The 139,000-nt window shown below is 35.1% G+C and overlaps 6 protein-coding genes across 23 annotated transcripts in view; 2 read left to right on the top strand and 4 right to left on the bottom strand.

Moving 5' to 3' along the window:
* The first annotated feature begins 17,501 nt into the window (after window positions 1-17,501).
* Window positions 17,502-47,131, top strand: Unc-115a (actin binding LIM protein Uncoordinated 115a). Of its 11 annotated transcripts, XM_018506994.1 has the most exons (16): window positions 23,633-24,360; window positions 33,232-33,392; window positions 33,503-33,668; window positions 34,583-34,814; window positions 35,293-35,611; window positions 37,132-37,203; window positions 37,809-37,992; window positions 38,304-38,563; window positions 38,672-38,933; window positions 39,116-39,199; window positions 40,763-40,867; window positions 41,992-42,089; window positions 42,243-42,312; window positions 43,550-43,590; window positions 45,409-45,612; window positions 45,829-47,131. In XM_018506994.1, the coding sequence occupies exons 1-16, from the start codon at window positions 24,261-24,263 to the stop codon at window positions 45,940-45,942; spliced, it is 2,472 nt and encodes an 823-aa protein (XP_018362496.1). In that variant the 5' UTR covers window positions 23,633-24,260; the 3' UTR covers window positions 45,943-47,131. The 11 variants fall into 11 exon arrangements, with proteins under 11 accessions (XP_018362491.1, XP_018362493.1, XP_018362494.1 ...); XM_018506989.1 differs by lacking the exons at window positions 23,633-24,360; window positions 41,992-42,089 and adding an exon at window positions 17,502-17,644 and having other exon boundaries at window positions 40,763-40,863; window positions 43,550-43,632; XM_018506986.1 differs by lacking the exon at window positions 40,763-40,867.
* Window positions 47,132-47,667: 536 nt separating this feature from the next.
* Window positions 47,668-54,475, bottom strand: LOC108760770 (26S proteasome non-ATPase regulatory subunit 2). Of its 3 annotated transcripts, XM_018506923.1 has the most exons (16): window positions 54,333-54,475; window positions 54,140-54,196; window positions 53,635-53,993; window positions 53,247-53,423; window positions 52,743-52,929; window positions 51,987-52,283; window positions 51,508-51,590; window positions 51,083-51,318; window positions 50,715-50,853; window positions 50,488-50,608; window positions 50,139-50,344; window positions 49,861-49,951; window positions 49,270-49,557; window positions 48,871-49,065; window positions 48,610-48,804; window positions 47,668-48,548 (listed from the first exon to the last, which is right to left on the bottom strand). In XM_018506923.1, the coding sequence occupies exons 1-16, from the start codon at window positions 54,366-54,368 to the stop codon at window positions 48,531-48,533; spliced, it is 2,685 nt and encodes an 894-aa protein (XP_018362425.1). In that variant the 5' UTR covers window positions 54,369-54,475; the 3' UTR covers window positions 47,668-48,530. The 3 variants fall into 3 exon arrangements, with proteins under 3 accessions (XP_018362425.1, XP_018362423.1, XP_018362424.1); XM_018506921.1 differs by having other exon boundaries at window positions 48,610-49,065; XM_018506922.1 differs by having other exon boundaries at window positions 47,668-48,545; window positions 48,610-49,065.
* Window positions 54,476-56,725: 2,250 nt separating this feature from the next.
* Window positions 56,726-76,900, bottom strand: LOC108760813 (solute carrier family 2, facilitated glucose transporter member 8). 4 transcript variants are annotated; one of them, XM_018507028.1, is made up of 7 exons: window positions 76,833-76,900; window positions 73,477-73,852; window positions 63,350-63,533; window positions 61,607-61,778; window positions 60,586-60,858; window positions 59,517-59,825; window positions 56,726-57,460 (listed from the first exon to the last, which is right to left on the bottom strand). In XM_018507028.1, the coding sequence occupies exons 2-7, from the start codon at window positions 73,703-73,705 to the stop codon at window positions 57,035-57,037; spliced, it is 1,593 nt and encodes a 530-aa protein (XP_018362530.1). In that variant the 5' UTR covers window positions 73,706-73,852; window positions 76,833-76,900; the 3' UTR covers window positions 56,726-57,034. The 4 variants fall into 4 exon arrangements, with proteins under 4 accessions (XP_018362530.1, XP_018362529.1, XP_018362528.1 ...); XM_018507027.1 differs by having other exon boundaries at window positions 73,477-73,938; window positions 76,833-76,854; XM_018507026.1 differs by lacking the exon at window positions 76,833-76,900 and adding an exon at window positions 76,419-76,515 and having other exon boundaries at window positions 73,477-73,938.
* A 6,923-nt stretch (window positions 76,901-83,823) lies between these two features.
* LOC108760815 (facilitated trehalose transporter Tret1) lies at window positions 83,824-90,150 on the bottom strand. Its single transcript, XM_018507030.1, has 5 exons — window positions 89,873-90,150; window positions 86,100-86,629; window positions 85,468-85,773; window positions 84,622-84,824; window positions 83,824-84,227 (listed from the first exon to the last, which is right to left on the bottom strand). Exons 1-5 carry the CDS (start codon window positions 89,952-89,954, stop codon window positions 83,933-83,935), a joined length of 1,416 nt encoding a protein of 471 aa, XP_018362532.1. The 5' UTR covers window positions 89,955-90,150; the 3' UTR covers window positions 83,824-83,932.
* An 8,049-nt stretch (window positions 90,151-98,199) lies between these two features.
* Window positions 98,200-108,992, bottom strand: LOC108760868 (protein Star). 2 transcript variants are annotated; one of them, XM_018507129.1, is made up of 6 exons: window positions 108,543-108,992; window positions 100,975-101,166; window positions 100,266-100,479; window positions 99,048-99,212; window positions 98,761-98,952; window positions 98,200-98,385 (listed from the first exon to the last, which is right to left on the bottom strand). In XM_018507129.1, exons 2-6 carry the CDS (start codon window positions 101,163-101,165, stop codon window positions 98,200-98,202), a joined length of 948 nt encoding a protein of 315 aa, XP_018362631.1. In that variant the 5' UTR covers window position 101,166; window positions 108,543-108,992. The 2 variants fall into 2 exon arrangements, with proteins under 2 accessions (XP_018362631.1, XP_018362630.1); XM_018507128.1 differs by lacking the exon at window positions 108,543-108,992 and adding an exon at window positions 103,765-104,520.
* A 4,885-nt stretch (window positions 108,993-113,877) lies between these two features.
* The window catches only part of LOC108760867 (serine/threonine-protein kinase 32A), a 28,596-nt gene continuing 3,473 nt past the window's right edge, over window positions 113,878-139,000 (top strand). The window contains exons 1-7 of one of the 2 annotated variants that reach the window (XM_018507126.1): window positions 113,878-113,898; window positions 123,584-124,118; window positions 127,167-127,222; window positions 128,220-128,388; window positions 130,738-130,935; window positions 138,051-138,140; window positions 138,734-138,900. In XM_018507126.1, coding sequence (XP_018362628.1) covers window positions 124,070-124,118; window positions 127,167-127,222; window positions 128,220-128,388; window positions 130,738-130,935; window positions 138,051-138,140; window positions 138,734-138,900 — 729 coding nt within the window. In that variant the 5' untranslated portion in view covers window positions 113,878-113,898; window positions 123,584-124,069. Of the gene's footprint in view, window positions 113,899-113,986; window positions 114,173-123,583; window positions 124,119-127,166; window positions 127,223-128,219; window positions 128,389-130,737; window positions 130,936-138,050; window positions 138,141-138,733; window positions 138,901-139,000 lie in introns of those variants that run through there. The other variant, XM_018507125.1, reaches the window with a different exon arrangement.

The following is a 139,000-nucleotide window of genomic DNA, read 5'->3' as shown; positions in this document are numbered from 1 at the left end:
GTCGAGCCACCGCGCATTGGCGGCGCGATGGCTGCGAACGAGCCCACGAAATGAATCAGGGTTTCGCTCGGGGAAACTGAGTTTCGTTGCTTTCGCTGTAATTGTCAATACATCTTTTTTCTACGTGTGTGTTTTTAAATACATTTATTTAAAAAACAGGAAATACGCGCGTACCATAAAATAATAACGTTAACATTGAGGAAAACAGTTGTAGATTAGAAAAAAACAGAAATATAGAGGTTGATTTTACTGTAATTATTTGAATGATAATATTGTAGATTCATACTTATAGAAATGAAAAGTTATACTTGTATTGGACGGAAGATTGAGATTGACGATGAGATTGAATTAATCAGAATTAAAAAGAGAAAACTAATGCCAAATTTAATAAACTTTGTTTTGATTGAATAAATACAATCTCAATTTCAATTTTTAATCTGATAAGGATATATAAGAGTATTGCAAAAAACAATAAAAAGCACACTAATGAGTAAAAATTATTTCAATTGATTTTCTTATTAAAGAATAGAAATTGCAACAATTACAAATATTTCAACAAAATAATTGATGTAGATACCAATTAACTTATTGTATAAATAAAAATATTTTTTCAACAGTTTCGAAACGAGAAACAATTATCAATTACTCTGTTATATCTCTGCCATCAATCACTGTCCTCATCTAATTGCAATCATTAATAATTTATTATACATCATAATCGTAACACTTTGCCGCCTTTCTACTAGTTATTATAACATTAATTTTTATTTGCAACTAAACCGTCTATTGTGATTGTTATTTAATGACAATTAATTTTAATATGCCCCAAATTTTGTAGTCGAATCAATAATAATATAATCAGTTCTAATACGTAGCAAATTTTGTAATTGTTTCTAATAACGGAGTTTAATCGTTTGTTGCTAATTACTTGAACATAAATTAACATTAAAGCCATCACTCGTAGTGAGAGACGAGGAAAGATACTGCTCCAGTTGCACGTATACCGGTGGCAGCACGTCGACTGCCGAGTAATTCGCAAAAATTAATTACTAACTTGTTCTACGGTGAGAAAGGATCTCTCATACCGACGACGGGACGGAGACAAAGGAAAAAGGATCTGTTTCAGAAATCGTCGCACAATAGAACGAGAACGCGAGACTTCTCCGAGGAAACAACCGCCGCGACTACGTCACGTCGGTGTCGTCGCAATCGGTATTGGCTTTTCAATGCGTGTTTCTCCTACGCGAGCACTAACGCTTACGCGAATTTTACGCGGAAATGAAAAATAGATGGAGATCGTGCTCGTAACAAATTTGTTACATTTACCACACGATATAAACTCTAACGGTTACGAGCACCAAAATCTTTTTGATAATTATTTCATTCGCGCGATCAAAGATTTCTAAAACTACAATTGAAAAGGCAATTTAAACATATTGTGATAAAGTGCAAGATCTTCCCTCGAAGATCCGAGGAAGTCGACAAAGCTTATCTGTTTCTGTAAAACGTTAGCTCTAAACGATGTTTGCTCGTCGTTTAGCCAATCTCCTGTTTCGAGAAACTTACTATCGGACAAGATATTATCCGAGAGTAGGGTTAAACGTTTCCCCACAGGATGACCAATCGCGATCATCCCCGAGGTATACCGGTATTTCGGTGCGGTATTCCACCCGCGTTCATCGTGGAGGACGCGAGAACAACCCGGCGATATATAAATAAGCGTTTAATGTCGCGCGCTCCTAAATTGAATCTCGCCCAGCCGAAGATCCGTGGACAAGATCCTTAGGGACGCGGCTATGGGGAAAACTATTGTCCGATCCCAGGCGTTTCTTTCGCGACGACACTCGAGCCATCCTTGGACGAATCTTTCCCGACGATTTATGCACCCTCTCATAAACGGAGCAGCCTGCACGTTGCGTACCAAACCAAGAGTCAAGCGCCACGGCGATGGACCCCATACGCTCTCTGTTTGCCTATTATGTATGGTTTACCGTGGTTTACCAGGGGAAATCTGGCAGCACGAGAGGGCGCGGTACCGCCTGAACGCTCCCCTGGGGACTTATGACCAGTGATTAAGTATGACGTATCGGTGGAAGGATCCGAAGCAGCGAGAAGCGGCTCTTAGATATCGCGCTTTTCGTGGAAAAATCGCATCTCTCTCGTCGCTCCTCCATTGTGCCGATGCTCGCGGTGAGATGAATTGCCGAGTCGGCGTTATTCCTCACAGCTATCCAAGATTCTTATTCATTGCAGTGTGACGCCGATTGACGATACCTTCGAGGTGAATTAAGTCAAGTTGGAGATCGTGAATTGAGATTTTTCAAATAATCTTGAAATATGATGCAATTGTAATTTATGTTATTTTAAAAAAGATAAATTTTCATAAAATTCAAGAAAAGTTCCTTGTTATTTTTATAGTAGACTAATCTTACACAAAAATATGTATAAGAAAAAGTTCTGTGTGAAAAAATTCTATTGATTAAAAATTTGATACAGTGGATAAAAGTTACATGCGACATACAATACTTTTCTAATAAATGCACTGATATAAATATATCATTGCAACGTTTTTTTTTTATAAAGTTTTTATAAAGTCATTGTGTTAAGATCTCTCCCATGTTTCTATCTGCTTCCATTCCTGAGAAAAAAATTACGAGACCTTACAGATTGAATGTACTTTGTGTTGGTAGAGCAGATGCAATATTTTTTAGCATGGAGACTTGATGGGCATTCCACTATATCAATACTATTCTTTAGTTCTTTGTATTTCTCCTTCATCTATTTATCAAAATTAGCTTTGCGTTTTTTGTTACATATGCATTACTTATATTCTCATAGAAGCAACGTTCTTCCACTAATCGTCAATCGTCATCGTTTTCTTCTGCCCATAACTCCCTGTTTCATAGATTTTGACTACTAGATTTCAGCACACATTTAGTTAATATACAAGCAACGCTTTTCCATTAAAATATCACTTTTCATTAGGATGATGCTTGCAACGTTGTTCCGGGAAGCCCTTCAAATGACACTTTTCTAATCGGTACTTAAACGATGTGCGAACAATTCTGTATTAAAATGTGAACCGATAAAATAATAAAGTACGCAGGACTCGTAAGAGAACAGCGTTCGTATCGGATTCTCTGTCGACGTGTATAAAATGACAGAATAATAAAATTCATAAACTTCACGGAAACATCAAAGAGAGAGAGAGAGAGAGAGAGAGAGGGGGGGAGAGCCAGACGCTTCGTCGCTACCGACGTCGAGAAAAGCGCTGAAATCGATTGTGAAGTGTTAGAAGCGACGGGCACGTTTCGCTTACGAGGCTTTTGAAAATGAGAATCGATTTCACGGCGAAGCGGAACAAAGTGATATCGTTTATTGGACAAAGAGCCCCGGCTACACGTGGCCGATCACACGCACGAACGGCTCGCCGTGTGTATTTTTACAACGGCGGCGTGGTGAAAAATAAAAAAAAAAATAGAAAAGTGAAAAAGAGGTATGTACACACATGTCGCGGAACGCGACGTGTAAATGATCGCGAGCTAATGAGAAAAATTCGCGACGACTGGCGGAAATGAGGTACACACGCGGATCGTATTTTTCGATCGGTCTTATTCAACCGGGAACAATTGCGCGCACGGTAAAACTCGACGTAGCTTTTACTGCAAAAACGCGAGAGAGGACGCGTATGCGAGAAAGAGAGCGAGCGAGAGTGTGTGAGTGAGAGAGAATACAAATAACGATTGGAAAAAAGGAACAATAGAAAATATTCATTCGCGCGAGAATGAGAAAGAGTCTGTCGGCTCTTCCGGAAATCGGGCGGCCAACTTCGTCGACGGTTTTATTGGCGACGGCGCGGCCGTCACAAAGCGAGACGCGGGGGTGCGAGAGAGAGAGAGAGAGAGAGAGAGAGGAGAAAGGGAGTAACGTCGTCGGTCGTCGGTCGTGATAAAGTGACCAAATGGAAAAGACGGCGCATAATGCGCCATAGAAAGCCGAATATTGTGCCGTGTTGGCAAAGGGGTAATTCCGCAGTAGGAAGTCTTATTGGAAAAGGGTAGATAAGGGCGCGCGTTGCGGCTCGCGCTATACAAGGGTGGATGGGTGGGTGGGTGTGCGTTCAGCGTTGGTGTACGTGTTGTAACGCCGCGCGGCCGTGTGGCGTGGCGTCTCGTCGCCGGGAGAGCGGAAATTAAATATGCCTGACTCGATAAGTCAGAGCACCGCGACTGTGCTCCGTATCAACGGGCGGGAGATGAGCTATTGTGCTATTTTCGTGCGGGATCTGTGCGCGAGGCCATCCCCCCTCGCCCCTGTGTACGCTACGTCTCTCCTCCGCGCGAAACGCGAGCGTAACGTTTCGTTTATTCCCTCGCTCGCGGATATCGCCGCGTCGTGACGTGTCCGGCGAACGCTCCCGCGAACGTGTCCTGCCTGTACCTACCCTTCGTCCTCTCGGTTTTATTCTTCTTCTTTTTCCCTTTTCCCTCTTTTTTTCCGCCCTATAACGGAGATTGCATCGGGATTGCATTTTTTCGTCCAATGCTAATAGATTTTCTTTCACACGCTGGGATTAATAAACGCGGGACATACGGCAAGATCGATCTCGTTAACTTGCCGGGGAAATTTCTTTTGGTGGAAAATCGTGAAAGAATTTTGATGCATCTCACGATTTAGGAAAGATGTTATTGACTAAACTCTTTGGCACCTAAATAACAAACCAAAAATGGTTCTTCTGTGATATTTTATTTTATCCCAAATAAAAAATTTTGTTGTCGGTTCCATATATTATTCTTTAATAATTTTTAAGATATAAAACTTGTATGTGTATAAACTAAGTATTATAATTATATCAGATTGAAGGTGATGTTAATGGCAATCTACATTGTCGACTTCTCTTTTACCTCGATCACGATAGGAAAAATTCCGGTACAACGCGACTGCGTGCACAGCGGTAGAGAAAGAATTAGCCTAATCAGATAATAAAGCGAGCGCGACGCGGACGAAATAATTATATTAGATTTATCGAACCGGACGTCAAACGAGCTCCTTAGATAATAGGCTTTTTACGACTTCGCTGCACGAACCGCACCGCTTGAAAGTTACGATCCTGTAAAGCTCTCTTTACGAGACCATTACCAGAGCTGTTACTCATATTTTTACCCCAAACGATTCAAGAGACACTTCGACAATAGCACGATAGATGAGCGAATGTGATAACTCCGTGAGACAATTTTTTACCTTTTCTGTAAATCGACATGTTTATTCATCGCTCGAGCCGAATTCATTATCAAATGTCTCGCAATGACGTCATGTAGTTCGTTCAGTGAGCGAATCGAAATGACTTTGTAGTGTACTGAAATAACTTTTGTATCCGCTGTGGCAACGAACCACGATTGTCTCAAACCACGCGCTTCATGATTCATGAATAAACTAAATTCGTACTTATTATACACAATGTTAGGTTAATGTGAATGAAAGCTTATGTGTGTTATGCAATAAGTTTTTTTAACGAAACGGAAAGTTTGGAATATAAACCAGCTGTGACACCTCTGATAATAATAGTTTGACTGATGAAAGAAAAGCTTGCGCGAAACGTAATAGCGAAATAAGAGAATTACATTAAGCCATTTTGTTACTAACGCAGCTGACTATAGAAATTTGTATAAAAAATTTAAAGTCGAGAGAAATGTAACGAAGAGATTTTTTTAAACGGATTATTGCTCCATCTCTATTTCGTATCTTCCTGTTATTACAACAAATCACATTTCCGTCGCTGGGAAATCGATTCCAAATTCGCCATAGAATTGGTAACTAGGGAATAATTCGATAAACCTGGGGCAACCTCTATAAATTCTCTGCTTTTTACAGTCGCGGTCGGATGCCGCGATAGCAATCACAAATTCGGTCCAGCGAGCAACGGCAGGCATGGCTCGCATCGATGAGCAGGGAGGGAGAAGACAGTGGCGAGAAGTCAGGAGGGGGTTACCCGTGCAGAGACTTTTCCGCCGAGTGAAACACCTGAGGCGGAGGATCAGGAGGATTCGTGCCATTCGTGGTATCGCCGAAGCGTCGACAAAAGAAACCGCCGTAAGTCATAGGCGCGGACGGCTGCCGCTTCATTTGTCATCGGGCCTGGGGTACAATTGTTCGCCGACACCGGCCGCCATCTTGCTAGCCACCCCCTAATAGACCACCCCGCGCATTCAACGGCCTCGGTGATAAATTGCGAAATAATCTCGTTCGGGGTGCATTATGTCGCAGGTTTATAGACGGCCAAACGTGCGCGAGGCCTGCTCGCTCGACTGTGACTTATTCAAGTTTTCTCGAGAAATCCAATCCGCACACCTTATACCTTCACGACCTATCGAAACTACCGACGCATCCCAGTCCCTCCATCATCAAGATTCTTCAAGATAAAACAATTTTTTATTTTTCTCAATATTTTGTTTTAATACTATTTTTTTAAATGTACAAATATTTAAATTTCTCTCTCTCTCTCTCTCTCTCTCTCTCATTTTTCTAAATACGCTTAGTTAGATATAGGTTTATTAGATAATAGGCTTATTAGATATAGGTATAATAATTTAGAAACATCTTTTAAGAGTAAAAGATTTTGAAGAGTGTTTACTTAATGCAACATCATGCTATTTTAAAATTGCTATTAGAAAAATGAAAAATATTTCTAATGCATCAAAATTCTTTCATGTCGAACCTGATGCACCTAATGATTCTTTGGCTTTCCCCAGAAAATCTTGACAAATTATCATAAGGATATAAATCTGATTGTTGCCAAATAGCATTAGGTACGCTTCGAAATCATTGATGCAAAAATCTACTTTGCATTATCCGATTCGCAGTTTCAAAGAATTACACTTTGTATAGTTTCTTTTAGACATTGTGAACATCTTTTCCTTGAAAAACTCGTCTACCAAATCGTCTATATATCCGCTGCGTCATGCGAAAATACGCACTACGGTGTCAAGGGTTGAATGAATTTTCTTGGAGTCACTTTCAGCAAAGAGTTCATTAATGTAAGCCGCGACAGTAGTTTGAGGACTTTTATTGTGAACGAGAAACGGATGCAATACGCGCGCACATGTGAAAGGTTTTGGAAAATCATTCCGGTATAAAGATGTCGGTGTCGCTTTGTCCGGGATTTCATGGGACGCGGAATAGTTCATTCAACATTTCGTCGTAAATGTCGTCGCTTTGCCTTCAATTTCAAGAGGATCGATTTTACATCAGAGGATACTGCGCAGAAAATCTATGTTGAATCTCTCGTTTTGTCATATCTGGTTAATAGCTGCGTTTTCTGGATAATCTTTAGAGAACTCAAAAAAAGCGTAAATAGAAAATACACCCGTTACGCGTTATTATTTCTTTCATAAAACTTGTTTTTATTTATATTGAGTTTTGATGTCATCAACTTTTAATACAACAGTTATCAAAAGTCACTTTTTTTTGCAATTAAAATTCTTTGACCAATATATTATCTAATGAGAGAGTATCAAAGTTTCAAAATGTTGAGAAGTTTCGACAAATCACATTATGTAATAATAACGCAATAATGATACAATTGACTATTGAAATTTTTATCAAAATTCAAGAAATCTTTACTTCAGCAATTATTGTATATATAACTGTTAAATTATCGAAAAGTATTTAATTTCCAGTGACTCATGCTCTTCGATATAATGTGCTTGTATCTCTTCTTATGCAAGCACAACATAATCGACATAGTTATATCGCGAGCAAACATCCTGTCGAGTTCAAGTACATGGAATCGTTAACGACGACCTCAAGAAATCAACGAGAGATTTTAATCCTAGATTAGTCGATCGGTTACTTGATTCGGCTCGCAGTGATGGCCTCTTTACGCCAACGTGATGGACGCGAACGATCAAACGTATTTCCGGCGATTGTTACAGCGATTATTGAATCAATTAGAATCGAGACATAATGAAAATAATTGGAATACAATCACTTTAACCACAGGCCGAAGGCCAATGCTTGAGCCCTTTCGGGGCAGGCATTGACATTTAGCCTATGTAATCCAATCGTCGAAAGGAAAGGAAGGATATCAGGAGCATTCAAAACGTAATTGTTAAAATCGGAAATGTTGATTTATGTAATCAAAATTCTTAAAGTAGTCTTCATTTCATTTCTTCATTCAGTTATTTAGATTCGATTGGATTTTGATCGTATGTAAAAAACAATTTGTTTTAATTACCGACCAGAAAATTTGACATTGCTATGCAAATTTTTAAAAAATAAGTGATACATTTATAATACATTTATTTTGTAATACTGTAACTTTTTACATTTATGCAAGAGCAAAGTGATCTAATTAAATAATTTATTTTGTACTTATTTAAAAGAAATAAAGGTAAATTATTAAGAGAAAACTGTAAAAGTCAAAAAGGTTGCAATATTTCAATTAATAATCCTACTTCTAATTTTGAAAGAAATTATTTTAGCAACTCTGTTCTATTTTATATGAAGTAGGATACAGTTTGGTTCGCGATTCGTTATAAAAGAAAAAACGATAGAAGAAGTTACGCGAGAAACTTGACGCAAACGTTGATTTTTCTCGTCGCGGATCGAAGAGCAACCACGCGATCGTCGGACGATTGACTCACGGCGCTTCGATTATTCTTTTCCTCCCTCGAAGAGACATCGAGCGAATAAAAAGAGGGAGGTCTGGACAAGATAGAGGAGGAGAGAGAAAGGGGGAGAGAGACGGTATCGTCTCGAGTTCGTTCGAAGCGCCGCGAGTAGCTGCCAACGGCTCGAGAAACAGGGGGCCAGGTGCAAAGTGACTCTGGTGGAGTTCCCTGAAGAGGAAGAGGGAGGACGTGTGACCGGGGAGATGACAGTGAAAGAAAGACAGCAGGATCGGGAAAGAAGGACAAACAGAGTTCTCGCTGGTTCTCGCTCTCGTATGTCGGACAGAAGTTTCTTGGAACACAATCGCGTATAATACATATGCAGTAGTCCTGGCGGAGTCCGGTGCCAGGTTTAGTCCTGGCGAATGAGTGCCTCCTCGACCGAGAACAGAGGCCGAAGGTGGACGTCGAATTGTGCAACATGGCCGAGCTACTAGCGAGACACGTTCGACATTCAACGTCTCTGCTTTTTAACCAAATTTTCCATTTGGCGATTTGTCGGTTAATACGCGAGAATTTATTCTTTCGTTATTAGAATGTATTTACATATCCATCTATTTAATTATATAACACATAACTGTTATAACGTCTTATGGATTAGCGATGATTAAAGAACGAAGCAGCGTAATATTTTTTGAATCTCGCAACACTTCTCGTCAACACCAAGTAAAAGTAACATAACATCAATGGGTGCTTTCTAGCAATGTATACAGGCGACACTGTGTAACACCGTATTCCGTGCTTTCCAACTATGACGCAAGTTGACACACATCAGCTGAAACACTGTATTCGACTGTGTCATCATTTCATATCACAAGTTAAACTTTTTGTAATTTCGCATTCAGCAATATATCTAAACGTAACATAACACGTGGTGTCATAAAAAAATTACATTATTGAATTACATTGCAAACTTGGATACGTATATATAAATTTACACTGAAATACTACACTAAGGTCGACCGCTTCGACAAAAGTAAGAACATTTCTTTTTACAAATTGATTTATAACATTGATGTGATGTTACTTTTAGTTAGTGTCGACTGGATTGTTTTATCTTTCAGTCGAGCTGTAGATTTTTAAGCCCAAATTTTTAGATCAATACCTCTCGTACATGGAACGGCCGCGGCGCGCGTAAATCAGAATCTACTTCCCCTGTTTACTCGACGCGAACTGCAGGTACGGGAATAACACGTCTACATCGCGGAACAGCGCCGAAAGCGAGGGGGATTTTAACGAACACCCCTCGCCCATCGATCAAATCGCGATAATAATCCCGATCTTGTCGCTCACGCGGCCGGAGAAGAATCGAACGTCGAGCTCGCGTCGCGGCGCGTCGGGGGACATCATGACGCTCTGGCTGCGCGATTATCTCCCGACTTATCGGATACAATAATGGCGCGGGAAAATGTCCCCGGCGCACGATCACGGCCTGTTAAAGGAGCTTTCTGCACCCGCACCCTCCCACGGGGGACCCTATCTACGCTTTGTAAGATAACACCAAATTAAATTAAACGATGCAATGGACCCAAACGATACCCGCTCGTCGAATCCCTTCTATGACGAAAGTGCAACGTCAGATCAAAGAATATTTCACTTCCACACGAGTTTATCGTGATATTCTTCCGTTATCATCGACGAATATCTCAACGGATATCTCGACAATTCTCGATTAAGGAATTAATAAGAGACAAACGAATTTTTTCTAGCTATCATGATGATTTATTAGAAATTTCATTACATTTGCATTACATTCCGAGTCTCTATAGTCGACTCTCCCGGTCGATTAGAGGTGCAACATACACGTTGACGAAGGAATAAAGACCGCAGACACAGGCTGGTTACAAAGAGGAGTTAGCCCGCTCTAGAAATACGGATTTAACTACCGGCGGCGTTTTATGACCAAGACATAGTGTATCCCGGTTGCACATCTGCGGCGTTTAAGTTCTCATCGTTCGTGTGTCCCATGCGGTACCATACGGAGCGGTATGTACGTATTTACGGCGTGCAAATTATAGTTAAGTCAAGAGAAACAGGCCAGTGCCCGACCGCTCAGAAATACCCAAAGTCCACGACGGAGTCTTTTCTTCGAGCATCGAGTGAGAAAAGCTTTGCGCTTTTAACCCCGCAGAACGCAGCGGAGTTGCTTACGTATTGACGAGAGATAAAGATGAAATGGCAAGTTATAACTGACAAAGTTAGCGACGGGTTTGCTCGTGAAATAAAATCCAACGTCGCGTATCGTGGATTTAAAAGACATAAAAATACTTGAAGCAAACTTACATACGTATTAGCGCAATCTAAAGAGTTTTATCTTTGTGTCATAATTTTTTATGGTAATACATATTATAATTTCGATTAAGTTTTGCAAAAAATTTTTGAGTAAACTCTGAAGAATGAAATCTTGAAAATTAACTCAAAGATTGAAAATTAAGCTCTTCCTCAAGACTGGTTTATTTTCACTCTTTAGAGCGAGATTACACACGAAAGAATTTAGAGAGTAATTTCTTCTCAAAGATAATCTTTCATTTTAGAATATCTTTAAAGTCTAAATGAGAGTCATCTTAAATTTGCTTTGCTTTATTTTACGATTAATTTTGCAGCGAATCTGTTTTGTCCGAGTCACAACGTTAATCGACATTAATGTGGCCGACCCCGAAAATTTGCGGGGACGAAAAGATCCCGGGATACGCAGATCCAAGGGTCCAATTAGCCCGGGCCCGGCATGGCGCGTTCGCATCGACATCTAATTACCGGCCGGGCATTGTGCGCGGGTGGCGCGTTAATCAACATTTTCGGAAGGGGGGAAGGAGGAAAAAGCGTGAGTGACGTAACGGCGAGCTAATAACGCAAATACGGGCCGGATATATCCGCGAAAGGTGAAGTAAACCCACCGGCAGCGTGAACCGGCGGCGCGACGGCGCGGCGGTGCGGCGGTTAATAGGACCACCCGTAGTCGCTGCTCTAATACCGGTACGATTAAATGCAGACAGGATATTAAACCGCGCTCTATACAGGCGCGACCGTAATACATTTTGACAATGCATCGCCGAGGCAATAAAGTAAAATCGTAAACCTCTCGCCGCGCGCTTGAATCCGCGCAAAGAGTACGGTGCTCCGCGCCCGGGAAAACAATTTAGAAAGCGCCTCGGCTTCTGTCGCACGAGTTACGACGTTCACATGGCCGTGAACCGCGACACTTTGTAACCCGTTGCCATATGTCGAATACGAAATTGACTCTTGATTCAAAGAGAGATTTCGTTAAACAACATTATTTATTCGACCGTTTGAAAAAGGTATGATAAATTACTGTATCATAGTGATCATTTAGATTGATTTCTCTTTTTTTTTTCATTAAGCCTAAAAACGAAAAAAAAAACGTTTCAGATGCGAGAAGCTGTAGTATAAAGAGAGTGATACACATCTAAAAATTTTTGCATAATGATTTAATTAACCCTTTAGAGTTGACGTCAAAATTTACACGATAGTACAGATACACTTAGAAAAAGATGCTTAAAAATTTATTTGTGAGATATAATGTTTTATTACAATAAATCCTTATTTAAATACGGCGAAATAAAATGTTATATTCTTGGTAAATAAACTATCTACTTTATTTTTTACAATTAATAAGATATATTTCACAGAAATGTATATTTCGTCATTAAAATTAAACTTTTTTATAAACAGTAAATATCGAAGCGAACATGTAACATTTATTTGCGAATATTTCGACTTTTTTTTCAATGTACTGATGTCGAGGTACTCCGAAAGACTCATTTAATTTGTATTAATTAAAAGACACTAATTAATTTCCAAATTACGTAACTTGTATAAAAAAGAATATGTGTATATATAAATATTAAGTTTATTTTAATAACAATAATTCGAATTTGTAGAAATAACATAAAGAACACGATTGTATGGGTGCAATAAATTCATCACTGGCTTCAGAAGATTAATATTAAAGTATATTACACTTGCGTATATATAATCTTAATAGTTTGAATCTGACATCACAACTCGACTACAATCTTCAATTTTCCAAACGTTCTGGCAGTCAAATATCAATTGACGATTACTTTAATCTCGCACTGACCCGAAAGCATTACCGTACACGCACGCAGGTCGTGTGTTGCGTTAATTACGTTTAATTTGTCGCTTTTCGTCCGCGCGCTTTTCGACAATGGGCGTAAAGTTTGGGACCTCTCACGGACGGAACGGCGGGCCCGCTGTCGCTATATCGTCGGGCTCGCAGCGGCATAACTGAAATTCGAGCTGGCAGATCTAATGGTGCTGGCGGCAAGTCATCACGTACGGACCCCTTTTCGGCTCTACCGTCACGAAAAAGCAGAATCAAAGTCGCTAGCACGCGAAAACCGTCGTGTCGTGTTTCGAGCATTAACTAACGCGCGTATCATCGCGATGGCAACACGAGAATTCGCGATCGGCCGTCATGTCCCTCGTGACGTTTTGGCGGCCTTTCAATGTTCATTCTTTACTCGTCAAATGACGTTTAAACTAGAAATTATGAAAAAAATCTACGTGTTTAGGGAGCGTTGTACTCGAATCAAAATCTTTGTCAACTTGAATAAATAGTCATAGTTTGGACAGTCAGTTTATTCAATTCTACACGGAAAGAGAATGATCTTTCTGAAGTATTTAAGATTTTTTTGGCTAAGCACAGATCTAAAAATAATTTTGTTGAACTATTAAAATAATTATGTAAGGAACTCAAGCATGATGGATAAATCACTGCAAAAAGTTTTGCTATTCTAGCAATCGGCTTGAACGTCCTGTATAATTATATTTATAATCCAATAACATTATTTTCAGTTCTGTCTAACTAAAGTTTTAGATTTCAGCAAAATGTGTAGCCATGTATCTTTATTTAATTTCAATTTATTAACTACACTTCTTGATTGATTTTTTGGCTACTGATCAAGTTAAAGTTAAAAAACAATAGTCTGCCTAGTTTCAAAGAATACAGATGTTTACCTGACATTTTGAAGCAATTTATCTCTCAATTTTACATTTAATTTTACGTGAGGTATTCAGAAAAACAAATCTTCATAAAAAAAACATGGAATATGCAAATTGTCTACAAATTGTTTAATTGGATTTCTATTCGAGTTTCTGCCTGAGTATCGTTTCTTTCTCGCCTCTGCAATTTTCGATTGAAAATTTTGCCGTATCGGCAACCACTTTCGGCTGACACCGAGAATGCTTTAATCTTGTTTCTTCGAGGGACGAGGATTTTTCTGCGAACGCTCGAGCGAAGAGCCACCGTCTATTTTAGCCCGGCTAAGACGCTAAAGCGCTAAACGGTGCGTGCCGACGAACGCCATGTAGAGATATCTTAAGATACGAGGGACAACCTGACGCGGATGCCCGCGCTCCATTAACCGCGAGCCGCAAATCGAAGTGAGACCGACTTAATGAAGCCATCGCTGAGCAAGATAGCGAAAAGAAAAAGACGACTTGTCGTACGGTTCAAATAAATGTCGTCGTTCCCACATTTATAAGAATCGCAATGGTAAATCCAACCTCTCAACCCTTTAAGCCTGTCAACACCTTGAAACTTGAAAAAACTTTATACCAAACGTTTTACAGCTACAAGTAATCGACAATTAAAAAGTCATTGCCATTTAAATATTTTTGTCTAAGAAAGACACCATGTTTTTATTATATAAACAAGAAATATATTTCGAACATTGGAGTCTTTTATTTCGAAAAGTCGATGTAAGACTACTCGGCTCTGAATATCTCGAAATGTTATCGAGATTATAAAGCGCTGATCTTTTAATTGACTTTACATTAAGAGGTAGACAGGTGGAAAGAATTTATCTTCCGTTTTTCTTTATTTCTTAATTTTTTGTATCGTTTTCAATTCTCAATTTTGTACGGATGTCACATCGCATTTTCCTTGCCTCATCGAACGATTAATTTTTTATGCTGCTTCACGCAGTCACTTCAGTGAGGAGCGTAGCTACGTCCCTGATACCCTCCTCCGCCGGCGTTTTAACCCATGCGCCGGTCTTCTACGGGATATCGTCTGTAAGATGAGACGCACCAGAGAAGCGCACCCGATACGGTGGACTAATTGGCCGATAAATCAACCGCCGCGGCCGGCTTACCTTCGCCGGCGCGCGGCGCGGCCCCGAGCTCCTGACCTTCTAGACTCATAGGCAGAAACATCCGGACGCGCGGACCGCGCGGTACACGCATGCCGCGAGCCTAATTTCGAATGCGAGTCCGAGCGAACTGTATCGACCTCCGATTGACGCAGGATCCCGATTATATTGTTTCAAGCTTTAGAGTTTTATTAGGCAAATTCGCGACGCTTCGACTACCTCTCCACGAATTGTTATACTCTTCAATAATTACTATTCAATCCACAATACCATCAAATAATTATTTTAATAGTCCAACAAAATTATTTTCAGATCTGTGTCTAGCTAAATTTTTAGATACTTCAATAGAACCTTTCTTTCCGTGCAAAATGGAGAGAAAAACGATAATAGCGCTGGAATCCATTAAGCACAATAAGGTGTGTTTCCTATAGCTGAACTAGTGTACATTGTTGGAATTCAAAACGAAATAAAAGTATATGTTTGATATTTGGTGAGAGCGAGAAAAAAAATTCTAATACGGTCTAATGTAGGAATAAAAAACAGTTTGTGATTCGTAAGACGTATTGTTATTGTTTTGCTTGATTCTCATCGTTCCAGCAAGATGAATGAGATAGAGATTATAAATTTATTATTAATACAAGCCAGATTAACAATTAGTTTTATTCCTACAGATCTATTGTTTGTCTATACTGGCAAACGGACCGGCAAATCGCGCTCGCGCGGTCGGGACCGACTCGCGAGGACGTGAGAGATCGGCTCTTCGGTCACGTAGCCCCGGTAGCTCCGGTAGCTCCGGTAATTTGTGTCCGCAACCGGCACGCCACGCCGATGCGATATCTTTCGTGCGAAAGCAGCGAGAATGTGAGAAAACGGAGTGTCGCGCGGCGGAACAGGTTCCTCGGTTTCCGGAGGCAGATCGGCGACGGCGGCGACAGTGGCGGGTGGAGACGGTGCAGCGGTGGTGGTGGTGGCGTCGTGCACAGGGGAGCGCAGCTCTCCTCCGTAAACCGCGCGCACGCACCACCGTCACTACCACCGCATCACCGCCACTACCACCATCGTCGTCGCCACGTATGCGCGCTAATCACATCGAGCGAACTTGTCGGAATTAATTGGTCCCACCAATTAACGCGCGCTCTCTCGGGCCGCTGCAGTTGTCGATGCGCGCCCAGTACGGGGGAGAGCAATGGGAAGGGAGGAGCGCGGAATCGAGAGAACGACACTCCTGTCGCCACCTATATCCTGTCGTCTTCGTAAATCGTGGAAGACGTAAGACTCCATGGCTAAGTCTCTAATTAATTGAAATCCGAGTAAGAATCTATTTCGGTAGTAATTTGATGCAAATTAGGAGACGTTCTGGATAATTAATGTTAATAAGTATCGTCGTGTTTTCATCTTTTTTTATTTCTCCGTTTCACGGAGAAATCCATTAGTGTCGATGTATGGGATGATTGCATAATGCGCATTCCATCGATTAAAATAATTTAATTTTAATGATTGTCCACTTATTTTTCTATACATTTGAGATTTTTTCTGCAATTTTTTTATTTTGTTAGCAGATAGTATTTTATTAGTTGAGCAATATATACTAATTACAGAATGTATATGATAAATTTATTATTCTGAAATTTTTTTTTTCAAATATAATGCATTTTTCTGTTTTATCGACGCTCCTCTGATAATGTATAAATAATTAATTCGTTTAGTAGAAAACTGAATTATCAGTAGTAGAAAATGTGAATAATATAATGTTTATCATGTGACGATAAATATATTATATGCACCAATTTATTCGAACACGCACCAGATAGACTTACTATCTTGTTTATGAATTCATATATATTTTATATAAAATGAAAATTATAAGAATAGTGTTTCGATAATTTCATACAGTATTATTGTTCACGCATTTACAAAGGTTGTTTGATTAATTAAATTATATATAAAACAAAACAGATGTTAAAAATTGATGTGGACATTTAATATCTATCGCAGTATTTTTCATAGTCAAATTTTCAATTGAATTTGAAATCCGACATTTTCCTGATATAAATTCGATTTTGTGTACCATTTTTTAGCAAGAATCTTTTTATTTAAGAATGACAGAGAATTATCACAACGCGCGTGAAGCCTTCGATCGTATTGCGACAAAATAGCATATGAAGATTATGATTGTTTTCCTTTTAGAAAACACAATCGTCACAAATATCGTTTTATTTTTATCATTCATTGAATACCAAGAAAAATAGAACAATGTGTCGACTGTATATCTCCTAAAAGGAAAACAGTCTTATTATCTTTCCAGTGCACCTATTGTGTATCTCAAAACAAAACGAAGATTACAAAAGTAAACAAATTCACTAGACTGAAATGAAATAGAATGAAATTATAAATATTCTGATGAATATGCTTAGTTTTGTAATTTTTATTTAATTTCAAGATACATTATCGATCTCCAACTTCAAGGATTTAAATGTTCGAAGGATGAAATGTCTAAACAGAGCTGCGATTCGATTTATGCACTCACAACGCACTTACAATTAAAATAATTTCATCCTTGTTGTTAACCAAAAATTAAACAAGAAAAAAAGATGTTAATCAGCGTTGCGAGGTGAATCGGATCGCGGTCCGAATGAAAGAAACGGCCGCGGCCGTTCGAATCTCGCGGCCGCGAGGCGGCTCGGCCGGCGCTAACGTCGCTCGCCTTTTTCCGCGATTTCCTAAGTGAAACGCGCGTCCGCTCCGCCGTCCAGTGCCCCGTGCTATGAACGCGTGATCCGCGCGCAACGAAGACACCGCCGCCGTTCTACAGCTCGCAGTAGGCACCGCTCCCGAAAATGGGTGAGTAGAATTTATTCTGTGGACGAGGTCGGCCGAACGCCGGCTGGGCGCCCGCTCGTTCTCCCTCGCTCTTCTTTTCTTTCTGTCCTTTTCCGTCGCGTCGGCGGACTGCACGATCCACCAGCGAGAAGCGCCACGGATGAAGAAGAGAGAGAAAGAGAAGAAAAGAAGGAATGTGGCGTCCGATTGTTCGCTCGCTCGCTGACGAGCGCGCGTAACGTAGGAAACGGAATACGCCCCTGCGCCGCGCGGTTTCCGTCCGATTTCCACGCTCGCGCTCGTCCCTCGGCTCGACGATCTCGAGATAACGGCGGATGTTTTCCGAAAGGCTCGTACCGCGAACTCATACTCGGTGGTCTATAAATAGGTGAATCCGTCGGTTTGACGTTTTCTAGGGCGAGCCCCCCTACTTCGCGCGTATGTTACGCGCCTTGCGTGAGCGAGAGAGTCCCCCTTTGCCTCTTGTGTGTCGTCCCTTTCTTTCCCTCCATGTTCTTCTCATGCGTGGGTTCACTCTTCTCTCTCTCTCTCTCTCTCTCTCTCTCTCTCTCTCTCTGCGCCTCTGTCCTCTTTTTCTCGTTTTGCATATCGCATTTTACGCGATGCGCTCGCCCGAAGAATTTTGCATCGTTCGATCCTAATCGCTTGATCTTTTTCTCCATTCTAGTGACGCATCTTCTACTCTTATCCATTCTTATCTTCTTACAAGGAGATCGAGAAAAATCTCTTACAAGGAGACCGAGAAAAACGATCCATTTCTTACTTCTGATTTATTGTTGCATTTTCGAACGATTAAGTTTTCGTGAAAATTCCGCCCTTCTCGATTAATACTCGTTTCTAGCAATATAGATAAATTTTAATCTAGGTTTAACTTACTCTTAATTTTTTTCCAATTCTAAGAATTAGAGAAGGATAAAGAGTAAATTAAACCGAGATTAAAGTTAATCTGCATTGATAGAAATGGACAACTCGCTCGATCTTCTTGATCTCCTATCTTTATTTTTTTCTGAAACATTTTTTTATAAAAGTTTGGAGTCGATAATCCAAACCATAACCAGAATATTGAAGTAGTCCTTGCCATGCATTAAACATTTAATCAGGACGTCAAAAATATCCTTAAGTTGATTGTTAAAATAATCAAAATATCGAGATTTATCGAGAATATGTATCAATTAATTGGCACGTCGAAGATGAATTATAATCTGAATGACGCAAAACGCCACTTAAGTCTTTTTCAGTTCCAAGTGTCCATCGTTTCGATCCGATCGTCCACCTTTGTGTGCTATAAATAAAAGTATATACCACATGCTGGAAGTTGCATAGAAATATAACGTGCCTTGGACAATTGAATACCGGCACGTGCCTATTACTCGTGAACAGGCGTTGCTAATAGCACCGTTGAAATAAACTTGGATAACGCTTTCGCCTGGAAACCGCAGTTAATTTACTACCGCTCAGCATCTCGAAATCCCCGACCATACCTCAGCAATATCGATACATCACTATCGTCAAGCTTCATCGTGCGAAAGTAACATTTTCATTTCTCTGGGACACGATATTGATTGGAGAAATCGTAAGGAAAAAACATTGAACCATCCCTGCGATGACGTGTGATTCCATGAAAACGGGCGACTCATATAATCAGCAAATCGCAAGTTCGATTCTTATCGTCGCCATATATATCGTCCTAAGGGCTGTAGCAGAAAAGCTGACTTACAATATTAAGACAGTGTCTTATGAGTTAAGTCTTATGTCTTCAGTAACGCACAAGGACTATTTTATGACGTATGCTTAAAGGCACTTGGTATTTATACACCTTTAAGACATAAATCATAAGATAGTTCTTGTGCGTTACTAAAAATATAAGACTTAAGTCATAAGACACTGTCTTAAGATTATAAGTCAGCTTTCTGCTAAGGCCTTAAGTTTATTTTTCATTGCTGCATTAGACTATACTAGAACTTTTTTTCTCGCTTTCACCAAATTAATATCATATGTATATCTAGTATATCTATTTTACTTTGTTCTTAAAGTATACACTAGTTTAGCTAGTACAAAAACAGACCTTTTAAAAGAGAACTAGGACTATATTAAACCGAGGGACCTGAAAGGGGAGGTTGAGCATTCTCATAAGGTCCGGTACACAACACGGCTGGAACTGCCAACTTCGGTGGGAGTCACAGAAGAGTTCTTTATATCTACATAGATGATGATGTTTAGGAACTTATACGATCCCATCCACACTTCCACTATTATTTCTGTTACACGCTCTCTAAATTCTTTCTCACTCTAAACTCTCTAAAGTGTGAACATTAAGCCAGTCTTAAAAAAGAGTGGCTAAATTTTCAATATTTAAGAGTGAAATTTTACTCTTTAGAGTGACAATTTATTCTAAAAGTTTTAGAGTATATTAATATATTAACGTAATATATTGTTAATATATATATTAATTATTCTTTTTTTATTACTTAATGATTCCCTCGAAATCTTTCGGTTTTTAATTGTATCTTCGAGCTTTTTTTTTTTACTTCTAATACCGCAACACAGCGCGGATTCATCCGCGCGATTTGTTACGCGTACGGAACGAGTCGCATCCATCCGCGCTCTCGCTCGTGTGAATTGTTCGCGATCGCAATTATAGCAGGACCGGTTGTCTACGAAGAAGCCGGCGACCCCGACGAGACGCCAGCGAACACATAATTCGCTTGCTGCAATTGTGCATCTCCCGCCCACCCACGCGACCGTTGCATTGCGCGTGACATCGCGGACAACGCAAACTCCTCGCGCGCATTTCGTTGTCTCTTTTACTTTGCGAGAGGATTTGTGAACTCTGCTGGAACCAAAACTGTCGCTAGAACTGTGATAAGTAACTTTTCCTCCCAATGTCGTGCTGAATACAAATATTTAAAAATTAATTAAAAATATGTAACCGTCGGAATTTTGTTGAAAAATAATTATAAAATAATTATACTTGGAACTTTGCTAGAATTAACGAGAAATATTACTAGAATTGCAATAAATAAGAGCACCACACTTTTTTTTTCAAATGTATCTTCTATATTAAAGTGTAAAAATCGGTAATTTCTACAATTTTATTTTGAAATTACGTATATTGGTAGTTAAATAGTATTAACGGGAACTGTTGCTAAAAGTAGTAATATTTATCGTTTTTTTTTTGTATTTTAAAGTGAGAAGTGTCATGCCAGATTTGCAAAGTTAGCACGTTACCTTTTTAATTTTTTATGCTAAAAAAAAATGGAAATTTGACATCCTAACTTAGTGAATCTGGAACACTTTTCTTTAAAATACAAGAAAAAATAAATATTTCTTTTGGCAACAGTTTCCGTTAATATTATTCGAATTCTATCATGTATATATACATATAATTTGAAAACCTACTTCCAACGATTATCAATTTTTATACACTTTAAATATAGAAGACGACATTTGAAGAGAAAGTCTTTTATACGGAAAGTGTAAACTTCTAATTACAGTCACTTTTTGCAGAGACTATACACCTGATACATTCTCAAATGTCAGAAGAATACACGATAGCCTCGAAATAACATTGATTCAATTTATTTTTCAATAATTAGCAATCACTAAAAATCTTTCGTATCGAATAGTCGGTTATATAGAACGCTATTTAGCTTGTTATTCGTGTCTTCATGACGCCCATTTACTGATCATATTACGACAGTACACAATCGTAACCTCGATCCGCGACATTACGTGGCCGTCGATCTCGCAATGTGTACCTTACGCTTACACGAAGACTTTACACGTGAGGCAGCCATTTCACGCACGAGGAGGCGTTTACATAATAGATCAGCTCACGACAGAACGCGTAAAGCCGGAGCAACGATCGACACGTGATATTGATCCTCTTCTCGGTTTCTATCGACAGAGATACGAGGGTCCCTTGTGGAGATGCCGTTAATGTCAGGCACGTTTCACACGAAACTGCAAAAGCCGCTGATCGATACGTATCCCCCAAACTCTACCCTAGACGCTGCACCTCTTGAGGGAGAATTTCCCCTCGACGAAGATTCTTAATTGGCGTCGATGGAAACGTTCCGATTTCGACACGAAAACTGTGCGAAACTCGTCTAATTCTTGTACCCTCGTAAATTACGATTCTGCTTTTGAAGACTTGTATACAATCAATTTTAATTAATAATGTTGGAAATCACTAAATACGACATTTTTAAGTCGAAGTGATATTCCCATAAAAACCTATTTCGGCCTATTTTTGTTCTTTTTAAAAATATATATTTGACAAGAAAATAATAATTGTCATTTTAGTCTGGAGTTGTCTAGTTCTACAATGCAGTCTTGACGAAGAAATTGGATTATCCAGAAGAAAGGGCACTCATTTTCTGTACGCATCCTGGATCAATATTTCAAGCGTTTATTGGTGCATGTGATGCATATATCGTGCATCGACTTACGCCGTTCTTTGACTCGATCTTGGGAGATGTAACATGACTTTGAAGTTGCACATTTGCAATATAATGTTCATTGAGTAGCGAGATAAAATTACAAATAGCAGCTATCTTGTTTTTTTACGCGGATTTAAAAGTTTTAAGACGAAACTAGAGGTGCAGTGTCTATCATAATTTTATTCTTCTGTCATAAACCTTGTGCAAAAATTGCTTGTTTCACTTTGAGAAATTTTCGGATATCCGATTTGATTATTAAAATATTTACCGTAAAAATGTAAGGTTTAATTTGTCTTATATGTTTTTAATTGAGAAGCAACATTGTATTATATTTTTTTATTTCACTATTAATCATATGATCCTATTATACGAAACTAGTTTAAGCTGACAGAATTAGGGCACCGCGTGTATATATGATGATAAAATTGTGACAAGCGCTGGACACTTTCCCAGTTAACTGGATTACAGCCTTATGCAATAATTCCATTTATAAATTACTCTTAACTATAGCTTCCAGTCGGATAATTTAAATGCCTTTAATATTATCTGATCTTTCGCTTTGTAAAATTGCATTTTTAATGTACACTTCAGATTTTTCGAGCCAAGAAAGTAAATTTTACAGTAAAATATATTTAAAAATGTATAAAGCGAACTTCAAGATATCTATTTTTCTCAGCTAACTGGATTAAAGCTTTATGCAATGATTCCATTTATAAATTACCCTTAATAGCTTTGAGCCATGTAATCCGAGTGCTATTAATACTATCCAATCTTTTGCTTCTTACAAAAAATAATAATTGCACTTTTAATATATACTTCAGATTTTCCTGGAAAAGAAAGTTTCAGAGTAAAAAATTTTGTTAACTTCAGAACATTTTATTTATTTCATAGAAATAATTTTATTGAAAATTTAAAATATGTAGATTTAAAAAATATTTTCTAGGTACAAATCTGAAAATAATTTTATATTACTATTGAAATAATTATGTAGGACGTTTAAATCGGTTGCCAGAATATTACAACTTTTTGCAGCATTATTTATTGAGATTGAGTTTCATACATAATTATTTCAATGATCTAACAAAATTATTTTCAAATCTGTATCTACGTATACTTAAATTTTTAAATATTTCAGCAAAATCGTTCTTTTCGTATAGTACTTGAAAATCTTTCTAAACATTCGTGATGCATGCAATTGCGTATAAGCTAAATAAAAAGTTTAATCTGCCGGCTGACAAACATATTTTTCTAATCTCCTTGCAACTGTAAATATCATTACTTGCAAATGTACATTAAGAACAGATTACCGGAGTCAAGGAGAAAAAAAAAAGAAACGATTGCGGCAAGGTGCAAAACGTAGAGTGAAAGAGGTGCAAAGTCGTCTCACAGGATTAGACTTTCAGGGCGGAGTCGACCGTGAAAATGAACGTTATCTGCGCCGACTGTACCGGTTGACAATCGGGACTCGACGAGGCACGAATCTCATACTGGCCAGTAACTGGTGGTCGGCACTGTTGGCAGTCGACAATCGGCAGTCGCAGCGACTGTATCGGCACGTGTATTGTGATTGACTGATTGTATTACGTCAAAGTTTCTCGCACCATACGCTTCGAAATTCAGATTAGCTCTCGGCGAACTGTCGATTAATCGTTTAAAATTTCCTACGACTTACAAATTCCGCGTTCGTACCAAATATATTAAATACGAGCTGAGATTTTTACATTCTGGAAAAAAATTAGCTGTGTTGTTATCGACGCTCAGCAAACAACGTAATCGCCTTCGATTATCTCGATAATCTATCGAGGATGCTACATTACATACATTAGATTCATAAAAATATATACAGGATATCAACGGAGAACAAAATATTCAGTCTAAACGGACAACGTGATATGTCGAATTTATTCAGCAAAATCTCCAAGTTTGACCTATCAAGACACAGATGTTAGTCAACAATTCACTCACGAGTTATTTGAGTGATCTCAACGACAGATTGGGGATACGAATCTGCTCACGGCTGCTTGGAGTTGCACCTCGACCGGTGACGAATCGTGCAGCTCCGATCGTCTAGCTCGGCGTTATCTTATCTTAACATCGCACGGAAACGGGAAGGAGAGGTGCGTGTGCCGGCGCGGCTCGTGTCGTGTCCCTGAAAGTTACGCAACGCAGACACGATGAAGTCGAAGACGAGCGAGAGCTTGATAGCAAGTGAAAGCAAGGCGGAGTTCGAGAAAGACGATGCCGACCAGCACAAGCAAAAACCATTGAAGAAAGGTAAAAAATGTTGGCTGCCGTGAAGACCCAAAAAATCGTTTCCTTAGCTTCTATTCTGCAGTCATCGTGACGAACGAGCCGCTCTTTTTTACTTTACGTCAATCTGCCTTCATCCGTGATGCTAGATTAAAAGCGCAATTAATTTCGTAACGACGAGCCATTATGCTGTTATTTGTCGTTATTTTTGAAGATCCAATGAAATTTAAATGAATCAGTGACGTTCAATGACTCTTTAACTCTCGAATCTCCTACAATATCATTACCTTTTAATTTGGTAATAATCGTTCCTCATTACCACTATCTCATTGTGTCCGTTTGTATAATATTACGATATAGGCAATAGATATTATAATAAATAGGAAAAATTGATAGATAAAAGCTCCATGGGCCATAATGCTGAATGAAGCGTACATCGAGATATTTATTGTATCAGTATTCATTAATCTTCGAAATCCATTAGCACTATTATCGCATCGGCGCGGTAAACGCATTAAACTTTCAATAATGTTAATTAAACGTGAAATAATTACGACTACTGCTATGTAAATAGATCTTGCTTTTTGTCTCGTTATTCGCGAAATTGGAGCCATGTCCGCTGAGATGAAATCTGTCTCGGCAAGAAATTCGACGCGGTAATATGAAATTCGTTCCGCTGGTCGGTACGATATTTTACGACATCCGCCGATCATCCGTCCATCTTATCAACTTGCCTCACGACTGGTTTAATATATCCCGGCGACACGATGCTTAAATTACACGATGCGAAAGTACCTCGTGTGATACCACGCGATCCACAAGATCCGGCAATATTTGCATATTACGACGGCTGGCTCTCAGCTACGAATATCTCCGTCACGATTTTCGTCGTTCGTGACGAGGCGAATCTGAGGAACGTGACACGGTACCGCACGCCGAGGACATTTTTAACCGTCCCGATGCTCCGACGAGGAAATGCATTCCTTAGCGCGCTAGAAACGTCGATCGGAATCCCGTTTGGGTCTCACTTTATGCTCCGACGAGGAAATGCATTCCTTAGCGCGCTAGAAACGTCGATCGGAATCCCGTTTGGGTTTCACAATAGGTCTGTTTTTTTATTGCCGCACTTTCTGAACTAGTACATACAGTGCAACAAATATACGTTTGTTTCACTTTAACTTATTGCACTGGTTTAGAGTGCAGCAATAAAAAACAGACCTATTGCGTGAGTCGACCGACAGTACCGCCTAGACTGTTTTCTCGATTATCTGTTGTCTATCTGATTGTGAGAATACATTCTATAACTTATTCTATGACTCGTTCTCAAATTATCAAATATTTTTAACCTCGATTGATTTAATTTATTGCGCAACTTACGTCGAATTTCCAATAAAAAACCGCGAGAGAATTAATTTGATTATTGTGAAATACTGTCCTGGAGAAATGTTTAAGAACGCAAAGTACTCGTTTCCCGTTGACATTGTACTGTTGACATACAGTTAAGTTAGCAAGCAAAAACAGTAAAACTGTTTATGAGGAATTTTTTGCATCATACGCAGGATATAATAACTGTATTTTTTCGCGTTATCAATAAAATTCATATACACACATCGAGAATGCAATACAAGCATTTTGTAATTTAGTTACCCCCGCACTCGTGGGATACTAATTACTAATTCATGCATTATTAAGTAACCGTCGGTAATTGTCATATAATGAACACGATCCGAAATATATACTTTTGTACATTACATCATGTACACATAATCGGCTTCATAACACAATAACAATAATTTTATACGCCATGTGCAACCTTGAACTGTATGGAACGATGTACAATATTTGAAGTTAGCGTTACAATATAAGAAGTTTTACGTTTATTTTTATGTATATGCTGCAATATATATGATGTATACTGCCCAACGTAAAATAACTATTTTTTAACGATTATTTTTATCATCAAGAAACAATTTATAACTTATGAGATTGAACATCACTTATTTTTTTTATGATTAATATTTAGAAAATATATTTTACGTTACGTAACAATTAGTTCTGCGGTTGACTCTAAAATACTGTGTATTCTCTTTATTAAATTTATTTTTATTATCAAGTATTATTGAATTAGTCTACACATCTAAAGTGTTACATAAAGTATTATAGTATTGTAATTTACTTGCATAAAATTTTTTATTGTTGTATGTGGTCAAGTGTGAAATTAGTTTACATATGAAGTATTGTTGAATTAGTACATATCTCTTATACAAAACAAGAAATAATACCAAGAAATGACCATGACGATAAGAACTAACCGCAAAAGCCTAACTATCGCATCGTTACCGTTAACCTGCTTGATAATCGACTATAATATACATATCTTTAACTCTCATTCTCTGAGGATGCGTCATCGAATAGTGACAATTATTTGAATATGATATAACGTTTATAAAGAGATTGATTGTCCAACACGTGCCAACATCTACGAATTATTAATTTCTGATTGCATCTCATGCGTTACATCAGTTTGTTATCGCAGGATAATTGAAGTGCAGCAGTTTAACACATTTTCATTAGAGCGAGTTTAAACTGCGACGATAATTAATTTTTTAATATTTCGTTCGTAAATGATCTGTTTATAAAGGCGAAATTCAAGATAGAAACTGTCGTTCGTTGAATTAAATAATTACACTGACACTGGTTGAAAAGATTACGCTTTACATTATTTAAATTGAACTTTTATTTCCTGAATTTTTAGAAGTATAAAAAAGATTGTAGCAAAGCATAGTGCAAACAGACAAACGAAACGGTAGTTCAGCAGGTTTTAGTAGGAAGAAGAGTGGTTAAAAATTTATCTGCTGACATAGCAGTTCTGCAGATGTTCTTCTGTCGAGTGCATGCTGGTGCGAATTTCAGCGAAATCTAACACGTGCTCTTCCGTTATATCATGCTATATGTTATCTTTAAATTATATAGTGTAATATAAAACGCCTATTGTGTACAATACGATTTAAACGAAATTCAATCTCGTTTTTCTGAATTATCGCAATGTTTATTTCGTATAGATAACAAAATGCTCATCAGCTTCAAAATACAATATTCAGATTGCCAAGTAAGTGAAAAATATCGAATATTGTTTTGTTTGAATTTTGACGATAAAAATAATGTACACATAATCATAAATATTATTTAATACAATTTGAGAGCATCGATTTGAAATACAAATCGTTTCTTGGAGATACACTTTTAGACGCCTAGATATTTTCTGTGTGATTCATTATCAACTTCCTTCGTGCTTGTCACCGTTCCAAATTTTCCTTCAGACAAATTAACTTGACCTAATACACATTCTAAGAATTTACAGTGATATAATGAAATGAGCTGCACGATTATCTCTTTCCATTCCCTTCTAAAATATAATATCACGTGTTTAAGTTAAAAAATGAAAAAGAGAAATGTAGCAATGCAAATAGCAATAATGCAATAATATAAATTACAATGAGTACCTATGTTTCCCTTTCTAAGAAAATTCCACTTTTGAATTTTCTTCTATTATAATTAACGTAAAATATTTCATAGTTATCTTGCGCTACTTCTATAATATTTTAGTAGTTTAATACTATTTTGTAGCTATATACTTTGCGTTTAGCAAATATAAACACTGAAGAACTCGCAAGAAATGGCATGACTTGCAAGAAACCTAATAATTATGGAAGTTTTCTTGATTTATATAAACTGTAACAAAAGCTGCATCGACTGATAGCGCGAAGAAAAAATATGAAGTGATTAGATATATTCGACAGATAATCATTGCACAGTCGATTAATATTCGATTTTATGATCTAGAGTGCAACGAGAGAGATCAGGGCAGTCCAGGGTCGTCGCGTTTGACCCCACTTTGCTACATCCTATTTAGACCACTTATGAATCATATTAACATACCACCTTCGTGTATGGTATCTACGTAGAGTGGTCGCGATAAGTGACGGGACCTTATTCTTCAATTAATTTCGATTTTGTTGATTTCGTCCTGACAACTGTAATCTGAAGATATAATCACTGAAATATCTGATCGCCGGGATGTATCGCGGATATAAAAGTCGCGCTAAATAATGGCCTTCACGTTGAAGAGAAATATGGTCGTCTATCAGGTCTTGTCCAGTGACAGTTTGTGCGGCAAAAACTGGTTATTCTGTACACGCCCGTGTGATACGGCGTCTTTTTAACGAGAGAGTAATCCCAATATTGAATTACTAATTAGCAATGTAGTCGAGGTATGCATACGTTATGACTCAGAGTTTCTGCTTCATGTCAAACGTACAATTCGCACAGCCATGTATTCCCGCAACTGTTATTTCATATAAGAATCTGTGATTCATGCACTGTTAAATCTATAGTATTAATTTTAACCTAATTTAAGTCGCCATTGCTCCTACTCAATATATCTTTATTTTATACTAAAACAACCCATACAGATGCCAACAGTTATAATAAAATCAACGCTTAGTCAACATTACAACTGTCAACTGACGGCCAAAGTTCTGCCAATCAGTAGCCATCACTGGTAAATAATTGGCTGTCAAATGACGGCCACAGTTCTGTCAGCCAATACTGGGCCCATGTTATCATCTTTGCTAGTTAAGCTATATGTATAGTACTGGACCAGTAGTTTACCAGTACTGCACTAGCACCTGAACTGTAATTAGCCAATACTAGCTGATTGCTGGACCGATTGATGTAAAACCTTATATGAGAATGCATGAATGGCTAAATTTAATACTATTACAATATGAGATTTAATTACTGTTTTAGTATATAATAAAATATTGAGCCAGTGACAATATAAATTAAATGACATTATATATAACAGACTACTTTAATGAAATTGTAATTATTGAAGCATTCGGGAACGTTTGGTAAAATCGAGAAAAATTTTTACCAAATTCCCTGAGTTTTTTTCGTTAAATAACTCGATTGAACAGTGCAGCTTTATTATCTTTTCCTTTTTTTTTTTCAGGCGTGCTGCACCTGACATCGACACATTGTTATCGTACACGATTGACGTGTTCCGCGCACGAATCACGAGGACGATAAATTCCGTTATCACTCGCTCGCGTCCGAGTTGGGCCTATCGACCCTATCGTTTTCTTTTTTCTAGCAACAGATTTTTCGCCCCAGTTGAAGCGTGCCGTAAATTAAACGACATTCGACGCGTAGACGAGGGTGTGTCACTTCATGGACGAGTGGCCCTGTTCGATTAAACGCGAGCTCGTCATGAGTTTCGATTCTATTCGAGCTCTTCCTACTGCAGCGAAGAGCAGAGAAAGCAGCGTCGGCATGTATTGTTGTAAGCCGGAAATGTGAATCTAACACATACAATCGTTCACGTTTAAAGAATTTTTTGAGGAATTACTTTCGCTACATTTCGTTCGTTCATCTGTCGTATTGTCGTGTCGCTATCTAATTTTAAAATGGGTATTTCTTGCTACTCTATGGACATTGTCTGACGGATTCTAGAGTCGGAAGTGTCATTTCTGAAGCAGAGGACCTCGACAATTTTTTCCGTACAAAGCGGATGCGTTTAACTTGATCTGCCTACGTGCAACGAGGATTCTGTCGACTTAACTCATGCGACGATCCAATGACGTCAAATGTATGAAGAGAGCTGTGATGTCATCGTATATTTTTAAGGCACAGGGGATCTGGCCTTTACCTCCCGGCTTTGTGATGTCATGCACATTTTCATCTTTTTCAGCCGTTGATTTATATAAATGCCAGTTGGCATTTATATAAATGGCACCGGCATTTGTTTTCGTTTCATTGAATTCGCGTGAAACTCTTTCACGAAGTAAAATTGTTTCCTCGAGAGAACACATTTCTTGCGTGATTTATACTGGATATGACTTGACATTTACAAAATGAACGTAAGGAGAGTTTAAATGCAACGGAAGCATTAAAATGTGTGAAAATTTGAAAAGGAATTTCTTAATTTATTAGTCGTAATTATTTAGCAAATTTAATTTTCGCTTTCTATTAAAATGTCTAACCGATATTATCCAAAAATAAATTTTTACGTACAGGAGACTTAATTAGAAGCTTAATTCCTTTCAGTATTTTAACTTTTTTTATTAGTTACTCCGGAAATAGTTGTTCCTCTCGACAGATAAAAATCGACCGCGTTACCGGAATTCGCCATGGAATTCGCGGTTGACGAGTAATTAGTACGTCGCACTCTCTCTACATTCGCAGAATGAAAGAATTCCGTTTCGCGCCAACGGGACCGAATAAAAATGTATGTGCAGCTTCCTGCATACTTTTTTTCTTCTATGTACATATTATTAGGTCGAAACGAGCGCAGTCTTTGCACGAGACAGCTGGATTCGGTGCAGCGAACGCAAACAGAAGTAGATTATTAGTTCTGCTTCTCTAAATATTGATTGTGCTATGAGTGAACACACACTCCCTTTGCACATTTCATGTGATCCGGCCACGCGCATAACGGCACTACAGATACGCCATAATTTATCGTGGAACGCGTTCAAAACAACCGATAACTCAATAAAGGCGTCACATTCATCGCGCCTTCTCGTAGTTGAATCATCGAACGACCGAACTGGGTAAGCACTCGTTCCAGCACGACTTTTCATCCGTCGACTTGACACACGTCAAAATACTCTTGCGGTCATTTTTTTTTCTATTTAATTATTCTCGTGACATGCGAACTTCCGCGATGTACACACGAGATGACGGAAGCGAGAACATTTCAGTTCACCACGTAACAATTTATATAATAAGGTCATGCAATTTGCGTCGCCATGGTAGAATAAATTATGCTGCTCGTATTCGGTTGAAACGTTCATTATTCGCGTAATGAAACAATGAAGAATAGTGTAACGATAATATAATGAAGAAAACGTGTTACATGCATGCAGACGCCAAGTGCCGATTAAGTCCGAAATCAAACGACTAATGAATAATGCATCCACGTTATTCGTACATACATATTCGTGTCAAAACATATCGTGCTCGTGTTTCGGCTGACATGTTTGCTTCGATCGATCGCGATATTAATTCGCGACGCGTACAAATCGAACGTAATGTGTTACAAACATAATCCACGGGGACAATGACAAACACGTGCACGTGCAAGTATAAAAAGAATTGTTTTAGTAGGAAAAAAAGAGAAACATGCAAAGAACTTTTTGGCAGCATTTAATAACTATTAAAAGATGTAAGAAGAAAAAAATGTACGTGAATACAAACTTTTATGTGTTTAGAGTTGTAAGTTTGATTTAAGGACTTTTATGTAATATATATAAATATAAATATTAAATTTAATATTAGATATTAAGTATAATGAATATGTCGCTCTTTTGCTACAATAGCGATATAACTAAAAAATTGTCATTTTTAATTACTTGAAAAAAAAAAGAATAAAAACACATAAAGAAAAAAGAAAAAACGTACTTTAAGGAAACATAATTTTATTCTTCTGTAATTAGTAATCACATGAAAATTGTGCTTTAAAATTAATATTACAACATTGTAATGATTAAAAATATTTAAATTTATTTTCTAAAAAATTTACTTTTTAAATATTGTATACAGCAAATAAGGGATATTAACAATTAATAAATAGCGATTTGATTAGTTATCTTTAAATGTTTCTCATTTAAAAAAATATAATCTCGGCATTTTAGTGTTAGAATTTTCATTTCAAAATGACTTCAGGAATTTACCATTAACAATTGTCACGTGCAGTCTGGGATAAGTCAACTGTCCTTAATCTGCCATTTAACTTTACGATCAAAGCTATCTCAGATCCGGACATCGGTTCATTGAGACTCGGATTATTCTAGATCTAAACTGTTTCAATGGAAAACCCTATTACATAGAACACGCGGATAATCTTCCAGAACGCGAGCATTGTAATGCATCCTTTCAGCTGGCGACAGGTGCATTACGTAACTGCTGAAAGTTAACGTACGCTTCATGGAGAGCCAATGACCGTAGAGTGGGAGATGCGAGTCGCCATTGTTAGTGTAAACGCACTCAAAGAAATTTCGAATGATCGTCACGCACGAGAAGGTGCATGACTCATGATGTCTTCTCGTTATTTTTAGTTTGCGTTCTCGTACACTTACCTACACTTGACAAAGTTCACACAATGAATTAACAATTTTTTAACACGTCCGTCCAACAAGTTTTATTTATCTGATCATATACGTCATGATAGAATTTTCATTATCATAAGTATATAATGATAACATTCTTTACTATAAAACTATTCTCATATATTAAATATTGTATTTTTTATTTTACGTTATTATTTAATTATTTAAATTGTTTAAAATTTAGATGACGTTTATTTTTCACAAATATTTTTTTGCAAATGAATAAATTTCTAATACTAAATAACAAGACTGTAAGTCGAGACTAAAAGTTTCTTGATACGATGATGCTTTGTAAAATAATTTAATTTTTGAAATTTACGATTGTCACTTTCTTATATATAAAAAAATAAAGATATAAAATTAGGTTGTTTAGTCATCTTCAGTGTTTAAAAATATGTATTTTAGACTATAAAATAATTTTTCTAAAGATCTGAATTCTTTATCTTGTTACTTTGATAATAGAATGAGTTAAACATCGAAAGCAAGTTATGATTATCTTTATTAAAGATTTACAAATATTACAAAGAAAAGAATGTTTAAACGTATAAACATTCGCTGGAAAGCTATTATTTTGTTATAAAACGGTAGAAATTTCATTTTACGCGAATGCTCGCCATTCAGTTAATTTACGATATTACTGTTGGATAGATTACTAGTTTGGAATGGGAAGCTAATGATCCGTGAAAAAGCATTTCATAAAGGAAAACGCTCTCTTGTTTTTCAGGTAAAACGTTTTGTCAGTCTTGTAAGAAGAAGTGCAGTGGGGAGGTACTGCGGGTACAGGATAAATACTTTCACATAGGGTGCTTCAAGTGTGCCCAGTGCAATGCCAGCTTAGCGCAGGGTGGCTTCTTTGCACGTGAAGGTTCCTATTACTGTACTAAGGTGAGTCACATTTTATTCGACATTTATTCTTAGAGATTTTTTAAATGTAACGAAAAGGTCTCGCTGGAAAAGAATAAAAAGTTTAATGTGTTTGTTATTCTGTTTACTAGGATTATCGGGAGCGTTGGGGTACACGTTGTGCTGGTTGCGGGGAGTATGTGGAGGGTGATGTGGTGACAGCTGGCGAGAAGCATGCATTTCATCCAAATTGTTTCCATTGCCAAAGATGTCGGCAACCGTTGCTAGGACAGGGAACAAAAGTGTCTCTTGTTCAAGGTATGTGATAAAACAATTATTTACGACTCATTGAGGATTAAATTGAGGCAGAATCCAATCTACATCTTTGTTTAGTGTATACTGATATGTTGATATAACAACGTTTTTTATATGAGAATACCGATAAACGCATGAAAGATTTACTAATTCTAATTGTCAACAGTTTCTCTACCAATTATGGATTACGATGCGTACTGAATTATTGTGTAACCGATGTGCCTCTTTGGTACAGCTTTCACAATTAGTGTAGTAGTCAATCTGTTAAAGCAAATTGCCACTTAGGCTTATCGTTACTCCACCGTTACAAGGCCGCGCGCATCTACTATGTACATACATACGTCCTTGTGACAATTACGCGGCCAAAGGTAAAAATCCGGCATGACGTGCATCCCTTTATTGTGTACTGCAACGATGCAAGTCACCCATTCCTAAGAAATTAAGGCCGATTGAACGTTACAAATAAATTACGCTGGATTTCACATCTAGTCCCTCATCAAGAAAGTCGTTAAGAAAATGAAAGTAAATTCCGTCCATATAATTTAGGAAATGTCAGTTAAAATAATTTATTAAAAAAAATTTTATTTTTATAAACTTTTATCAATTCAAATACATTCTATATTTTTCCGAACCGAATTTTTAAAATTTTTCTCTTAATTGCTATTATTTTATCTGTATTGTTATTAATAAAGCATTAATTTATCGAATGTTGTGTAATTTTTGTAATGCAATTAACATAATGAAACTAAATGATCTTAAACTAGATTTTTTTCAAGTGAAAAAAATTGCAATAATAAAGGAAACTGGATAACAATTTCATAAAACGGACAATTGCACGCAGTACAAAGGTTAATGACAACGTTTTGGGATCTGTTACCGAGTCTCATTAATCTTCATTAACTATGCATTATTCGTAGGTCAAGCGCTGTGTCACCGATGTGTCGGTATCCCGGTTCGCGAGGCCTCCACGCCGATTAGCAATAGCGCCGGTACCAAAGGTGGCGGACACGCTGACCCTGGTGCTTGCGCCGGTTGTGGAAACCAATTGAGGGAAGGTCAGGCATTGGTCGCACTCGATCGTCAATGGCATGTCTGGTGCTTTAAATGTCATAGCTGCGACACTGTGCTCCACGGGGAATATATGGGAAAGTAAGTTTCGCATTGATCCAAATCTATCTTTTCATCTTAATTATTTACAAGAATATTAATCAGGAGATATGAACGTTTCGTATCAAATATATTTTTCATTAGTATATACTTTTTGTGAAAGAGACGCTACAGCGTCTCTCCTTTATAAAAGAATATTAGTATAGCTTTCATAAAAATAAAATATTCTTTTTAAATAAATTGATGTTATCGACAAATGCATATATTGGAGAAAATTATACGTTACTCTAAAAATATGATAGCCTCTTTATGAGCTTAAGATTGGGATTCAATAGAGTTATAGGATTGGAAAAATATAAAGATAAAGCTTTTAGAGAAAAAAAAATGTTTTAAAAAATGTCTAATAAATGGTTTTTAAACTTATTTATTTACAAGTTTTTTTCAAACCAGCACAAAAACGGATAAAAAAGATGGGATTTAAATGACGCGTGAATCGTAACCATTAAATTTTTTTCGACAGAGACGGCGTGCCTTACTGCGAGAAAGATTACCAGAAGCAGTTTGGAGTAAAGTGCGCCTATTGCAACCGTTACATTAGCGGCAAGGTTTTGCAGGCCGGCGACAACCATCATTTCCATCCAACTTGTGCGCGTTGCACGAAATGCGGCGATCCGTTTGGCGATGGAGAGGAAATGTACCTACAGGGTGCCGCCATATGGCACCCACGCTGCGGTCCAGGACCTACCGGACCCAATGGCATTGTGAATGGACACGGGGACGCTCACACCCCGCAGCATCGGGAATCGGAGCGAATTTCCAGCAGCGCTTCGGAGATGCAGGTAAGTCCGGTCGCGTTTGCGTGATCGGTGTGATTCACTGTCTAGTCGTATTTATTCTGTACATTCATGTATTATAATTAATTTAAGCTATTGCAAAAGCTTGTTTATTTTTACTTAATTTAACTACGAAAATTCTAACGAAGCAATGGTAGCATTTTAATGTTTAATTGTTTTGATAGGTATATTATCGTACATAATCATAGATTATTGAATTAACATATGTAAAGAGATAACATTAATTTTATTTCATGTTATGTTTTTGTTACGTTTGACTTGCTTATTGTGAATAAAGCTGTATACACGGCGTTTGTATTTTATATAACATTATAGCAATTATTGGATTCATATAAGATATTAACGTAACAAAGAAAGCAAGCTTTCCATTTTATAGACTAACGCAGAGCATAATTTACATTAGTGCAGGTCATTTGTGTTTTAAACCAGATCATACGCGCGTATAATATTACTTATATACAGGCCGTTTTTAAACAATTGCATTTTTAAACGATAGATTTATACAAATCACTAAGAATAACTGCGTTTGAAAAAACGTCAAGGATTAAGGCGACAGAAATATATTATCGTTAAAGCGACACTCACATATCTCAATCGGTGAATAGAAATAGCATTGCGTTCCAGAGCGTTCTAAAATAATACATCGTATCTAATTTTAATTCTTTCCTGATCTGAAAGAGTATAGAACAAACTCTATAACTCTGTACTCTTTTTCAAACGTAACTGTTCTTGGTTATTTATATAAAATCTATCGTTTGAGAAAAAAAAGTTTATTCGAGAAATTAAGAAAATCACAATAAATTAAATATATTCCATTTTTTAAATGAGGGAGTCAAGAGTTTAACATCGTATGATTCAATAGTTAGATTCAATAATATTTTGATGCTTTTGAGTATTATTAGAAATTGTAAATCTGTTATGTTAGAAAATAAAAGAAGCGCATGCTGCTGTTTATGTCTAGCACTTGCATTATTCGACTTAGCTGCATTATATATATTAAGTTGTATTCGTTTGCATAATTGAATTTATCAATTGTATTATAAGGAAAGCGAAGTGTTTCACATATGTTAAATATTTCCCTGATTTCCCTGAAAGTATACTTTATGATTTTCTGTTATCGTAATATGGTATCGTAATATACGATGAGATTCTCTTAAAAACGTCACTTTGAATTTTAAATCTTATAGTCCCTTCTACGAAACACTTTGTCATTCGACGTATATTCTTGTATGTTTTAGTATAGTATTTTGTATAGCGGCAATATAGAACAGAACACCTCGAATCCAAGATACATTAATTATTTCGTTAGCTTTGTGTATAGCTTGATTTTTGCCTCAGAGAATCAGCTGGCTTGTCACTTTACCGTTCTTTCGTCTTACGCACGTCTCAATGTAGGAAACAAGCGAAACATCAAAGATTATATTATCATACTTCATTTTTATTAAGTTTTTATTATCGCTTTTCTTAATCGTTGTTTACTTTTTCCGCACGGTCATTATGTATAGTTTTCATTGCGGTCACGCACGCCAAGTCTGAACGGATCGCTGTGCAGCCCTTACAGCAGCCTAAGTCGCAAGGTATGCCATATGTCACTTAGCACAGCACTCTCGACAAGTATTTCTGGTATCACTTCTCTTATTACTACTTCTCGGCGACGCGTGCTTTCGCTCTGTTAGGCACTTGCAATTCTATTTCGATTTTTATCGATCCGTCAAATAGAAAAATGAGACTATCGAGACATTGTTCGGATTGTATACTCTTGTTAAATAATTAGTATAAGATATCATTTTTACTAGTAAAACACGATAATTTAAAATTTTAATTGCATTATTTATTTTAATTTAGTGATTGTTTTAGAACGTAAATATAATGTAAACAAAGAAAGAAATTTAATATATTAAAAAAATTTTGGGAATTCTCAAATATGTTAATATAAATGTTTTTTTGACAGAGCGTTGCTCGTTTTGCACGATTTTTTTCTTCTATACAAAGTGCGTCAATAATTCGAATACATAAGAAGTTCATTCGTTTTAAAGAGACTAAATTTTGAATACAAATTAACTTATTTTAAGAGAGATTTAATTTATCCAATTTCTTACGCACTTTGTATAATTGACAGTAATAATCAGATGTAAAATGCAAGTTGCACCACATGCGTGATAAGATACATTGATTGCCTCAGTATTATCCCGCACGAACTGGAAGCCCCGGCCTGATCCTGCGAGAATACGGACGACCGGCGGAAGATGTATCTAGGATTTATACTTACTCGTATTTGACTGAAACGCCCAGTCAAGGATATCTGAGACGTCCGATACAGCCGTACGATAAACCCCCCACTAGCCCGCATTTTCATAGACCTAGCTGTAAGTTGTCTCTATATACTTAAATTATTACATTTTAATAAAATTCTAAAATGGTTATTAATGCAATTCTGCTACAGTTAAATATAATCATTCCTTTAATATCTTAAGTATCAAAAACAGAAATTTTGATCTATTTAGTTTCTAAATTAAACGTAACAAAATATTGAATTTTTTTAATATTTAAAAGAAATAATTTATTTGAAATTGAAACTTTTAATTCTATGTCGTTTATTTGGTCTCGAGTTATCTATGTTCTCCAGAATTAATTTGTTAATTGGCTTTTATAAAAACGCATTTATTTTGTTGCATAGCATCTCGTTCGATAAGAAGCAGCGGTGGACGCAGCAGCAGATCGGGAATGAGAGCTTTGGTCGACGCGTTGAGCGACACTCGACCGAAATCGCCAGCAAGCCAAGTGGATAATGATGAGCCGATAGAATTAGCGCATTATCCAGACGCCATGAAACCACCCCCGGGGGCTCAACCACCAATCGAGAGAGACGATTTTCCCGCTCCGCCGTATCCTTACACTGATCCTGAAAGACGTAGACGATGGTCCGACACCTACAAGGTATTATTGTCTTATATTTAATTTTCAAAATAATGTAATGCTACTTTTTCCATTAATTTTTTAATGATGTTGATTAGTGAATTGACGTTCCGATCCTTTTTAATTTAGGGAGTACCTGCATCTGATGATGAGGATGACGTGGATAATAAAACGTATATCAAGGAAGCGGAGCAAAAATTGAAAAAAGAACAGGACGAATTGAGCAAGATCGACACGGGAATAGCTAAGGTATTCCTGCAAGATCGCGAAAAAGATCGGGAGAATTTGAGACATAGAGCTGCAAACGTTGATCCTAGAAATGCCTCGAGGACACCGTCTGCCGCCAGAGAGCCAACGTATCGATTGCGCTATGAAAGTCCTGTTGGTGCATGTAAGTTACAATAATTAATTTCGTATTTTTAATATTTAGATATAGACTTTAATTATTTAGCTTGTCTAATTCTATTTAATCTTGAGAAGGGAACATATTGTTCTTAGATTTAAATTTGAAAGCCTATGAACAATATCATTTAACATTTATATAAAAGATAATTCGAAGAACATTTTGTGCAGCACCTTCGCGAAATATCGATCATGCACGGCCTTGGGAAGATGACGATGGCTTCAGCTACAGATCCAGCGGGCCTAGCTACAACGGTAAGTTTTTGACCGTTACACAACACCACGTATTTGTCTCATTAACATAAGTAACGATCATCTCATACATGTCCACACGTTCGCACATGACACTAACATACCACTCTACCGTTTAAAGTAACATGGATTAGAGAACACTGAGTCTCGATAGAGCGGGGTTTCCCAGGGCGGGCGGTCGTAAATGGTCCCATTTTGTCGATAAAAAAGAAACGTTTGCTTTGTGGAGTACGACCAAATCGGCCAATGCAAACCAAGACGTGGGAGGGTTTTACGCTAATTAACAAATGATGATAACAGTACGTAACACTTGAAAGCAGGACTTTAAGTAGCGTGTGTAGCACGCAAAAAACCATACACTGGACGCCCAATTAATACAACAGGTGATGTATTCTGCCTATGCATGTTGTCGTCCCTTACCTCAATGTGCTTGCCTTATCATTTTTTTTCGTCAAACTGCGAACGGCGCATCAACCAATACCTCGAAATAACGGGCAATTAAATCGCTATTGCGATCTTTAGTCCTGGAAATCGTTTCTCGAGGTAATTGATCCTGTTCTATATCTTGCATGATACTTGGGACCACGAAATTCATTATACACGGACACATATTGTTCCAATGCACATCACTCTCATTTCCGCGGCACAATAGTACTTTTAGATAGAATTTAAACTAAACTTCAAATTGACTAAAAAGTCAATTTATTATCGTTTTTCATCTCTTTTCTGTATGCTTTAGTAAGATTTAAATCGCTTTCATAATCATTCTATCTAAATTTAATTAAAATTATTACAAGATGTATATAGACATTTATTATAGATAATTATTTCTAATTTCTTTTTTTTTATATTTGCAATATTTCTTTACATTACAAGAATTATATCTATTATTTATAATATTTTGCGTTTTGTTTTATTAAGATCAACAAATATAGCTCAAAAGCTAATTTGATTTTGATAATTGACTACTGAATTTTATTAATGAAAAATTTTTATATTAAAATGCTTTTTTAAGAAGAGTTAGTTTTTAAATATTTTTTGAATCTTATTTACAATATTGGAAGATAATTTGGCAACGCGAATAATAATTTTACTTTATTACGCATGATAATTATTTCTTGTATGCACCGCACATCTTTGCTTTCTGTCTGACAAATACAGAATTTTGCTTCGCGGTATCTTCCAATGTTGGGTCACTAGTTAATTTTAGAACGCTAATCTGTCAACTAATCCAATTTTGTGCAATATTAAATGATTGTATAATTAAGAAACAAAGCGTTGAAAAGGCAGTTAAGAGAATTTTAATCAATTATTTAAATTAACTGGCTAATTGTTACAGCTTTTAGTAATCACGTTATGAAAAATTTAACAACAGAAGTCTTTCTGATCATATTTTTATAAAAGTTACGAAGAAATCTGTCTTTCGCAAAATCGCTAATTTTAAGTTAGCGTTCTAGATTTAATAGGACACAGTATGTTAGTCACACGATGCTATTACCCGTCGTCTACTATCATTGTGTCTCTATTTGTGTTTTTGTGTTTGTGTTGTGTTTGCGTGGGCGGCAGTTGGGAGGTCATCGGCGCGCTCCCCGGCTCCCAGAAACTATCCACCCCTTGGTACTCAACGCGCCTTCACTCTTCCAAACGCCACTAGACACTATCATTCGGTGAGTCCGAAAACTTTCCAATTCGCCCGCCGTTGGTCCCAAGTCAAATCAAATCCATTTTTAAATTCCATTTTTTAATTTTCCCACTCACCAGTTCAATTTTTCTACATATTTTTAAAAATTTCAGTGTTACAATATTTTACCTTATTAATTATTTTTACGCGATTAAAAATTACAAGTTGTGCACGTGTAAATTAGGCATGTAAAATGTTATTTGCTGATGAAGAAATAAGAATTTAGTCATTGCTGTCTTGATATTGAAACAACAATCACCTTAAATTGAAATTTTTGATAACATAAGAATAGTTTATCTGCGATTTTTTCATCTATAATTTTAGATGCATCCTATACATTGTAATATATTGAACCACATATTTTTGTCTGCATTTTCAGTAAGAAAAGAAAGCTTTTGACTTGTCATCACGGCGGGCGCGCTTACGAGAAGAGTCTATTGTAACATGCAGGTGCTGGCTTTTTATGTATCTGTTTTTTTTTAATCGCGAATTGCCTCGTACACTCTACTTAATGAGAGTGAACGCTTTGTGCACTCGAAACTATCGGATATCTTTAAGCGCCGTTTGCCGATGGGAATGCGATATATTTAAAATTATTATCATTACAGATATCCTTTGTTACACGCGATAAAGTTTAAGATAATTAGATTCTGTAGGATAGATTTAATGACACACGATTGATGCATGCCTTTTTCAGTTATTTCTTCAAAGATATTCCAGATATTTACCAAAGATGTATATTTTTAATTTTATTACTAATTGTATAAAAGAGATTATGTATATAAAATACCAGTACAGAAAAGAATTGGGCACTTTAATAGAATTATATCGCATGTATATCGATGGATATCTGTCTATTCGGATCCATGAGAAACATTGTAAAAAAATGCGATGTACCAAGTATATCATTGTTGAGGCGCAAAGATAGGGGGAAATCCCTTAACAGTGGTTAATCTTGGGGACATATAAGGGAGCGACATGGCTCCGGGTAGAGTTAACGAGTACAAAAAATCTGGCAAGCGAACGTTGGGCATTCGTATGGGAGATTGAACAAATTGAAATCACCGCTGAAACTAATCAGTAACACCTGTCGATTGACTGATTTGCAAACCAGTTGTGAGCTCCCTTCGGCACATCCCGAAGCCGGGGTACGGTCTGGCACCGCGAAGTCACACCTTCTCCTCGACCGGCGGTTCCGTGTCTGCTCTCCCTGTAAGTCTTGCACCGCAAGTCACAGTCGGCGATGCGACGTGCACCGCGCTGATAGTGCAATAATACGTATATAGAAGAGAATATACATAGAGTCAACTCCGCGGCAACCGAGCGGAACACGCCTCTCTAAGATAACGCTTTTCTGTCGTCTAGGGCGACTATTCGTTCAGCGGGATGGGCGACAAGACGCACAGCACTGATTTCTCGTCTGGCAAGTCGGACAGTGAGTAAAACGAGAGGGACCGACTTACGCCGGTCCCCTGCACACACATTAGCCATCTCACTTTTTTACATCACGCTTCTCAAGCTTGACGCGCTCGCAAATTAGACAGATGGAGTTTCTGCAGTGCTATCGTGAATCTACCGAGGATTTCTATCAGCTTCAAAGATTACACTAACAGCATTGATTTAAGACGTTTTGGCACGTCTTAAAACAGAACTTTGTAGGTTTATTACAGTATCTTGATAACAAAAATTTTATTTAGCGTTTCTTTGTTTTTTATATTAAATCTTTTGGTCTCTAATTTGAGAAACTAATATTCTAATAAAGCTTGCTCAAAATTAACTGAAATATAGTTTACAAAGAATTACCTGTAACTCAGAAATTACTGTTTTAATAATTTTTGTAACGAAGCTTTTACATGTGTCTATATTTTGGAAAAGATGCATGGTTTCCGAGATATTTCAAGATTTTACGCATTGTCTCGTCACGCATAATTCATGATGGAACTGCTAGCGATTTTTGCAAGCGCGTCACTGCCACGTTATCATTTTCTTCATACACTACGTTTTTTGCCTTGACTCGCATGCTTTACTAACATCCCTGCGAGCTATCGCACTGTCACTGTGAAACATTGTACGTCGTACATTGGCCTGTTGTACATCGTTATATAATATTGTTTATTTAAAGAACTGTAATAATGACACTTGTTTGATTATGAATTATGAAATTAATAATCATCTACAATACATGTCAATTTTCTCTCAGATCAATAATCATGCTAAAGTAATGGGAGAGCGATAAGATATAAATTATATTAATCCAGGAAATATATATCAAAGGAGAAGTGTCAGAAATGGAGATGTCAATACTTATTATGTTTTGTGTTTGGCTAGAAATAAGAATTATAATTACAATATTATATCCTTCAATCCCCTAAATGAAAAAATTATGATCTTTAGTTAATACGTTCTTACAGATAAACCTTTTGTAAATCTGGAATTTTTGCAGTATTATTGGATTGTAAAACAATCATGTCTCCGGCATTACCTCTATTACGTCTATTTTTAATCAAACAGCCGTGTTTATGCTGCGCAATTTTTTCGTAAATTGTAAAATGCATAGGCAGGTAATGAAAAAAGGAAACACGATTGATGAAAAACAAATTGTAGTTAGCATAGGAAATGGTTTGTGCAACATGGTTTGATATGGTTTTCTTTCACATTTTCCCCAATTTTAGTATCAACAGGCAGCATCACGGATGTGGATCGACGGGCATTGGTATGTACCACAGCCCCATACTACTCCCGGCGAATTAGCATGGTTTGTAGCTTGTTTTTGCATCTGTATCATAATAGAACTCCATTTATCGGAATGATTTCGATTATATTGTATTTAAATATATCTCCTTTCTATATTAAATTTAACATTATTTTAATATAGATTGTAATAAGTTTTTAAAAAAAATTGTTAATAATTTCGTAAGAATTGATAATTTCATTAAACATTATTAAGTAAATTTTTATTTGTTGAAAGAAGAATAATTTCTTTCTAAAATTTTAATGGCAAAAAGATTCATCGAATAACTTTTTTTTAATTATATGTATTCAATTTGATTACTCTAATAAATGGAGTTTATGCAAATGTCATTTTATTTAACGTTCTAGCACGTCTATAATTGCAGATGTGTTGCATTAAATGCACACATTCGTCTAGAGAAACAAGACAATATACAGTTCGTACGTTTGAAAAATTTATGATGTGTATATGCATATTATTCGTACTTATTTGTATTTATTTGTATGATTATATTTGATTTGCTACTTGTCCTTATCACGATAAGATATTGTGTATATAATACTGTATAATGAGTATGCATGCATGCTGTACATTTTGCTATTATTTTGAGTTTTGCATTTTTTTATCAACTATATTTACTTTTAATTTGCTCTATGTTGCATATTCGGTTTATCGTAAGAATTCTTCATCTTTTAATTAAGTTAAGTTAATTAATTAATCAAACTATACTTTCATATCGAATTTGCGCTAATTAGCTTTATGAGCGAAATGTGTTATTTTATCTTTTTCTTGTTTTAATATAATGTAATTTATTTTGCAGAAAATTTTAATTTTATAAAATGGAAATAATTGAAATTTTTTTTATGGAGCTTTGAGTAAATTATATAATAACTTCCGAAGATAACAGGAAATTGATACCATAATATCAGCAATTTAATGCATTATTATTATGAAATGGATACTTTTTATGAAAACAGATTATTCAACATTAGACATGTCGTTAATAATAATTTGTTTAAAATACTATAAAATAATTATTTCAATATTTTATGTATTAAATTTGTATATACATATAATATTTTTAATAGAAAAACTTTTTTTTATACAAAACAATTTTTCAAGAGACTGCATGTATGGTATATACATTATTCGCATTTGAAAGACAGCTGTACACAGCATTGTTTATAGAAGTAAAAAATTGTATATAGTGCGTAAATTTGGAAAAAATTAAAGTGTTTGCACGTAGGATGCTTCAATTTAATTTGATTAAATCAATGTACTGTAAATATTAAAGGAACGAAAATGTTTAAAACCCCAATTAGTATACTTTTAGTAACTATTAGAAATTGATTAATTGATATTGAAGCAGTCTATTGAGTCATACGAATTCATACGTGTACATAAGAAGAATTTGTTAATTATATTATTCTGTTATATTATGTAGCGCGAGAGTATAACAGTTTTGTAGTGTGTAAAAAATGTGTTTACTGAAAAAGGCGTGGACAAGAATATTTTTGGGGGATGCATGACATTGGAAATTTTTAATTGAAATATGTACATTTGATAAAATCTTATTGCATTTTACGAGTTTATTATCAAACTTATATTTGATATCGGATTACTCTCTAAAAATATCATCTGGCGAATCTTTCCTCATTCAAATTCGTTTTGCTTTTCTAAGAATTCGAAGAATGCAAATGCAACCCCTTACATCTTTCTCGCATCGTCCATGTCATTGTCGTATTATTCACATTCTGTTTCTGCTATTGTGACTCATGATTTTGTATGATTGTGGCGCAGAATGATGGTGGAATCCTTCCATCATCCACCACGTATACGGGTGGCCTAGGTTCGGTTGTTGGGGGCCACGGGGGTCATCACGTAAGAAGATCGCTGCCGGACATGGGGGCTGCACCAACCGAACCGCCCAAACTTTATCCCTATCATTTACTTGTTATCACCAACTACAGGCTGCCAGCTGACGTGGATCGTTGCAATCTCGAGGTGAGTACTAGCTATGAGCACCAACATTAATTGTTTAATCGCTTCATTTATAAGTTATGAAATTATTATACACAGTACTGTCATGTAATAATTTTTTATTTTTATGAATAATATTCTTTGTTGTCTCTTCTTATTGCGTTATTTATTGAATTTAATTGTGTGATACATTAATCATCGTGATTATAATAACGTGAAAATAATTCGGACTTTTTTCAGCGACACCTCTCCGATGCAGAATTTGAAGCTGTTCTACAGTGCTCTCGATCGGAATTCTACAGACTGCCACAGTGGCGTCGCAATGAAATCAAAAGACGTGCCCGTCTCTTTTAATTTCATGTCACATCTTTTGCTTAACACACATCGCGTCGTGTCGCGATTGCATTACTGCGGTACGGACCGTACATTCCTACTGCGTGGGTAGATGCATCGCGGGGAAAAAAATGTGTTCGACAACCATTTCGACCATTCTGCCGATTGACATGCGCTCGTCAAAATAAACTCTAGACCGGGGCGCATGCAAACATACGCAGACGCATACGCACACAAACACAATATAATGATGCGAAAGCACTGCCACTTGTCGTCAATTTTTTTCTCGCAGCAACGAATCCACAGGCAGCTTTATCTATGACCCGATTTATTTAGCGACGTAGTCGTTTTCAGGTTCCATCTTGGAACTCTATATCGCTACTTGTTTTCACTCATACACGTTGACGAATAGGGCTGATATTAATGTAGGGGAGAAGATAATCAAATAGAAAAAAGTTACGATTAAAACTCTTAATACAATTTGCTATTGTAAATAAGAAGTTAATCAAGAAGTCGAAAAAACGGCGTGGAAGAGCAGCTAGGATATTTCAAAGTACATAACCGCGTATTTGCTAAATCGCATACATACATATTAATCTTTGTGGAAGATTATGACGCAAGGAAACAAACGCTACTATGTAGGATTTATCATTATTATTAGTTTTTACTATTATTAATATTATTATTATTATATTTTACTATGTGCAACATGAAGAGTTAAGAGTAGGTGAGCCCAGCTTGCTGAATAGTGCGATTGCACTGGATTAATCGAACGAGTTGCGTGTGATTTGTCATTTTTTAACTTACTCTATGACAAGGATTATTTTATAAAGTAATTTACGCGCAAATACGATGTTCTTGTGTGAGAAGATATCAAGTTGTCTTTATCCTTTTAATTATTCTTGATGTATTAACTAAAGAAACGCTCTGCGGTGCGGATTGCGATAGACTTCTATAATTACTCGATCACTCTACATTAGAGTATGAATAAGAAAATCAGGACCAAATTTATAGTTGTGGTGGATTTAGCAATAATAGGAAGTATGTTTTAACCATGCATGGATTATCATATCCAATTCATAGCAATTTTCGCAATATTTTGGAAGTAGCATAAAACAAGTTTTGAAAATGTTCAAATCGCGTATTTGTAGCATCTATTTGAGTAGCGATTTTAAAAAATTTTCTAAAGGAAAGAGCTTATATAGTATTTTGAAAAGGTTTATAAATATATAAAAATTTTTTTAAATATTATACTCATATTTTTAAGATATTTTATAAATATTTGATAAAACAATTTATAATATTTCAAATTCAAGGAAGAGATGTATTTTGTGCTAAACGTATAAATCACTTTCATCGCATATCCTATTATATTTCAAAAGTTATTTCATGCTATTTTCAGGATACAACGCGATAATTTCACCAGTGATTACTACTGATCAAGTAAAACTTTTAATTTTATGGATACCGCAGTGATTATCCTCCACCCTTAAATTAGGTCCTGCACAGAATTTAAAAAGTTTTGAAGTAATAGCCGAAGCAGTTAAGCTGATATCGGACGTACACGCGTCCAATGAATAGAGTCGATTTATGCAAAGCGAATAAAGTTGAATTTTCATATATAGGTGAGAAACGCGATGTATCGAAGTTTTGACTGTTACGCTGTATGATTATTATATGTAGATGAGTTTACTACGTATTCGAATATGCATGCGTGCAATAAAATTGACACGCTTCGTTCGAACGAAGTCACCGAACTATACTTTACTACAGACGCAGGCGCGACGTTTTATCAAATCAGCTGCGTTTTATTATCCACACATTTCGCCCCCTTATCTTAAGTCATGTGCCTAACAAATAAATGTCGTGGGACATTTCATGCGAGAAAAAGAGGAATTGTTAATCTTACAAAGCGTTAATCCCACACACGCTTTATACAAGACTTACAATTCCTACCAAGGCATCCTAGATTTTTTCGAAGCGACGATCTTTCAGGCGTCCTTAGATCTTTGTATTGCCTTGAGTAACAGCTTCATCACGAAGAAAATCTGACTTGCTCCATGATCGCTAACATACAACTTCAATGTCATTTAAGATCAACACGACTGTAATTTTCCTTTTCTTTTTCTTTTTGTTTTCTTATGGAAATGTTTTACTCGTGTAAAAACATTCGTTTAATTCCCTTTTGTTTTGTTCTTATTATAAATAAATTTCACATTTTATTGATTTTGTATATGACCGGTATTCCTGATCATGGCGCAACGTTATTGTTCCCACTGTGCAATGCGAACCAATGTATGTTTCTGTTGTATAGAGCACATTGCTTCCGCTAGTCCCTAAAGTTAAATAAATGCAAAACATACGAACAAGCTAACGAAGTTACCATCACTATTGCGTTAATTATCAAACAGCTTATATCCCGCAATAAAGACTACACGCACAAGACTCATTTCCTGACCTGTTTCATGTAGATCCGTAAAGAAAAGTCTTTCAATTCCCGTCACGTCCCGCTCGCAGACGTTTGCTGGTATTGCTTTGACAAAAAAAAACTCATCTAAATCAAAAGGCAATTTAAAAGAACCACTGTAGAACTTCGAACTCGGAGCTTTCTAACTCGCTACAGTCTGCTGTAAAAAATTCACACGTTAGATAGAAGCGCCGCAGGATGTAAGACTAATAAGAAATTACTTTTTCACGAAGAATTACGAAACCCTCCAGCACACTGGAAAGCGGCTCGTATTGATCCGACACTAATTCCGCCTTTTCGCCCATGCACAGCAACACTGGTGTAGTTTGTACGTGACCGCCAACAATAGATTTCGGATTACCTGCTTTCCCCACAACATTCACGCTTTGACCGATTCTTACCAATACCGGTAAATTCTGCAAAATATTGATAATATCGTTTCTAAATCTGGAATATTTACATCCTACAATCCTTTTGCATACCGTAAGATTTTCATTCACAGTGACCAGCCATCTTGGTTCCATCGCGATCGCCAAGCAGTACATTAAATAATGAGATTGAGATAATATGAGATTTCTGCAATCTAAACACGCAACGAGGACGACCATTAAACCAGCTAGGGCGGTATAGTCTAAAATTTTTGAAGAGTACCGCAAAGGCGATAAAGATAAAGTGCCCTAAAAGAAAAAATATAATACATAAGGATGCAACTTTTTAAAAAGAAAGAACGATCATTAATAAATTTTCATGTTATGTTAGAGAGAGAGAGAGAGAGAGAGAGACGAATCAATTCATCAGAAAGAAATTGTTTATTAATATCGTTATCTGTTATTATCTAATTATAAACGTTTTTATTGGCCCGATTTTATCGAGGCCTTTACCTTGCCCAGGTGCACCAAACCCTGAGAAATACGCACAAGGAACAGGTGAGACGGATTCTTCGCGTAATAAGCCGCCAGCTGTCTCAACATCGTCGCCAATCGTGCATTGTTCGTACCTGCGCCTACCAGACCGAGAGCAAAGATCGCATTTAGAGCGACATCGGCGTCATTGTCGTGGCTGTATTTGTTCAGCACGTCCACGATAGCTGGGTCAGCATTCGACAGAGAGGATAAGGCCAATGCGAGAGGCATAGCGCGTCGCGCTGGTGTTGACCCATATCTTCCAATCTATGATTTGTTAAGCAATCGTAATTGTAGCGAGGACTCGAGGGATCACAAGAATCATTCCCAAGATAAATATTAATTAAAGTCGATTACACTTCTAACTGATCTTCCGCTTCTAGTTCTACACCACGAAAAGAAAGAGAGTTAAATCGCTGCGAATGAATTATAGGAACCCATAAATGTTAATTAAGGTGAATTGAGATTTAAATGTTTCTTTGTCTCCTTCCGTCTTAGGTAACTATAGGAGCGTCCTCATAAATATTCATTTCAGTTTATTGAGGTCTCATATGGACTTAATCTTCTTACCTGACCAAAGATCCTCGAATTTTCTTTTCCCTCTCCGAGCCCAACTACACCTACTCCAAGGGATGCTATAGCCTGTGAAGCTCCAATATCTCTGAAATTAATACAAACATTGATTATTTTTTAATTATTTAGCACTAAATATGCGGAAGCAAAAAATTATTTTTTTTTCCTCAAATTATATCCATGAAAAAGTGACTTATTTATATCGCTATTCTAAATTGTTATTTATTAATGTCTTGTTTAACATTTTATATTTTTACTTTTAGTGATACACTTACTTAGCAGGTTCTTCGATTTGATTATCGTCCTTTTTATTCTTTTCTAATTTGGCAGAGCTTTGTGGTCTTCTTTGATCACAACAACTTGGTATCGGAGTATTCTCTGGTGTTGTTTTTGCACTCATTACTTCCTCGATTGTTTCCGAACAGATCCTTAATAATTCTTGCACTATCAATACATCACCAGTGCCCGCGTATGCGCAAATCTAACAATTACTTTTATCAGATTTGAATTGTGTACGATACTTTTCGAAGAAGTTACGCAATTATAACAATCTTTTGTTATTTGGATTATGAAAAACTTTCTCACGAAATAATTTTCGAGAAAATCATAACAATTTAATTTTACTTGTAACATAGTTTGCGAAGCAAAATTATATGGTTCCGGCAAAGCCTCCAGGGCTGCGGATAGCGTTTCTATAGCGTCTCGGGTTCCCATATAAATCATTCCTAGGGCTAACGCCAAAAATCTGCGTGATAAAAATCATTCCTATGTTACACATTTACGTATAATATTTATAATATTATTTATGTATGACTTTTACATTATTCATAAATATAATAATATAATTATACCTGGAATGTGTAATAACAAGTTCCTTCATAGGTAGTCCCAATAATTTCAATAGAATTGCCGAAGATACATCGGAATCTCCCGAGCCTACATTCACAAGACCCAAAGAAATGGCAATCAGCGATAACACTTGTATATTATCTGAAAAAAGTTTTAGTTATGTGACGATTATATATATATAAAAAAAATTATTTTTAGTCGTATAAATATAAAATATAATAAAATATACGAAAGAAAGAAATCTCATACAATTTTAAAAATGTCAAAGATTATTTTCAATTTTTTTTATCATTAAAGAAGAGTTCATTCTTTTATTTTTGAAGCAAACTAGAATGAAAAAATAAAGATTATGTGCATAAAATTATATTACTTTGCTCATCGGCTAAAGCTCCAGAAAGAAGTTCGGTGACATCTTTTCTTCTGGACCCAGCGTAAGCCAGACCTAATCCCAGGATGGCTCCTATGCGAAGGATTTGGCTGTTTGATTTTACGTACTCGCTGAGAAGTGCTAAAGCTGGATCGCATTCATTACGAATTCCGCAATTCACCAGTCCGATTGCTAGCAAGGCACCGGATTTCACGTAGTCTTCGTTCGTATAAAGATACCTAAGCGGATAATAAATTCGTCAGTAAGTAAGTAAGCTCAAAAATAAGTAACAATTCTTTTTTAATTCTATTAATAACTTATCATAATGTTATTATATAATGTTATTCTTTTTCCAAAGAAATGTTTGAAAAAGTTAGAATTAATTCAAGACAAAGATTAATATATTTTTGCTTGGAATTTATACTAACTTGTCGATGGGAATTAATCCGCCGTCGACATCCCACATATGTATTAAGCCCAAAGAAGCAGTAGCTGATAACATTCCATGTTCCTGAAAAAAAAACCACATTTTTATTTGCGTTGCAATATTTTTATATTATATAACTTTTTAATCAATAGATATATATTTAATATTTATATATCTTCTCAATCCTTCTTTCTATAAAGTATGATAAATAATTATTCATATTTCCCATTACACAAGAGATAGATTGGTATTTATATTGAAGATTCTCTTAAAGCACAGTCTTAAGATATCATGAATCAGTCACAAAACTGTGTGTGTATTAGCATCTTAAGACATTACTTAAAACAATCTTGAAATAAGAATCGATTATAAATACTGGTCAAAGTTTAATTAACTATATAATTATTTAATATTAAAATTCTGGAAAATTAATTGGCATTAACTAAGATATTCTTCTTAAATTATTGAAGAGAGTCAAACCTTATTTTTATACACCCAACAATCCGATGTGTTTGCCATCAGCTTATCCTGGCCGAAACCCGCGTGCACGAAACCAGAAACGAAACTCGCCGCTAAATTCGCTCTAGCCGAATCATGTTCCATTTGCCTAAATCCGCTTACCAACCAGCTCTTGTAGATATCTTCTGGGAGTTTTGGCTCGAGTATATCAAGCTCTCTGACAAGAATTTGGAAATGGGTGTTTACGTGGCCATTGCCGAGGATCGCCTCGATGTCCTTAGCATTGTCTCTGTGATATTCCGACCTCAAGGGTTGATCCTATTTATCAGACAGATTACTGTCAATTTCACCTTATTGTCAATTTATTGAGTAAATTAATTTTCTTTTAATTTTCTTTTAATTTCTTCAAAATCAAAACGTTGTCTTTACAATTATATCCCTTTTTTTTTAGTTTAGTTGATTCCTATTAAATTCTTGTAAAGGGTAATTAAAAGATATACTTATTATTGGATTAAAAGGAAGAAGTAGAAAGACGCTTGCAGATTGTGTAATTGTTGTTTATCATTTAATTTGTTTAAATTAATTTATTTTCTACTGAAAGAAGTTTAGTTATTTATATTACGATTTATATACATTTACATATTTTTGTATATGAAATTAATGGAATGTAGGGCATTTCTGAATCTCTATTAACATCGTCTTATGCACTGTGCTGCTTCTTCCTCTGATCTTATGAAATAAAGTCAAATGCTATGCAGATATTATGCAAGGAGTTACTTGCAGACGGGAGAGGATAAAAGCTAGTTGGTTCCTCGTCAAAGAATCGGGACAAGCGGTGAAGCATTTGAAAACAAGTTCTGAATTTCCAAGTTGCAGCGCTACCAAAATTGCCCTCGTATATTCGTTAAACTTTAGGTATTGCTCCGTAGCAAATTCTAATATTTGTCTTCTTTCCGTCTCTTCACTGAATTAAAAATACATGTAGTTTAACAAGTAATTCAATCATACAAACACGCGAAGTGGATTAGAATTTATTGAATAGCGAATAGCTTAATATTTTTAATATATTTTATTAAAATATGAAGCTATTTTTATATTTTAAACATCAAGTTGTACAGCTTAAAAAGATTATACTTTGTTCATAAATTAATTTATATTTCAAATTGTGTTGAATACAAAGATAATTTATTTTATAAAATCTATTAGATTTGCTTTTCTTTAAAAAAAATAAGACCAGTACACTTTTAATTATAGTAATATATATTATCCAGTAAACATTACCTGTAAGCCGCGCAACTAATTAAATAATAGCACACACGCGCAAAATTTGTAGGCTCCAGGTATTCCGCGAGAAAATTTAGCTCATCAATTTCCAGGCATAAATCGCATGCTTGTATTTCCGCATTGTGTCTTGTGTCGAACGCTATGATGTTCTTGATCAAGGGTGTAAGACGCTTTCTAATACAAGAAATATGCTGTGTGAATGTGTATTTTACATTGTTCTCATTATCTCTCGGCGTTGATGTAAATATAAAACTGAGCATTAGGAATATGTAACAAGGAAGTGATATCTAAATTTCTACTACAGATTGTTGCGTCATCATAAAACATTTTGTATAATCGTATATTTTTAAATAATATACGGTTATACTTAAATAATATAATTTACTGGATCTCACGCTCCTCTTTGATCGGTGCATTCGTCCATTCATCGACAATCTGTGCCTCGAGTTGTCGCACGTACTCGTGGCCCCATTCCCCGGGATTATCCACAGCTCCTTTGATACAAAAATTCAGACAGTCTTTGGATTCCGGAGTAGCTCCAGCGAGAGCGAGTACACTCAGGATTTCTGCAAAACGTATCTTTGCCTCTTCCCGTTTGAGTCTTTTGTATGTGTTGCGCAAGTTCGGATAAAAATTTCTCAAATATTTGAGAGGTTTTGGAACGGATGTCATCGAAGTCGTGGATGTACGTATCAACATTCTCAGATGATTCAATGACAGCAACATAGCTATTTCATCATTACCCTGATATGAAAATTACATACATATATATGCAATTCTTTTCTAAGATAGCAGTTTTTTAATTATTAAAGAAAGAGTTGATAAATTTTAGATAAATTTTATTCTAAGTCAAAACTGTGTCAAAAACGAAACTGTCAAAATTTATTTACTTGTAATATATCAACTGCTTGTAGTAATTCTTCCTGTAATTTCTTATCTTCTTCACTCTATGTAAAAAATGCAAAATGATGTTGATACATATTCTATTTTTAATACAGACTGATATTTAAATTCACAAACAATGTTCTTTTAAATTGATATTTTAACATTTCTTGCAATTTTTAGCCAATATTATACGCTTACCATATCACTTTCCTTATCTTGATTACGTTTATTCATCGTTTTTACAAGTATTCTCTTTATGTCAAATAAATATTTTGCCACGATTCAATAACGTTGAATTGAAAACGATTCAAAAAGCTTTAATTAATATATTGTCAAATAAATTTTCGTATCCGTCATACGCAGCGTACAGCTTTTGTTTTATTATTTTTCAGAAACCGACATATGTGGCGACGATTAAATATTATTTAAAGTTCGTGTTTATATACAGCCGCTGCTATTTCTATTGAAGAATTTTGTTAAAATCAGTTTTAAGATGTGATGTGATTCAAGCGTATACCGAGAATTAATTCTTTATTCATGACGTATATTCGTCGTATTTTTAATCGTAACACAATTAAAAAGTTAAATGATGTTTGTCTTGAAATGCAAAACTGTTCATATATTCTTACAAGTTATAATTATCTATTAATTAAAAGCAGATCGAAAGCAACTTTATTTTATTGATATTCTCTTTCACTTCTTATAAACTTTTATTTCTTATAATATCTTTATATTAAACTTTATGCTAAATAGACGAGTTTTTTAATTAATCGATTAATTAATCGCATTGTACGTAAATGCAACTTTGTTCCGAAAAAGCTGCATTTGTACATAATACGATTAATCAATCGATGAATTAAAAAACTCGCCTACACTTAAATAGAAATTTCTTTTTGAAAGAAATAAAATTTCCTTTTATATTGTTAATATCTGGAAAAAATATTTTTCACATGCGAATACATATAATTATTTTCTTAAAATTATATTCTTTTATTTATATATGAAGAAGATATATTAATATAATATTATCATGTAATTGATAATTTGGGAAAATGGAAAAGAAAGGAATTTTTTGTTTATTGTTTGTCATAAAATTATAATAATTTAATAAATATATTAAATTATTTTAAAATATAACTATAATTTATTTTTAATTATAATAATTATATACAAAATATTTAATTAGTATTAAAATATATACATGGCCAAAAATAGTTGATATGTAACATATTAGAGCAGTGCTCTTGAATAAAGTCTGTTATTTTCAAAATTGATTTGTCATTCGCATAAATTCGAACATTTTAATGCGAAGAACAAAAGGAACCTTACAGACATTGCCATTCATCATTTATTAATATAATAGAGCGCTTTTACTGTATATATATATATGTACACTATAAATTGTTTATAAAAGTCTTATTCGTTAATCATCATACATGTGCAACAAGTGCATGATTAATTATTAAATTGAATCATTTTTATATAATTATAATTTTATTTTAATTCCGTCTGCTAAATTTTAAAAGCAATATGACAAACAGTAAAAAATTATTTTTTATAATTTTACATTAAAATTTTATATTATTTTTATATTAAAATTTTTAATCGTATATTGAGACAATATTAAATTAAAACTTTTATATTTTTCTTTAAGTCATTAAGAATAAAAAATACATTGTGCACTTAAGAGTAGTACTCTCGTTAAGATAATATTATGACTTTTAATAACTTAATGTAAATCAACTAATAATACAATCTTTGGATATTACTCCCAAAATTATTTTGTTCGCGTAAATATATTAATATTAATATTCGTTGTATATAAATTATGGGTATTTTGTAAATAACTAAATATAGCGATGACGGCTTTGTTATTGTCAATATTTATTAAAAACAACAAAGTTAGCTCATATTTATTTCTCTTCGCGTCATATAAATTCATCGATTTATTTACAGTTTTAATGACTTCAAGTTTCAATGATAATCGATGTGAAATTTTCCCTTTTAAATTTTAATATCTCTCTGACGTCATTAATATTTATGTTCTCTATGTAGACGCATTATAAAATGACTAGTCTCTCATCCGTGAACGAGAAATACGCCGCGAAATTAATATTTTTGATTTTTCATTCGCTTTACACTATGTCCACAATAATGTGTAATACTAGGAAAATCCCAATATAATATATTTTAAATAGAAGAGTCATATTGTTGTTCCACTGCGTTTCTTAATCACGGATCTGACAGGAACTTGAAAACGTAGAAACATTTACTGACATATTACAAATTCCTTCATGCTTAGAAAAACGAAGTTTCTAGACAATGATACACATACCGAAGTATATCATTAACGCGAGCGTACTTATAAATATGCATGATATGACTTCCATTATGTACATATACAATTACTGTGCTGTGTTACGTAAATGTGTTTGGAGGATGAAATATTTTTGGTTCCCTGTAGAAAATAACAAAATAGTATCTGCGTATATGTGAGCAAAAATAGAGTCTATTCTTGTTTTACTCTCTCTATAGATACCTGAATTTTATTTAAATTATTGAACGATCATTCGTTTATCGATAATTTTCCATTTTTCTTTATGATTCAAACGACATTAAGACAAAAGGCCGAACGTGATCGCTTTCGAAAAAATATTTCTTTTTCGCCCATACTATCTATATCTGTGTAAATTTGGCAGTAGATTAGGCACACATTATTATTCGCATTTCTAATGATCTACTTGAGTCTCCCTCTTTATAAAAAATACCTATATAGATATGTCATAAAAATGTAAAACTTTATATATTTAAAAAAAATATCTAATCTCTTCAAAGTGTTGATGAATTCATCGAGTGTTCAGCATATACCGTCAAGATAATCGAACCCGAGTGCTCCCGTCTCACTTTTTCATCCCATTCTCGACGCTTGCAGTCGAAGTCACTCCATTGAGCTCATCCTGGATTTGTTGAAGAGTCTTGCCTTTCGTTTCGGGCAGCAAGAATACCGTATAAAGGATACTAACGAAACAGAATCCTGCGAACATCCAGAAGGACGCGTAATTGCCTAACGCCTGCTCGATATTACTAACGAACTTGGTAAGGAGGAAGGCTAGGAACCAGCAGACGGAAACCGTTATACCGGAAGCCTTGGCCTTGACATTCGGGTCGAACATTTCGCCCATCACCGCCCACGGAAGAGGACCCCAGCCCATGCAGTATGTGGCGATGAAGATGACTAGCGAGACTATCGGCAACCAGGATATCTGATTCACTACGTCATCCGCTTTCTGTACTTCCTTCAGGTAGAAATATAAGCCCATGGCACACTGCAAAACAAATGGTCACATTATAAGCACATGATAAAAGCGCGAGAACAAAAGTTAAAATTTATATGATAAAAAACTCAATGCTGTTATATAATTACATATTCGATATTTGAAAAATTCTTATCTACGTATAGTGGTGCGTCGTTACAAGATGTTTTGGACAAAATTGTTTCTGACAATTTTTACTATATTAATCTCCTGCAGAGTAAATAACTGCCTTCTAAATTTAAGTAGACTCGCAATGACAAAACGAAAAAAGAAAACTCGTGTTTCAAAAAATTTCTAGAATACAAAAATTATAATTTTTTCAATTCATTTCAGCCGACGTATTATCGTGTACGTGTGTCTGCCTCCTATCGCAAATTATGTAATCGATGCACATACAGTCACGTGGAAGTCCTCGCACTTTGTGTGCACTGAATCCGATACATTCCATCGTATTTCATCGGAATGCATAATGACGATCCGTATATATATATAATAATGCTCAGCCTTCCTCTTCTCGAGGACATTGTTATACATCCTCGCGATTCATCATTGTATTTCCTGCGCCGGACTTTACCGAGCGCGAGGACTTTACCACTGTATCTTTATCTGATCTACAAAGAGGATTGTATAAGCTCCAAATGGCGATAACAAGTAGCATCTCAATTCTCTGTGTCGGATAATTAAGTCATTTGCCCCGTGAATTTGCCTGAAGGCGAGATGCGTGATAAAAGAAGTAAAATCCACAACGAGTATAATTATGCATACTGATCGTGAACTCATGATCGGAAAATGCATTTAATGAACGCGTAATCCATGAATATAATATGAAAATGAATCAACGCGTGATAATTCGCGTCAATCATCTACGAATTATTGTTGACAAAAAATATTTGTGGGATGGAACCGTTAATGCTAAATTAATATACAATATTATCAAACAAAATTGCCATTTTTATCAGTCTTCTTATTTAAATTTTATTATACGACACTTCTTTTTATATGCATCGTAATCGTGGCATTAAATAAGATGAATTAAAACAAACATATATAGTAATATTCTGTTTTAATTCATCTCCTCATTTAACGTCATAATTGTGATGTTTACAAAAAGTAGCCTTGTATTCAATAAAATTCAAATGAGAAAACTGATAAAAATAATAATTTTGTTTCGTAATATTAATTTGTATCTGATTTCAAATTTAATTGCGGTTCACTGATTAAATATCATTCAAAAGATATTCGTGTTTCTTGAAAGAAAATTTATCTTTATGCTTTTAACGATTCTAATCTAAATTCCTTGAGGTTTCTTTGAAATTTTAATCAACAGCAAAATGCATGCCCATTCTAACAAACTCAGGTTCGTCATCACAGGGCGACAAAATTACAATTCGTTCCATAAAACAGGAAGTAAACTTTACGGGAAACCGCGTCTATCGCTTCATGAATACGCTAATTTTGGACACGCTTTTCATGCAAATTTCCGAATCAATCTGGTGTTCATCAAAAGAGAGTAGTATGAAAACTTTATAAAAGTTTCAATGCAAGATTAAATATTAGGTCCCGCATCATTAATTTTCTATGAACTATCATGTCTTTAAACTAATTGTAAGTATATACGATTAATAATAATTCTCAATTGTAACGTTTTATGAATGACTGCAACAGTGCAACCAATTTCTTAAAAACATGAAAATCGAAAAGATAAAACAAGAATGTATTATTTTATATAATAATTTTTGTAGCCTATATCTTCTAACTGAAATATTGTTAATTGTTATTTAAGAATGTGAAACTTTAATACTATTTTAATTGACTTCTACTACTAATTTTGATCTTTAATTAATGAGACAATATGTATCATCAAAGACAAGAAAAGATTTGATCTAGCTATTCAAAGTTTTTACTAATCAGGTCTGAAATTATCTTTGTTAATTCTCATAACTGAATTAAATTATATTCCAGATTTCAACAAATTTCTTTTTTTATTTATTTTTACGTATATATATATTTTTTAAATTCACAATTGATTAATTTGAGATCAAATCTGAAAATGGAAACAATTACTCACCAAACTGACTGTCTCTCCGATGCCGGAGATGACGAGGAGCATCCTTCTACCTGATCTATCGACAACTACGGGTGTCACTGCTGACGCTAATATTTGCACCACTCCGATGATAATCGGTGCTACATCTGTTGGGATGCTGCCTCCAGCAGCAATGAAAATATTCTGTAGATAGAACAGCACGACGTTGATACCGGTAAATTGTTGAAAGGAAACCAAGGCACAAGTATGGCCAAGTGCCTTGATGTTCACCTTCACCTTGAACAGGTCTAAGATGCTAACTTGAGTCTTGAAAGCCTCGTCAAGTACCGCCTGAAAAATCGAAACCGAGACGAATTTATTAAACAATGAATATTAAAACTGAAGCACAACAATCTACGTAGAATGTTCTGAAATAAAAAAGTTAAATTGTGTGTATGCTATTCAAAGAATTTCAGATAATGCTGAAGCAAATTTGCTATCCACTTACAATCTGAGTCTTTATGTTCCTCGGCTCTTAATGTTAATTATTTTTGCAATTATATTTTGCGACTGTTTCAACGCTCGAACAATAGCTTTAATGTACAACTACGTATGATTGAAAGAACACCCGATTCTACATTGCAGAAAGGAATGTTGTTTGCAAGCCAGTCATAATTGTTCCTCACGATTGTGCGACATTGTCGTTTAGGATCAAGAAACGACCTTAGCCACAACCTTGTTTGTCTAAAGCGATTTGATGGACAATGTATACTCGGACATATGTCTAGCAATGATTGAGTACGTGCTCGTAACGATGCATTTGCGATCACCTTGTCCAGTCGAGCGACCCGCTGAGAAATCAACGAAGCCATAAACTACCGCGAATCGAATTAGCATTTTTTACAATAATATATACTAATCGCATAATTTTTTTTATAGAATTTTTTATAAAATTAAATACTCCAACGATTTGAATTTTTTAACAAAAGTTAATACGAAGTTAACTGAGAATCAAATCGATTCTCCTGATTAAAAAAAATTTTAAGATTCTGGGATTCTTTTAAAGCAGACAATTTTATAAAAGAAAGTTACATTTTGCACAATGACTTACCTGTATTTCATCGGCCTCCTTCTGAACGGCATCTTCGGATTTGCTTCGGAGTTTCGCCAGAGATGAGACCGCTTCATCTCTGCGGCCCCGACGAAGGAGGAAGTATGGAGACTCCGGCATAAAAATAAAGGAGATGAAGAAGATTATCGGTAAGATGGCACAGAGAATCCAAAAAACTGTGTAACTAACAAACGGCCCAATAGCGTAGGCATACAAAAAACCGAACGTGATAAAGAGTTGAAGAAAAGAACCCAATGCTCCTCTGATAGACACCTGAAAAGTTACATAAATTCATTATTATATGTATAATAATTAATTTAATTATTAAAAATTAAAACGAGACTTATGAGAGTTAAAGCGCGGTGATATGAATATTAATTAATTTGTGTACAAATGTTTTTTATTTATATTACTTGGTTAAATGTCTGATTTCGCTTTCCAGAGCCATTGGATTGTATAGAATATTGACAAACCTCTTATCGTTTTCCGTTTTGTACTTGATTGACCAACATGTGTCAACGATCAACAACGTATCAAAAACATAACTAGAGATGGATACTTATTTCTAGTCCTCTGAGAACGTTTGACCTTTTAATTTGTTGCTATGTAGATAGCTCAGAGCGGAGTTGAAATGTTTAACTAAGTAATTACAATAAAGAATATTTTTACACAAATTAATTAGCGCTCTAATTACACCGCGCTCTAACTCTCATTGATTCACGCTTTAATTTTTAATAATTTCGAAAGTCTCTCAGAATTTTATTTAATTTAAATTTAAATTTAAATTAATTTAAATTTTACTTTATTTTTTAATATTATTTAACGAACAAAGAGTTTAAATAATTATTTTATTTATTCTAGTTACATTCATAGATCCTGAGAAGGATCTTTAATATCAGCAAAAAGCGCCTAAATGATATAAAAATTTAGGCAAAATACGAAAATTCTAGAAAACTGTGTATAAGTAATTGTGCTACTTGTATGTACATATTGTATTATATGTGTGCAAAATAAATTTTACCTCGGCAATTTCCCCATTATATATAGGAATGATCGTGAATACGATAGACAGAGCCAGTCCAAATACTAAGCGAGCAACATAAAGCTGAGCAACGTGACCTGCAGAGGCAACAAGTATCCATCCGATTAAATACGGCACCAGGCAAGATAGCAACGCTCGTTTGGGACCCAATCTATAGAATATCGATGAAAAAAAATCAGTTCGTTGTTTTTGATTCAGCTATTAAATATTTAAATTTGATACGCTTTTGGTGTTTTTCATCAAACGACACAATGTGATACAGTGATCATATCATCTTCGTTTAACATTAACAAACAACATGATTGTTATGATTCACTGTGTTACACTGTGTCATCTGTGTCTCTTATAGAGGAAACACCCTTTATCTCTTCACGAAGATTGGCTTTAGTTTCCAACTTATAGTTTCGAGAAGTAGAACGTAGATCCGTATAACAAATCAAACTAACCAAGACTCCTTATAAATCAACGAATTGATGGAAAGAATAAGGGCACTAGGAGTTAGGCGCAGAAGACGTCGCGCAAATAATACACCTATGAAGCGTGAAACTTCTTTATTTACTAAACGCGCTTACATGTTTCGGCTCACTTTTGAGCCTTCTTCAGAGACAACATAAACATATATAAACTGTGAATAAAAGTTATTCTGTCATGAGCTCCCCTATATCGAGAATTTAAACGTCGGAATTAAAACCAAAAAGAGTAAAAGAAAAAGGAAAAAGAAAAAAAGAAATTAGGAAATATCTAAAAATAGAATATGGAGAACTAATTTATCAAACAACTTTAAGATTATAATTAATTATCCAGCAAATATAAGGACGCTCACCATGCTCACAGAGCACTATATCGCAAATATTACTATAAAAATAATTCAAGAACTGGCTCCTGATAATGTTGGACAGTCAGTATCAGACAGAGTGAGTCACTTTTTGTTTTTTAGCTAGTAATTTTCCGAGACATTATTACTAAGAGACTTATTAGCTAAAAAACAAAAAGTGACTCACTCTGTCTGATACTGACTGTCCAACGTTATCAGGAGCCGGTTCTTGAATTATTTTTATAGTAATATTTGCGATATAGTGCTCTGTGAGCATGGTGAGCGTCCTTACATTTGCTGGATAATTAATTATAATCTTAAAGTTGTTTGATAAATTAGTTCTCCATATTCTATTTTTAGATATTTCCTAATTTCTTTTTTTCTTTTTCCTTTTTCTTTTACGCTTTTTGGTTTTAATTCCGACATTTACATTTTCGATATAAGGGAGCTCACCATGGCAGGATAACTTTTATTCACAATTTATATATGTTCATGTTATCTCTGAGGAAGGCTCAAAAGTGAGCCGAAACATGTAAGCGCGTTCAGTGAATAAAGAAGTTTCACGCTTTATAGGTATATTATTTGTGCGACGTTTTCTGCACCTGACTCCTAGTGCCCTTATTCTTTCCAATTCGTAGTTACGTAAATTGCTTATATATTTCAAAATTACTTGTGCGATTGAATGACTAATTTATACGTGAGACTCTCAAGTAAAAATCTAGTCACGCGAGACAAATATGGCGGCAATATTTGATTCTGTATTGCAAAATATATAGGATTTTATAAGCTTTATACGATCCATCCTATATACTTTGCAATATCTAGCGATTGCCGCCATATTTTCTTGTAAAAAAATGTATGTGACCAGACTCTTAGTGAGGGTTTTTAATTTATATTATAGGTAATACTTTTCTCCGAGGTATCCCGCCACGAAGCTGCCGAAAATAGCACTGAGGGCCATCAGAGATCCTACCCAGGAACTCTGTTCGCTGTCGATCGGCGATCCCAAAGGTCCGCCATCAATCTCCAAATAAGGAAGAACTGGACTCGTCCATCCCATCATCGCACCAGTCGCGGCGACGGATAGACTAGCTGTAATTGTAAAATTCCAAGATGTATATACAAATGGAAAATAAACAAGTGCAGGAATATTCGCGTAACTTCTTCGCACACTCAATGTTAATCCCTTGGATGTTTAACGATGACTTTATAATTGAGCGCCTTAATCTACAGCTTTTTAAAGGTAATATCTTCTGATCACTATTTTATCGCTTTAATGAGACTTAATAACATTCATCAACCCACAAATGGATTTATATTAAACCGCAGATAAACATGAAAATAAATGCGAAGATAAACTATGATCATACGCATCCACGCGCCTGTCGCTAATATCAGTCATTATCGCATTATTATTTGCTGCATATTTAATATGCTTGTACTTTCTGAGAAGCTATCATTTTAGAATTCTTTTTGTCCTATTATTGTTCCCAAAATTTATGTAATGATAAATTACTAAGTCAAATTCTAGTGAAGAAGTATAATAAATCATTTCTTTTATTATATTTTTGTATTAGTAAATCATTTTTCTTATTGTAATTATATAAAAATGGAGTTGTATAACATATAATTGAATATCGAAACTTTACCTATTTTATTTAAACAATTGTTCGCAAAAATTTTATAACACATATGTTTTATCTATATCTTTTTCTTTTTACAAATTCAAAAGTTCAATTATTACTTAAATGTTTAATTATTAAATGTTTAATTATTATTTAAATGTTTAATTATTAAAGCTGAAAATTTTGTTTTATCAGAGAAGAAACACTATCTTAGGAAGATATATTTATCTGTTTCGTACAAAATCTCAAATTATATTTTTATCGCCAACGGAAAATTGACTTTCCGAAGGTGTTTTTGCCTCGAGATTAGCAATTCAATCATGCTAACGTTCGAGATAACTTGTAGGCAATGCTCCACTGATGAAATTCGAGTCAAAGCGTGCTTTGAAGGCTTTTCCGGAGATAAAGAGGTTTTACATAATTGCGTATTTCAGGTAATGCGGTGAGATTCAAGGCCCGCGATGCTTCCGGTTTTACGGAACGATTGGTACACGTTCGAAGCTTACAAAGCAGAGATTTAAACTGCAACGCAGCAGAGGATATTCAGCTGTTGCAGGTGAATTTAATATACGTTTGCAAGGTTCAGGTAAACAAAATTTGTTTAATCTATTGTGCAAAACCCGCAATTATAATAATTTTTTTATCATCTATTGAACAAAATAAGTAGTATTTATATTCGTATTATAAAAAAATTCGTACTTATAATCAGTATATCATTATTTAATAATATTCTATCTCTTTTTCATTAAACAAGAAGTTTTAATTTATGTTTTATATTACGAATGTAAAAGAGATGGCGTATCTATATATTTCACGATTTATATAGAAGAAGAAAATTTCGTGCTTTGGCATGTCATTGACCGATGATAATTTTATATTAATGAATAGGGAATCTTAATTTATATTTCGTATCACGAATGTGGGAAAAGATGATTTAATTTGTGTTTTAGTGCATAAGCATAAATCAAATTACACGCTGATTTGTCACTTCATTACAAATAGTCTAGGCGGAACCGCAAAAAATCAACCAAGCAGTTATTATGATATACGCCGCGGTATTATCGCAATTTACGTATTTCACTTATGTAATTTCTCGACGTAATGCGTCACGTGATTGCGTCGTCGATTGCACGTCATAGTATTGAACTAGTATAAATGTGTATCGTAAGAACCGCACGCGCACTTGACATCGAAAAGATACAATCTCGCTAGTATTCTCATAACGTAACGTTAAATTTCTCATTATCGACACGAACACAGGATTACATTTCGCATTTTTACGGGGAAAAAGACAGCTTTGATAACAATAAATTAGTCACGCAGAAAGCAGCGAACGTACGCGCAAGCTCTATTTTATTGAATTTCATTAGCGTTGCTTTTATTTGCTACTGTTTTGAAATTGTTATGAAATACTATAAATGTAATATTTAATGAATACGTCAATACGCGATTAGTCAAGCGTTTAAATTGCAATATTACCAGATGATCACTAACAATATACGAAATTAGAAAAAAAGAATTGTAAGGGAAAACAATGGTATTATATAACTGCAAGCAAAATTTGTGTAATTATTTATATAATAATAATGAATTAATTAACCTGCAGTTATATCAATTTCAAATTGTTAATTACCGAGATATTCGCTTGCAAGCAAAAATATCTTTGAGACCGTAAATTATCTTACACGAGTATTGTTTTTCCTCAAACAATTTGACATGAAACTTCCTAATCATAATTTAAAATTCAAACACATGCATGTCTGAAACGTCTTGATACAAAGATGTTATAAATCGAGATGTCTTAGTTTCGTTATAAAGACGTCTTTCTGACAAATTTTACAAGTCTTAAGAATTTTAAGATAAACGTCTTGTAAAACAATCGATACATAATCAATTTGCTTGCGTATCAAAAAGAGTCAACGTCCTTTTTTGATAAACAAATAAAACATAAGGCAAATGGAGTTCACACTCATGGTCCTAATCGTCATCGTTGCGTGGGGCTATCACCACTCCGTTTCCTCTTGATTTTTTTGTGCGCCATAATACGCGATTGTCGTGTTTTATTACTTATTAATTTTACTGAGTTTAGTAAATTATTTTTTCATTAACCACCTGATACGAGATAGCGATTATTGATCACACCGCAATAAATTCGTGCCAAAAGTAATCCGTGAATATACAGATCCAAATATGTAGGTAGGCATTCATCAATTCGCGATGTCAAATACGATCGCGTTACTGAATAGACAGAAAGGTCGTTTGACGTGTCTCGTTTTCGATGAAAAATTTCCATGTTGATAATTATTTTTCCATAATAACTGATATTTCCATAACATGATCCATCGATCACACCATGCACTTGCCGAATGATTTGATATTCCTCTTATCATTTAACAAACCACGATAAGATTTATCTTATAATTTTAAATCACGTTATAAATCTATATATAGTTATAGCGGAATTTATCGGATTAATTATCTATTCTATCCTATTCCAAACAGAAATTTAAATATCAGATAATTAAAGTTGCGGTTTAAAATAACGGCTTTCAACTTTCAACAAAGTTTTTAAAAAGCAATTAAAAATTATATATATCAGTAGTGATTATTAACGGAAATAATATACAATAGATGAGTCAATAAGTAACCTTGATTTTGCCCTCAAAAAGTCAAGATAGTACACATTAAATATATCTTATTGACTCGCCCACGTATAATTCGATTATATAATATATATTCATAAAATAACACATTAATGTTAAATGATATTCCATATTGATATATTTTTATCGAGACAACAAGCAATCTCGTTCATATATTATATCGTTCTGGTTATGAAATCATTTCTTCGACACTCTTCAAATATAGATTTAAAACTTTTTTTACGATTGAATAAAAATTGAATATTTTTAAACGAGTTTTCACGATTAAATAAAGATTGAATATTTTTAAATGAGTTGGCATAATCTGGCGAAACTTTCAAAACAAAAACGCCGATATCAAAGACGTGCTACTGAAAATACAAGGATCGATGTATCTTTGCCCCTGAATGAGATATCGTAGTCGATGCCGATGCTGCATTAAGTAATCAGAGTTCGACGATGATCCATCATTAATTGACTAGCACATAATCCTTCTTAATTTTCTTAATTTTGATTTGTCGATTCATTGAAGTTGCATTCGTACCAGTAGAATGTTCTTTTGTTACGAATTTTATCGTGACAATTTTACCCCTTTGTTTACGCGTTCATGCATATGACATGGTACGGTTCGTACCGGATTATCGCGGGACAGAAATACACAAAATGGACAACAAAACAGCCTGAACGATAAAAATCGATAAGTAACGAAGCGCAGTTAAATACGTTTACGAAACACTGCATGATACATCATAAATTGTGAGAGTGATAGTCAGGCGTTGATTAAGTATCAAAAAATTACATCTCAAAATATGAGAAAGTGTCTCTCTCAAGAGTACTTATTTATAAATTTGTTAATCTTAAACAGGTCAAGATATTTAATTTAAGCCGCCAGGAAATTTAATTTACTAACACTTTTGAACATTTACAATATAAAAGTTAATTTAAAGTAACTCTCAAAGTTATAAAATATCTGTTATTCCATTTTGACGAATTATATTATGTTATCATATACATTGAAATACTGGAAGAGATAATAATATTATAGTCTCCTATTTTATACAATATGTATAAAACATTTAAATTTAAAATTTAACGATTACATTTGTTAAAGTGTTGCTTAATCGATTCTATAATAAACTCAAAATTATGAAATATTTATTATTTAGGACATTATTTGTAAAAATTTGACGATACTGCTCTCCACAAAAATAAATTTAAAAAATTAGTTTTTTTTTAAATATGATATTTAAAGTATATGGTTACAGAATTATATACCCTGATAAAAAAATTTTTACGAAAAAGTACAGAAAAACTATAAATAGATTGAAACAAGTTAGAAATTTTTAGTTTTTCGTAAATATTTGTAGTGGAATGTAAAGTGAGGTTTGTTTATCTTAGAAATTCTTAGTTTTTCGTAGATATTTGTAGACGTAGAGTGACGTTACTTGTTTCGTGATACAAGATAGAAAAAAATGTTACGTAAAAACTCGTAGTATAACGTCAAAAGTATACGGAAAGGATTTCTTGGTTTTTCAAACAAACAACGCTATTCTACGTCCATCTACGAATACCTACGAAAAAGAATTTCTAAGATCTTGGTTCAATCTATGTATATTTTTCATAAAAAAGTTTTCCGCCGGGGTATTTACAAAAAAATAAAATCGCAGAATGCGTGCAAATATATATACACATAACTTCTCGCGCATATTATAGGCTGTTCACAGTACTAAAAATTTATAGATAATACGTATCTGAAGACACGGTAGAGGCTCCGCGCTAAGCATGGCGCGATACTGCCGTGCCTCCTTTACGCGAATCGGCGAGTTGCGTCAGATCATAATATAAACTATAGATTAGCAGTAGAGCTACGACTTATCGAATGATTATATTTTTATATTGAAAACTTCGAAAAAGGTCATTATCAGTCAGTTTACGGGATTATATTAACAAAATTCCCCTGCTATTATTTAACTTTACATAACTCGAAATACGTACAGCTAAATAAAATGTAAAATAATAAACAACACACTTAAGTGTACATATATTCGTGTGATAGTACGCAAAAAATAAGTATGTATAACAATTAAATTCTAAAATGTAACTTGAAAACGTTTGAAAATGCTTGAAAAACATAAAAATTATAAATGTATACATTGCATATAAGATATCGTGTTCTAAAAAATCGTGATGGAATATAATATTGGAAAATCATCAATCATGCCGAGAGAGATGCGGTTATAAAATTCACTTTTATCGTTGCGAAGTAAGACAACGTAGATTATAGTTAACAGAAAATATAATCACATTCTTATACAATAAAAGCAAGCCTCTTCCCGAACAATATCACGACAATAAATCGCCTAATGAATTACAATAATGGAACGTGTGACAAAATACGATTATATTTTAAAAGATAAACGCGTTTGCAGCTCGATATAACAGAAAGTTTGGACATCATCACGTATATTTCCATGCGTAATTTTTAAATATTGTCACCGTCATATTTGCAAAATCGTATTGACGTTGCACTACGGTCAATCAACATTGACGTCCGCGCGATGAAATATTGAACTGTATCGGACACACACATAAAATTACAATGAATTAAAAATGAGGGCAACCGCGATAGGATAGGATAACGTAATCGATAGTTAACGACGAGAGCGCGAGAGAGGCGTTACCGCGGATAACAATATTCGGAAAAATTCCGGTTGAAAATATAAAAATATCACGACAATGAAGTATCTATCACGTAACTGTCGATACCGAGTAAAATAGTGAAGCTGCATTTTTATATACGCGAGATTTCGTCATCAAAGACTGATAAAGATAAACAATTGGATAAACAACTCGCTACAAAAGACACAGAATGAATCACAGAATTTTATTCTGGATATGTAGAAAAATATGCGAATAATTTTGAACAACATTGCCAAAAGTTTAAACTTTCTTTCTTACGGAATTTTTTTTTATGAATATTAAACTCATTTCATCTTAATCGACATTTTAACGAGAATCTGCTCATCGAATACACTTAACGTACATTAAAAGTGGTTTTAATTTGTTTGTCGTCCACGTAGTCAAGAGATAATGAAATTTTATATTTTAAATTAATTCCAGTTAATCTTAAAATTGCATCTTATCCTTCATATAAGAAATTATATGAAGTTTGATAAACAAGATTGATATATTAGATTTTTTAAAGCGGACAGGTACAAATTAAAAGATGCGTTATTATCTCTTATGACACTGTCACATCGAGATTAACCTACATTATTCATGTACAGGTCTACATTAAAACTTTTACTTATGATGGAATAAATTAATTTAAAATCTTCAAGAGAGAAGGCTGACAAATGCATTTTTATATGGAAAATCGCCATTACAGAAATTCCAATGAATATTCAAGCGACTTTTATTTTCACAAGAATCGAACGTATTCGAAATGACTGAGAATTAAATTGGCTTTTGTCAAGCAACTTAATAAGTGCCTTCAGATGCTCATTCGTTGGATAGATAATACAATATATGTTGCAGTTGCAAAATATATCTAATATACATATTTTAGTACAATATTACGTGCAGCACATGACCATGAAGTACTTTTGTCACGGAAACTTTGACATCGCGAGGACAAGTTGATACTACGAATACGGATTGTCCGGTTATTATGCTAGTTCACGTTTATAACAAAAATAGTGAAATCAAATCCGTTGATTTCCGCATATATAAATAATTAGTGGTTAAGTTGCGGGGATTACCGTTTCTCTATTCAAGGATTCTCGTTCTCACGCTGCTCTCGTGATTTCTGATTTCGCGCAAATTGCTGAGTTAATCAGAGCTGATCTGAATTTGTATACACCTGCTGTATATGCGCAAAGATTTACTATATAATTCAACTCTACGTGATTCTTCCCGAGCGCGCGATTTAATCACGGAAAAACGTGGATTCTTCTTATTTAATACAATAAGGAAGTATCTAATTTTATTCATTTTTATTAATCCCGCCACGGAGAAAAATGTAAATATGCACAAAAATCTAGTAAATTTTATGGAATTGGCAAGTCCATATAGGGATAGGTGTCGTGTGTAAAATTTACTTTAACTTTCTGATAAATGAACGATCACCGCATAGCCATACTGTAAAATACTTTTTACATTTCGTAAAATAAATGTATAAATTATCACACATTTTAATAGAATTTACTTTAACGATAGATGTTTTTTGCCTTACCACTGATAAAACTTTACTGCACAGTAACAATGTATAAAGTCCTGTTGTTCATGCTTACAGTCTTGAGATTGGTATGAATAATTTTATTGTAAAATAATAATTACTTGAATGGATTTACTATAATTATAATGTACCTTGTACTTTATATCTTCGATATTTTTACTTTCAGGCAAGTAAAACTTAAAGCATAAATTCGGCAAAAATAAACAAAACATTTTTAATAGCTTTGTAAGGTAAAAATTACTCAACCATTTTATTCCTGTTTTGATAAGGAACTCACATCGTTAGGGAATCGAACGTTGATTTCCATCGAGAATCAAATTGCTCTCAATCCAACCGATGATCATTACTGAACAATTGCGGGTTCGCTGCTAGTCTCATTACGAATTCGATTGACTTGCATTGTAAGAGAGACCCTCCCCATTCAACTCGGGATTCTCACTTCGAGGTCTCGTTCGACCGGCTACCGCTTGCACCGGTAATGAGGAAGTAGTTTAAACCGATTGCGATCTTTGTCGGTTAAGATTGAATTCGGTCGAGCGCCGGATGTGAATCGTTTAATATTCCCGTCATCCAAGTACACGAAGGACTCGCCGGTGAACATGAATCGTAGCACGTAGTGCGGCATCGTTCTTTCTCCGAGTAGGTTTTCGATGCTAATATCTCAAACTTGAGCTAATCTTGGTTCGGTCAACCGAAATTATCGAGCTGAATAATTATCTTGCTTTTTTTTTCTCACCGCGTTAAAATCGTATCATGTGAATTTAATAGCGATGACATACTCGCTTATTTTCCTGCTAATCGCGATTCTTTGATTCTTACCGTTTATACGTTTTTTCCCATTAAATTGCGAGTCTTCGATTTTCATCATTTATACATTAGGGAAAAAACATTTTAAAGGCATCGTAATAGAATTTTTTTATCTTTGTAATGAGCTCTTAATTTCTTTCCTTTAAGGAAAATGATTTTAAAAAGAAAAATGGCAGAATAAAGTTTATGATAAATACTTACTAAATAATAAAAATTCCCTTGAGTAAATTTATCTCTATTTATTATTTTATCAAGCTATGAAGATTCACGTTATTTTCTTTCATTATTGATTATGACTGTCGTGTTTATTGTTAACTTTAGAAATGGAAATTTAATTATTGGAAATATAATAAATACTCGTATTATATTATGATAATATTTGTGTGTGTATAATATTTGACCACATGCATTCGCCTAAAATAATATTTCCAGTATCATTATATTATCACATTATTGCGTATATTTTCATAAAATTTTGATAAAGTAACATTATTAGTAATATCTTCGCGATGTCCCCAAAAAAATTATGTGTAACTTGAACAATAGTTAGGATTGAACAATTGCGCTTCACGTGCTTGTGTTCTTGACTAGTTTTAATAAATTATTTGCTGCAATCAAGAGAACGCAATTAGAAATATTTTGTTAGTATTTGTATGTTTATTAATTCGCCTTAGGATTACAAATATAGAAATATTTTATTATTTATGGATAAAATAAAACAAAGGATGGGAAATATCCTTATACAAAAATACACCAAACTAGACATTGGCGGTCCAAAATGACATTCAAATTGAGTGTTAATTCCCAAATAAACTTCCAACTGAATTGTTAATACTCAACTTGACCGTTATTTCGGACCTTCATTGTTTAATTGAGTGTATATTTTTGTAAAACTATAACATATAAGAATAATTTCGATTCTCGCAGACACTGACGGTCGCGTCACGCACGTGCAAAGTGCAGCCGCACCGTGCTTCACACGTGGTGAGAGTGAGCGACCGCGTATCATGCCTCTTCATTTTCTTCAATTAATGTCACACGCATCAAAAGAGTAACTGCACCAGTAAAAAGCAAACAGTATGATTTATTGTCCCATTATCCAATCTGCTCGTTTCAAACCCTCTGAACTAAACTATGATGAATGTATAACGTAATTCAATTCTTCTTTTAAAAGAGGATTAAAAAACAATACCGCGTAAAAGGAATGAGATCAAATCTTATGTTACATTGTACCAATATATTTCAATTTAGCTTTTGATCTTCCTCGAGTTTCAAAAATACAAAACTGAAATATGATAAAGTCGACGCGAAGAACAAATTCTTCCTCAAGCGTCGAATCGATCAATCGGGTTGTGTGTGTAACACGAGGGTGATTATTCATCTTAATACAATCATAATAAATTCGTCAGTATTCAGTACAAATAAAAATAATACATGACGTTTTTAAATAAATTAATTAAATAAATACATGATACAATTTAAAAAATTAATCCATCAAGTATTGACCTTACCTTCAAAAAATAATTTAGAAAATCTTTCTAATTTTTGCAATCAAATTTTTTAAAGTTAATTTGTTTTGAAGAAATGTATGAGAAAATTAATTTCAAGTAATCCAAAACTTCCATGAAAAAAAAACAGTGTTTCAATGATTGATTGATTTTTTAATTAATTAAATTTTTCTCCCTCTTTGGTATTTAATCTTTCATTTATAGACGGGGACTTACCCGTCGCAGCAGCCAGGAACTGGACGCGTTTGGAACCCTTCTCCGTCATGTCTTCGAGACCACTATGACCGTTGGTGCGTAACGACGTCCTCCGTATGTCCAATTCCACAGATTCTCTGACTGGGGGTGTATCATTCACCGTCGAAAGGGATCTCACTGGTACAGGTCTGTAGGCATAGTCTTTATAAGAGCTCCCCTCTGTTTCCTCATTGCCGCGAGTGGGGGTCATTTTCTCGGTCTCTCTTTCTCGCTCGACTTCCTCTGATCCGTCTCCACCTCTCTCTCCCACTCTTTTCTTTTGCTGTTCCTCGCGAGGCGCGATGTCGATCGCGGGTCGATCGCGGTCGTTGCGGCGATACGTCTCGAGACCTAGACCCTGAAACGAGGTGCCTTGGTCAAGGTTGCGCGGCCTCGCCGCACACAGAATGGTCTCCATAAGAATTATCTCCATCGAAAAGGACCCTTGTCGAGAAAAGCATCGAGTAGGAGAACGAAATGATAGAGGAGAATTTTCAAATTGTACTTGAGATCTCATCAAAATCCAATTCACGATTTTGATAAAATGTTTGTAAAAGAAGAATTTTTATTTTAAAATAATAGATGAGATAACGTATTTTTTTCCGATGTATTCACAATATTATCTTATATTCACATATTTGTGATATCTTCTTTTTATCAAAAAAGAGATCCAGCTTTACAATAAATAAGAAAATGATAGCACAAATAATAACGGAAATTAAATTTATAGTTATCTGTACTTTTGTTTTGTAGAAGAAGAAAGAGAATGAGAAATTCTGATATTAAACTCGTCTATTAATTTGAATGCAGTTCTAGAGAATTTCTGGAGAAAAAGCTGCAAATACTACATGATAAATGCGTCCACTTATATCTTTCAATTTGCGTGAGTATCTAAATAAATGAAGACATTTATCTGACAATGAAGAAATAATTTGCCTCTAGATATCATCTTTCATGCTCACACAAAATACCCCAGATAGCGTAAGGATGTCCATTGTACGTCCATTGGACACCCGTTTCTGGACATTGGGACGTCCAAAGGAAGTCCAAATTATGAAAGGAAGACAAATGTACATCCTATGGACGTCCATGGGATGTACATTTGTCACAACTTTGTACGTCCATAGGATGTCTGAACACATTCAATTTTGGACCTATTATGGACGTGTTATGGACTAATTTTGGACATCTTTTTCAATTGAAGACCTTGCTGCAATAATAGTAATCACGTACTATATGATAATACGTGTTTATTGGAATATATGCTATACCATCCTCTGACTGTCTTATTTATTTTCTCCGCTTTCACCAAATGTGAGTTAATCCAATATTGCAGTAAGTGTGTCTTTAATTTTAAATTTGATTGAAAATATTTAAAAGTATTGGGTATTTCATAAAAATAAAAATTACAATTTTTTGGAATTAATTAATTTTATTTGGGTAATATTATTAATATGATATTATATAAGACATATAAAGAATATGTTATTCAATACTTGTTGGTTCTTGGTTCGGCAAATAATACGAATATAATAAAATTATAAAGAAAAACATTTAGTAAAAGTAAAATCCAAATTCGGACATCTATAGGATGCTTTGAATAGGACATCCATATGACGGACATCCCAAGGACATCCATTTTATGTCCATGGACGTTCGGACGTGATTTGTACTTAAAACGGACGTTCTTGGGATGTCCAGTGCTATCTGGGTACTTTTAATATCAAATCTCTAGATTCTTTAAAGTATAGATACGAGGATCGCTTTGATAAATTTTATATGAGTTCCAACGCGAGCAAACCGTGCCAGTAAAATCTGCCCTCCGTAATATATACTCCAATTCGAAGATGATTCTCCTATCACTGGTGCTCTCCCTGATATAAGCCGAGGGAAAATCGATAGCGCGCTGTATCAAACGCGTTGTAATAATGTTAATGCAAGCGAGTGGCGCGTTTGATTAAACCACGAAACAGAATCAATCGCAACGATGGCTTGGGCTGGATATTTCGGCTCGCGTTTTTGTTTTGCGACATTCTTGCTGGACTGATTAATGTACCCGTATTTCGGACATCAGTCTCAACTGCTGTAAACACCCTGTGTAATGAGTCGACCGGTATTTGTCGAGAACGCTCAACAAATCTCTTTTCTTCGCTTCTTTCTCTTGCACGAAATGCCAAGAAACGGAAAGTCGTAGATAATATTTCTTTCCACTGATTAAATCACGCGGAACGAAGTAATTCGAAGAAGTTTTTCTACGGCTAACTCGACCTGCTTGCTTGCGTCAACGGAAAAATCAATAAAATCCAGGAGGAGATTTACTCCGCATCCTGCGTCGTCGACCCGTAACCGATAACCACGTTACGCACATGCGTGCCATGTCGCCGATTGCGAGTCGACCCGATTGCGACGACGATTCGCGCGGATACGAATGATCGCGTTGCTTGTAAAATCGAGAAAATACGGAAATAATATAACGAAAATTCAATTTCACGATAGAATACGCTCCGTAAATCACGCTTGGCGAAGGAGTGTCCTTTTAGTTTTAAATGCAATTACGTTACGCGCTTATTGGTATAAAACTTCGAGGAAATGGAAGGACAACAGTTGCACCGCTTCGGTTAAAACTTCGAACGAAGATAAATAACTTATGAAATAAATAGTTTACAAAGCACAATCTGATTTATAAAGATTATAATCAAATAAAGATATATAGGTACAGTGATCAATCCTTATAGAAATCTATAGCTAATACTTGCCAATTTAATATTGGTGGCCAATTTATTGCTGAAAGACAGTAATTGATTACTTATTTAACGCTAAAAAAAAGCACTAAACAACAATCCTTTTAATTATATTTAAAATAAATAAATAATAAATCTCAATGTGTCAATGTGCGTATACTTGTTTTAATAAAAGATGCTTACAAATTCGATGAACTCGGTGCACTTTAGTGTCGGTTGCCTCTTTCGCGAACAATCGTGGATTAGAATGTCCGCAGAACAATTTAACGCGAGAGAGTGGAACAAATATTATCACTACAACGAAAAATTCCGTTCTTCACACTTGTTTGATTGTTTTCGTTGCGAGGATCGATAACTGTTTTCCCCCGCTACAGTTTTTCATGCGTGGCGAAAAACAAGTTACGTATCGATGAGATCAAATTACGATTTATTGTTTATCAATGATAGTCGCAACTTCGTGGGTGATTTGAAACAATGATAGCCGCGATTAATCATGGAGATCAAATGAGTATGTATCAAAGGGAAAATTGTGCTAACTTTCGATTGGTAGCAGTTAGAAGTAAAATAGAACTCTATAACCTAAAATAACGGACTTACCGATGTTGCACACGCACTGTCGTTAAAATGATCTTTTCGTTAAGTGAGAGCCGTGTTATAAATCTCCGATTATTTTCTTACATAACAACGATAAATTATCGGGAATCCATATCGCTGACGATGAATCGTGCCCCTTGTCGATGCTGTATTGATTATTTGATATCTTTGTCACCTTACCGGTAGTCCTTGATAACGACAAACAAGCTAAACTATATAGCGGCGCCTCAATAACAAGTACACGTAAATTAGTCATAAAATATATATATCGATCCACTGCATGACGTTAGCGTGTTTTACGGAAAACCAAGCATTACAAATCGCAAATACGCGATTTACTGCGTTCGTGTTAATTAAATTTTTAATTGACATGATAAAATTCTGTTGCATTTATCGAAGATTTCCTTCATTTTCCTTCGGTTTTATGGAATTCACGTTTTTGCAGATATATGTAGTCGAGGATGCTGTTGCATACCTTAATTCACCTTTTTTCATCTTTTTTAAGTTTCCGGAACTTTCTACGTTAAAAGAAATTTTAATTCGTTCGCGGGTGTTAATAAAACTAATAAAAATGCAATTAAAGTTGAAAATTATACAAAAAAAGGTTTCACGAACTTCAGAGAATCAAAGAGATCAAATAAAAAGGAAGTTGGCAAACAGTTGGTACCAATAGGTACGATGCAATGTACAACCGGATGCTTGTGCATAATGGGCAAGCGATTTGTGCGACATTTAAAACGCGATTACACCTATAATTACCGTGCAGAAGCGCAACTGTCGAGCAGAGCAAAATAAGGAAGCAATTTATTCATTACGTTAGCGTCAGAATTATTTTCAATATTTTAATAAACGAACTAATTTAAGTCAAACGTGATTTAGAATTTCACTCTGCAAACAAGCTTCTATATATATATACACAATTTATTTCTTTTAATCAATCTTTCTGTATGAGAAAGAAGAATTGAACTAATCGGAATAAATGAATCGATTGGTACCGATTGCACACGTTTCTAAGAAGAATTACAAGCTTGTACAAATACCGATTAAAGTTAACGATGATTAATAAAATTCTTACTTGTTTATATTGCAACTAGGATTATATGATCTGGAAACAGACAGATCGCCGAGCGAAATTAGTTAACTAGAATTGCCGAGATACAACACTAATGATTTCGGAGATGTATTGCACCAATATAATATCGAGTAACATTAATTCCGATGAATTTAATTTTCTAGCTCTATCCATATACCGCGAGCTATAATTTAAATGGAACAATCGTAATCGTTAACGTTGATGATTTGAAGCCGCAGCTGAAACTGTCTCTGATGAAACAACGAGACAATGTATAGTGAACGAAGTGATTTATTGTTTCAATATGATTACGTTTGTTTAATATGTCCAGTGGCTGTTACAAGTCTATAAATTAGAGTGTACGCGAATTAAAAATAATCACCAGAGACACAACTCGTGATGATTAGCAAACAAATTAGATTAAGTGCGATTGGAAACACCGAGTTGCTATTGACACAACTAGCAACTAAGCAAATATAATCACGAGATATTACTGACGCATAAAGTGACATTATAGAGAAGCCATCATAATGAGGGAGATTATGAAAATAGTCCTCTTATACGTCAGTCATTTTTTTTAGGTGATTATGTTTGTATATACGTCAACAGTGTCAACAGAAGCTTGAAGTTCATTATAGAACGGCGAATCGTTTGGATATAGTCTTAATTCGTTTTGTATTTGCAGATCATATAACTTATCGTTATCAAACTTATCTTCGCAATTCTCTTTAATTTACGACGCAACAGTTTACTTTTATTAATCACAGTCTGTGTTATACTATTTAAAGACTAAAAATATAAAAGCTTCGCTTTATTTTTAAAAAAGTTATGAAAGTTAATTAACGGATTAATTCAGAATATAAAAATTCTTCTCTCTTTGTTTTGCATTATTTGCACTGCTCCACAAAAGAAAGCAGCACCAGATAGAAAAGTTAAAAAGAAATTTGTAGAAAATCTGTGTCATTACTTCAATATTACAGAATATTTATTTGAAATGGCGTAACATGTTCTAAATTTTTCAAAATATTCATTGGAAAATATCAAACAGCTCATATATTCCAAAGATATTCGCTTAATAATAACCGGGTAATGTCTGGAAACTTTAGAGACTTGTTGAAAAAAAGAAAAAAAGGTTTACTTTGATTTATTGAGTAAAATGACGTGCGCAAACTAACAATTAAAGTTCTTGCTATTTCCTGGTTTCACGTATATTCGCTGCAATAATCGTAACTAGCTGGTCCAGATGTTAACGAAGAAGCTACAATTTAGTTTCGGTAAGAGATATTACCCTCCCTTGACATGAAGAAGATATTACCCTTGCGCCTGACCTCAGTTTTTCTCGGTATGAGCAAGAAGTCCTCGCCAATGGAATTTCTGGCGTACGTCTCCAATGCTAAAGGCACACATTGCGGTAGTTACGTCATAGCTATGTATTCACTGTATTGTCAGTTTGCGACTGTGTTTCGAAAAATCAGTTATATTTTTTCTTTTTTAATAATTAGAATGTCTGAAAGCTTAAGAAAATTTGTTTTGTATTTGAGATGCGGCATTTAACGAAAACACATCTTTTCTTTGAATTAACATATAAATTGAATTTTTAATTTAAATTCTGTTCTAAAAAAATAATATATTAATTCTCTCTATGAAATATTATATAATTATTTTAATTATAAATATTAGAATCTGTGATTTAGAAAAATAAAATAAATGTGCCTGCCATTTTTTGTTAAAACAGACTTGGAGATCGAATCTAATTGTAAGTTAATTGAAGGATAGGAGAAGAATGTGCTTGCTAGAGGAAAAATATCCAATATAATTTATAAAATAAAAGTCGATATTTCTTTAAAGGATGTTAAAATATTTCTATTTATAAAATTTTAATAATAGAAAAAATATGAATATGAAATAAGGATCTATTATTTCTTATTATTAATTTAGTTTTGGTGAAATATTGAAATATTTCTAGAAAGGAAACTCTGATTTTATTCGCAGAAGTAAAAAATTGTTGCCTTATATTGTATGATTTCATATTATGTAGCGCGAACAATCAAATGCCATTGTGAAGAAATCAGTAGGAAAATCTATCTTATTACAATGCTAAATTCGAAATGGTGCTTCAACTTGATCAACAACGAAATCGACTATCAATATCGTTCACGTATCGCTCTCAAGTGCGATGATAACGAGAATTCAGAATGTAATCATTGGACAACACTCAATTTTCGCGAAATTACGTTGCATAATCTAATTGAAAAAATGTATTGCATATAAAAAGAAGACATTAAACTAGTGCTACAAGTGAGAGGATTAATGAAAAACGCGAAATGGGAGGATACGAGAAAAACGTCACGTGCAAGACGTGACAAAGAGCGTTCATGTTGGAATGCACTTACATTTATCGCTTACAGTATTTTGCAAGTGCATATGTACATTATTGAGACATACCATTCTATAAACGATAAATAACACTCGAAGAATGATTCCTCGTAGTATTCCACAACGTTAAAGAACGAATTGAGATAACACTTTACTATCTTATGTGAGAAAAAATTAATCGAAGCGCCTCAAAAGGAGAAAACGCATCAGAGGAAAAACACGCATTTTTGAATTACAAAAGTTAAAAAATATTTTTAAAAGCGGATTATGTTTAATATCGAAGAATACTTTTCACGTTGAGGCCTGATTCTCCAGCATGCATTTTTCACTCATGACGTGTAATAATTCTTTTGCCTCATTCTACCACAATTTTTTTTTATATGAGAATATTTTCTTGTTTTAATATTCTTTTTTAATTTAACAATTCATAAAATTTAATGCAGTTTCCAGAAACTTGATTAATATTCTATGAATTCCAGCACTTTGTGTAACATCATATAACACAAGCCATATATTTTTTAACGTTACTAAAAAATTAAGTATCTCGATAAATCTAACCTGTAAATTTTAACCGCGGAAAATGTGTCCACATTAACTTCAGACTTGAGAACTGTGATATTTAAAAAGCGTTTTAACGACAGCTGAACATTTGTTCACTGCACAAAGCTCATTTTAATCATAAAAGATGATTTGTACACCACTTTAAGAATGCAAAATCCGCGTTATTTCGCGTGGAAATTTTCAGCATTAAACATTAATCTTCCTATATTCTATATACAGTACTGATCCCACAATATTAATCGAGGCGGACGTTTAATATCTGTGTCTATTAATTATACAACGATAAATTATATTCGCCATGTGCGCGCGGGGGTATCGAATAAGCGATTGACATGCACTAGTACTGCTTTTATTATAATAAATAAGAGTGTCATCCCACACAAATTGTGTAAATCTGAAATTTTCCTTCTTGCAAGTCTTAAATCTTCTGGAAAGTTTTGTTTGAGTTTCCTAAGAAAATGACGTTACATTAAGAAGGTTCTGTCGATAATCTCCCGGACGAGAAAGGTATGATTTTATTATATAATTGTCTCAAGCGTCTTTGATAAATTCCCTAGTTATGAGAAAAAAACCTTGATGTACGTCATACTATGACGTATTGTAGAAGAACCATTTTATCGTAACAGCTACTATCGTTCGTTTTTATTCAATAAAAATATTTTTTTTTGTATTACAAGTATTTCTCAGTTTATTTATACATTTCTGAATCATTTCTTATTAAAAAATTTTTTAGAGATTGTTTTTTATAAAAAATTCTAGCAAAATATTCACTTTGCATTCACCAAGTATACTTATTAATTTAAATTAAACTTTTAAGATATGAGAAAATAAAATAGAATTTATTTTTATTTTTATTTTCCATGAATTATTTATTAAAGCTTTTTTTCACAAAATTGAATTTTAAATATTTTGTTTTATGAAAGCATTTTATGAGAAAAATTATCTTTTGTCTTTTATTTCTTAATTATATATTAATTACAATAGTTTTAAATTTAGAATCTCTTACACATACATATATCTATATGCATAAATATGAAAGAATTAATAGTAGTTGCATTTCTTTCTAATCTTGTTTGTAAATTTCACGAAAAGCGACGATAACTTTGCACGTTTTATACGATAATCTTACGGCAATAAAAAATTGAATATCTATCAATTCAACAATCGCTATTTTATCAATACGTTTTACCGCAGAAGGAATTTTCATAGTAAGTATGTGCAATATCACAAAGTCAAGGTTACGATTATGTTACACAAAGTGAGCTACATACACGTAGAAAAATATATATAATAATTTTCTATTCAGATTTTAGCTGCGTCATAAAAAGTCGTTTTAAACGTCTTTAAGACAGCTTGTGACATCGGTTTGAGACAACGAACACTTCCAATTATGTATTCACAAGATTTTAAAGCGTAAAGTAGAAAAATAAGAATATAACACTGAATAAGTGCGCATGTTGCAAAAATCTTTTCTATTGCAAATTTTTTACAAATCTATTGTAAACAAATTACTTTTAAATAATATACAGAAAGAGAGGAAGAAAGAGCGAGAGAGGGAGAGAGAGAGAAAGGGAAGGGGGAGAGAATGTAAAAGTTTAGTATACAAAAGACAGTAAAATTTGTCGAGAAAAATTTTTACAAATAATTTTGACTTGTTTTAAAATATTCGAAAAGAATATTTTGTTTATATATTGTTTATATACTATATATGAATTTTTCCCCCTTTTTCTCTCTCTCAATATATTATGAATTATATCTGAATAATATAGATATAATATATGAATAATATGTAATAAATCTTTCAGTTATTTTTTAATATTGGCGCATAGAATATTTTTTGAATTATATCATTTATAGCCATCTTAGATCAAATTATCGACTAAGCAATTCTAAAATTTAGATGTTAAACGTTAAGTGAATGAAAACATAAAATTATGGAAAGGAAGTTATTGTAAATTAAATTTCATCACCCAATTCACGTCAAATTATTTACGACTTTAATCAATTGATTGCGGTTGAACAGCTCTTCGATAGCCTCAATCGCAATCTGTGTTATCTTACCGTAAGATACTGTACTCGTCATGAAAACGCCTTTTATGCCAACGTAAAAAGAAGATAATAGAAGTAAGACGCACCTATGTATACTGACGTTGACATTTTTTCATTCTCCAAAACTAGTAGCGCTTTATGTCTACCGTATAGAGCAGAAAGATAATGCATTCTTTATCACATAATTTTCTAGATAAATGCAGTTTATAAATCGCTTTAACCGTTTTAGAAAATATATTTTTCAGGGTTGCGCTTATCTTCTGCGTTTGCAGACATAAGGTTACACGATAAAGAAAAATAAAACAAAAATCAATATTTATTTATTATTAAAAAATTTATTTACTAGTCATATCATCTTTTGTGTAAAATTTGATTTATATATTCTACCTGAACTTGAATAATATATTACATTCGCATCTCTATATTAACTTAAAGTAATGTATCACGGAGTTTATAATAATATATTAATAGCTGTTCTTATTTTTTAAATATTTTTCAACATTTATAATAAACTAAAAATTTGTTTTAAATATATATATATTGTTATCGCAATTAATTCTATTTCAGGTTATAATGTAAAAAATTGCATGACTAAATATATTTTCTTATGTGTAAGTGAAATGTCACAAAGACGATTAATCGTACATTTTTAGTATTATTTATTAATTACGAAATGAAATCCCAAAACAAAGTCATGTGGGATAGTGTTTAAGATTGAAATATTATTTCTTATTATTTTCTCGTACGATAATGCACATGTGTTTACAAAGTAATTAAAAAATGTACACAACTGATAAAAATCTCACGTGTCGTGTACACATCGATAAATCTACGTGAACAAAAATTATATATTATAGGAGGAAAATTTACGAACACAAGAATAAGAAAGAATAATAAGTCATTCGTTAGATTTAATTTTCTTTTCAATTTTTGGCAGTTTATATTCTTTAGGCAGTTCTTTTCTTAATGTGTCGCTAATAAAAAATTTTTTTATTATTCGTCCATATGTCACGCTACAAGCAGGTCAAAATTTCGTTAATACAATTCAAGCGTTTGTCTTCTTCGATCGCACGTTGCCCTGCAATTCCTCTTGAATCTCCTGGGAGGTTTTTCCTTTGGTTTCAGGTATGCAAAAGTACGTAAATACAGTACCGAGCGCCATGATTGTAGCAAAGATCCAAAAAGTAACGTCTGCGCCCAAACCTTCGTTCATCGCGGGGAAGGTCTTCGTCACTAAGAACACTAGGAACCAGTTCAGCATCACGGCGATACCGGAAGCTACCGCTTTGGTCTCCGCGGGAAACAGTTCACCCATCAACATCCATGGTATCGGGCCCATTCTACGCATAAAATGTAACACATGCAATTGATGTTCTTCTCGTTCTTTTTAGACAGTTTAAATTAATTGTTATAAATACTTCAGCCAAAATGACGACAAATCAGTTTGTTTGCTGGGATCTCAGTAAAATCTTTCTTTTTCTATTTATTTATATTACAATAAAAAATCTATATTATAAATTCAGAAATTATTATAATCTATATTATAAATTGTGATAATTTCTGAATTATATCTGAAATATTTAATATAGCAGTCAGATAATAGAGAAAAACGAGGATTAATTGCATGGGATAGTAAAACGAGATGATTTTCTGGAATAGTCAATACCGCGAATATGAATATGTTATTCCAGATTATTTCAAAAGATCTGAATGCAATTTAGTTGCAATACTCACCCAACGGAAAAGGAGATCATGAATAACGTTAGAGATGTGAGTGGTAGCCAGCCGAGATTACTGACATCACTTCCTCTCATCTTAGTATTGAAATACAAACCGAGGGCCACGAGACTGATCATCATGACACTCGAGGAAAATATTAATAACGGTTTTCTTCCGGCACGATCTACGATCATTGCTGCTACTACTGTCGTAATCATCTGCCAGAAACGATGGTTTCAGGTAAATATCGTCGTCCACGATGATTAGACAGTTAAAAATAAGTGCAGGGGACAGATATTGCGGTAGATATATTTTTAATATATGAGATATGTTTTTAATATATATATTATATATCGTCGAAAACGAGTATTATATACACGGACAGAACAATTTTGTAGAATATTTAAAAATTTAGCAAGATATAGGTCTGAAAATAATTTTGTTGGACCATTAAATTAACTAAAAATCTCAAACATGATAAAACGTTGCAAAGTTTTGACATCTAACTAACTTTTTAGATACTTCAGCAAAACTGTCTTTTCCGTATAAAATTCAACTGCGAACAATAGAAAAAAACCTACAACGAATTGTATACATGATTCACATAAAAGTATGTTCGGCATGGCATAATTAACTCGCAAATATTTAAAAAACTTTAATTATACTTTAGATTATTATACTTAAGATAATTAAACTCCGAAAATTTTCCTAGGAAAAGATTCTTCAGGTCATATTTCTTATCTGAACAGAAAGTATCGTTATAGAAATGTTACACAATTCGTTTTCTATGGAATTGTATGAAAGCATTCTATAAAAATTCTATGAAAGTATACAAGCTTTTGTATAAACTATATATCGTACCTGAACAATTGCCACGATTATAGAAGCGACATCCGGTGACATTGAGCTTCCGGATGCCTGGAATATAGTAACAGTATAGAAGATCACCGCATTTATGCCGGACAATTGCTGAAAGAACATGCCGCCCAACGAAGCAAGTAAAGCTTTTCTGGCTGCCGGGGTTCGTACGAGATCGAATACGCTTGACTTTCTCAATGCTGCTTGTTCGGCTTCTCGCTGTGCTTCTGCGAGTTCCTCCGATGGATCATAAGAATCTCCTCGGAGGACTGACATCGCTAGCGTGGCTTCCGGTTTCCGTCCTTGGTTCTATAAAGATTCAAGATATATTCAAATTTTTTTTCGTGAATAAGTTCGATCATCATAGTTTAAATATTTCTTTCAATTAAACGGTTGTTAACTGTTGTAAAATTATTTTATAATATAATTAAAAATAATCGATATACATGGAAAGATAATAGGGAGTTTTTGCAATAGCGTTTATCCAAATACGGTGAACGCTAAAGTCAGATTATCTTCTTCTTAACAACTAATTAAGAAAAGGATAACGTGATTTCAACGTTCTGGATTCACGTTGTTGTAAAAATTCACTAATAAAAAAACACAAATCGAGAAAGATTGTCGATTGAACCTACCACCAGCCAAATAGGTGATTCCGGCATGAATACAAAAGAGCCCAAGAAACCGACTTCTATGAGGGCGCAGACTATAGCGAACGTCGTGTAGTTCATTACGGCACCGAATATAAAAGCCAGCAAGATCCCAACTGTGATAAACAGCTGAAACATGGCACCAAGAGAGCCCCGAGTTGAAGTTTCCGCAATTTCGGAGATGTAAGTTGGCACGACGACGCAGGCTGCTCCTACAGCGGCACCAATTATGAACCTAGCCAAGTAGATCAGCCATAATTTATTGGCGAATATAATGATCACCCAGGATAGGAGAAATGGAGCAGCCAGCAAAAGAAGTGTTTTCTTCCGACCGAGTTTGTCGGCCATTGGTCCGGATGGAACAGCGCCCAGTATCGCGCCCAGAGCCAGCAACGAGCTCACCCAGGAACCCTGTTCTTTGGTGATAACTAGCCAGGAGCTCTCCTTGTATAGCTGGGGTAGAACGGGAGACGTCCAAGCCAGAGCAGTGCCAACGGCGAGCGCCATCAAGCAGGCTGAAGAGCATTTAGGAGAACTTAAAGAGCTTTACTGAGCAAGTATTTTACTCAACATTTAAAATTAAATCTTCTAACTAATTAAGTTTGAAAACGTTAATAGGTATCGCAAATGATTACTTTTGATTATTTTTTGAACCGATTTTATTAGACTCACGTTGAATTACGAAACGCTTGTGAATTAACTTTTTCAAGCAAAGAAACTTGTGCTTATTTTAATATTAAAAATTGAATATTTTACATTGAATATTAACAACTGAATACTTAACATTACGAGTTTAAGAACTGATATTACATTTGTCTTATTTCTTGGAAAATTTACCGCACGTGTTTTTTGTCGCATTTTGATCCAAGCATTTATAGCTCCATTGTTATCAATCTCATTACATCGTTACGCTCATTTGACGAAATGTAAGTTATCATCTGTCAGAAATAATTTATCTTTTTCGATAAAAAAAACATACCAAATTTCATGAATTTATCAAAACAACTTGCCGCTGTGCATCCTCTCAGTGAATAGTTTCTTTCTTACGACGATCTATCATATCACCGGTGCCGAATGGTATATGTACAAATATGAATGCGATAATTGTAAACTAAATCCTTTTCATATCGTGCTAATCCGTTGTTGGCACTCAGAAATGACTGTAACGCGAGCGATAAGGCAGACGGAATTATTTTATCCGGTATCGAATATACTCCAGACGATAACAACTACCTTCGAAAACAGACAGTAGCGCATTATAACACGTTGGGAATGAATTGAGTCGATTCGCGAAATTGCGCGGGACAAGGAATCTACTGTTCTTTTTAAGATGTCGCCAGCCGTCAGTCTCAAGCGCTTACAAATATCGTCGGATTTTACTGGCGTGGCGGACATCTCCGTTTCTCAGAGCACGACGTTGTTTCAATAAAATATCACGGCCAGGACTTTATGTAAACGAAATATAATATGAGCTTATTCGGCGAGATTTCATAATAACGGACGGTCTGACTATTACGGTCGGTGGAACTGCGACCTCGTTATATCTAATTTTGCAGGAAAATTAAGAAACTTGGGAGACAGTCTGCAAACGTAATGTCCTCTTCCTTTTAGCGATGTACCTGTGTGGAGTTTAATCAATATAATAAGCTCAATCCGACTGACTGAGTAACGTAACGAACTTATTGGTGTCCAGTTAAATCCACTTTGTTCAATTCGTTAAAGCTTAATCCAAAATCAAACTGTAGATTTTATTTTGATTCAGTGAAATCATACTAATTAATGTTATTTTAAAATGTTTTAATTAATAGCACTTTATTTATAAAAGATTTTTAACGACAGGTTGTATACGGATGTTTCTTAAACAATAATCATATAGCGTTATTTCTAATTAAAAATTGAGTCGAAAAATCCTCTACAATTTTGCAATTTTTGCAATAATTGACGAAATATTAATTTCTAAATATTGCCGAATAAGCATGTATTCGGTTATTCAACCATTAAGTATCACAAAAATTATAAAATGGTAGAGGACTTTTTGATTCAATTTTTTATCAGGAATAGCATTACCTGATTCGGCAATCGCTTACTCGGCAATCTTTAGAAATTAATGTTTCATCAATCATTGCGAAAATTGCAAAATGGTAGAGACTTTTCAACTCAATTTTTAATCAGGAACAGCACTATATGATTAGTGTCCACTATTTAAGAAATATCTTGTATAATTCTTTGATAGAGTACATACATAGTTTACATAATTTTTAAGTGGCTTCAGCTGTTTGGAATACCAATTTACCTAATTATTTACCAGATGAGATACAAATTTAATTATCTATAGATAAAAAGTAAGTAAAATTAATTGTAAATAAAAACCGTAAATATTGCTAGAAGATAACTTCGTTAAAAGAACAAAAATATGAAAATAGACTTTGTCATTAATATCATTATCGCCTTTTTCGATCGTGGAGTTCGAGTACTTTTATTGACAGGAGGATGTAATTTCTTAACAAATTTTGCGGATAATGAAACTTTAGCGAGCTGTGTTAATCTATATTGAGATATATGTCCGATTACATCTTTAGCAATTTAATTAAATTGTGATCTAATGATCATTTTATCTCTACTTGCAATACAAGAATTTCATAAACAACAATAAGAAATATATTATCTATGATAATTTAATCTTCAGAAGATATGTGTAAAGCCTCCAAGAAGAAAATGACTTTCGTTAATTAGAATTAAATATTTAAGTATTTAAATATTTAAGTTTATTACGCTTATATATGATTATTGAAGTTTCTCTCGTGGTCACGTCAATTGATAATGTATGATAACGACATTGCGAGTATCGGCTTGATAAATGTACCATAGTAAATTAATATTATCTAATTGAACAACCATTTTGTGATATAAATAATAAGTCACAGTTTTTAATTATTGTAAATATTTTTGCTTACTTCTGAAAACGCACTTAAAAACAAAAGGGATAAAGTAAAAAATCGTTTTATTTTTTTAATGTAGAATTAACGTGGCATTATTTTTATTTATTATCTACAAGCTTTTAATGTTCAGGAAAGACAAGTACTGCGATCTATATAGTTCTGGAAATCACTTCAAGATAATTTTTACTCATCTTTGTTTAAAAATCAATACTTTTTAAACTAATCACTGGTAAAATTATAAAAAATACGCATTTTTAAATGACATCATGTAAATACGTATATCAAATATCAAAATATCAAAAATAATATTAAATATTTTATTATGTTAATTACAAGTAATATAAGATATTTCAATATTGACGTTTAAACCATATAGATTAAAAAATAAATTGCCTAACTGTAGGGATGAATGCTAAATATTATTAATGATATTTCCAAGTCAGTTACACATTTGCAATATTTACTGCACACAACTTGATATAACATATTCTGTACTCTTTTCGAGCAGCACAGTTAGCTCACAAGTAAACAGTATAAATTGTATTTAAATACACTCTCGATACAGCTGAATGTTTATTGAATTGTTGGTTGGCGTCATAAATTCAGATACGTATACACATTGCATTTCAAGAATGCAATTACATAATACATATATTGGTCGTAAACAGGAGTAATTATCAGAACAAGATTTCTCACAATCTCCCCTTCATCACTTTCAATGCGGATCCGACACTTCCTTCAATCTGCCGATTGTGTAAACTCATAAAGTATCGCGAAAGAAGTAATGTACCACGAGCGCTAATAAACACCCTTAAATACCGGAAATGGCTGCAAGATACTGCCACAGCTTCCTGCCTTCCTGACGCACAGGAACTTCGGTAATCATCCCCGTGCCCTCCATTCTCTCCAGCGAGTTAGGTTGCTTCTCCAAAGTGTATCGAAAAAGAATAACTTTGTATCCGATGCGACTCAATCTCGTCGCTCTTTAATTAACGCGCTGGCTCGTCTCCTCCGATTTTTCGCCGCGAATAACACAAAATTCACAGGAGATAAATGAAAGATCCAAATTACGTTTCGGCGCAACGCAAAACGCGCGGTACACACCAAATGGACGTTGCGACATCGAAGCCATCATATATCACTACCATCACTATCTAGTCACCATTATCACTAATCTTTCGCTTATCTGATTCGATCGAAACAGCAAAATAATTTAAAAATCACGATAATCACTGAGAAGAACGGGAGTATACGCAGAGTTGAAAATCTAAAATTAAGCGATGCACTTTCGTATAAAATCAGCGCTCCGTTTCGATTTCATGATTTTCGTCACGCTTTTTAGGACTTTTGTTTTTAAAAGAAATAGATTAAAAATTGTCAGTAAATATCTCTGTTTTTATAATATCCCAACAAGAGTAAGAAAAACTGGATCAAACTGAATTGCGGCATATTGAAGAATGTTTTTCGAAGGAAAACACAATTTTTATAATAAGAAAAATATAGTAATAATTTTTCTTTATTGTTGCTTCTCATAAAACTATATTTTTCTCTTTCTATTAATATAGCAAAATTTAAATAGAAAGAGATATAGAGAAACATATATAAAGAGTTTTTTAAAAATAATCTTTTCTTCTAACCTCAACTTTATGTTTGCCTCAAAAATATTTTGAATTATTGTTTATACTATGAAAATATTTTATACTTACACAAAAATTTTAATAACGTGGAGAGTATTTTTGAGCGCGCGAAATTGTACTGGTTAAAATAATTTGTAGGAATAACGATGGATTAATTTGCGTAACGCAAATCGAAAATTACGCGAAAGAACGTGCGTACTTTTGAATCACATCAAAAACAGAAGGATATAAACAAACCGCGAATGATAATTATTTTTGCGACAATGTGGCAAAATTCGTTACATACATACACGAGTCGACTTTACGGAATATTTAATAAAATAAGCAAATGTGTCCAATGTAATCGTGGCGAACCGGACATACAACATTGTCAATTTTCACGATGAATTGTCCGATTGTCATAAACGGAACATTCCGACGCGAAAATACCCCACGGATTTACAAGAGAAGAATAAAAACCCCGCCAAACGCGACCGCTTACCTTTAACTGGCGAGTCTTGCTTCTAGTCATATGACAGACACTTCAATCCGATTTCAATCGCTTGCAAAGCGCAATTCTCAATTTTCCCCACCGTCGAGTCGAATTTCTCGTTTAACGCGCGTTCCCCATCTCTTCCTTTCCACGTCCGACATGTTCTCCTTCGAGTTTCCCAACGGAAACAGCTCGCTGACGTAGATTATTGCATTCCCCTCATGAGAAGAGCAAACGGATGCATCTGAGGAACACCGCATTGTGTAACTCGTTGAACTTTCTCGCACCATTTCGCGCGTTTCACCTCACGGAGACCACTGTCAAGACATTTTCATCATTTTTCTCTCTTCTACACTTTTTCCTACCTACAACCTCTATCCGCTTCAATGTAACAAATTTTAATCCGTATTAGTGTCATAACTAGACATCGAATTCTTATGCAATTTCATATTTTTTCAGAAAACAGATTGGAAAGTAACATCAAAATAGAAATTTGTCTTATTAAAAAAGCATTCTAAAAATACATATTTATTTGTGCATATTGTGCATATTTGCATATTGTGCATATTTGCATATTGTGCATATTTGCATATTTGTGCAAATTTGCATATTTTATGCATGTCTGCAAAAAATATATGCATAAAAATCCGATGTCTAGTCATAACGCAAAATAAAAATATCACTTTTCTTTTTCTGTAAAAGAATATTCTTAGAATTTTACTAAATCTCGAGAAAGATTTAAGAAAACTTTCTTATCAAATAAAATCGTCGTTAAAACTCGTTTTATTGCGTTTAACATAATTTTGACGTGATCGCAAATCTTGCAATAAATTTAACAGCCATAATGAGGTCAATTTAACTAAATAATTTATACGATACACGATTATTATTATCTGTGCCAATAACTTCTGTCAAACGAACATTCGCTTGTCATTTAATAAACGTAAATTAAACCGGTCACAGAACATATAAACGATAGTCGCGCTGTCATTCGTAGTAGAATTAAACGCGGCATCATATTGTCGATAAATTTTCCATGACATGCGTTTCTCTGATAAATTGCATGCTATATTTAATTATAGAAATACCTAACGAATGGGACGTAATTCATCACTTTCATACTTCTTGCAAGCAACAACGTTTCGGGATTTAAATAATAGCACGTTATTGTACTTTAATGTAATTTTATTCTATATATCAAAAACACGACGATATAGAGAAATCAGTAGATTTTGATCTTAAACAAAAAGTTTTTTAAATTTAAAATTGCAATAAATACTTCTTTTTGTATGACAAATATTCATATTAGAAAATAACTATCGCTACGGATTTTCAATTCTAAACACGATGTTTGATAGCAAGTTAGATAAGACATATTCAATAGGAATTCCAATAAAATCACGCTAGAGTAAATCAGTTATGTATTTAATCACGGATCAATATCGAAGAACGATTGTGTTTTATCTATTATTTTCGCGGAAATGGTGAAAAATCGATGCACGAGCATTATAGATATTGAAACACTATATATATGTTATCTCGATTTTTTAAGCGAGAAATGCATATACTTCGGGATTTATATATTTAACAATTTAAATCTTCTCTTTTTTTAATACCACGTAATAAAGTTTCCAGAGCAAATGAACATTTTCCTTTTATAGCATAAAGCACTTTACGTGCCTTTTACGACTATTTATTGACTATCAAAGGGAAATGATGATGATAGTCTCGGCCCATTTTTACAAGTGTTTTACAGCGATCTCATTACTCCGTTTTATCCAAATTATCTTTATTTATGACATGCAAGAAAACTCTCAACGTGTCGCTTATGACACATTTTTCGCTTATGACGTCACGACTCAATATGGCTGAGATGAGGATTCAGGAGCCTTAAAAGATATGAGAAAAAAGTAAGGTAAACAATAATAAATAGACAGATTCCAAGAAAGCTTTCAAGGGATGGAGGTCAATAAGTAATCTCTTACATCAAAGTATAATATCCAAATTTATTGCGCTTTCGAAAGGGATTGGCTGCCTTTCGCAAGATAGAAACGCGAGCAGCTTTATATTCATCACGTCAAACCTACGAGTTACAATACGCTGTAAAAAAAGGTATAAACAAAAGTAGAAAAAATCTCCCGAAAAAACGCATAGATAATACAATGAAGTCGCTACTGCGTACAGGCATTGGCGAGAGGAAAAGGGAAATACGCGAATTAATAATTATGGAATGGTTTTCGGTGAAGCGGCAAGGAAAGCGGATTATTCTTACGAATAAATGAAGGATTTATAAACGGAAATCGCGTAGCTGAGTAACTGCACGCTAATTCATGTTAAGTGCATATTCGCGAGTGCATAACAATTGAATAATAACGTACTTGTAATCCAAAATTATTCGCGAAATATGAAACGAGATTGTATGTCTCTACATGTTTAGATTGCGGAACTAAATAAATACTCACATATTTGTTTAGTACAGTGAAATTTTCTCTTCCAGAATTAAATTGTGTCTTGAATTATATTATATTATATTATATTATATATTGTTACTTATTTATATAGAAGGAACATCTATTATTTTAATACTTATTTCATTAAATTAATTAATCATATTATTAAAACTAAATACATATTATATATTACGCTAATATGTGACTTTTTTTATACATAATAAAGTTCCATCTGTACAAAAAAATAAATAGCAAAGAGAGTGAGATTCTACGTTCAAAACTATATTTCAATTCCAGATGTATAAATTCACTGTTCATCCCAAAATATTTTCTCTTGGATTAAAATCTTGAATTCTCTTGAGTCACTGGATTTTTATAAACCCGTGATATTCATGATTTCTCCAGATCTTGTATCATAAAATTTTGAAACCGAATTCTTTCATGATCAGAAAAGGACAAACTGTCTAGCTTCGCGAATAATGCACTTTGTGAAAATTCAAATGCTGTACGTTCGCGCGATTAACAATAAAAATAATAGGATGATCGTCGCAACGAAGCTATGATCGATGCAAAGAAAATCGCATTATTAAGTATCTGTCGTGCTGAACGTTCCTAATAAATCATATAATCGCAATAACGCATTAATGGGATTTTAAGTCAGAAATTCCGCTTTTGTGGTGTACGTTTAATGTTAAAGAGACATCTCATTCTCGTTGCTGATAATCCAATGTGCAATTTAAATTCGCTAAGAGAATGAACAGTTATTTAGATTATCATTTTAGCGTTAAACGTGCCTCACGAATACAAGAGGTTCTCACGCTGTTCAGGATTATCACGCAACTAAAATGTAAATAATGCAGAGGCGATACCTTAATTTAGATCATGTATTCTTATCTATTTGCGTATGCGCGTTTTGCACGATAATTCCCGAGTTTACGTTATATCTTCGGACATCGAATAAAATGAAAATTCGTGATTTTTGATAAATGGAAATTTCTCACAAGCTGAAGAAAAATTTTAGGGACTGAAATTTAATATTTAGTAGGCAAAATAATTTTCTTCTTGAATATTCTCACTCAAAAATAGATTCATCAGATTTTTTTACTGATAATTTTATCAGTAAAAAGATTAGCTAATTTCTCATCCAAAATATTAGAGATAGTTTATAAGTAACGGTTTTAATAGAAGAAAAAGGAGATTCTAAGATCAATTCTAGATACGTCTAGAATTGACTTGACATACAAGGTCTGTTTTTTATTCTTGCACTCGAACTCTCTTTCTTGCTTTTACCAAATATCAAACATGTGCCTATCTCACTTTAAGTTCCAAAAATGTACACGAGTTCAGCCACAGAAAACAGATCTATAGACATTTCTGCACCGTGAACGAAGATATAACTTATTAATTTAAACATGAGAACCACTTACGCAGGTTGATGTTGCTTATCACTACAATGTTTTAAGAAAATATCACCTTACGCGCTAATAAGGCCTATGTTTTACGAGCTTTCTACAATAAGCCATTACCTAAGCTTAAATCTTAAGCCGAAAGAAATTAACCGGTCACGGTCAAATGTACGAAGAATAATCGATTATGATTGATCAATTTCTCACGTCTTAAAACTTAAAGCTTAGATAATGGCTTATTGTAGAAAGTCCATTAGGTATTACGTCTCCATTCTATGTCGCACGTGTAGCACTTAATAGCGGGTGTGTCGTCATTTCGAGTTCCGCGATCAATGCGTGGATCAAACATCGTGGATTATCGGTCCATCTACCGCAATTTGATCCACTCAATATGGGTAACACGCAAGAAGGAGTAGTGTTTGTAATGCAAATATACATGATGAGATTCGGACGGTCATTCCTTCTAGTTACAAATTATTAGTATTTGCGCGGCACGAATGCGGAAGCCTGGAAAATACCTGGGATTAGCTTGCTCGTTTATCACACGTGATAACGCACATCAGCGCGTGTGCGGGGTGATGATTTCCACGTTCCCTTAAAAAGTAAAATCGTCGAATCCTGCGTAAAACACTCAGTTACAGTTACTAGCTCGTACTCTAATTTTTAAAAAAACCGTGCTACCGTAAAATCGTACGGGAGGCGAAGTTTCTTCTCGTAATTTTTTTTGTGTCTCCCGGAAGAAAGATTGAACGTCGCGGACGCTTGAAAATCTCAACTTGAGCTCTCCAAGCGAGATTTATCGAAGTCGGATTTTCGAATGGATTTTCTCGGATCATTAAACGATCGCGGTTCTCCTCTAAATTATCGTTATCAATCCCGAGTCTCAGAATCGTCCCTCAGCAAAGATTCTTCCTTTATAATCTCTAGATCCATGAAACTTCGGAGTTTTAAACGGCCGGCCGACGCGATTCCTGTATCGCAACGATTACGAAGAGGATGGAAGGGAGGAAAGGAGTTATTATGGAGACAAGATTAAATGAAACGTTTTTTAGCTCAAGTACGGAGGAATTCATTTTTCGCTTTCCACTACGGTTTCAGCCACCTGTTTTTCCTTTCTTCTAACGTAAAACTAATTATACGTCACACAGTGTCTGAGCAAACTCAACGTCCGCGACAGGAGGCACAAATTAACTTTGAATATTCATCGCGCAAAAATGTCAGTATGACAATCTATTTAACAAATACTTTCTATATTAAATTAGCATCACATTATTTTCTATTGGTATAATAGCAACGGAAAGAAACGATAAACGGGCGAAATGATAAGAAATGACGATTACGCAGTCTATATCCAACATCATATATCGCCATCGTATGTCGTTCTATGAAATATATAAATTGTACACATTGAAAAAAAATTTACCAAATCTTAATACATATTTCTTTGAATAGTACTAAGCAAACATTTACTTAGAGTAAATAAATATTTACTGAATAAAAAAACGGTAATGAAATTTAAACGATAGTTGAATGAAATGGTTTTTAGATCAAATAAATATACGTTTATATTTATTTAGTAAATATTTACTCAGAAGTCTCAGAACCATTCAGACAAATATTTATTAAAATTTAGTATTTTTCTTCAGTGCAGCGAATATCAGTTTGCGGTATGAAGTCAAACGGGAATTGACACTGTCATATTTCTGAATCTCGACTACTTTTTGATCTGGACATTTTTGTTTTTATTGTGAAAACATAATTATTTCTAATAATCATTAGTATGAATTATTCGTTGATCATTCGTGTATCTACGGTACATACGAAATAAACAGAGTATTATGCAACGACGGCGCACGATGAAATTGAAATCGTCGCGAAGAAAGTGAGATGTCAGGAATATCTAACAAACGATTCTGCGTTTCTGCGAGATGTCTTTATTGTGTGTGTCGTCTGCACGAATAGAAAAAAATTAAAAGAACACTCTATCTGGCTGGTCATCGACACGAAAACTGAAAACAAGAGAGAGAAATCGTGGCACGTCTCGCAATAAAACACAGATATAAGACACGGAGAATCACATATAACCAGAGCAGGTTTAACGACTCGCACGTGGCTCATGTTGTGCTTCCGGCGTAAATGACCGCAAAATATACGCGCGCGCTTAGAGTACCATTTTGCCCGCGGTTGAAAAGAGAAATCTTTACACCCCTTATTAATCTTTCACACGCATATATATCGAGAATGTCGAGAATTGATATGAATTTCCGATTCTTTCAGTCCAGCGAAATTCAAGTCCTCGGATTCATAATTACAATTTGGTCCTTCAGAAATAAGGATAGCTTGTAAAAAAATCACATATAACAAATTCGAGGATATTCTCATTTTACGTGATTTGAAGCGTGAATGAAGTCGGGGACAATCATGTAACTTTTTCCCTAGAGCGGAAAAATAAAGAGTGAAATTTTTTGTACGTGTATGTGTATTTATGTATATACCATACATACATAAAAACGTTCACTTTTCACGTTTTCGCTCTAGAAAAAGTTACATGATCGATACCTAAGACACTTTGAAGCTCAAACCTCAAATTCAAATCACTTGAAGTTGTGGCCGTTCGAAATTTGATTCCAATGTTCTTAACTTCAATTTAGAACTCGGAATTCTCGAGTAGTCTGATAATCGAAGTCCTAAATCTTCAACTACTTATAGTTTTGACTCTCACCTTTAAACAGTTGAAACTCTCAAAATACGATCGTAGTACTTTCAATAGTAAGTTCTTGAATTCATTAGTCCCTCGAGATTCGATCGACGATTGTTATCAGTGAACTCGTTATCGCGGATAAACATTGTTCTATGAATTGTGAAAGCAACGGGTTTTATCCTTGATGTCCGCGGCAAGGAAAGAGACTAACAAACTGGGGAATTCGGCGCAGAACGAATTTCGCGGTTGATTACGTCTGGGATCCTTGATACCGCAACGAGTTATCTCTCTACGTGATATCGCGCTTCGAATGAAAGAAATATTTCCAGGCAGTGAAATAAAATATTAAGAACGGATCGGAGGTAAGGTGGGTTATCTCGAGTCGCTCAAATTATTACATATATATATATATATATATATATATATATATATATATGTATATCCTATATTTTATATATTCAGACCAGTCTATAACCTGAGTCAAATTTTAAGGAGAGTGTCGTACAAGAAAATCGACTTTCCAGTGTCTGTCGTGTGTACGAGCTTGTACCTCCGGCTGGTCATCTTGTCGATGAAGCTCTTTGTCTCCGCCTCGCTGTGATGAGGACTCCATCGTATCGACAATATCGATATTTTTATGATGTCCCATGGGATGGTGTCGAGTACCTGCGATAATTTTCAACTGCCCTTACGACAAACCCTTGCAACGCTTGTTACCGGCTTTGTATTTTTATAACTCTCCGATCGATCACAATTCTAAAGCCCGTACATGCTTTTCAATCGCGAAATTATTATGTTACAATAAAAAAAATACAATATTTCTGAATATTTCTAAATCTAAATCTCGATATCATTGTAAAACTACATCTATTTTTTTAATAAAGAAAACATAACAAATATGCGTGATGAAATAAATAAACATCCTTTTATATATGTACTTTTCTAGACGCGAGGAAATAAATGTAAAAATTTTTAATTGAAAAAACATTGTAAAAGTTATATATTTCGAGGACTCTAGATTATTAAATTTCTGTTGTTTACCTGACCATCGGGAGCGTCAGGACTGTCAAGACTTAAGTAATCCAAGATCGTGGCATTGTACGCTAACAGCACGCTGTAGAGAGGAAAGCACTTGAGTCTAGTGGTAGGAAAACCGTCGTCCGATGACACGAGGCTGTTAGGACCATCGCCTAGCTTGGTGACCTGGACCTCCGATTCCTGATGGTACTTTATCTGCAATATACCGTTCGTGCGCGTAAGACATGTATTCTTATTGCGTTCGATTCATCATCGCCCTCCTTCGTGATGACCTTTCACCGTTTTCTCACCTCTTTGGTATCCGTGTCCGTGCTGAGACAGGCATGGAGGACTCTCGATCGCGGGTGTCTGGTACTTCGTTGCGCTTCGAAGAAGCTCTTGGGCTCGGTAAGTATCAAGACACCGCGCCAGTTCAGATTGGACTCCAGCCAAGCGGTGCTGGAAATCGCACCTATCTGAAAAAAAAAAGATGACATCCGACGGTGACGGATTTGCGGGCCTGAATCATGATAAGGAGGTAAATTGGCCTAATTCCCGCCGGTCTAATTCCCGCTCCCAATGAATAAGATGAATTGGGAAGAGCGTGGAGAGATATCCAGCTCATCTATCTCGCTCATCTATTTTTAACTGGTTGCGTGCTGACGGCGATCCTGACTACTTTTGCGTGTTTCGCTAATGTTACGGTGCACTATCACGGGCGATAAAGAATTGTTAGCGCAGCCGTGCTGTATCTAAAGCGAACTTTCAAGACTGCTGAAGCACCGGTATACTTGGCTCTAATTTAATCCAAAACTTGATAAGATGCAAGAAACAGGCCGCATGTAAGAGAACGTAAATTTTCACTCCAAGGGGATTTTATTTTTTGAAAAATATGCTCATGATACTTTCATATTATGTATCGTACTTTACACACACACTCTCAAAAATTCATAAAAGCGTAATATCAACATATAAAATAATTTGAAAAATTGTAATTTTAAGCTTTCGCAATGCCTTTGTAGGATGTACCAAAATTGCTCGTTTTAATTGCAATTTTAATTTAAAGAGCGAGAGAAGAGAAAGAGAAGAAAAAAGAGAGTACATATTTTCCTAAAAAAAAATTTCATGGAGAACCATCATTTATTGTAACTCTTCAATAATTACTTATAAGTATCTCAGTAATATTGAAAACTAAAATTGAAATTCAATACTTGAACTGCAAAACGCGGTTATTTAATTACGAAAACTTGCTTCACTGAAACTTCATCATCTTCAGCCTCTTATACTTGGAAAATTGTCGATGCCCCGACTTTTTAATTAATGAAAGATCATCCAGAAATTGATCGAGTAATTAAGGATTTTAGAACAACCCTCGTAATACCATCCATTCTTCACCGTCTGTAAACCGCAAGTTTCACGAACAAAGATATTACGCCGTCACATTAGAAGGATGAGACTCTCAATGTGCGCAACGGTGACACATGAGACATTAATCACACTCCCGAGGGTTGAAACGAAAGATTCCTCACCCTGCTGATGTACTCTGCGTAGATACCCTCACGCTTCCCCTGCGACAAGGAGGCCACGTACTTCTCCTCTGACGTCTGATTGGCGTTCAACGGGTCCTGATGGGTAGTCGGTTTTAGATGCACTTGCCGTATGTACGCCACCAATTGCGGATTGTCCATCGAAACGCTGTCCAGCACGTAATCTCTGGTCATGTTCGCGTCAAACGCCTGTCTCCTGTAACGGAACATCCACTTTAAGCTACACCAGTGGTGTTCAATCTTGCATAATCTGGAGCTCGATCATGTAATCCTCTCGTAGCGGAGTAAAAAAGAAGCGAAGAGTATAAATTTCCACACGAGCTCGCCGAAATCCGATCGCTTCTCTATAGTGAATCGCGAGTCGCCTGCAGGCTTTGCGACGCAGAACGGTGGGATTTTACGTACGAGATAAATGAAGGATTTGGAGTAATTAAAAATACTGAATAATAAAACTGCATATTGATATATATGTCAAATATTTCATAAAAACTTAACGGATCCACACATATCTCTTTTATTGTTAATTTATGATCACAAAAATCAGCATCATCTTTTTAAATATTAAGAGTGAGCTTAGTCGAAAGTTTAAAAAGATTTACAATATCAAAATAATTTTAAAAAATTCATATTTTCCTTTATCTAAAAAAAATTTTAATTTAATGTAAAAAAATAAAAAAACGGCAATTTTTACCTCAAAGCCGCAGCCTCGCTCCAGAAAAGAAGCAGAACCATGGCGGTGGAAAAGGCGGCAAGAAAAGCCAGGCAGGGAGCTACTCTCCTCCACCAGGTTCTTTTATAATTGGCAAACGACGTGCCGGTCAGTGTGGGCCCTACAGGCGGTGGCAAACCACCATTTGACGAAGGTGTCCCTGCGGGAGCCATTCTGTGGAAACACAACGAACGTGTAAACACATACTGCATGCAAATCACGGAAAAAAGACATCCGTGACGAGTTGTAGTCTCGACAGCTTATTGACGCATTTCACGTATTCCCGACTCTATTCTCCGAAGGTGTTTTTAAAACCCGGAATTTTGGCAGCGGCACGTAAACACCTTTATAATCCCTTAACATTGAAACTTCGAACATTCATCGTGGATATAGTCGTAATTTTCCTAATTTTTCCATTAACTCGAGTTAATCTAAATAAATATAGATTAAGAAAAAAAAGAAAAAGTGTCATTCAGGATTAAGGTCCGGTTGTTCCACCTTTGAGTAAATTTTACTTGTTAGGTAAACAGGGCAATCGCGCATGTGACTGGGTAATCTTGCTATTTATATATACTCAACAAGTAAAATTTAAGTAAAAGGTTTCCTTTTTTTTTTTCTTAATCTATATTTATTTAGATTAACTTGAGTTAACGGAAAAATTAGAAAAATTGCGACAAACCTAAGAGATATTGTGAGAAATATTTATTGATAAATTAATCATATATATGTCAATAAAACTTCTTTTCTTACAATTAACGGAACAGAAAGTAAAAATCGATGAAAGAAGAATTTATATATATAATTTGAGGATTTTACGGGTATTTTCTTCAGAGATGCCAAAAAGTTTGCGACTCGGTTTGCGGGTTATCGCCGTGTCGTAATCCATTGCTAACGCCATTAGACGATAACCCGCAAACCACCCTTTGGTAAGTCTGAATACAATTTGAGGAATTTACAGCTTCAGATTTATTCGTGTATCTTAAAATATTTTAAACATTGAAAAAGACGCAAAAGATAATTTCTAAATTTCCTTTGAAAAAGGTATCCATTCTCGAAATAATGTTCCACAAAAGAAACTGCAATCAAACAGATGGGACACCCTGTAACGCTGCGCGACATGCATACAGGTATGAGTCACCCTGCACTTTCTAACCAGCATTTTTTCAGTCACGTTCAAGTGAATGCACGCCTAAGGATTCAAGACACAGGAAGACCTTCATGGATCAGATTATAATTCGTTTGTTGCCTATTATGTGTCGGAAGCTACCGTACTGAATAAAAATTTATCTCTTTTTTTAACTTTTTTTTTTCTATCGATATATATATATATATATATTTTTTTTTTATTGTAGATTAACTGTACTGTACTTTTCATTTATTTTATGGTATATCCAAGTTTGATAGAAAAAAAAACAAGTGCGTAAATATTTTTATATATTTTTCATCCTCTAAGTTATTGACCAAATAATTATTTGTTTTATAAAATTGAGATAGTTTAGTAAAACGAAATAAATGTTATATTGAGTATTAATTCTATGATAAGAAAAAAACATTCTAATTCAAGTAATAAAAATAGGCAGCCGTAAATTGGCGGGATCTCCTCTCATCGGAATTTACAGAAGTAGTTTTTTTTCGGTGGGGGAACGCTGGATAAGGTCTACATGTGTTACGCCATGCAGAACAATGTCTATTCCGTTATTTGTCTCACACCACACAGTTAAGCAAGGTTTGTCGGTACCAACTTCGCATCGCTCCGAGAGCATCGGGAGGTTTGCACTAATTTGCTGTAAAACTTTTAATAGAGACAAAGATGTTTGGTTTATCAAATTTGCTTATCTAAATTGAGACGGTTCTTCTCAATCAATGTTTCGCGGCGTATATTGCGAACTTACTCTCTCGCATTCTTCGATTAATCGAGATCTAGTAAAGTCAGTTTTTTTCTTGATAAAAATCATCAAAATATCAATAATTTTTGAGTTATTGAAAATAATCAAATCTCTCGGGGATTGCATTTCGGGAGCAATAACTAAAACTTCATTTGTTTGAAAATTTTTATTTTGAGAACTCCATATTCACTATTTTGAGCAAATCTCGCTTTAACGTAATTAATTTTAGAAAAGGAAAAAGAATTGAAAGTTATGGAAATATTTTTTCTGAGAATCCAAGACAGCTTAAGTTTTCCCAATTTGAAAAACCAGTTTAGAATTTTAAGAAAAAAATTAAGTAAATTGATAAATTAAATGTGTGATTTTTACCTATTAGTAATTAATTAAAAATAATAATGCAAAACACAAAACAAATCTAATAATCCATACCACTCGACTATTCTCCCCCTCCTGAGCTCAAAAAAGTCTCAACTCTAATTTGTCCTGTATCTAAATAAAATCCTGGCTACGCCCATGTATCGAGTAGTCATTATTTTTTTTTTTTTTTAGATCAATATTATATTTCTCGTGTAATAAAATATAACTGTATTTAGAAATTCTCTAACTTTTATGTCCTTAATATCGACGAAATATTTGATCTTTCATCACTTTCTTTGTTTTCATAATAATTTATCCACTTCCTTTTACTGAGTAATAAACGTTGGTAATTTTAATATTAATGAAACTTCCACATTTTTCACACGCATTTAAGTTCGAAATTTCACGTAAAAAGCGGAGTTCAGTCGAATCACCGATGAGATAAAATCAGACTCGTTAAAGGATCCATAAATGAAGAGCTTCATTACCCTTGGTACGTATAATTCGCCGTCGTATTTAATTTACTCACTTCATTTTCATCGGCCTCCGCTTGTGTCCCTTATCCGTGAGATAGAAACTTGAGGACCATTTAAGTATCTCCAGTTCGTGATAAAACACTCACTTTTTCGCTTCACAAGCGCTTCTCATCCTCCGCGCGTAAGTTCGATTGGAGAGATTAGAGAGATGCAGCTTGCAGCGATTACGTCTTCGAGTTCCTCGACACAACACGCGACACGCGTTTCACGTATCAAGTCTGACGTCTTCCGAACGTCACGAATTGTATCGCGCAGCCACAATATTTGGTAGCGCCGGCTAAACGCCGTGTCACGTGGGTTCGACCTTCGCGGCGTGTTGTCGTCTTCGTCGTCGTCAGTGTTGTGTTGCTTGGTGTCTTGCCGTGTCAGATCGTTTCGCTCTTCGCCCTCGTCTCTGAGAAACGCTGCAACGGAAAGATCTTTCTCACGTCGACGAACGAGACAGGAGAGTGATCAATCGAAGCCCGAAGCTCGTTTCCTCGCGGCTCCTTTGTTTCCGCGGCTGTTTGTTGTGGGTGCGTTACGTAACGAATCGAATATCCGGTGCAATCTCCCTCCTCGATCAAACGCAGGGCTCAAGACACGTCTTTCTCAAGATACGTTTCTCGGTAAAAAGTTGTGTGTCTACACAATTTCCCCGAGATACATTCGAGTAAGCTCCTCTCCTCAAAGTAAACCGAATGATTTCGGAGTCTTCAAAACGCAGTTCGATTTTCAAGGATTTTGTAGATGCTCTACGTGATTCGACTTGCAGCAATTTTTCAGATAAATTCAATTAAACAATCGTCGGATCCTCTCAACAGTTAAATAACCTTAAATTGCTCCACTTGTGTGGTTTACGAAAAGAAAATTAAATCTCTCAAGAAGGTTGGAAATAATTTAGACGATGGTTGGTTCTCGAATCTCCTTGGATGCAGGACCAAATGCTTCAAAGAACGTTCACTGCATTCCCTCCTTCCCTCGTTTCTCGCTCTTCTTTGAGAGTGTACTTTTTTTTCCTTTTCCTTTTTTTTTATCGCACGGCTGTCCCTTGGAAGGATTCTCCTCGTGCTTCTCGATGCAGCTGGATTTTTATAGAACCGAGCCCTTGAAGTAGTTATATTCACTGCGGTTCCCTTCGCTGGATTTTTCTCCCTTGCTCTCACCGGTGTATTTATTGCAACGACGCCGCCTCGAAGATTTTCCACGTGTTTGTCGACACGAGCGGAATTCTCCGCGTGATTGGCATTCCATGAAATATTCGATGAATCGACCGCTTTTCTCCCTCGGCTACGTGAACGGAAGTCGCTGAAGGACAATCGCTGTCACTGGAATCAATCCGATATTCGATGCAGGCACGAAGCGATCCCGTCCCGCAAAGAATTCCTCGCCGACCGACCGAACCGACCGACGAATTTCTTTCGCCTCGGAATATTTTCCCCTCTCGGAATGCACTCGGGACCACTGCCGCGGGGACTCCCCGGCGAATTCCCGACGGATAGAGGGGATCCGACAGAAACGGGCAGAGACGACGACGGGATCGTATCGGCTCGCTGACTGCCGGCGCGATTCGCTTCGTCTGTCTCCTCGGTCGCCGACTTCTTCGTCGACCGACATCGAATTACATATATATATATATATATATCGATTCGAACGAGAGACAACGACCGTACGCAAGAGACGGGCGGGAACAAAGAGACAGACGGGAGACGCCGGGGTCGCGGCGCGGCGCGGCGCTACGCGACGCGACAGACGAGCTCACGAGCGTTCCGCACGCTTGTGGCGGCCGAGAAAGCGTGTGTGTCGTGTATATTATGGTCGAATGTCGCATTGCAGCGACGACGTCGGCGACGGCGGCGGCGACGGCGGTGGCGGCGGCACACATGATGAAGCCCGCGGCCGCATCTGTCGTCGTCCGTCCTCGTCCCACTCGCGTACGTCCGACTCCGCTCTTTGCGTTTCTTCACTCGGGACCTCTGTTCCGACAATGTCGATGTAGGCCCTGCTGCGCGACAGACGGCGAACGTGGTGTGCGAAAGGGCCGAGAAAAATACTCTGTACGGCGTTATTAGGCGGAAAATCACCGAGCGGCGAAATCAACTTTTAAGGCCCGATGCCACCAATGTAAGATTAACGTTGATCTCGGTTCACTTTATTCTCTGTCTTTTTCCAATGCGCGTTTCTACCATGTGGTTTAATTTTAATCTCGGTTCAACTAACTCTTCATCTTAGTTCTAAAAAAAGATGAAAAGTAAGTTGGACTATGAAAGTTAATCTGCATTGGTAGAAACAGATATAATTCTAAGAATTTTTGGTTTCACCAATGGAAGATTAACTTTAATCTCGGTTTAACTTACCGTTTATCTTTTTCTAATTCTAATTTACTCTTTTATAATACTTAGTAAATTAAACCTAAATTAAAGTTAATTTTACATTAGTGGAACCAGACCTAAGTGAGATGGTTACAGCACTACTAGCATTTTTTAAACCTAATTTCAAAAAAGAAAACTATAAATTATTGTCCAGATGCTCAGAAGTTTTAAAATTTATTATTTTTAAGAGTATAATGAATGCAGATTTAATTATAATATAATATAGTAATAAAAAATATAATAACTATAAAATAAAATTTTTTTGAGGTGTTCCGAGCATGCTATCAATTTGCTTTAAACCACCTAATATTTGCTTAAAAGTTAAAGAAACTTCGTCGGTTGAAATTTCCTCAACCTTATTGCGCATCAAATATGAAAAAAAAACGGAGATTTTTTTCTTATTCACGTCAATGTTATGCAAATCAACCAGCGTGTGTCTACAGTATTGGAATTTTCGATCCGAGTTTCCATTATTTGGAATCGTAATATTGGGAAATGATGACTACTGGTTTCGAGTCGTTAACTCGGAAAAAATTGACGAACTTGCCTTTACATCTCTCGCGTGATGGATTCGATTGGAAGCAATAGCGTGCATTGGTGCGCACAAATTGACTAAATCCGTACGCTGATAGAATACAGATGATTCGACTGATACAATGGTGGTACAACTACCAGCGTAGGCCATTGTCGTTTGACCAAATTTCTACTGGACCGTCCCGGCTATCAAAACACTCGTAGGCTATGTTTACCTAAATACTCGAGTACTTGGGTAAATTTGTGCACGAACAGCTTACACATTCACCAGTGTGTGTGTGTGTGTATATATGTGCGTATCAGTGCATTCAACTGAATTCGCTATAGGCATAGCCAACGGATTTGCTGGTAGATAAAATATCATATGAAGCTAGCCAACTGATAGGTTTGTTTAGCTTCCTGCACGCTATCTTCATCACTCTTATTTAACAGAGTCGCTCGAAGTGTAATTATACGTATATTCAGAATATAGAGAATATAATTTCGCGAAATTTTCTAAAGCTAAACAAAGATTTTTTAATGAGCGCGGATAAAAATAATAGTAAAAAGTAGTATCCTTTAAGCTTCTAGATGCTCAATATTATTGTGTTTAATTATTTAGTACGATATCATTGATGCCCTCTTTAATTGTAAAAGCTTTAAATCAAAATAAACAGGTTAAATTAATTGGAATTCTGGTTCAATCTATTCTAATAGATTTATAACCAGAAATTCAGTATACTTAACCAGAATTATAGATCAATTATTTTTCACCAGAATTCCAGTTAATTCAATCAAACATTTTTCTTCATGTAATAATATTGAGTGTCTAAGGACTGCTTAAGTCTAATATTGGCCAATAATTTTTGAATATTTATAGAAAGAAAGTTACATTTTTCATAAAAACCTGAATATATCAAAAATCTGAATATAATAAAAAGAAATTTGTATATATTTAAATATTACGTTAAGCAATGTATGCTAAATCAGCGTCCATTTTTTTATGTAAAAAGTTCGCTGTTTCAAATTAATTGAAAAATAAAATTTCAATCTATTTACGTAAATAATTAATTTTATTATTTATGTTATTAGAAATTTCTTTCATGAGAGAGAACAAAACAATTCAATTTCCGATAATTTCGAAATATTTTAAAAATAATCGCTATTCTCTTTTTAATTTCTACTCTATCTGCAAATCACAAGAGAAAGTGCGACAGCTCTCCGGTCTATATATAGTACAGAATTGCTAATAGCACTACAGTGTGATACGATGTTTACAGTAGACTTGAACGCGCGTTATGTTACGTTTCATCAACTGTTCCCAAATTACATGACTGTACCGCGATAACTTATCTCGCTGAATTAACGACGCAATGATTCACCTTCATTACCTCGTATATTTGGGGAAAGTGTACATTCCCCTAGGTAGTATACAATAACTTGAATTGACTCTGACTCACTGAGTCAAAACTCCGCTTATATACTGAAAATCGTCCTGCCCTGGAGGTTTGGAAATGGGGATTTCTGAACACCGTAGGTACGGCAAATCACGCCTCACTAACTCTTACGCGAGACTTGCGTGAACCACATTGCACGCGCACTAACACAGACAAGTCCGTTTCACCATCGTTTTACTATACAGAACACGGGATATCCATCAGCTCGGGGAAAAGATCGGCGCAGGGGAAATCTTCAACTTTAACTAAGAAAGAGAGACGTCCTTCTTCTACCTTTGACCTCCGCCGCCACCAGAACACCTGGGCGGCGGTAGACCAGATAGACCAGGTAGACCTCCCTGTATCTTTTCATTATTACACGGCGCCGCGGTTTGCGTAGACACGTTTCTTTTTTTCTTTTTTTGTCGTGAAAACGTGCGCCCGAATACGAGCAGCTCTTTTTCCGCATACCTGAACCCGCTGCGGCCTATCCTTTCGCGTCAGTCAGGATCGGAACATCGTCCATGCAAACAGGTTTCCCTCTCGGCGGCGCTTGTCCTGCCAGCTCCTTTACTTTCCGCTCCCCGCGCGCGCGCGGTGTCCCCGAGGACGACGGCGAGCGGATCGCGCTCGTGATAACTCGACCCACTGACGACGGAGTCGCACTGCCACGGTGTTTATGACACTGCGCGGATGATGACACGCGAGAGTACCCACCGAGAGGAAGTTCTTTCTCTCTCCCTCTCCTCTCGCCTCCCACACGCGGAGAACCTTCTCTTGTGGAGAACCTCCGTGGAAGCCAAAGCAGACGGACGGAGAGAAAGAGAAGACGCGATACACTCACGCGACGCGTTCACCGCCGTGAGATGACACCTGAACACCTGAACAGGCTGACTGCGAAAGAGGAAGCGCAGGAAACGTACTACCTGGGCTCGTGGCGAGTAGACTGCCTCGACTGCCCTCCAGCACCTGGGACCCAAGCGCCTGACGCCGCGCTGGTTCGTTCGCCGAGTACAATGCCTCCTATATCGGGTGTCCTTCTTTAAAACACCGCCTACCTTCGTCCTCAACTATCCCCTTCAAGCCGACGAGGCTGCCTGTCTCTCTCTCTCTCTCTCTCTCTCTCTCGCTTTTACGAGGACACGCTCCGCTCTCCTAGCCAGGTAGCGGCCAGTGATTCTCATCCCAGGTGAATGGTCCCACGGCCGAGTATATAGATACGATATTTATGGGCAACTTGATTCGATTACGGACCTCTCAGACTCGCCTGGGAGTTCGAACGAGATTTCTTTATCTCTAACCTTTGACGATTTTAATCGGGGATTTGCTCATCGACGAAATGGAGAGAACAAATGATGCTTGGCTTGAAATGGAGTCAGTAAAGAAATATCGCAAGTAAGTATCTCTCTCTCTTCGATTTTAATTAAACTTTTTATCATTCTCTTGGATTCTGCCTTATTTTTGCATTGCGAAAGCTATGCTTATCATAAAGATAAGAGTATTGTAAAATAATGTAATACTTTTATTTTGCGCGTTAATCACTTTTGTAAAGAAGAAAAGATTTTACAAAGAAAATAGGCCAACGTTTTTACAAAACTTATCACGATTTCTCGGCATTATTCTTATTTATTTTGTAGATACAATCGGAAAAGATTTAAAATTGCACCATCGGGCAGAATTGTAAATAAATATGGTATGCAGAATGGAATACGAAATAATTCACTTTTCGCTAATGCATGTTCTGTCGTCTCGAAGTTTGAAACAGACAATTCTTTGGAAGTTACCAACGCTCTCCCGTTTTACCAGTTTACATATAATTTGATGTTATGATTTAATTTCTAACCTTTGCTACTCTTGATATCCGAGTCCCCATACTTCTTGAAGCTGTATCTTGAAACAACTGTAGCATTACCGGGATCTTTACAAAATAAACTTTGAAACTTAAAGCTCGGAAACTTACGCTGAAATGCATCGGAAAGACGAGTATCGCATTTGATAAAATATTCTGTTCCCAAATTGTTGATGAAGTCGGCAAAGCGTAACTCGAAAAGTGGAACTTGAGCGGACTCGCATTATCGAAAGAACTACGACTGTACACAGTTGTTTCGGGCGCAGCTAAAATTAGCGCGAAACGGCATAAAAAGCCCCGTTAACTCGAAAGCCGGACACTGCAGCTCAGTCGGCTGGGCTGCATGTTATTGATCCTGTAAGTTGTGCCCTTTGTATCGCAGAAACGTTGCTAAAGTGGACAAAGGCGGCCGGTGGTGCACGCGGTTCCTTGATCAATGCAGAATGAATTAATTTTAGACCCCGGAGAAGTCTAGAGAGAGCAGAAGTTGAGCCGCATCTGTGTGTGTACGCGGTGTATCTGTCATGGAAAGTCGATATAACTTCGGCGACTTCTAGGCTCCGACTTCGTGTTGTAACGTACGAAAGTGCAACATCGCTCGACGTGTCTACCATGATGTTCATATTATTACGTTATTCACATTATTATGCGTTATAAAGTTTGTAATTAACCCGGAAATACAAGTCACTTGAGACGTTTTTATATCGCAGCGGTGAGAAAATGTTGTAAAATATTGTTTTGTACGAATATTGTTCAATATACTTTCTTTTCTCTCTCTTTTTAATAATTATTCTGTACGAACTTTTAAATGTGCAATTCCATCGTAAACCCGTAATAAAAAAAGTATGTTAATTAAAATCTTTATTTTCTTTTAAATATTGTTATAAGTTACTTAATTTATATTTCATTTAATATTTGGTTCCTTTTTTTTTTTTTTTTCAGAAAATTGTGAAATCTACATCAATGTTCTCAAATACTAATAAATTAAAACACAATCAATAATATACAATATGTTGAATCAAAAAAATTTAATAACGGTACACAATGCATGTTTCTACCATTGTAAATATTACTTTAATCTCGAATCAATTTACTTTTCGTCCTTTTCTAATTCTTAGAACTAGAAAAGTGAAAAATGAGGAGTAAGTAAAACCAAGATTGAAGTTAATCTGCAATCTGAAAACGGATATAATGCCTGATTTTGCCAATGTAGATTAACTTTAATCTTGGTTCAATTTGATCTTCATCTTTTTCTAATTATTAGAACTGGAGAGAAAAAGATGGAGAATTAGTTGAATCAAGATTAAAATTAAAGCTACATTAGAAGAGCGAGCGTAAGTGTGAAAGATTTGATCGACCAGCCAAAATTATACGGACAAATCCCTCGGTGAATCCCTCGTTCCATTTACGTGACATTTCCTCCGTTGTGGTATAAATTCTAAATACGCCGACCTTGGCGACGTGCTTGTATTTGGCGTATCGAATTGTCACGAGGGCATTCATCGAAGGTGGACGCTTATGGATTCACGCTCATAATTCAAGAGGCTGTCGGCGGCAGGATGGCGCGGCGGCATGGCGGCGGAAAGACAGCATTTTTTATTTAGAAACTCACCGCGGAATAACGAGATCGTCTTTCAGCGAGGAAGGAAAACTTCTGAGGATGCGACGACAAGGGACAAAACGAATGGACACGATAACGAACATGGTAGAAGAAAAGAGTGGAACGGTATAACAACGGGGTGATTTTTCCGTCGCAACGTGTGTACAGCCCCAGATTTTGACGGGAATAATCCGAGAAAAAATTCTGAGCGCTGCGTTGGTGAGAAAGAATACTCGAAATAACTGTGCACTCGTGAATTACATTTTATTGCGGAATGTCCAGAGACTGTAAATGTCGGACGAACATAAAACTGTCTGGAATATTAAAATAGATTTCAGTGCGCTGATGCTGCGATTAATATAGAATGTCTCATAAAACGTTTTATTAATAATTTTTTGTATCTTCTAATTTCTCGTTTATCTAATTTTACAATATGTTTTATTTAAATAGTTTAAACGAATGTATTTATTTTAAAAAGTATTGATTTCGCGCGCGGAAATAAATTTAAAGAAACACGTTTATTAAAAAATAAAAACGCTTTAATTACGGAAATGGAAAATAAAATTTTACCCAACTTAATTTGTCTATCTAGGAAAAATTTAAATAGCTATAAAACTCTGAAAGACTGTGAAACAATACACTTATTACGCAACGTGACGCCAGGAAAAACGACTCTTTTATCCTTCCTCTTCTCAGTTTACTGACATATTTTATATTCACTAAAACTTCTCGCTATGCGGAGTTACGTAGATGTACAAGGCGGAATGTAAATGTGCCGCATAAAATTTATAACGCGAGATGATGTAGCGATTAGCGTTTCATGCCATTGATTCGTGCACATTAAAGCAGCGATGACAACGCTCGCGAGATCCATAAAACCAGATAATCAAAGTTTATTCAGCCAGATGATCAAATAACATTAACGATTCCGCAATAACGATTCGACAATCCGCTATATTTACTGATTAATTCACCATGTTATCATTTTCGTTGGACATGAATGTCACAAAAATATATAGGATGAATTTGAATAATTTTATCCAATAGACTTCATTTACGATGTCATGGATGAAACCTATTGGATGAAACATCAGGTTGAGCTTAACCACAAGTTAACCAGATAATAAAAAAACCAGATCATGGAGGTCTATTCTTTATTGGCTGAATTAGTACCTACATTTGTTGTACTTAAAATGAAATAGATTATACTTGAAGTTTGGCGTAAGCGAGATAAAAAGTTTTAATGTATAGTCCAGTCCAACGACAAAGAACTCGCTTATTTAGACTTTAGAGAAAAGAGTGAAAGGTGCCAGTTGTAGCTTTTTGTCTCGACATTGTCTTATATCGCGAACGACATGCACTCCGCCGGAGGCAGATGGTACGAATTCAGTGACATTGAGAAAACAGCCCAGCCGTCCATCACCCTTCGCTGCGACGAACCGTACAGCTGCATCTCCGGAGGGCACAGAGTAACTGTAGCGTGCCATGCCGAAAGTAGACGGAATTTACGCAGTAAGATTTCTGGTAGCCCCCCTGGCTCGCCGGACGGGAAGCCATTTAGATACGTCGACTAAAAGGGTCCAAGTGTTTATCTTATATCTCTTATCCTTCGCTCTGCGCGCCCTCGTATAATAATATTCCACATTTCGGTTTTCGTGCAAAGTAAATAAATTATGTAGTGTGTGTACCATGCACTGTATACTGTAATATTTACATCTTGTTCTTCGTTTCTTCACTGCCTCATTTTCACGTATCGCCACTTGACTTTCGAGCATGTATACATAAAAAAGACCATGGCTATGCCGAACATCCCGTTCGCCCCCATCCCTCATATTTTCCTTACACCGTATTTTTTATAATCCATCTCTCGAGCGCCGTATATAAGCACCGCGCGAATTATGCAAATCGCCAGCTGCTCTGAATATTTAAGTTATTCCGTTTCCCCCGTTTCTCTTTCACTATACGTATCTCCGTATCCATCTCTCGATCTCTCGAAGATCGCAGAGGGCAAACGCGTCGGTTATTCGTTATACTACATTCCGTTTCTTATTCCTCTCACATTATACTTGTTCCGTGTCTCGGAATAATGGATTACACGGAGTCGTGTGGCACCCTACGTGTTTGCCCGTTTGCCCCTCATTTTTCCACTCCTCGGCCCTTCGTCCCGCTCGTCCAGCCGGATCCCCTCGTGCACCGTCGTGCACACTGCACATCAGCAGCACATGGCACGCGGTATCGCGGCGGATCCGCTCGGGCGCAGACGCGCGACGGCCGCGGGGCGGCCGTCGCTGTCGCCGTCGCCGTCGAGAAACCGGCTGCATCGGAACGGAACGCTCAACGTTCGTGCCACTCGTGCACCGACCGCGACCGCGAACGCGGTACGTTCGGGATCCTCTCCTCTCTCTCTCTCTCTCTTTCACTTCGGAGTGCCTCCGGAAAAACGCACGCGGCGCAGCTCCCGCGCGTTATCGGAGGGTTTCTCACCCTCGGTGTGCCCCGGGTGTGCTTAGGAGGTGCCGACGAGGATCGCGGCTGAAACAATCACGCGGCGAGACTCGGTGTCGACCTCGACACCAGACGCGGGAAATATATTCAGTGTTGTAGTCGTGTCGACGCGGCCGAAAGTCGTTCGATGCTGGAGAAGACATATCGGTATTCCGTTTAAGAAAATGTTGATGTCTTTTTAAGCGATTCGCTTGAACTGCTTGTATCGAGTGTCTTTTCTGTTTCTGTTACTGTCTTTTCAGTTTATCGTCAAGACGTTATTATTTTTGAGTTCGCATTGATTACTTTGAAATTGTTATTGTTGTATATATCATCGGAAAGGTCGTTTAACATCATAGTTGTTTATGTTGTTCTGTCTAAACAATTGGAAAGCGAGAGTTTCTATGTAGTTTCGTACACTGCATAGATTTTAATTATGCGAGTTGCATAGTTGTTGCACCAAACGGCATTAATGTGTTTAGGAAATCGCTCGCGACTTCGTTGCACGTGTTATGTTAGCGGGATGCCCAATAGTTCCATTACCGTTTCATTTAGAAGCACTGTCGATGTTAACATGAGAATGTTACATGGAAATGTTTAATGATGATATAACTGGAACGTTATTGATAATTTCACTGTTAATTTATGGGCGCTTCAATAAATTGGGAATTGATAGTTGTGTATCAAAAGATTTAATGGGAATTTAATATCTCTCGTTAATCCCCTTAATTTTTAAATAGTTGATACTGTCAAAAATTTCTACCTTATATTGTAGAAATATAAAACTTTATATTTCTATCTAGAGTTTTGTGTTCGAGCCAAGTTTAGAAATAACGTTTCTATAAGAAACTCTGAGGGGCTTCATATAATTTTAAATAGTTTTAGTAATTAAAGCTATAGTCGCGGGAAAATTAACTGCTTTACGAAGAAATTCATTGTCATTATATTTGTATAAAGGTCGCAGATAATGGCACAAATGGAACTGGTATACTTCAATATATACATATTTGTCCTGTAAATTTGCTTCCATTACGTTGCGTTTGACATCGAAATGCAGACAGACTACTATCAAGGAATAAAATCGCTATTACGTTACATACTCGCAAGATGCGAGTCCGTTTGTCGTACAAGATTTGTGTCAACAAGATTTATTTGCAGTCCAACTGGAAGATTAAATCGCACAATACGAAAACCTAATTTTAAAGTAGTGGATTTTCTCGGCAATTGGTACTGCAATTAATTATGAAAATTAATTATGAAAAGTAACACAGGCAGCTATGCATATTTCATACAAAGTTAAAAAGCCATGCATATTTCATATCTCTTGTAATTTAAATCATTCTCGTTGTCAAAATACATATATATATATTTCTTATTTATATAGAACTCTTTATACAAAATTTAACATTACAGAAGTTGAATTTACGAAGTGCGTGTTTCATTCGCAATTCCGGAATTAGACAACGGAATGCTAGACTATTATTGCGATACTTTGTCGAAGGGCTTTTGTCCGAAATAGTCGAAACATCAAAAAAGGGACCGCGTTACAGAATTGCGTAACCGGACGCTTTGAAATATTTTATTTGTTGAGCGGACTTTGAAACGCCTGTTTGAAGTACAACTACAATTCTGTGACTCGATTCCGCTTCGGGGAATGGAGCGCATTGTAATTGAGGCAAGCCACTTCGATGTGGAAGTGCACGCTCTCTTGTTTGCAAGTTATAAACACTCCTTCCTAACTTTGGTCTCACAGATTTCGATGTTTACGGTAGTATAAGTTGCATAAAGGACGAAAGTGTGCTCCCCGCGTCTTTCGTCTATGTCACTCATAAAATATTGCTTCCAACAGCACGAACAAAAGGTGCCTAGAGAGAAACGTAGAAAAGATACCTAAAAATTACAATATCCTTTGGATGCTTTCAATGTCTGATTACAGAAAACGGTATCAAAGAAGGTCTCTTATTTTTAAAATGGATCACGACAATGCATGTTATAGCACATTCGTGAAAAACCAATATGACATGTAACATATTAGTTTTATTTGTGTAATGTGTAATTTATGCATTTTATCTAAGCTACGGAAGATCCAACATGAAAACATTTGGTGTTCATTGTTCCTCTCTCGATGTTTCTGCAGATTCAGTTTTGAATTATTAATATTTTCGCAAATTGCGTTGTTAAACTTGAAATAGTCTTTTTCTCTTCCTACTGTACAATATATATATAAAAAAAATAATTTTTTATTCGAGATATTAAAATAGAATTCCAGATATCAGCATTTCTAACCTTCCGGAATTGACTCTTCAAAATCTCTATAACACATTTTAATTAACTTAAATATACTAAACGAATTTTTAGTAAATGACTCCTCAAAATAATAATCAAGAGTATAATCAATGTAAAAGAATGGTATATACAATGATATAAAGGCAATTGAAGTCAATGCCCGCGCTGGATGTAGATTGCTAATAATCTTTCAATATTACATCTGTTCCCTCATACAACTTAGATAAACTTTTAACATTACATCAGTTCACATCATACGTATTTAGCCGTTTCGACTCCATTTTTGAGTCATCTTCAGCTTTCGCAATTAATAAGTAAAGAGTACAATTTGATGTAAGATTCCAGTAATACAACCGTAGTAGAAATTCAACTCATCCCAGTTTACAGATTCAGTGATAATGAAATAATATCCATTCTAATTGTTTTTGTATATAAACTGAAATATAATATTAACCGTCAAATTCCTCACCTCGGCAATGTCGTAGTTAAAAACATATAACACTGATGGCATTGCTTAGAATATAACTTCACTATAATAATTCTTTAAATACTGTTCTCCACATTCCATACTTTAGTTATATCAATAAGATATTAGGATGTCTTAATCGTGTTCAAGTTGAATAAATAATGAGAATTCGTACATCTGATGTAAAACGAGAACTAATGACTTTCCTGTGTTTCATAAACAATCTCTATGGTATTTTTATTCTTATTTATTAGATCAAGGTAAGATTTGTTTAGCATTTCCATATCTGTCTTCAAATTTAAGCCGTTCTTCTGTCTTTTAATAAATATCATCTCTGACATTAAACGTTTATTGTAATATCTTTCAGTCTCTAGAACCTCTATATTATCCCAATCAAAATTGTGATTTTCACTCAATCTATGATTTGTTATAACTGAACGCGTAGAGGAGTTTCCATTTATGTGTATTTTGTGTTCCATAATTCTAGATTTTAATTTGCTGCCCATCTGTCCAACATATGAACCACCGCAATTCATACAATTAATTTTGTACACTACATTTCTTTTTTGTTCGTTTGTTAACTGATCTTTTTGTATTCTGATAAATTGGTTGAGTTTGTTTAAGCTAATAAAATGATACTTTCTAGCAATTATTATCTATTGCATTCTTAAATTTGTTTGTTATAACATCAATGTATGGAACACAAAATCATTTTAATCTATTTTCTTATACATCACTGTTATTAACGTCAATTGGGACAGTATTAGATCTGCCTATCAAAGTCTTAATTCTTGTAATATTAAAAGATTATTAGCAATTTACATCCAGCGCATTGACTTCAATTGCCTTTATATCATTGTATATACTATTATTTTACATTGATTATACTCTTTATTATCTATAACACAGTTATGCTGGATCTATAAAATCCTTTCAATTTATATTAATTAAAAAGCACTAATTAATTTCAAAGAACCAACATGACATATCATATAAAAAAGAATGATATGGTAAAGAATATTTTAAAAGTACTAAGTATATTTTAAAAATAATCCAAATTTACAAATGCAACATAAAAAAAAATTAAATTGTTTGACATTCTTGACAAAGAGATTTATAATTGAATGAGTCTAAGATCCACTGACAAGTTAAATTTCGCATTTAATAGTTTCTTCTCAAAGTTTACTTTAAGTCTACAATTTCTATTAGAACTTGGAATAAAATTCTATTTATAATTCTGACTGCCCTGCAGTGCAAAAAATATTTAAAAATCAGAAATATGCGTATATATATATAATATTTATTAAAATGAACGTATGCGAAATGTAAATAATATTCTAACCTAAAATCTGATACGAATTTTATAGATCGCACAAAATTTTGCGAATATGTACTTAATATGTATATTTGTATTTTGAGGTATGTAATATATGTGATATATTACATACCTATACATATTTTATATATAGATACATATGTTTATACACACGTGCTATGCAACACATAAAATGTGTGACCGATTGGACCATGTGGAATATGGAATGAAGATCCGTAGGTATTATTTATGGATCTAAATTTGCAGCTTTAACGCGGAAAAATTACAACTTTCATTACGAAATTACCTGGAACGATAAATTCTCCAATGCAGCACGGAGAAAAAGTTACGGTTGCAACCGAATAATTGTGATTTTCGCCCATCAATACAAAAGATTACAGGGACTATAGTACTCTTATTATAGTCCCTGTAACCTTTTGTAGTGGAAGTGACTTATATCTGTTCCATCCTTAGCAATAGTATTTGTTATATAGATGTTATAACCGTAAAGATTATGTTTAGCTACGGTTTCGATATACTGCGAACATTTTATCGGCCAGGTTATTGATCGTATAACTTTTTTCCTAGGAAACCTGAAAAGTAAAAATTGTTTGTATGTTATGTTATATGTACATCGAGATGTACATGCATATATACATATATAAAAATTTTCACTTTTCACGTTGCCGCTCTAAAGAAAAAGTTACATGATCGACACCCTGAACATAAACCATAACTTAAAAATGCTTTTAAACCTTATATCTTTGAAAATCGGAATTATAAGCCTCAAATTCTATATATGCTTTGAAGATAAAACCCGCAAATTTCATCCACGATAGGAATTTTATATCCTCAGTTGGGGCGCGTTTACACTGCTTAACGGAAATATCAGAACTGGCAGTAAGTAAGAAGTACAAAAAGCCGAAATTGTCGACTACTAGCATGAGTTCTGATTGGCTGTGTGAACGCACCCTTAGGATATGAGCAATAAAACACTTTATTTATAATAAAAAGATTTTCACAGGTTTTTGCGAGTTTTGGCATGGTGATAACATTAGTTATAACAAGTCGGTAATAGCAACCGATAATTTCAGTATTGTGACCATATACCTATACATCTCTCAAACACATTTTGCGGACTACATTGAGAGAGATAGCAATAATTATTCGGTTGGGGCAACCATATACTCGGATATTCTAATCGAACATTACTTATCGATTAACTGCGGTTATACGGAATAACCGTATAGGTGGACATATATCTTAACAGCTACATTCAATATAGTATCAATATAATTTGAATTCACATAAATTTCTTTTCCAAACATAGAGAATATTGTAGTAACAACCATAGCAATTTTTTCCGTGAGGGAAATTCTTCTGAACGTAACTTCGGAAAATAACGCATCTACTTTTTTCCGCACGAATACAGTTCATACGGAGCTTATATACTTGCTCATCGAAACGTACTGTTTAACGTACAGTACGTCACGTAATTAAATTTGGCATCTTTCATTCGTGTCGTTAGAAGACAAGTTTGTCAAATCCGCATTACATAGACGTGTAAATCGGATTTGATGTCAGTTGCAAAGTAATTCACGAAACTTTATATATTAAGGCGTTCACGTTCAATTCAACGGCATCGAATAAGCAAAGGACTCCGCACTAAGTATATGGAAAACTGGGTTCCGATGAAATGAATTAGTTTTCACATATGAATTAAGGGTTGAAAGCCATAGTAATACAAGTCAATTATGATTTTGAGAAACAAAAGATTTCTTCAACATATTTACTTCATTAGACTGCACCAATAACTTCAAGTCGATAGCTTCAAAAAAGTGATTTATATCTCTTTCACCTTTTCATATGTTATAACTTATAAATATAGTGAACAAAAATGTTATATACAATATGGCTTAAATGATAGATAGTTCTTGAGTTATGGTGTATCGAAAATGTAAAACTTTTGTTCACGAAGCACATTTAATATAACAATTAATACAGATCTCTCCCTTTTCCGTCGTTCTTTTCTCCGTCATACACGATAATAAATGATGCACGGTTTTTTATCGGCACTTATTATATAAAGTTCGGAGATAACAAGTCGAAAGTCGTCCGAGTGGAGATCAAAGACCGTACGTTTAGCGAATTTTTTATTCAATTTTTAACGTCACTTATTATATAAAGTTCGGAGATAACAAGTCGAAAGTCGTCCGAGTGGAGATCAAAGACCGTTTAGCGAATTTTTTATTCAATTTTTAACAGGAGCAGTTAAAAAAAATTCGCCTCAAATTCGCTACGCGCTATACGTCGAAATGTATATTGCCAAATAAAAAGAAATATTTTTTTTTGCTGATTAACACAAAAGTTTGTTATTCAAACTTTATTGCCAAGCAATATTGCGCGATTATTGATGTTAAAAGGTCACGTGAGCACAGCGAAACTCACAGCTTTCGCAAAGCTTACTTGTAAATTAGTATGTAAATTAAATAAAGTGGATGGAGGAACAAGAGTGAACCTTTGACATTTCAAACTCATTTAATTAACAATAATTTAGTGATAATCGGAGAGCTTTGGATATTACATCCAATTACGGATACTGACGCTAAGTGATATTCTCGAAATTTATAGAAATGTTATTTCCATTTTTATACTTTTCAATGTTTTACTGACAGATATTAATATTTCCTAATACAGCTATTTTTTCTTTCTTCTTGTGTTTATCTCTTAAAGAGTTTTTTGCTTTGCATTTGGCACGTAATGTCGAGCATCACGATGTTTTGTTAAAACGCACGCCATCACGTTCCTTTTATTGATAAAACATGATGGTAAAGTAAGCATGATGGATGAATAGATGATGTATGTCTCGACAAATGTGTATTCCGAACTAACATCAGCAGTCGAGATCGAACGAAAATGTCGAGATATGTACACGAGGAAGATTCATTCACTCTAACGTTTATTCGACAACCTCGATGTTGCCGACGATAAGAAAACTCCGTCATGGGCGAAGTTTGCCTATCTGTAATGGAAAGTTTTCTTCGGCGTTTTTGTTCGGAGGCTGCAGAAAAACTTTTTACGTTCTTTCACGAACGCTCTAAATGTTAATTTTGTTTCCTTGAAATAAAAGAAAAAATAGAAACTTATCCCCAGTTGCAAACCTGCAATCACTCTACCAGTCGCGGGCATTAAACGATAATAATTTTCCCATATCCGTCGGACTTGAGTTTTTTTTTCTAGATTTTTTTATAATCCAGATTCCTTCCGCAGATGAAATTATAGTCCAATTATGAATAGCAACATTATGAATACAAATGATGGCGTGAATCTGCTTTAGTAAAGTGGCGTTTTAGCGTTTTCGTGCGTTGAAATCAAGAGACCAAGAAGCAGTTTAAATTCGTTATCCGTTAATACGCTGCATTGTTGTCGATATTGATCATATCGAGATTATATTTGTTTATCTGACGAATAAAGGGAAAGTGAAATGAGAATGGATACGGCGATGCCATAATCTCAAAAAGCTATTACGGTTCTGTCGCGACTCGTTTGTCTAATGACGGGTTGTGGTAAGGATACTTCGCAAGACATAGTGCACGTGAGTGGCCCTGCATGCGCCAAGTAATGTGAAACGCGCCGATACCGAAGCTTCAGCATCACACATGACACCTCGAAGAACACATGTGTAATGGCGCGAACTACGTCACGTTCTCCACATCCGACATGTCTCTTACGATATAAATTTAATATCCCCTCGCACTCGTCGCTAAATTCGATCTCGAGTATTTTTTCGCGTACCTTCCCTGTATACGACGGTCCTAATAAGCTCGATTCATCTTCGGCGGATATAATATGACACTTCTTCGTTGTAGCGGTAATCATATCTGGACCCTTCCGAATGGAGAGAAAATTTCGCCTTAGGTATACGAGCATTATATGAGTATGACGAGTATAATATAAATTCATAGCTTCGTATTATTAATAGTTATATTTGAAATTTTATTATTACAGTCGTATGATATAACTACATTACAAATTTATATAACTAATAAATTATTAATTATAATTTAACTATTTACTACAACTATTAATTAAAATTTAATTATTATCTAAAATTATACAATAATAGCAGATATTATATATTATTTTAGTTATTATATAATTATTAGTAATTTAAAAGCTACTTGTCATTGTACATATTTCATTCTTTTCAAATAATTATATCGTTCTTTTTGACGCGAAAAATTCTTTTATAGATCTTCCATTCTTCCATCGAAGCAATTGATTTTATAGCAGGCTTGTCTAGTGCATCCGCAATTGAACGCATTGCTCATTAGCGCGTTTAATATTACTCAGTTAAAATAATCATGCTCTGTGTTAAAAGGTAATGAAGCGTGTTTCGAGCGTGGCTGTAACTGGGTCGAAGATGAAGATCCATAATCGAGCATGTAAATAACCAAGTACGCGTGTACAACATGTGCGTATGACACATGGGTCTCCATTCGTGCTGCAATGCCTGCAATTTCGGATGACAGTTACCTATACGTCAACGTTTGCTACCCGTGCTGACTAATCAACGTTGTTAATTGACGGCGATGCTACGCGTTCCATCCGCTCGGTGAATCACACACAGAAATCCGCCGATTAATACAATGTTACGAAGAGAGAATCCGTTGTCTCGTTGACAGACAGAAACGTGCGATTGTTCGTGCTCAATCGAGACTACTTACGAGAATCCTCCAGAATTCATTTATTACGAAAGAGCTCTCTATTGTCATTCGATAGGAATGGCTTCAGCATTTTGAAAACCAGACTGCATCGCCGTTACTGTAGATCCTTTTCTCCATTCTCACATTTTTTGTTGTCCCTATGCAAATACACTTTCTTTCATTTATTTTCGATGTCGATGCATGAAAAGTTTTTTGACATTTTTACGCTTTTTGAGAATGCGAATAGATAAGGAAATATGGGTTTTTCTTCTCATGCATTATTACATTATTAAATTCGTAATGTCGAATTATACCTAATTTAAGTTATATTTAATCATTCTATAGATCGTTTCTGTCATTAATTTTACCAAAAAACAGAGTGGAGTTAAATAATTTAACAAGAAAATATATTAAATTTGTTTCAAATTTAATTCATTATTTACTAAGTGCCGTTATAATATGAATGTCATTTACTTTGAAACTAATCACAGAAATAGATTGATTTACGTTTTCACACATATAGAAGTTAAAAATAACAAAATATTATTTTTATCTAACTCAAGGGCTCCTTTGATGTCTAACTGTGAATGGCTCTTGTTGGCATATTTAATATTAAAGGTCATGTTTGTAAAAACTACAATCAATTTAATTAGGTGAGCCTCGTCTTCCAATCAATCCAGCATACCCACTAATTTGACAACACCTCATATATATCGTCCATCGCATAACAGCTCGTTGCTCTGTTGTTTCACACGAAACCAATTAAAGTGACAAGGAGTAATCACGCAGGAATACATCCGTTACAGGGACCAGTAGTCGTCGACGTTCACCAGCAGTCGTAAGATTCGATGTGCTACGAGCAAATGCCCCGCATTGTCGTCTCAGGGATCATCGACGGTGCCTGCAATTATCCCGCGCGTTAGCGCGACCCGAGTTAATTAAGCCGCTCGAATCAGCCGGTGCTAATTAACACCGGCGTTCGCCTAGCCACCCCTGCCCTGACCGGAGGACATCGCCTGGATCAGCGACTGACGGATTAAACGAGAGGCCATTTGCCATACGTGACGGCGATTCTTCTTTCTTTTATCAGTCTCTTCCGATCGTGGAAGATGATGCACGTCGTCCGATGAAGGTGAGGTCGCCTGACGAGGCGTCGCGGCGCCGTGACAATGCGGAAATATGAGACTTCCAGCGCCGACCGGATCTCACCGTCGTCTTCGTCGGCAGTACGCTTGCACCGATGCGACTTACAACGGTCGCCGACGAGTACGTCCGACGTCCATTGAGGAAAAATGGGTGCCAATCAATCGACCCGGAGCGCGCCCACCCCCGGAGAAGAAGGTAATACCGTCTGGCTTGCGAGATGGAGAACGCGCGAATCTTTTATGAACCATGGATACGTTACGCGGAAATGAGAATTGGCTCTCGGTTACGTACATAGGCATACACACACACACATACACACACCATCCGGTAGAATCCGATATTTTATGAAGTAAGGGAAAGAATAGGTGCAACTCTCGACTTCAAACACGTTCAAAGAGTAATTTAGCTCTCTATTCTTGAAGAATTTTTTTTCTATTTTCTGTGAAGGAAAATATACAAAGTAACGTTAACATTGTTTTCAAGTAACTAAGTTATCAATAAAACTATTCTTTTATTGCGATCTCCTTATAGCATTTATCTAAATTTAACTGACGGAGAAGTTAGTTTTCACGCTAAAGATAGCAGTTTGCTGATCGAGGCAATTGACTAGAAGCTGGATTAATAATAATTATATAACAAAGATAAAAAAAAAGATATGTTAAAGTAAATCACTTTCTATAGACCTTGACTCTGATTGAGGTGAATTACTTTTAGAATTAAAATGTCCTTGATTTATATTTATTATTAAGACATTATTAAATATGTAAATATTAGAAAGGGATGCCATCCCGAGTTATAACGCTCCGCTTGGTATCGTATAATTCGCATAACTTGAATTCTTGCTCGAACGGATACGCATCGACGACTTGCATCGTTTCACGGGAGATCACCTTATTCTATCATGTTTATACCTCGCTGGGATAAGCTCTCACGATATAACTCACAAAATACACGATACGGCGCGACGTCGCGTGGAAATGCTCGCCTACGACTCGATTACAGAATATCGAGCTGTTGCTGAAGCTATTAATAAATCTTTTCTGTCAGTTGTATCGACGGTCCCACGGACATTTAATTTCGCCTGGAAAAATCCAATATTCAATCCCATTGTAATTAAATTCCTAGAAAGAGGTGCCTCCTCCACAATTCTTTCTCCGCGTGATTCCTATTTAACTTCTGTGACGAATATTAAAAATACAGATTTTATCTTTTCATACCTAACAAGTCAGTCAACAACTTTAACAAGGTCTCACTTTCATTTTTAATATATTTATATTTTATGGAATCCTATTTATGTTTTATACAATTTTATTGTATTCAGCTTCTTTTTAAATGTATACTTATTATACTTATAAATAAATATAATTTCTATAATTTCTATAATAAACATAATTTAATCATCAGTATACGCAACGAGTTAATAATCCGATTTATTTTCAAACCTGCACGTTTTTTATCGATCCCTTTTTACTTATTGCACAATATCTTTTATGCTACGACTGCTTGACTTGCTCGAAAAATCTTTTTTTCCGTCTTTAAACAGACAATTTAAAAAAAAATTAATTAAAATTGATGCATTACAACTCAAGATACAAGCAAAAGAAAATGCCGGATAAAAAATACCTGTTGTGTATGCATAGGGAATTGTTTAGGTTGTGTATACTGAGGATTAGTATTATACTGTCTTAGTAGGGAGTTTTTACAATAATGTGAATCCAGATACGGTGAACGCTAAAATCACGTTATCCTTTTCTTAATTAGTTGTAAAAAGAAGATAACCTGATCTTAGAGTTTATCCTGGATAAACGGCAAATTATTTATCCTGGATAAATTGCAAAAACTCCCTAATATTTTTAAATTTCTTTAAAGCTTCTTTAATATTAAGTTCATGAACTGCTAAAAGACCTCATTCTTATTTTTGCGTTAGTACCCGCAGGAACCGTGCTTCAAAATCGATTAACTTCGTGGCGAAAACATAATTCCTATGCAAGATAAATCTGGAGAAGATCAAACTCGAAATTCTCAAGTTGTTTGAGTTTCTCCGATTATGCGGTTTGGCTATTTCGGGAAAACCGGAACTGCGTGTTCATGCAATATAAACTGTATGCTTATACATCCATTGAGATTGATCCCTGTGAGGATATGTAGTTTATGCGTGCTTTTGATGCTGCAGTAATTTGTAAATACTCCCAAATTTTTCGCGGAAGTGATAAACTTTCCAAACAAATCTCTGCCAAAAATTGCGATTTCCGCGTTTACTAAAGCGGTAGTTCAATTAACAGTCATATTTCACACGATCGCGATAGTTTAATTGACAATTACAATCACGAATTGCTACCTGATAAGACACCTTTATGTTTCATAAAGAGAACAAACACCAGCAATTTAGAAATTGACTTACTGGTGAAACTAATGTCAGTACTAACGAGAGCCAATCCCGATTAACGTCGAGTTTAATCCGGGAATAATCACTTGGAGTGTTTTTGTACCGTAATGGCGAATAAAATGTAAATTGTTATAAAATGGATATTGTTTTCTTTTTTTTTACATTTTTTCTTTTTTTTTAATAATTATTCTTTACAAATTATTCTTTAAATATGCAATTCCATCGAAAATTCGCAATAAAAAAACATTATATTGATGAAATGATTATTTTATAAAAACACTATCATAATGGAATAAGTTAACATGCTTCCATTTAATGTATTTGTTTGATTTCTACTTACTCTTTTCAGAAAATTGTGATTAAATTTATGTCCATATAATGTTTTCAAATAAAATGTTGCCAATAAAGCGGAAAACAATCAATAATATATATCTGTTTGGTTTATATTTTTTCCAGAAAATTCTGAGTAAAGCCATATTCATAATGTTCTCAAATGTCAATAAATCGGAAAACAATCAATAATATACAATATTTGTTTAATCTCTACTTTTTTCAGGAAATTGTGAGGAAATCCATATCCATAATATTTTAATGAATATGTCAATAGTAATTTTAATTGGAATATAAAAACACCTCGGATGAGAGAGAGACCATTTACATAAAAAAAATGAGATGACTATTGCCGAGTTAACATTTTACAAAAATGCAAAAATACAATAACGAATACAAAACGATTTTGCGAACCGTTACGATTATTCATCTCAATCGCACTTCAATAGAAGGGGAGTCAATGTGCTACCCACCGATAAATTCGTCATTTCGCATTACCTCAATTGATTCACATTTCTCTGTTGCAGTGAATTTCGATCATTTTCAAATCCTACGCGCCATTGGGAAAGGCAGCTTCGGCAAGGTACGTCGTTATTTTGCAACCGAAACACGAAGGGGTGCTTACATATCGTTAAAAAGCGAGCCCTTGTTTGCGAGTTCGACGATTTTAAAGTCGGTCCAGACTGCGGTTTCCCGTTTATCTCGGCAGGAATCCCTGCAGTGTCTGTGCTATTTTTTTATGTTTACATACATGGTAACAAGCACACCACTGTTCCCTGCGGTCTCGCTAATACATTGAATCGTGAAGTAATTTACACGTCGCTTTCCAGCCGCACGGAAACCGCGTTTAAACCTCGGGAATGAATAGTAGGATTTCTGTCTTCTTATTATTGACACAGTTCAGTTTCTTTTGAGTCGCGCAAATCGTAAATAGTCCATTAGTTACTTTTCGAATTTGTTTATATGTCGTAAATATATTATTTAAAGAACGGCACGTGGACTAACAGACGCACATTTATTCGTTCCGTAACGTAGAGCGCGGCAAACGCGAATTGCATTTATGCCGCTATAAAATGCGTTACGCTCTCGATCGTAAAAAAAAAAAGCGCGTCCCACGTCGCTTTTATATCTATCAGTAAGGTCGCTGTGAAAATTTCGAAACTCGTTCCCTCACTGTTTATGGGCTAGCAAGTACGCGATGCTCCCCATTCTTGAATAAACATTAAAACGTAAGAATTAAATGTTTATAACAGACAATCGCAGTCATTTGCTGCTTGAAATTGTTTTCAGTTTATTCTAGATTTTTTTATAGAAAAACTAGTATACGAGACGTTTTCTTTCGAATAACACGTAGCGATGAAAAAACGAAATATAGGTAGTAAATATCAACAGTTACAGTTTACCGCAAACTGTCTGAATAAACAAAGAAGACTTTTTATTGTCCCTTTTTTGTTATTATTCTGCAGAATTAAATATTCCGCGAATATCGAATTCATCGATTCGAAAAAACTTGTAGACGGTTTTAACGTAGAAGCCACGAATTTGCAGAAATTAAATTTCGATGTAATTGTTGCCTTTAGGTCTGCATTGTACAAAAACGTGACAGTACCGGCAATATGTACGCCATGAAGTACGTACATAAAAACGAATGCGCGGAACGTGGTGCTCTGAAGAATGTGGCGAGGGAGGTGGAGATCCTGTCGAAGTTGGAGCATCCTTGCTTGGTGAATTTATGGTTCAGCTTCCAAGGTAAACAGTTTTTTGAGACATCAATCACACTTAGTCATTTTTCTAAATCTCATGGAAAACGCATAAAATATACAAAGATGTTCTTGAGAGTTTGGAAAAATTTTTTCATAAATTCCGTATTACTTAATTCTACCGTTTCGTCTCTTTTTCGTTGGCGATTTGAAAAATATTAACATTACAATATTTTTGTTAAGAAGAAAAAGTTTTAATTATAACCAAAAAATAATATGAAAATTGAGACTAAAATAGGTTTTTAATAAAAATAGCTTTTTAACGAAAAATTTACAACAAATTGCTTATAGATACAAGCGAATGCTGTAGAAAACAATTTATAATATATATATTTATAACTATGAATTTTAATGAATGCTAAAATGATAATATTTCGATCGTTGTGTATTAATATAGTTAGTATATAGTATAACAATAGCTTTTCATTGTAATTAATAAAAATCGTGATAATTAACACGGTAGATAATTATCAGGGAAATTCTAATTCACGAGAAAATGATCAAAGACAGCAAAGCGTTTACGGAGCTAATGAATTTAGGTATTTATAAAAAAGATAAAGAGTCTTTGAACACTTTAAACTGGTTTTTAATCAACACTAACTTTCTCGCTGTTCTTTGACTTAATATCTTTATAATTAAATTCTGAATTTTTTTCTTCAAATCACGTTTACATTTTTAATTTACTAATTATTTTATTAATACTACGATATTTATTTATTACAATATTTTTTCAATATTTTATTACAATATTTTATGAACGACTCTTGTTATCAAATCTCGAAACTACAGGTACGACGTCTTTTTTTTTTAAATCCCTTTATCCAGCCAACAAACGCGTATTAAACGATTATGCTTATCTCGCAAAAACACACAGAATTTATATTGAAAGAAGCTGAGTCCTCTCAACGTCGGGAATACGGACGGTGCATACAAATATTTATGCAAAAACAAGCAATATAAAGCTCGCTCAGTTGCCGTGAAGACTTTAATGAGAGTTCATCTGCCAACTCTGTAGCTGGGTCAAATATTAAACATTCTAAACGAAATGCGCATATCACTTGTAAAAACAAAACTATGTTGTTGAATTTTTTCTTCGTTAAACGTTTTGATGGATAGGTCGCAAATTAATTTTTAGATAACGGAAGTGTAACCACTAAAAAAATTACTAGGATTCTCCTCGTGATAAACCGATAATAATTGAACAATAAGAAGCAAATAGAAGAAATAATCTCGAAATAACGAAATTATATTTGTAAAAAAAATATTTGTCATAAATTTAATATCTTTGACACTTTCCGAACCGAATTCAATATTGGAACATTATTTATACACTTTGATCATAATTAGATAAATAATACAATTTATAAATGATAATTTATTATAATTTATTTGATAAATAATATAAATTTTGAGAGATTTCTGGTATACCTAGTATTTTGCATAAAATTATATATAGATGTAGACATTAATATATGGTCATATATTGTCACCGTGTGACAATTAGCAGATTACAATCTCTGTTACTGAGATTACAATCTCGCATACCTTGTGTCTATACTGTCTATCAGAATAATCAAGTTAAAAGTTTCCCCGTATTGAGCTATCATGCTTTCTGTTTTCATTTGTTTTATTCGAAAGTTATCGCTTTGTGATACATTTAACAATACGTGGAATATATAAAACAAATCAACAAGCACGTGGATACAAATTAAACGCATGGTTTAATTTTTAACAGAAGCTCTATATATTTTAATCTCTTAATTGCTTTAAGTGTAATTTAAGTGTATTTTTAATTGTACTTTGATCTTTGTGATTTGTACTTTAATCAAAGCCCCGTGAATACTTGCAATATAACACTATTGAATAAAGAAACAGCAAATTATGTAAACAAAATCGATAAAGTTACAACGATTTCACGTGAACGATGTAAATTACTCGATTCAATGAAAATGTATTCGACAAACGTATCGATTAACAATATTATACGCAAACCAGGGAAATCACAGCAATCTCGATAATTTTGTTTGAACGTTTTTTAATAAACGTCGCGTCATAAAAATTCACATGTGTGGTTTCGCGGCGCGTCTATTCGTTGAAGGTCCGTTTATATTGCGTATTGTTTGAAATCGGTTTTATGGCTCCGTACGTGAAATATCGGGACAATAACGTATCTCCCGAACTCCGTGCTTGACTGTACTGGGCCAATATTGATCGGTCAACCGTTCGACGAACCACGCGTCGCTCTCATCTCGCGAGAGCGTGTGAATGCGACAAAAAAAAAAACGATTTTGGGGTGTGTAGGAAGAGAGGATCAAAAGCCTGTTACGCCCTGTTGCAGACGAGGAGGACCTCTTCATGGTGTCGGATCTACTTTTGGGCGGCGACCTGAGATATCATATCCAGCAAGAGATTGTGTTCGGTGAGGAGAGCGTCGTGCTGTTCGTGGCAGAAATCGCATTGGCTCTCGATTACTTGCAAACTCACAGGATCATCCATCGAGATATCAAGCCGGACAATATACTGCTGGACGAAGAGGGTGAGTCGATGATCTCTCTTCCGTTCGTCGATGATCTCTCAAACCCTCACCTTCATCCGCACCAGCTGCAGTCGACCGCGGTCACAAGAGAATAATACAGATAAAGATAATTAATCTCGTCGAGAGAACTTAAGGGGTTACACTTTGGACCCTCAAAAAAAAGCTATTTTTGGGAATTTTTTGTGCAAAAAGGATATAGTAAATTAAAAGTTCATAAAGACACGTTCATTATACATGTATCGAAGTACATAAAAATTTTTGTCAAAGAAAATGGCGGCACTATAGTTGATTAAAATAAGTTGATATTCAGCAAGCGCGCAATCGACGTATAATTACTATGAAACGATTTGATCTAGAATAAAAAGCTAAGAATTTTTATTTTCTACATAACATTTATTAAAGAAGTACGTAGGGGTTTTCAGAAATATACATTTTATAAAAATTATGAACGTTTGAAAAAAACCGATCACTTTTTACAAAAAATTTTTGCACAAAAATGTTAATAATAATAATAATTTATAACTAATCGTAAAATTGTTATTTCTGAAAGTTTCAAATAAATCGAATAAAAATTATAAAAGTTATAACGTATGCCAATTTGAAAAATGTCGTTTTAAAAAAGTAAGGGGACACGCTTCAAAAGATCAGCTATAACTTTGTAAATACTTTGAATTTCCCATTTTAAGTGGGGTTATATTTTTACATGTATAAACTAAACTTTAAACAAAAAAAAAAATTTTCGACTTTTTTAAAATTAAGAAGTTACACCATTTTAAAACTTTGAAAAAAATAGTGTAACTTTTTAATTCCGCAGTACCATAGGATTTCCTGAAAGTTTTTATTCAGCTGGGAATGTCGGAAAAACACCCCGAAAATTTGACAGCAACGTTTTACATATAGTGATAAAGCTCAATGCACTAAATATCTCTTACTTTGTAACTTTATATAGATTTAATTTAGAGGTTTAACTCGTAAATTATTTAATTGTTTTACCTTCGAGAGTTCCGCCTGTATATGCATTTGCATTTACAACATGAAAGGTATTATCATAGGAGAGAGCTTTTAATTGTTAAAATTAATTATTAACAAAATTAACTGCGATTTAATTATGATATCGTGTAAAATCAATGCGTTACATGCGTTCATTAAATAAAGTCGAACAGTTTATTATAAATTTTAGAGGAAGGATTATCGCGCGGAAGGATTTAAAAGGGCATGACGTAATCCGTACAGCGAGCAAATCACTCGACATCCCCCGTCACCATTTCAAGTCATGGCTTTAACAATGGTCACATAATCCCGAGTTTCATTTAACACAATGCAAAAGTTGCATTCAATGTAAACATGCGATTATTATTCCAGTAACCGCTGCGGTGAAAGTGGACATAAATAAACTTTAAATCTGATCAGTTAGTTTTCGCACGTGCGGATTTACAAATCGAACGAAAGAGCAAATCTTTGCGACATATTTATAGAAAAGGAAACGAGAGATTTCCCGAGAGAAAGAATAAATTTATTTCTCCGCGTTTACAATATTTACCAAATTTTTGTGTACTTAAATCACCGAAACTAGCATTGGCGAATTTAGAAATTTGTCAAAATGGGGTCCAAGCGAATTTTTTTTTAAATATGAAAAGAGAGAGAATATTAAATTATTATTTAGATGATTACATTAAAAAAATATTATTTAAATGTAAAATTCATAAAACCTTTTATTTAAAATTATATTAATGTAAAAAAAGAATAATATAATAGAATCTATGTTTTCTGTATCTAGGAGTTTCGTAAATTAAAAAATATTTTTGGAATGTCAAAATTGTGGTTCAAGCATTTTAGAAAAATTAAAAATATATATTATTTTTGTTAGAAATATTTTTAAAAAAGGAGATTTCAAGGGAGTCTTCCATATGACTTCTTTATGGATCTGTCAGTGAATTTGGTGCGTTGCAAATCTCAAAATAGCTGTCATTAAGCTAGAATTAAGCTCTTGTCCAACGCTGACTCTCGTTTGCATATCAAGCGCCGATCTGGCGGCCGCCAATGTCGGTGACACCACAGACAAACGTTTCTAATCGCGCCCATGATTCAGTTACTCCAAAATGCCAAGCAAGAACCGGATTATCCTTCGGGCGAGTGAATCTCGCACGGCGAATGAGATTATTCGCGAATACGAGCTACGAGCCGCTGCAATCGGCGGGTTTTAGCGGGATTAACCGTCGCCTACGTTCTCGCGCTATTCATCCGCCCATCACGTTCACCCTTAATCTTGTGAGATTAATATATATCCTGAATGTGGATTTAGTAGATGGTGACGATATAAGATGTTACGACGACGCGTGCGGCGCGAAAATTACCTGCGAGGAACAGCATTATCGTACATCGTGCTACGTGTAACGATTTAACGAATGTCGTTCGCTTCGTAAACAGAATTAATATGTTACGGCTCTCTCGAGGAAGGATTTTCTATTATGTTGTCTTCTAAAATTACAATTTTTAAGTATTATCTCTCACCTCGGAAACTAATCGACACCTTATAAAAGTTTCATTTCCGATCATGGATGTATTCAGGGGAAGTTTCGAGAGTCCATCCCGAAATTTTGTACATTTATTTATTCATTTTTTATTATAAAAAATATAGTTTTACTTTTGACTTTGAATATCTTTTTATTGCTATAAATATTTTTTTCTTTCCGTTATGATGATGTAAGTAGTTTTTGGAACTTCCATTAGTTAGAGCTTTGACAGAGTGTCCAATATATCAAAAAAAAGTTTTCGCAAAGTTTTTGAGCCAGAAAATAGAATGTGTGCCATTGATTGGTACTCAATTCACAACTACACATGTCGTTTTTAATAACTGTATGTATTTTTAAAATACCCAAAAAAGTAATCCATTAATGTACAAAATTGCTGTTTATGTGATAACGGAATTGATAAATTCCCTTCCTCCCCTCTCCCCCCTCTCTAAATCCTGAATATACCCATGTTTCCAATAATATCGTTTTAGAAAGTTACCTTCAAGGGAATAAGATTTCGAGGATCCTCCAGGATCTCAATGCGGCTCTTATAATGAAATAAGCAGGGAAAGGCCTTATTATGTACTTTTTACCAGATATTGATACTCTCTCGCGTATCTCCAGTATTTCGCTCGTTCTCAGAGATTCTTGAGAACGACGAAGCGCGATGAAGCGTCTTCTCTTGTTTTATCAATGCGGAATGTCGCCTCTCGTCCTTGCACGAGCCAGGATTCAGAAATTATCGGTGACATTTTTTCCGCCTTGCTTCTTCCCGATATCGATTTATTGTCAAAATATTGAAGACTTCGCCAGAAGTTGCCGTAAAAGGGAAAAGCCGAGTAAATCTTGAGAGAGACGCTAAATAATGCAGACACTTTTCGAGCTCTTGACATCTTGGCTCCTTGGATTTATATGCATTTATTAGCGAAACGAACAAATACAAACAAACCAAGAGCAAAAGCAAAACCAATCCGTAAGGCGGATTAGATTGCCGCGCGATCGAAGGCCGTCACCGCTTGGGCACCCGCGAAAATTCTATTAGCATAAGCGTAATTAGAAAATGATATATTTGGTTACGTCCGGGCGATTGCCTTATCGATTTTCTGTTAAACGAAAATTGAACTTGTGGCGGTAATGATGGCAAACAATGCGTGGATACATTGTACCATCTTTGACGTTGGCAAAATTACGAGAGCGAGAGGGAGAGACGAGATGAACAAATGGGGATGACGAAACGAAAAGAGTTGTACCAAAAGTTGGATCCTCTTTAATAGAAAAGATCGATGGAGGGTGCGACGGAGAGTGCTTGTTTCGTCGGGAAGTGCCTCAGGGACGTGAAAAGCAGATACGTACGTTTACGATCCCGTAGAAGGGAACAGGGTGGAGGTCGCAAGGAAGGAGGTTATCCTAATTTCCTCCTGCACCTGGCCGACGGCTGTTTGAATCCCGAGATTGCTTCTGCATCATTTAAAATTACGCACCGGTGTCCCTACTGTTATCGCTCGGCTTTCGTATCCTATCTAGCGTGGCATGGGACCCATTCAGCCGGGGAAAATATCGCCCGAGGGACATCAAGCGATACAAAATACAGCTGTTCCATGTGTGGATTCAGGCCAGACGACGATATAACGAATGACAGAGCGGGTCTCGATCGATTTGACTTATATATGTGAGAAGAGATTTCGGAAATCAATCGAAAGTGAAAAATGCTTCCTAGAAATTGGAATTGCGACAAGATATCCTCGAAATTTCCTTGTGCAGAGATTTTATTGAGGATGCATTACATATATTTTTGAACAAAATGAAAACTATAGATTTTTCTATATTTAAGAAAGTATTTATAAAAGTAATATAAAAAATTTGGCGACGATTTAGAATCTTGAATAAAAAATTATTTCGACAAGAAGCAAACATAATTTTTAAAAATAATTAAAATAAAATGAGAAAATTTTAATTTAACTGTAAAATTATATTGTTAAACATAAATATTGACGTTTTATTTTTATATATGGAAACTATAAGTTTCCAATTCCTGTCATTTTTTTGCAGAAACTATACACCTCATAGCATTCTTAAATAATTGTCTAAAAAGAAAACCATTAAGTAAACTAATGAGTAAATCTCTTTCCTTTACGATAGTCTCTCGAAGTCTTCTCTTAAAGGTCACTTTACTTGCTCGCTCGCTCGTAATTCCATTATCGCAATATCATTAAAAATAATTATAAATCTAGAATATCTGCGTAGTTGAAGAAGCTAAGGGAGCGAGGTAATTTAGCATAATATGGCAGAATGAGGTGCGGTTAAGAACTTTGGAGGACCAACCTGTAGTCTGATCTACAGTCTAGCATCTTGCACATGAAACTTCGTTCTTCCAGGAGAAAATCACGTAGAAATTACTTTTATTAAAGTCTAAAGCGCAACTACAATGGCGAACGGCGTAAAATTTTGAAGATATAATAGACTACTTCTCACTTCCTTCCGCATTCTACGGTGCGGTCGTCGCAATTTATTCCGCTAATTTTACCTAGACACGACTTCGCGCACGCGAGATCAGTAGACGTCAATAGGAAGAGGCAATTTAGCAGATTGAAGCCATCAAACATTTCATGAGCTAGTCAAAGTTAAGGGAACACTCCAAAGGAGTCCCTAATCTATCTCGCAGATATACGAGTCAGCGAGTTTCGCAACGAAGGGTGTCTCTCACATTATTCATGAACGAGTTGTTTAAATAATATGTCACTTGTTTTTCATTTCCGTAGACGGCTGTCGATACCAAAACTGAGTGGTGAACGCAATAGGTATTGATTATTTCTATCGGAAATTGTTATCGAAAGCTTATACCTTTAAAAGTGGCTGTGAAAATAAACGTTTAATTTTAGAACATACGCTCTAGCAAATTGAATGGCTAATAACTTCCACTTTTATAAATTTTAAACAATTTTATTAGCGTTGTATGCTTTATTACTTTTTAATTATAAATCGATTGATTAATTGATTGCAAAAAGTTATATGGCCAATAAATATCGGTTAAATATCGGTTTCTTATTTCTATTGATAAGCAATGAATGATAAACGATCACCTCGATGAAAAGATTCTGCTTTCCGTAAAAGAGGTCGTCAATTTTTATATCCCTTCGTATACAAGGTGAGAAGCTATTCTTCCCTATGTATACGCAAACTACCCACGTGCCTGGCACTAAAGCACGGACTCAGTTACAATGGGGAGATTGTGTGTTATTGCGATGATGTGTGCGTCGGAGTTCATTCTCTCTCTCCAGTTTACATCGTTGCTCGAGCCACATTGCGGTCGACACGATGTTTAGAAAATGGCAACGGATAAATATTGCGGGTATAGCACAGTGCACGCGAGAGAGCTCCGACATATCGCGTTGGAAAACCAATATCACGCGCGCGTGCGTGCGTGTGTGTGTGTGTGTGTGTGTACGTATGTGTGTTGGGTGTGTGTATCCATCCCTTAATAGTCCTCTGATGACCCATAGATATAGCTATGCGGTATATAGTTAGGGTCCGTTAGGCGTTCATCCCACAAGAAACATCTAAAGATCGCGAACTCACACGTGTATTATTCACACGTGTTAATTGCCATATTATTATATCCGCGCATCTTTTTATAATACCTTAAGCGAGAGCTGGGAAATATAGAAAAATATGCTTTATCACCTCTGTAATCTAAAACGTTAAGGCCTGTATTCGTAGTCAGTTCTCATATTTAAGACTTTCTAAGTAGGACGTCATAAGTTAAACACAGAGTCGTATTAGCATCGCAATTCCTAAATTAGATTACTTGAAGATACTTGAAGATTGAGATTGAAGATTGAGGATTAAAATGTGACCAATAAGAACAAAGAAATTTTATTTTGATTGGTCAAATATTAATTTTTTAATCTCAATTTTCAATACATAGTCCGATCTGACTTAAGACATTACTTAAGACGGTTTTAAAATAAGAACTTTTACAATTTTAGAATAAGGAATGTGAATATTAGTCTAAGTTTTGGGTTGCAATAAATGCAAGATTGGTCAGTTAAATTTTACAAATAATATTGATCAACAAGGTTTTGATAACATTGGTAAAACCTGCATTTTGTATCTTCTATTGACTTTGTTTTTCATGTTTGATATTCAAAAAGGTATAGCATGACATTTTTGTGTAATCAAAGAGACTTTGTTTTTCAAAAATCTAAATATGGCGAATTCTCTTCCCATACATTTTATATAAATACATCAAATGAATTTTGTTATATGTGTCACTGTTTCATTATGAAATCACAAAGTATATCGCTTATAAAAACTTTGAAGGAAGTTTATAATTTATATTTCATAAAATCAGAATAACAGTTGGATTCTTCATGTACGCTGTATACATTATTATACATATATCTCTTTTCATATTGTTGAAAGGAAAGAAAGGAAAATTTTAAATATATCTCGCGAGATAAAAATGCCACTTTTCAGTATTAATCGATAGTCATTACGTGTAATTGCTGTTTTTTTCCTTAAGAGAGATGTTTCAAGGTGCTCAAATATTTCATTTAATTAATTATGATGGCGGATACTACAAAGGATAATTTGCTTGTCTAGGCCACGCCCATGTGACAGACTTCAACATTGCTACTGTACTTGAAAACGGACAGTTGGCAACTTCGATGTCTGGGACAAAACCGTACATAGGTATGTGTTAACGAATAGTCTGACATCCATAATTTTACCTTATTCCACATAGTTGCATTTTAAATCACGTCATTTTAATTTGTCATTTTCATTATTTAATTTCGATATTTATTTTTACACAATATATTCAATATATTTAATTAATTTCAAAACACACATATTATCAGTATCGTTTTCTGTATATCATATTACTATTTAAATTGTTATGCGCGCACATTTCTCTCTATACATATTTAATACAAATGCATGTCAGATTTATAATTTATAATTGCGGTCAATTTTATTATTTTTATAAATTGTTTCTGCTGATTCTTTATTCATCTCATACGATAGCTTTTATTTTACGAATGAAAGAAAGGTTCGTGATCTTTAAGTGAAAGCTGCGTCTTCACATCAAACAAGATGTTGCGCGGTATCAAGAGAGATTTATGTCTAGAAAAAAAGGGTCACATTTCAAAAAGAATAACGAGCTTCCTTTGTTTTCATGCATCAGTTCAAATCTATCTTTTGTGTCTACTTTAAACTCGGAGCCGCTCTCGCGAATAACGTGACCGGTACGCTTTCTTGCATTTCTTCTTTTTAACACGGATCAGCCCCGGAGATTTACATGTGTTCGTGTGAGGAATATGGTGTCCTCGGTTACGGATTCGCGGTGGACTGGTGGAGTCTGGGAATTCTCGCTTGGGAGACCCTAGCCATGGAGAGGCCGTATCCACTTCACTCCACAACGTCCAACAGGGAGGCTCTGAGGATCTTGAAGGTAAGATACAAGTGTAACAAAAGTAATTAAAAAAGTTAATTGATGTGAGATAAAAAAAGGTTCGTCGCGTGACTCTTCATTTCTTCTTTCCACCTTGTCC

The sequence above is a fragment of the Trachymyrmex cornetzi genome, unplaced genomic scaffold (genome assembly GCF_001594075.2).
Source record: "Trachymyrmex cornetzi isolate Tcor2-1 unplaced genomic scaffold, Tcor1.1 scaffold23, whole genome shotgun sequence".
Taxonomy (NCBI): Eukaryota; Metazoa; Arthropoda; class Insecta; order Hymenoptera; family Formicidae; genus Trachymyrmex; species Trachymyrmex cornetzi.
This window is presented reverse-complemented; position numbering and strand designations above follow the sequence as displayed.

Coding starts and splice junctions, on each gene's coding strand:
- Unc-115a (XM_018506994.1), top strand. CDS start 24,261: ATGAAGTCGAAGACGAGCGAGAGCTTGATAGCAAGTGAAAGCAAGGCG. Junction 35,612..37,131: donor GCAGCGCTTCGGAGATGCAG/GTAAGTCCGGTC, acceptor CATTATGTATAG/TTTTCATTGCGGTCACGCAC. Junction 39,200..40,762: donor CAGCGGGCCTAGCTACAACG/GTAAGTTTTTGA, acceptor CGTGGGCGGCAG/TTGGGAGGTCATCGGCGCGC.
- LOC108760770 (XM_018506921.1), bottom strand. CDS start 54,368: ATGAATAAACGTAATCAAGATAAGGAAAGTGATATG. Junction 52,284..52,742: donor TTATCCTCTCCCGTCTGCAA/GTAACTCCTTGC, acceptor TCTGATAAATAG/GATCAACCCTTGAGGTCGGA. Junction 51,591..51,986: donor GTTGGGTGTATAAAAATAAG/GTTTGACTCTCT, acceptor TTTTTTTTTCAG/GAACATGGAATGTTATCAGC.
- LOC108760813 (XM_018507027.1), bottom strand. CDS start 73,927: ATGGAGATAATTCTTATGGAGACCATTCTGTGTGCGGCGAGGCCGCGC. Junction 61,779..63,349: donor GCGGGATACCTCGGAGAAAA/GTATTACCTATA, acceptor GATATTCTATAG/ATTGGGTCCCAAACGAGCGT. Junction 59,826..60,585: donor AGGAGGCCGATGAAATACAG/GTAAGTCATTGT, acceptor TCGATTTTTCAG/GCGGTACTTGACGAGGCTTT.
- LOC108760815 (XM_018507030.1), bottom strand. CDS start 89,954: ATGGAGGGCACGGGGATGATTACCGAAGTTCCTGTGCGTCAGGAAGGC. Junction 85,774..86,099: donor AATCACCTATTTGGCTGGTG/GTAGGTTCAATC, acceptor GAATCTTTATAG/AACCAAGGACGGAAACCGGA. Junction 84,228..84,621: donor ATGATCTCCTTTTCCGTTGG/GTGAGTATTGCA, acceptor TTTTATGCGTAG/AATGGGCCCGATACCATGGA.
- LOC108760868 (XM_018507128.1), bottom strand. Junction 100,480..100,974: donor AGCGAGGCTGCGGCTTTGAG/GTAAAAATTGCC, acceptor GTTCCGTTACAG/GAGACAGGCGTTTGACGCGA. Junction 98,953..99,047: donor CGGACACGGATACCAAAGAG/GTGAGAAAACGG, acceptor GGTATATTGCAG/ATAAAGTACCATCAGGAATC.